Raw genomic sequence first — 118,863 nt, forward strand, 5'->3', positions numbered from 1 at the left:
TTAGTAAATCTTGTTTGAGAAAGACGCATACAAACAATAAACAAATTGTGTAGCATACTTTAAATATATATGAATTCCTAAATAAATTAATGCCAGCAAGGGGAGCACTAATTTAAGACAGCGGTTACCAAAAACAAATTCAAATCCGCTTCGAATCGGAACGACTTAATATGTGAGTGGAACAACGTACCTATTTGCTATAAGATGGTAAAAAATAAGTTATTGATTTCTAAGAAATATGATAGACTAAGTACCTAAATTATCTTGTTACTTGTTAAATCACTTAAATCACATGAAACTTTGATATAAATATACGCAATATTTGATTGCTTAATTTTTCCCAACAAATTTAACAAATTGCCCTAAATTTTTGTCGACTGAATGACATATTTTTTATTTACTTTTAAAAGGCTCCTTAATAAACCGATTTAAAAGGTAATTTGTTCTAATAATTGCACGAAATGCATCTCATGAATATCCTAAGATACAGTTATTTAAGCAAGCCGGTAATTCGAACTTATTTATGCTCGTTATCGTAATAAAACAAAAACCACTGCGTTCCCGCATTATTTTGAATTTAGCGGTAAAACTATCGATGATTTTTTATTTCTGAAAACACCGATAGCATCTGATAGCAATCGATAGTAGTAAGCGATGGTTGGCATCGCCAATTACTGAGCAAAACATTTTAAACGATAGGCCGCCTCTAGTTGACGTGTTGTTAAATTTTAATTGTATTTTGTAAATGCATGAATTGTGCTTAAATTAAAGTAATTATGTCTCAGTTTGGCGGACCCAACGACTTTTACGGCTCTGCGCCTTCGGCGGATGCCAGTTACAACTTCGATATGCCGGAATTTGGTCAGGAACTGTGAGTAGGGCCCGGGAATTCCAGTTTCCACCCGCAATTGTTGCTCCACTTGCTTGCAGGAACTTCCAAACCTTCGACAACACACAGGCCTCAGTGCCACCCAACTATGATGCAGCCTATGCCCAGCCTGCGAGCCAAGGATTGGGCGGATTCTACGATCCCACGGCGTACACTGACACAAGTTACAACCAGAACAAGAGCGGAAATCCAGGCCCCGCCGGAGGAGCCGGCAACGAGTTCGACGATGAACCCCCACTTTTGGAGGGTGAGATGGGGTTTCAACTGGGACTAATTAGGGTCTAAGAACTAGGGTGTCTATGACACTTTTGAAAACATTCTAAGCCATAGTCAATAAGAATTCCTTAACTTTTTGCGATGATCTTGAAGAACAGCCATGATAGTCGAGTTCCTAATAGTAAAATATTTATACATAGTTAAATACTTGTAAAAGGGTATATAAGATTCGTCGGCGAGTCTGTAACAGATAGAAGGAAGCGTTTCCCACGCTAAAAGTATATATTCTTGATCAGCACCACTAGCAGAGTCGAACTAGACATGTCCGTCTGTCCGTCCGTATGAACGCTGAGATCTCGAAATATATAAAAGCTTGAAAGTTGGTATTAGGCATCTAGATTCTAGAGATTCTTGCGCAGCGCAAGTTTATTTCATCAGGGTGCCACGCCCACAAACGCGCATAACACTAAAACCTGTTTAGCCCACATTTTTAAAGATTTTCTATTATTGTTTTGATTATTAATGCCCATCAACTTGCCAAACAATTTTAATTTAGAGATTGTGTCTACTGTTCAATATCTTTTTTTGAGTTTATTAGACTGGATTCTCATTCATGTGAACAATACTTTAAAAGTTAAACGTGTTTGTTCCTCATGCTAAGGTTTTCATTTTTAACTTTTGAATTTGAATATTTGATTGAATACCATAACTTTAAAAAAGAGTAGAGAAAAAGAGCAGTAAAAGTGTAAAAGTAAAAATTCAGGAAATTTGAGCTGTTGCATAGTTGTATTCTTATTGACAACACGCGTCGAATAACACCTCACGTTTAAATCCAAAACTTCGTTGAAAAGTTATACTCACGCTAAAATAGAAAGCGTTCGTATTAGTAGAAGCTTTTTTAATTTTGTTGAAGCGATCCTAATGAGTTTATTTTTGAAAGTAAATATACTTTGTCGTATGTTAGATCCATAGTTCGTCACAAAAGTTGATCAGAACTATTTTTTACCTCGTTAAGAGCTGATTTTGTTTCTTAAGTGTAAATACGGGGACACACAAATCGGCTATCTTTGAAATCGTCTAGAATTAACTTTGATGCACTTTATAAATTCAATCGAATTTAGCACTAATTGATTTCTGTGTCACCCCGAATCAGTATTTTTGATTAGCATCGCTCTGCTTCTACGCTTTCTAGGTAAGATTGAGAACTTTTGCATACGGACGAAATGTGGGTCAATATAGGACTACTTATCCCATGAAAGGGATTTAGTGGAATATAAAGTAGGGACCGAAAAAATCATTGCTTGCGAGATTTATTTTTAAAATGCTGCTGTGATTCTTTCTTTTTCGCAAGGGGTGTTAAAATAAGACAAGTCTCTTTCACATTTGTTAAAAATGTGTGTAAGCAAAAATCAAGTTGGAATAGGAAATTAAAAAAAATGAAGAACCATAGGCCTTAAAAACAAAAATTGTAATTAATGAATAATTTCTTTTCCTGATTTAGGCCCGTTGACTAAAAACAGATTTGATTTTTAGTAGCCTAAACGGTCAAAAATAATTTCAATATTAAAAGTTTATTATGAAATATTTTAGTTAGCCTACCGTAATTTGTTAAATATCTTGTTAAATCTTTTATCTATGCAATAATTTTAAAATCTTACAGTAATTTAGTATTCAGTATCTACATTTTGCTATCTTTTTCGTTTCAGAACTGGGCATCAATCCGAATCACATCTTCCAAAAGGTAAGTGAAAAAAGCAGAACAAAGAAAGCTTTGCCTTAGCTTTTCATAATTTGCGTACTCCACCTTTGGAGCTGCCCGGAGGTGGAAGAGGGCGGCCCACCTCTTACCCCGCTGCACCTGAACGCATTTTTAACTAGAGATCTTGAGAGGAGCCAGGCAAATTGCATATTTTATGCGCCCGATTCCCGCCGGATGCCACCGACACACACCACAAAGGAGCCCGGAGTTTTGAGTTGCCCACTTTGTTTGCCCGGACAATTACTCCACCCGCCACATAATTCCAGCTTTGCCCTTACGCATTTTCCCCGGCCCCGTGCCTTTTTCTAATTTGTGCAACGCAGCGGGCGGCTTTTCTTTTGGGCGGCCACTTTAGGCCGCGCTTTTCCACTGCAGCCGACTCCGTTTTAATTGAAATTTAAATGTTTTTGCATTTTGCTTTCGTATTTATTGCTAGCTTCTCCTGCCGCAATAATTCTATTGTTTTTCGTTTTTTTCCTGTAATTTTTGCAGTTTTTATTGTGTGCTTTGTTGTCGCTGCACTTGCCGGTTTGTGTCGTTAATGAAGACATATTTTTTCATTGCACTCGCCGCGGGCCTGGTCGTAGTTGTTTTTAAATAAATAAAGCAACTTTTGTGTTTTTAATTAAAGTTTTTCTCGCTCATTTTTTTCCTTTCCCATTCGGTCCATTTCGCTGTGTAACTTTCTGCATTTTTGTCCATTTTGTAAAAATTTGCGTGCGCCTGATTCTCATTTCTTTCGCTCCGGCACGGAATTTATTACGCTTGTGTTAATTGAAAAATGAAAATGTTAATGTTAATGAGTCCGTGTGCCATCATAAAACTGAAATGAAATGAAATGCTAATTAAATTGTTCATCAGCTAGCTGGGGGAATTATGGTTAGATTTGTGTTTGACTCTGGGGCTGTTTGTTAATGTAATGGATCGGTGGCAAATGGCAAGTCGCAAAGGTATTTTTAAAGCTTATGAACGGCGGCAGGAAGTGTATACATTTGTACAAAGGTAGTTGTATCCGGATATATGACTGCACAGGTCCTATTGGTTCTTAAAAACAGATCAGCATTTTTGGAAACCTTGTTTCCAGCATTTACTATGGATAGGATGTTAAAAACAACCTGAAGGTGATTAAGTATTTAACGAATTGATAAATATTTCCGAAAGTCTCATTTCGCTTGCCTTACATCTAATTGATATAAACGAATTCATTAATATAAATATATGGCTGTTAAAGGGTATTTCAATTTCATCCAATTTCGGATACTGCAAAAGTTATACAAAAACTATTCTTTTGCATTTTGGACTGTGTATGGTGGCATGCTTCCACTTCAAATTCTTTTCAATCTCAATTAATGTTGGGAAACCCACAGAGAGACACTCGGAATTTCATCGACAATTTTTGGTGGGTCCTTGCTGGCTATAATATCAAATTTCATGGTCCTTGTCCTGTCCCACATTCGCATGCGTCAAATGCGTTGACAGCTTTTGGCCCAGTTCCCAAGCCCCGGCTCACTTGCTAGCTGGCTGGCTGGTCAGCAATATCATTTATCATCAATTTCCATTTTTCAAATTTCTCTGCCACTGCACAAGAGCACACAATACAGAAACAAAGGGAAAAACCAAAACGCATAGAGAACAAATGTTCGGAAAACGGGAGTTGGGCTCCGTTTTATGACCGCTGTGCGAACAAATGAATTGTGTTGTGCAGTGTCCCGGGTCCAAAGTCCCGTGTTCCGAATCCCGAGCCCTGCCGCAGGCTCCATGAGTGATGATGGCCTGTTGCCGGACGGACTTCTGCCTGGCAACCCCCTCGCTGTGTAATCCTTCACTGGTTCTAATTTTAATCGAATTACTCTCCTCCGTTCCAGACGCTCGCCGTGCTGAATCCTTTGCGGGGCACCGACCAGCAAATCCTGCAGGACACGGACATGGCGGGTCCACTGGTCTTCTGCCTCACACTTGGCGGCTTCCTGCTACTGGTATGTTAGACCGATTAGCGCCAAATCATCATTTTTTTTGGTCGAATTAAGTTTTAATTAATATTAAAATAATTAGTTTAGAACTGTTTTGTTTTAAAAGCTACATATATTTGATATATGTATTTATATATTTTAAGTGCAACACTAAGCTGATTACCAAAACATAAATACTTTTTAAAAAATCTAGTACTAGAAAAAAGATTTTAAAGGTTAAGATATTGATACAAATTTGGAACGCACTATTGGCTATTCAATTAAATTTATTTATCTCTTCAGTCTTTTCCAAAAACCCATTTTGGGGGTGCCACAAAAATGACTAGGTTTTCTAAATCATATTTAAATTTTATTTTAGGTGTCTAAAAGTTTGCAAGAATATTTTTTAAACTCAGAAGAACGTTGTCTACTTTAAGACGCCTAAAATAACATTTAAAATAGATTTCAATACCGCAGCGGTTTGTGACACCCCATACATTTCTCTCAAATTAAATTGAGTAATAATTCCTGCAATGTTGGTTTTAAGCTCTTTTTGAATACAAATTCTCAGATACAATTCTTGTTTTCTCTCTTCACAGAGCGGCAAGGTGACTTTCTCGTACATCTACGGAATCGGCGTGATGGGCTGCATCTTCTTCTACTGCCTGCTGTCTCTGATGGTCAGCCGGTCGCAGGTGACCTTCGGGGCGGTGGCCTCCGTGCTCGGCTATTGTCTGCTGCCCATGGTGGTGCTGTCGGGCATCAACATTTTAATCACCATTCAGTAAGTAATTGTTGACACAAGTCGCTGGCTTTTCATCTGCCCTCCATTCATCCCACTCTTCAGTGGCCTGACTCCCATTCACTCCATCCGTGGCTGTGCTTTATATTTATGTTTTTAATTGAAAAGTTGCCAATGCATCGGCGTCTACTCCTCATTGTTTGTGGCCTGTAATTACAAACTTTTGCCTAAGCTCGTCCAGCTGCGACTGCAGCACGTTTTCGATCCATTCTGTGCCGTTCAAATTTGTCCAATTCATGCCTCGACTCCGGCTGCGCTCGTCTATTCAAGTTGATCACTTCTGGATGTTATTATTATTGTTATTGCGGGTGTTGTTTTTCGATTGTTTGATTTGAGCCTGCAGTTTCGGTTGGGCATGGTCATGTATCTGTAACAATAACGCCTCTGTGGGTGTTGGAATCCTGATTGAATGTGCCTTATAGAAATTGGATATTACAGGTATTGCTTATTTACTTATGCGAGTAAAATTTAACACCTGTTTTTGCCTTATTTTACTTTCCTTTGGGAGAAAGCGCCGATTTTTAAGTCCAATTAGACGGCTCTGCTTAATTAAGTGAAAATAGCAATACTATTTCATACAACCAGATTTCCCGAGTTTTTAGTTTAGTTAATTAGGTAAATTATTAACTATATCATTCATATTACTCCAAAAATATAAGACTTAAAGTTTATTACAACTTATTTGATGACTTGTGCATTTTTTAAAATCATGATTAAAGTCCTCCTGCAATAGTTTGGGTTAATAGTAGCCGGCAATGTGCCAGTAAGGCGTGACCTCTTAATTTCTAGAAACTAACTACGATTCCTCCCAACTCCTCCTGGGCCAGCGTTTAATTTTTCTTTATCAGACCATCCTTTGGGCCTGACTTCCCTTGCCTCTTTTCGCACAATTTAGGTTTTTAATTTTGTTGCAGTTTTGGGCCAGCGATGCATACACACGGAGGCGAATAAAAAAGAGTAGCCAACTTAATTTGCGCTTTTAGTGCACTCCAGGGCCACAACTGCCAAACTACAGACTACGGACCGAGGACTCCAACCTACGGACAACGGACTGAGGAGTGGGGAGTGAGGACTGAGGACCTCGGACTCCATTGAAGCCAAGGCAAGACAGCAAAAAACGGAGAAAATAACGCCAACTATGCGCCGTTTAATTTTCGCGCTGAGAACGGTTGGAGTGGGTGGTTTTGCTGAGTGGGTGGTGGAAGTGCTCCTGCCAGTAGCCAGGCGGTCCTGTGTCCATCTGTCTAACGTTCCATGTCCTGTTTTGCCACCCGTTGAGTTTCGTTCACGTAGTTTCCTTTTCAAATATGTGTCCAGCACTTGCTAGCCGGGCTTCGCGTCCCCACTCCTCGCCCCAGGACCTCCCCGGCCATTTCCTCCGCCTCTTTTTTGTTTTTGCTGGCTGCACTCACTTGCCACGCTTTTTATGATGGCCATGCGAGGAGCAACACGCAAATGCTGCGTGAGTTTTTAGCGCTTCCTCTGGCGGATCCACCTCCGCCCCCTCGGCACGTCATAATTTCAGAGCGGACCGGGGAACTAAGTGGTGCGGTGGCTGGTGGTGGGTGGAAATGAGCGTGTGTGTAAAAAAACTATGCTCCGGCTTACTCGACACCAGCGCGTTTTGTTTGCCCCACCCACCAACCCATCGCCCCCAAAAACCCTGGCCAAACCCCCTTTCACCAAACTGTCCAACTGCCCAGTGCAATTGCCATTTTGGTTGCCTGTTTGTCTGCATTTTTTATTTGTTGGCTTTAAGCGCTTGCACTTTGTGGGTGGGCTTGTGTGTGCCAGCTTTGATGTTCATATAGTCCCTGCGAATGCCAGCCAAGTTTACAGTAAATATTTTTGCGATTCCCCGCCGTCCTTTTTTTTTAGACAGACTTTTTAATTGAGTTTGTTTGGTGATGCAAAAGTGCGCAAAAATTACACAGACAGTCGAGTTATCCGGCCCTACATAGTATTGTTTTGATTGGTTTTTAGGCTAGTGCCGGACCATTTAAGCTGCCCAGCCGGGGCCAAAAAATCACTTGGCACCAGCAGCGGACACAGTGACCAACAACAGCCAAAGTTCTGGAGAAGATTGCAGGAAAGTGGGACAAAAAACTGGTTGAGTGGTAAATGGGAGGTGGAGGTGACAGCCGAGCCGCCGAGACCACAGATAGGCAATCCATTAAACGCGTGCGTGTAGCTGAAAATTGGAACTTTGGGGATTTATGTTTTGGTTTCGTAAATAGATTTCAGTGCCGGATTTAAGGGGCTAACAGAAAAAGATTCCGGGATTACAACTTTAAACTGCACAGTCAAAAGTTGGGCAAAATATGTTATTCCTTCTTTTAGAGTATGTTTGCTCTTCAGAATTCCAAACTTCTTTATCTTCTTACCCAAGTAATATTTTTGTTTATCTTCCTAAGGGTTGATTTTTTTCAACGGCTACATAAAGTCAATAAATTACAATTTGTTTTCAAATCTTTGATTCAAAGGTTATAGAATGTTGGGATTGAAAGGTCAAATCAGAATCATCGAAATGTTTGCTCAAGTTATGAAATGTTGGGTCATTCAGAGTTTTTTGGTCAAGTGGAGAGTAAATAAGATAAACTCAATTTTAACATCTAAGCTCTAGTTCGAGAACATTTAAACTCAAAAGTACATTGAGTGTACATTTCATAAAGGTTTTATGTGTCCTTAAAATTGTATAAAAGGTTAGTATTCCAGATTTTTTGCAAATTTAATTACTTTGATAAAATCTTAGATAGCTTTCCTTTTATCTTGGCTCGAGGTAACATTTCGTATATCCCTTTGAAATCAATTTTTAATTTTCCGCTGGGCTTTCCCTGGGAGAGCGTGGGTGGGTTATGTGTGCGCTTTGTAGTTGGACCGTGTTTGCACATCCTTTCGCCGCACATCGCCTGCTGTCTTTGTTTGCTCAGCCCATTCATTCGCACACACGCTCAGTCATACCCGCACACTCATCCTTTTTTATGAACACTCAGTCAGCCAAATACTCTATCCCAAGTCGATGCACCGAGAAAGATATTATGAGCCTATCCTGAATTCTGAAATCATGGTGTCACAGAAATCTCCGACTTTTAAGGAACAGTCGGTTTATAATCTCAAAATAATTTAGCTTTGCTTTGGAACCATGTTATATTTCCATTTTATTTAGTTTTAAATCTACTTGATTTTGGTGGGAGGAGATTTCTGTTAATCCCCTCATTATATTCTTGGATTTCTAAGCATTGTCTTGGTCTTTACCAAGCACATTTCTTTTAAAAGGCCTGTATTATCATCAGACTTTGTCTCAAAAATATTTAGATTGAGTACAATAGTGACAGTAAGAAATCACAGATTATAATTTCAAATATTATGTGTATTAAAGACTAACTGTTTAAGTGGAATCGAGAACATTGCACATGGCATTATGCAGCTCAGATTGCTGTGGGGTTTTTCTCAGTCTGTACGACTGCTGCTTCATGCATATGCATTGTTTATTGATTTCACCGCCGCCTATATATATCTGGACTGAGTTGGTATCTCGTTTCACTCTTGCAGGGGCACACTCGGCCTAATTGTGAGCGGCATCTCCATATTCTGGTGCGCCATATCGGCCTCGAAACTGTTCGCCACCGCCTTCTCCATGGACCATCAACAGCTGCTGATTGCCTATCCGTGTGCGGTGCTCTATGGAGGATTTGCGTTGATTACCATTTACTAGGGCCACGGGCGCCCGCCTGCTATTCCACCACCCCCGACCGCCCGCCACCCTGTTGTTGTGTTTGCCTGGTTTTAATTGTCCTGCAAACACACACTCTTGCAGCACAATAAATACACACATTGAGGCCGGGATGCGAGGCGACACGAGGAGGCCGACCCGACCCATGGATATGTATATTTTTAAGAAAATAAGCGCCGATGGTGAATTTGTTTTCCATATTCTCCTTTTTCGCTGGCCAAGCTCCCTTTACTCAATACTTTTGTTGTCAGCCGATGTAATAAATTTGATTGGGAATAAAAAATGGTTAACAAATTGAAATTGGTTTTTTGCCATTCACAATTGTAGTGGTGTAAGCAGCATATTGAAATTTCGCGCTCTCGTTTCCGTTTCCGTCGCAGTGCACACTTTTTGGGGCATGCAAAATTAACGCCACTCGGCCCATATGCCCTTTTTTTCGGCTTACTTTTCGCGCTCACCCTGCTTACCTGCCATTATTATTTTGGTTTTAAAAACGTTGGAACTTCGATGTGGGTATTTATACGGGTGTTGTCATGAATCGTCAGGCGAGAATTTACCTGGAAATTAAATCGATTGCAAGAGCTTTAGAAAACATACTGAAATCGAATGGGGTAAGTAAAGTAAACAAATGCGGTAAAACTGCATTTAAAACAAACATATGTATGGTTAAGTGTAATGGTAACAAAAAGTACATTTGTCTGGGAAAAACTGACCGAAATAAATTGTTAAATAGCAGTAAGCTTCTTATTTTGTGCAATTTTTTACAGAAGTGGATTAAAATTTTTTACTTTGCATTTATTAAATGCTTTAATAATAAAATAAATTTGTAACCTCAGTATTATCGTCAACAAATATAACATGGATATTTCTTAACTGTTTGTAAAAAGAAAGTATGGACAGAGAAATGATAACATATGCTTTTTTATACGCCAATCTGCTTCTGTTCATATTGATGATTGCTTCAGCTCAATAAACCAACAATCTACATACTAAAGCAAAAGGATTTTGTATCTCTTTTCAGTTGCAAATAAAGATTCGAATGCCATTTCCAGCACATTTGATTTACTGGCCTGACCCTCGAGAGACAATCGAATTTTCCACCTTCGATTGCCAGAATTTATGACTTACACAACAGTTCTTTGTGTGCCGCTCGGTTGTTGCACTTTGTTGCACTAATCGACAATAAGAGTTGCACGGTTTCCAGGTTTTTGAATTTATTCAATTGTAAACTTGTTGGCCTAATTGAAATTTCAACTGCAGCCGGAGCAGGCCAGAAATGCGGATTTGATTTGCGTGTGGTTTTTGATTGGCCACGGCAATGGTGATAAAAATTAAAAATTCCTAGCCGCATGCGGAGTGTTAATTGAATTTGATAATGGCCAAAAAGCACATCATAAAAAACGATCTAATAAAGAGTGGAAAAAAGGGCTCTATGTTGTCCTGTGCTGCTGCTTGCCATATGCAAATAATTCGACGTTGTCCTCGCATTTTCATATTACATAATTAGCGTTTTCTCTCAGCGCTCCTTTGTGTTTTTTCGGAATTTCTGGGTTGTCCTTTCCCCGTTTGTCTGCCTGAATAAATTGCAAAATGCGTAGCATACTTCTGTGAGCTTGGCTCGGCGCTTTGCGCTTTTTGATTTCCGCCTTTTCTCTCTGTCCTGCTCTTATGCAAATTGTTGTAATTACTACAATTCGGTTGAGCATTTTTATGGCCAAAACGGAAAGGCAGCAGAATCACAAAAAAAATGTATATAACGAAATGTATGCGGAAATATTTGTGCGCTAATTGCGTGGCCCGAAAGGAGGAGGAGGAGCAAAAAGCCCGGCCAGGATCTGTGTGCTTAAGCATTTTACGCTCATCAAAGGCGTCGCTTGCCATTAGCGCCATTAATAAACACTCGTTAGCTGCCAGACAGGAGCGGAGCGGAGGAGCCGGGTCCAGGACCAAAACGAGAGCCAGAACCTCTCGAATGTGTTGCTGATAATTAGAATTAGCTCACAATTAGCAGAGCCCGGCGAGGATGATGGCTGGATGGCTGGGCGATGCCAGGTTGCACGGCCATAAGCTTATTAGTTGCCGCTCATTTTTATTATTTCTTTTTTCGCGATAATAAGCAGCTTGGTCTTGAAAAATCCTTGGCAACAAACGAACGCTCGCCAAGTACACTGGCCGAAATTGCAATGACGAGAAATTTCGAAAAGCAAAAAAATATATATGCATAACCAAAAAAATATGTTTACTTTTGATTAGATTACAATAAAATAATATAATATTTAAAGTATTATTATTATCTTAAAAGTGCACACGAAATCATAATAGTTGAACTATAAAGTATTTAAACATTTTTCTACATCTTTAATGTTGTAATTAAGTTCTTTCAAAGAATGGTGGATATCTAATAAAAAATGTCTATATAATTATACATACTTTTATTTATTTTAATAAATGTATTTTTGCTCGAAACTGTATATAAATTTTTCTTTTATAATTAGGAACTCTACAATATTTTCAGCTGAAATCTGGTTTCAGTATCCGCAAAAATCTTTTTGCTGAGTGCCTCCCCATCGCATCGCTTTCATCGAGCGGTAAGCGTTGAGCCAACACAATGGCAAAACACCTGCGGACAAAAGCTGCTTACGGAAATGCATAGCCGGGAAAACCAAGAGGCAAGGGGGTGGCGGAAAAGCGGGGGGCCCGACAAGAGTTATTACATTTTAGCTTTTCCTCAGCTCGTTCGTCTTGCGTTTGTGCTTTCATGTGCTGCAACTTTAGCTGCATTTTAATAAATATGCAATCTAAAAACGCTTTCCACACAAACAAAGCCGCAGCAACCACAGGGGCTGAGGAGGGCGCAAGAAAAGCGTGGTTTTCCTTAGTTTTTCCAGGCTGCCAATGCCAAGAGTAGAGGCGTTAATTGCGCCCTCCCAGAGACGCAAAACGCTCAAGAGCGGCCAATGGAAAGCGAGACGACAGCCACATTATGTGGGATCCGTTCGGGCCAGGCCTTAATGGCATGAAAGGCGGGTCGGAAATAGGGGGAGGCGTCTGCATTGGTTACACTTGCCACATTTTTAATTAGCGCTCTTAAAAGCTCATTGAATGGTCGAAAAAGGAGGAAGAAAAACGAAACAAGCTGTCAGTCAGTTGTAAATGTGTGTGAGTGCGGTGGCACTATCACCGCATCAACGTATGCGTGTGTAAAATGGCCGCATAATGGCAAACAGTTTAAAGGTCAAAAGGTAAAAGCCGAGATGCTCTCACTGCATAAAATAGTCCCTTTACTTAAACCACTTAAAATGTAGTTAGGTCTTAAATCATGTTACATTTGTAATTATGCTAGGTGGTTATAGTTGAAACCAGTTTTAATCAATCACGCTTCATAAATGAAATCAAGAATAAATCGGTCTTGATAACAAGAACAGTTTCGTCTCTGTAAAAGAGAGATATTTTATTAAAATCAAGAAAGATTTACTCTAAAAAAGAGGATGATGGCTTACTTTTGGAAAGGGGAGTGCATATGATTGAATTCGATAATTATTCTTCTTAAAACCGAGAAGACTTTCACGGAAATTGAGACAACTTATTTTCAAAAAAGTGTTCTCAAACCAACTTCTTCTTGATTTTCGTAACACCGCTATCGGCCTACTATTAGGCACAGAAATACAGAAAAGCAGTTCTTAAATAACGTAAAAATCAAAATATTATTTAAACAGCAAACTTTGGGTTGGTAAAAAAACCGATTTTTTTACCTAAGAACTTAAAATATCTAACGATTTTAATCAAGGTTGAATACAAAGTAAATATGTTACTGATTAATCCCACAATACATTGTCCGAAAATGCAACTAATCCTGCAGAATGCTTCTAGGCGAAGAAAATGTTTACCCCCACACAGGGGCTCTCAAAGAATGCCAATACCCAACTGGGCGCCAACAAGTGGAAGATTCAAATAGACCACATCTCCGGCCAGAGGGATACGCGTATGGCGGACGGGGTCATGGGGTGTGGGCCATAATGGCAGGTGGATTCCTCCTGAATTGCGGCACTGAAATGCATAGAGAATTAGCCGGAGATGAGCGGTTGGCTGAAGGACGCGGCGCAGTCGAGGCACGTGTAAAAAGGTGGCCAGATGCTGCCTGGTTACCAGCTCGCATCCCCATCCCCGCTGGCTGGGGAAAAGCCAACCCAAATTGCTGGTAAGCCTCATCCTCGAACTCTGCGAGCCCCTCGCCTCCGCCTCCATCGGCTGCCACACACACATCGTTAGGTTGCAGCTTAAAAGCGAAATGCAACATTTATGGTTAAGCTCCCAAAATGGCCGCCAGTGCAGCCAGGAGCGGATGAGTGGGCTTCCAACTTGGCGCGTTGATTGCTGCGGCCACACTTCCGGTGCGCCGGTTCCAGACAGAGATTGAGCATGTTGGGGAGATGATGGATGGATGGCCGAAGGACCAGGTAAATATTCTAGGACTCTCGACCGTTGCAGAACCAATTATCTGGAGAGCGCTGGGGGTTCGATGGGGGAAGAGAGGTTGGAGCACACGACATGCGTTTTACAGGGTTATTTTAAACATTAAGCTAGTGGCAGATAGCCACGATGGTCTGGTTAGGTGAGACTTTTGTGAATTGCATCTTTGTTCAATCGGGCAATACCTTCATTAAACTTGAGATTTTAAATGCTTATATTCCTAGACATTTTCCAAACGATTATCCTACCCTAAGAGTTATTATCCGAGATATTTTCTTAGTTTGGTGACATGGTACATATTTGTGGCCCTTCATTTTTTTTTACAAGATCCCAATTTCCTTCTTCGTTTTTTCATCTCAATCAGGTATTCCGCGATCAATGCACGAGATACCACCACAATGCTAAAACGATGTATGTATATTTAGGATTTAAGATATCAAGCATAGTGGCATGCGTCACATCCTGGTAATGTAATCCCCTACAAACTGGTACTCTTTTGTGCTTTGATTAAATATGTATTAATGTACCAGCAGGAAAGAAATATAAATAGGTTTTCATAAATAAATATATTCAGTTAATCAAGCATATACGAAAAAGAATTTCAATAAATATATCTTAAAAATATTTATATAAAACAAGAAAGGAAGTTAGCTTCGGCAAGCCAATGCTTATATACCCTTGCAGCTATAATTATAAAATTTAAAAACACAAAAAATGATATTCCCAATAGTATAAGATAATATGTCAAAAAACACCGAAGCTATAATTTGTTTCATATTATTTTCCTACCAATTTTCCGATCGTTCCTATGGCAGCTATATGATATAGTCGTCCGATTTTGATAAAATTAAATTCGAAATTCAGAACTAATTAAAAAATGTTATTTCCAAGCGTTGGAGGTTATATGTTAAAAAACACCGAAGCTATAATTTGTTTCATATTATTTTCCTACCAATTTTCCGATCGTTCCTATGGCAGCTATATGATATAGTCGTCCAATTTTGATAAAATTAAATTCAAAATTCATAACTAATTAAAAAATGTTATTAAATGTGTAAGCTCTAGGAGTCGGAGGCACTGAAGCACTGATCTATTAGCCGTATTTCGGTTTTTATTTCTCTCTGAATAATTTGGTTAAAATTCCAGACACATGGCTGCATGATTCCTACCTGCCCTATATAGGAACCGTTTTTTTTCTACAGCGCCTTTCCTGGTCTGTGCCAATGGCGAAAACTGGTTTTGGTGTGGGTGGAGATACTTATTTACCAGGGGTGCGGAGGTGATGATAACTAAGAACGGTTCCCCTCTCTTATCATGCACTAGGAGCATTATTCGGGTTCCACATTTCCCTTCTCGTATGGACAATGTCCTTTGGACATGCCAAACTCAATAAAATTGGTCACACCATCGCACTTTAAGGAATATGACCATTTTTTTTTCGCCAAACCCCATTTTTAAAAGTCGTTTAAATTTGGTTTTGTTCATCAGAATGCATCAGGATAACATCAATATCTAATGTTACTAACAGAAAAGTTTAACGTTGATATTGTATTTATTGATTGTGGTGTTCGTTTGTTCGTGTTCTAGTTCTAACTTTAAAAAAAAAAATCTTTAATTTTGTATTTTTAAATGGAGCTACAAAGTGATTCCAGGTTAGTATAAAAGTGCACTTTTGCGCACTTTCAGTAAGATCCACCTGGTAAATGCCAGTTTTGATGTTATCTTGAAAAAAACAGTGTGCAAGTATATATCTTATTAAATACTTATTATTTTAAAATTATTTTACAACATTATTTCACTTACTTAACGTTGATATAATGGATTTTAGTATTTTTGTTAAGAATTATAGTAGTAACAATAAAAAAAATTTCAATTTCCCTTAAAAAGTAGGAATCAAAAAACAAAAAATTTTTTTTAATTCAGTTTGGTCTTTTAAAAAAACATAGTTAAGAAAAAAAAATTTTATTTGATTGACAAGAAAAAAAAGTTTTTCTTCAAAAAAGGCAGGACCACGCCCATCTTTTTAATTTACTTTCTTTAAATTTGATATACTTCATTCAAAAAATAAAACTTAAATGCGGCTGCGTTTTCAAGTTATTAATTAATGCCAAAAAAAGTGGGCAAATTCCCCATAGTGCATCGTTGTTTCAGAATAAATTTAATCATGGTTGTTGTTGTTGTCCACTTGACTTTAAATTTGAATTTTATACAATGATATTATCTTTAAGGTTAACAAAATAAGTAAAGTAATGCAGTATATTTTCTGAGTAAATTACCATTAAAGTGACCATATATCGGTTCATGGCCGAACGCAACAATCAATGAATTATAAGGTATCATATTCAATACTTTACACATCTAAACACTTACGTAAAAAACATTTCAGTGTATAGCAATGTTAAGGCCTATTTACACTAGGGTGGAGTTATTGTGTTATGCAGTATTATGTCGAAAGAAAAAGGTAAGAAAGAACATAATAAATTAGTTTAAATTCCATTTTATTGGTAGATTCTCGATTCGTGGGGTTTTACGCGGCCACCCACACGCTGTTCGACCTATGGCAGGACAACATTGAAAAATCGATTGCATGCCCTCCGTATTAAAAACCAAACGAAACAACAGCTGACATAACCCAATAAACGGGTTAGACAATGGGACTTGAGACAGTGTCTATCTTTAGAGTTGAGTTTTGGAGTTATTATTATATCTGTGTCAGGCTAAGTCATGCCGAAAAAACTTACTTGAGTGCTACTGCAAATTCTCTAGTAAAGACAAAATAGGCTAAAAATACCGAAAATACCAAAAAATACTAGAAATCTACAAAAGTCTCAACCAATAAATACTCTTCTTTTTCCCAACTTAAGTTACCAAGGCAAAACCTATGTAAAAAAACAAAGTAAGCCCCATAACTCCATAATTTTAAGACACCACCTTTGTGTAAAACGGATTGTAGTTAAAACAGTTGATCGTTTCTGGTTATTAAAAAATGAGACTCATTCAGTCAGTCAGGGGTTATACATTTGTCAGAAATGCCAACTGTTGCATTGCACACGGATGATCGTATGGCTGATGGTGGATGTAACTCTGTGGGAAAGGGCTATAATTAACAAACACTAATTTGACGGATTTTGTTGATCTTTTGAAAATGCCATATTAAGGTGTCGGTCACACTTTGGGCGTGTTTATAAACCATTTTCATTAAAATAAACAATATTTGTCGAAAGTAGTAATGGGGGCGTCCAACTACAGCACGAGAGTTGCGCTCGGCGTGTCCGTGTTTTCTGTTCTCCTATTTGTAATCGCGTTTTCAACTCCTTATTGGCTAGTCACAGACGGTCGCTTAAACAATCCGCGATTTACCAACCTGGGCCTATGGGAAGTTTGTTTTAAAAACTTCCAGGACATACACAGATTCTATGACAACCGCTTCAACGGATGCATGTGGGTTTTCGAAGAGGAGTACTACATCATACACGACTTTCTTCTGCCTGGTTTCTACATAACCGTCCAAATATTCGCCACGCTTTGCTTTGTTATGTGCCTCATCACCGTGCCACTCACCATAGCATTCCTACGCACATCTCGTGATGATGACCGATACATGGGGCTGCTGCTGGCCATTGGATCGTGCCAGGTGGTGGGCTCGGTTTTCGGATTTATAGCCGTGGTCGTTTTCGGGGCCAAAGGAGATTCCCGCGACTGGATGCCAGGTTGGCAGAACAACGACATGGGTTGGTCATTTGCCTTGGGCGTGGTCGGAGCTGTGCTGCTACTGCCGGCTGGCGTGCTCTACATGGTGGAGGCCCGGCGGGAGCGGTACAAGCGACTGAACGAAATCTGCAATCGGGAGGTCAGTGAGTACGGAGACGACTTCTACCAGCAGCAGGCACAGGTTGCGGCTATTCCCTCGCAATCTTATTTCGCACCGGAACCAAGTCGTCCACGACGACCTCAGCCAGGTGCTTCAACGTCTGTGCCCATTCAAGGAGGAATTCAAACAGACATATAGCACTAGAAAGCTTGATATGCCTTCATAAAACTTCTAAATCTCCGTCCATTTACAAAATAATTTACCGAGTATTTTACTATTTGTATGTATTTACATGTGTAAGTAATGGCTATTAAAAGTGTGTATTTTTAATTAATATTCTATAATATTTAGTTCCCGGACTACGATACACCTTTTACACAGACCGAGTCCAGCGAAAAAAAGAGCTCTTTACACAAACACCATATATTCTCAAAAACAAGAGAGGAAGCTTATTCAGCAAGTCGAATATTTACTCTTGCATCTAAAACCATATGTAATTTAAATGCAACTTTTTGCTGAAATAAGACCGAACGATTAAAAATTTTTAAGAATTTTACCCACACACGGTCTAGTGTCTAATCATTTTCGTTGTAGGGGTGGGATCTTCACTAGTTGTTTACCTGGTCAAGAAGTATATTTTCTAATTAGTGTGCTTCCAAAATACTGGGATATGAGTAGGGCTTAATATTCCAAAAACCTTTGGAGTTCTAAGCCTGAATGCATTCCATTGCCTTAAGATAAGATATTCAAAAACATGGAAATAAAATAAATTATTTTAATGAAGGGAACCATTTTAAAATGGAATGATTTTCCAGTGTAGGAAATGTAAATTGTTGGCCTCTACCAATTAAAATGTTATCTCACAAAAGATGGAGAGCGCCAATTAAAATCAATTTTTATTTAAATCATCAGCTTACCTAGCTCCGTGGTGGCCGCAATCAAGGAGTAGTAGCCCAATGATGTTTATTGTTTTTCACTTTTTATGCACTTCACTGAACTTTGACTTGGAGCCGCCTATGTGTGTGTTTGTGTGGGGCCGAGGATGCCGGTGAGGAACAGTCGATTTCAACTGAACTGTAGATAATCCCCTGACAACAGCAGTTAACAGGCAACGATTACTTGGCAACAAGTCAATTACGACTCAACTGGAGTCGAATCCGAGCCGATCCGAGAATGGTTCCCAAGACCCCCTCCCCCGCCATCCAGCAGCCCGGTTACAGCGATAACCGACTTGGACTTGGGAGCCCAATAAATTCCTTGACCGGCCAGTCCTGCTCCTGTCTCAGTTCCTCGAAAGCTCTGGAATCCCCTTTAATGCGCTAACTAATTGACCGGGGCCATAAGGGCAGGAAAGGGGGCGGGATCAGGGATGGGGTCCTGAGTCGAGCTGTTGGCAGCGTTATCGCCAAGTGGCAATCGCTTGTAATCTGCCGGTAGCTTCCCACCAAAAACTAAGGCTGCTAAAAAGGGTACAGAACTATTGTAAGGGTATTAGACTGGGTATCTTATATTTTATTTAAATTCTGTTACATTTTCTTAAGATCATGTATTAAGAAATGAATACATAAACCATTCGATTTGTGTTTTTAAAGACATTTGGTGGTTGAGGCACATTCTTCAACTTTCTTGTCCAAGACTTAAACTCCACTTTTTTAATTTAAGAAATAAATCAAAAAGTATCAAACAGCTACAAAGTGAGTTATAATTTGCTTAAAATATAAAACTCAATCACAATGTTTTAATTGCTATTAAGCGACTATGGTGTTGTGGTGGCTTACACATAGAAAGCATTAATATTTTAGCAGAGGGTAGTAAAACATTCGATAAGTCCTCGATTGGAAAACCAACTTGCTTAGCACAAATTACTTTTGGCGAAATTTTTACAACACTTTTATTGCCTGTCGAATGAAAGGGGGAAAAGGAGCGGAGGTCAAGATTTGGCTGGCTTTGCGATTTCAGTTATGCGGCTTCAAAATTCAATTAAAAGCCAACATAACATTTCTCTTGTCGTCCTGAGCTCTATTCTCCTTTCAGGACCACTTTTCCCAGACTCTGGGGAGCTGAACTCGGCAAGATAAGACAGGAATAATTGAAACAAAAGGGGAAATGGTGAGTCGAGTGAGTAAGCTGCCATAGCAAGTGGTTGCGATGGAGTTTTATCAGTACGAAAACCCTTGCCAACAAATTAGGAAACTTCTTCGGATGCTATTGGTTTTAATTCGACTGAACTTATACTTTGAAAACTAAGTAAAAATATAATTTCCATGTGTTCAAGAAAGTGAGAGTTCAATATTAAGTTTTTGATTTGTTATGATAGCTGCAGCAGTCAGATAAGCTAGTCCAATTATATGGTGTCTTTATGATGACTTGTAAAAAGTTTAAAATTATGATACTTTATTTGGTAATAAAGGTCTGATATACCGAATAGATTCCATTTTATGGGTGCACGGAAAACTGTTGTGATAGATAACAAATACTGTTTAGAATTCATTTCAATATTACATGCTCTGGGCGAGATACCGGAAACTATGAAAGCTAGAATTTGGTATTAGACATGCAGATTAAGCATGTAGATTCCAAAGATTCTAGCGAAGCGCAAGTTTTGGCTCCAGAATAAAAATTGTAACAGAAATGTATTGGTGTTGTCAATTCCTATCGATTAACCTAAAAAAGTTTGCTACTCTAATGCCCTCAAACGCTATAATGTGTCTGACTCCCACAGGACCAAATATTGAGATCTCGGAAAAATTCGCTTTGCTGCTTGCATATTTCCATATCCCATGTGCTCAGTAAAGGGTATTTGATAGTCGGGGCACTCGCCGATAGCGTTTTTCCTTCTTTTTACTTACGGTTTTAAATGGTTTAATTAAAAAATAAATGTCATGTATTATTAGACTTTTTATATCGCCCTTTTTCCATTGTTCCCTGCTGTCTAGAATATTTTTATTTGAGTATACAGTAATTCTTCAATAAGAAAACATATTTGTCCTATTTATAAGGTAAGGGCCGAATTTATTTGAAAGCCGGAACGAAACATGTGTCGTAAGAACAAATACTAACGTAAGATATTGTTACAAAGGTGATTAAAAGTATTGGGATGTTCCACCCCAATTTTAATTTCGTTGAACACTTACCCTCTCCCTTTGTCGGAGTTATTTAATATTGTTATTTTTTTGCATCACGTGCTGGAAATTTGTCTGGCAAATGCTCGGCTGGAAATCATTCAGGCGGTATCAAACAAACAGACAGAAAAACAATGCGGCAAATGCCGAGCAAAGGCGGATTTTATGGGAGAGAAAAGGGGGCGTGAAAGGGATCGACATGGCAAAGGAGTTGGGCTTACTCGCTTGGCTGAATTTGCATATTTTGTTGCGAATTGCTCGACTGCCTGCTAATAGGAAAATGCGACACACAGGCCAGCGAACTGAGCAGGGACGAACTTAATGGGTTTTCGGAGGATAGAGCCTCTCAAAAGTATTTTAAGGGATTTCCTTAAGTTCGTAAACCTCTCGAAAAACACATTTTCTAACTATGCCTAATAGTATTATAGGTATTATTATATAAATATGACCTGTTTTGAAACGATGAAAATGTTTTTGTGTTATTAACTAAAAATTTTCTATTACCAATGTCACTAACAACAAAAAAAAATTTGGTTGGTAAAATTGACCAATGCAGATAGTTTAGTAACTATACAACATTTTGCATATGTATTTGTTTTTGCTTTGTTTACTATTTAGTTAAGTTAAGCCACTGTGTGTATTTTATTTTTTAAATTTTATTTGGCAATAGTAAATAGTTTATTTACTATTAGAAATAGTTATCCTAACGTATTATCTTCCACACAAAAGTAAATAACAATAGCTTTACAACTTTTCCCCAATGTGTTGTTTATAGTTCCCAACTGGGTCCAGCGTCTCGTAAACATAGAGTCCCAGGCCAAACTCTGAACAGTTAGGACTTTATTTAAAACATTTGTTTTCTAAAGTCTTCAACATACTTCCACACTAGCTGAAAGTCATGCTACAGTGACGGTACATATATGTTTACTACAAAAATTCACGAACTATATTTTATGGGTTGGATAACTATAAAAATAGTTCTTTAACTACAATGCCTGGGTTGGGTCCATTGTAGCCTTTATATAGTTACATAACTACTTCTTACAGTTACCCTTCCGTTTACGTATCACATAAGAGTAACTATTTGATGGGTAAAGTGGTTAATTCTATGGTTGGGGACCGTTTTATTATTAGATTGGTAAATTTTACAATCGATCTTTTGTGTGTAAGGTTTTGAAATATCTTATAAAGGTGTTTAGATGTATGCACTCAAATACATAAGGTCCGAGTTCAATTGTGTTTCACACTTGTATATAAAAATTAATTTGTGATAATTATTACCAACATAATTATTATCATCAATCGAGAAGGCACAATTTAAAAATATTAAAATTTTCTAATGGAACCCCCTTAAAAGTCCATGGGAAGGCCACTGGATTGGTGCTGGTCGGAAGGAGGGCGCTCCTCACTATGGTGTGTCGGCACGTGTTTGTTTTGCATGTCTAATGCGCTTTGAATTCGTCCCTGCAGCAGGGAAATATGTATGTCAAATGTTTAATCAGCCGCACTCACACTTGCACTTGCACTTCCGCAAACACACAAACACAGGCCCAGAAAGAATGCAAAGTAGACGGAAGCAAACAAAGAAAACGAGCAAGGCGAGCGTGCATAAATATTTCAATAGCATACTTTTCGGCTACGTGCTTCGAGTCGAACTCCGGATGCAGATCCCAGTTTACCACCGGGCTCCTAGAAATCTCTGCTTGAGTGTGTGTGCGTGCAGGAACAGCAGCGGTGAGAATAGTGGGATCCTTCTTGGATAGCAAATATACCACAACTGGGTTATACAAACACAATTAAACGTTTTTAACATTTCATTAAAGGCAAGAATGGAACTAACAATTTAGATACTTTACTCACAAGAGAACTGGTCCAAACTCAAGTAACTCCTTTGGCATTATTCGCACTATAAAAGTTGCACCGGAACTGTATGAATGAGTGCGTGTGTGTCCGCTCTGCTGCGTTTTATTCAACGTGAATAATTGAAACTCTTTTGCCCTTTAACCCAGAGCCTGACAATGAAGGGCAGCAAAACTTTCCGGATTTCGCAGTTCATCGAGCCCATGAAGTGCAAGCAGCAGGAAATACATATTCGATTTGTTCCGAAATTGGGAATATAAGCGATAAAGTGGGTGTGAGTGTACGGTTCCAGTATCCGTAAAACAGTAATGAGAGTATTAAATGAATATCTTAACTATCCGCTTGATTTTTCATCAATAAGTATTCAATAATCACCAATTCTTAGGTTGTCTAGAATAAAATGCATATATATTAGTTCCGATAGTCTCCTTCTTTAAGTAAAGCTACTACTCTGCGCACTTCATTCTCCTCCCAATTTAATTATCCCCACTTCATCCTCAGTTCTATCAGTTTAGCAGCCGTCGGCGAAAGTTTCGCAATAAGTTTCAGCACCGAGTAAATCTTAAAGAAGATTTCAGCCTTGATTCGATTACTTAAACATTCTGCGAAATCTATGGCCACGACAAACAATTAAAACGCTTTGCCAGCATGACAGGCCAGCCGAGGGTCTGGGAAAAGCGGGCGGAAAAGGCGGCCACCCACGCAGTCTATTAAAAATAGCAGCCAGGGAAAATGCCGGGAAATTGTTGTATTTCGGGGGTTCTATGCGTGGCGGAGACAAAGTTTCGCTCTCAAAGTATTTGGAAACTCATTTTGCTTAGCGGCGACTGTTGTTGCCGTGTTGGTGCTTTTTCCTGGCTTGGCTTTTGGTGTAATTTCGTTGTCATTAAGTTGGCATTATAACAAAATGCCTTTTCAATCACTTTTGACTAAATGCACTGACTACGAGCTGGAGAGCTCCCTTTCATTCGTTCACTCAGTCGGTCCCCACACGCCCGCCCCTTTCCACCTACCCACACCCCAACCCCCTCAAGGACGCGCTCCACCAAGTTTCGGAAATTTTTCGACAGGGATAAGTAAGCACAACAATGCCGGCGAGCAGAAACAGAAACAGGACCAAAGCGAGGACCAGGAAGCGGGCAAACCACAAAGTTTAAAAAAAATACATAAAAAGTGGCTCCTTGGCACTCAACAAAATACTTTTCACTCCAAAGAGGTGGAACATATTATTAGTAAAATTGTATAAAGATACATTCACATTGACTTGACACCTTGTTGCTAATAAAAACGTGAATGTTTTAGACGAATGTATCGTCCTGATTTTTCAGATTCAATCTTTTTGTTTGTAAATCCTTTAGATTATATTTACAAAAAAATATTTAGCAGTATGTATCCACAAATCTTAACTTAATATTAGCAAAGTTAATAAATGAGAATAATAATACATTAAATAAATTTCATTTAAAAATGGTTTTTAAAAACATGTTGGAATATTATTATAATATAACCCCTACTGGAAAACACAATTTATAAAGGCAAGATTGCTTGTTGATTTAGCATTCAGCATTTAATTTAGACCTAGCTATATTAACAAAATGAACCTTACCTTAAAATTACCCACTTATTTCTCAGAGTGCGTTTTACTTTATTTTAAAGAGAAGGCGTGGCGGGGGATGTGAGGAGGTCGCAAGCGCAGTAAATTTCAAGCGTTTCATCAATGTCACTGTAAAAGGACTCCTCGTCCTGGCCCACGCATATCCTTTTGTATTTAAAATGTTTGCCTGCCTTCGCCTGATGAACACAGAACACAGCCAAAAGTTTCTTTTCTCTCTGCTCGCAACAATTTCATTATCTGCGGAGAGGCGGTGGGGGAAAGTGGGGAAAGTGAGTGATAGGGCAGTTGTTGTGTGACAGGCGACACGCCGCAGCAAGTGGCAAAGGACCTTCTCTTCCTCTCCATTTCCACTTCCCTCCCCCTCCGCTCACTCCCCTCCTTGCTGCGCTCCAAGAAGCGGGCAAATTTTTATGGCAAAAACTTTTTCATAGCATTTTTCAGAGCATACATTAAGGCGCTGATTCATGTGTGCACAGTACAAACTGGATGAACGGCCATGCTAAAACAGAATTGACAAACTTCAAAATCAAAATATAATATACAATATAAAATATTTACTATATATAAATATAATTTCTAAAGTTATACCTAATTCAAACATGATCTGGCATATTTTATAATTTTATAATTGACTGACTACCGATAAAAATCGTATTTCAATGATAATAAATAAAAATTCCTAACAAAAAGATAGGATTTTATTTTTGATTTTACATTATTTTAATTGTTTTATTTGTAGTCCTAATATATTTAAATTGATATTTATATTAACTTAAGTTTTAAAACAAGAACAAAATTTACTAGTTAGCCCTCCTATTTATCTGGCTTACTGTATAAAATGAAGGGATCCGAGAAGAGGGCGTGACTGCAGCCATAATGCGGCGTTAATACGGCCAGCAGTTGGTGGTTCATCCTCTGACAAAAATAAAGAAAAACAGGCGCCGAAGAAAGAAAAGCATCCTGCGGCGAATTTGCATAGGCTTAATTTAAATTCCCTTAAACAGCAGCCCGATATGTCCCCGCCTATGTGTGTTTGCTGCGTGTGTATGGATAGGCCCGAAAAGGACAATGATCAGCGGACCTTTTTTCCACCGAAAACGAAAAGTTGGCCAAGCCGAAACCGAAGAACAGCCGAAAGGAACGTGGAAAATCAGGGAAAACAAGGCAAAAAGGTTGCACCCTTAAGTTTGGCAAATAACTGCAGGCGAGCTGGGGAACTCACATACACACCAGAAAGGATATTCCAGGGGACACTGGAGACCTTTAAGCGGCGACATAACAAAATCAAAAGGATTTTGCGTATAAGTTGCAAATTAAGTTGCCCTCATCCTTGTTTCCACGCCCCTTTGCCATTTGTTCATGTCCTTGTTGTGCCACGCTTTTCCTCTCATCCCGGGTTTTCCGTTCCGCTTCCAACTTCATCATCTTATGTGCTTATGATATCCTTTTGGCCCTGCGGCTAAGGAACAACAACCAGAAACAACAAAATCAAGCACTGAATCATGTCCTTGGCCTCGGCACACGCTTCCTATTTGGGTTAAACTTGTCAGCGATTGCGGTGAGTTGGGGGCATGGGTTAAGGATTGGGTGCTGAGACCTTAAATTAACAGATGGGTATCAGACAAAAGTCTCAAGAACGCTACGTACCAGTCTGCAGAAGAAAAATAAATCCTATCATCAACAGAACGTTTCTCCACCTGCTAATCTTTCTGGTTTTCAAATATTTAGGTAAGTAATTGTATTCAAAATAACTGGAACTATCTCTATGCTTCCCATTTTTGCCTAATCAACAGCAAGACCTTTTGATTAATGGGCTTAGATTAGCTAAATATCTAAACAATCCACTTTAATCTGAACTGGAGCGTCATAGATCAATAAAGCGATAAGATTAGGCGTAAATATGCAAATAAATTATTCGATGATAAAATGAAACATGAATATTGTATATATGTACATTCTCAAGAATTTTTTTGAATGTACATTGTAATCTAAAAAATATTTATACAACCAGTAAGAAAAATACTAAATTAATAGATACAGTTGTTGCCTAAAAAGTCGAGATGTAGTTACGCACATTACATAACCCAAAAGAAAATATTTAAGCATTTATGTTTATGGCATTTACCCGAGTTTTCAAGCATGCTTCTGTTTTGCATTTGGCCTGTCTGATACTCGCAAAAGCGGCTTAAAAATGTGGAGAGGGCCCAATATCTGGCAGAGGATAACGAGTGGCGCAGAGCTTATCTAACCATTCCAATATTGTGTGGCCGTTAGCCTCTGTCCCAAAAAGAAATCCTTTAATTGAGTGCACACTTAGGCCAAGCAGCAGAAGGAAAAGGAAAAAGACACTCACCCACTCACCCACCCACCCACACACCCACACACCCGCACAACCACATACTCACACCAACCAGTGGGGTTGGCTCAGAAGTCCTTGCCGCCTGACTGCTGCCTTTTTATGCGCTTTTAGCGCCATTATCCTTTTACGATTATCGCCGCTAAAGCGAATTGACTGTTTGACGTTCAATTGAAATTTTGCATTAAAGCTCAATGGCTTAACCCCTTCAAATTATGCAATAAGTCCCCAGGACCCCAACCCCGTCATCCTCCCCTGCACTTTGGTCCTGTGAAACTCCGCCATCAGCAACGCAATCCCAAGCTGAGCCCAAGCAGCTTTCAGCTGGAAACTCGCAAATGGCAAATGGTTCAGGGACACGAGGGGCGCAGGGGGCGGAGCGGGGCGGGGTGGCAGGATGCGGAGCAAGGATACTCGGCTGCTGCTCTGAGATCCAGAGCGCTGCCAACGGAACGGAACGGAGCGAGCATCGAATGGCAGCCAATTAGCGCGCATTGCTCATACGCCACGTTTGTCATGGCAGCCAGACGCCCACACACACCCCCCCCCCCCCCCCCCCACACACACACACACATACAAAACGCTCGTGAGCACACGCACACATTCGCAAGGGCTTGCCACACACTCCAAAAAGAGTATTCCCATTCAATTTACACAGATCTTACTGCTTATTAGAAAATATATTTCGTGTTCCAAAATATCAGTGTGTAGCTCGGAACAGCTTAATTGGTTTACTTACCGTTTTCTCATCCGCATGTTAAACTAAAAGTAAGTTTTACTTAGAGTTAAATACCTACGTTCAGATTAAAACGCTGACGAGAAAATTGATCTCTGTATAGTATTTAAGTTTAAGTTAAAAATCATAAATAACGTTTTATAAGCAAAATACCCATACATGTATGTATATCTCAAAAAGCTTTTTCTAAGCCACGTTACATTTACATATTTTGATTCTAAATATAATATTTTTGGTGTACAAAACCTTGTGATTAATTCAAATCAGATGAGATTATTTTAAGAACAATCCGTGCTTGATGCAGCTTCAAGAACATTTTAATATGTTTTTTATTGATAAGAACATTGGCTCCTATTAATGTATTTTATATAATTATATAACTATTAAAATATATTTAGGTATCTTAACACTATTTACACTGTGTTGATTCTTTCTGGATACCTTTTTTTTCCAGTGCTCTCGCTTTTGCTCTCAGTGATAGTCCCTCGCATAGCGGAAACGGAAGTTGTAAGGGGATTTTCAATTTGCAATTGAACTGATTCTGATTTTTTGGCTTGCTTCTTTTGCTCGGCGCTCATTTTATGGCTGACTTGGTTTGGCCGTAGTGGGTGGGGAATGGATAGCGGGAGGGGGAGGGGATGGGGATGGGGGAGCGGGCTGCGGAAATGTAATCATCGCAATCCACCGGGTGGGAGGCCGGCGGGAGGGGCGCTGCAGTGGGCGAGGTGGCGACTTGTACATATATACTTACATTTAATTTCCACTAATTGAATCGAAATCGATCTCTCGCTCCCCTGCTGCGGAAAAGAGCCCTTCAGAGGGCCTTGACGTTTGCTTTTTGGATTGCGGCTGGCAGAGGTGTGAGCCGGGAAATTCGGTCGGTTTTCGGGGCGTGGCCGCTTTTGGCGCATTAACAAACTTTTCCTATAAATCAACGAAATTTTTTATAATCTCCTTTTGGGTTCACCAGCCCTCTGATGTTGGGAAAAGGATTAACTGCGGAGTGAATGTGAATCCGCAGGGGAGGTGGGCGGAAAATTTGAGGGGAGGCGGCAGGCGCTGCACCATTATGGCTTCTAATGAGCAAAGCGCGTCAGTGGGTAAATGACTTTTCACCGACTAGAAAATTATCGCGATGAGTTGAGGGAAATAATTACTCGATAATCGCAGTTGGCGGTTATGGTCTAAAAGGGATTCCTCCTACGTGTAAATTTGGTGGGAAATGTAAGTATAATTCGGATAAACTGGTATGGCTTTGGTAAGGCTTGCCAATGAACATTTAGTAGAGAATAAATTAAATCGACTTGCTACCTAAACCTACTTTACAATTCTAGTAAACTTAAAAAAAAGAACGAATAACATTTTTCATGATAGCATATTTCGTTCATAAAAATTCATATTTTGGGTTATCAAATTGTCCATATACTGGGTTAGGCAATTTTCGACCTTGTTTAGGCTGTGTTTAATTTGCAACTAAATTTCCAGAAAGGAAAGTTCAGATTTTAACTTAACCGAGTTTACTTTAATTAATTTTAATTTAATTTAAGAAAACATCAACCATTATTAGCGCTTTGATTAGAACTTAAGAACAGTTTGTGGATTTATTAAAAGTTTGTAAAAACACTTATAATTTTTAAGACCCATGATAGGACAAATGTGATTTTGCTTTAATCGCGGCTTTCTGATAGTTAATAATCCTCGACGTTCTCCTCTATGTCCCGAAACGTTAGCAGGATATTTTCGTAGAGCTTGTCCATTGTCTCCATGACAGCCGCTTGGCCCAGCTTGGGATCGATGAACTTCATCGTGGAGAGCTCGTACAGGACGTTGGCGGCCCGGATGCGGATCAGTCCCCAGGTGACCCGCGCCTCTTGGTCGGCCGTGTTCTGGACAGCCGTGATGGCCGCCTCGTGGAAGGCCATCATGTTCTTCAGCATGCCGATGGTCTTGAAGAAGGGACAGAAGGCGTCGTACTCACTGTACGAGTTCTGCTGCAGGAAGTCGTCCTTGAGCATTTTGGCCATCTCCAGCGTAATCTTGTCCTCCTCGTTCAACGACGACTTGCCCACCAGCTGGACGATTTCGGCCAGGTCGTCCTCCTCCTGCAGCACCTTCTTGGCCTTGGCCCGCAGCTGGGTGAACTCCGGATTGGACTCCTCGTAGTAGTTGTCCAGGGTGCGCATGTACTTGGAGTACGACTGCAGCCAGTTTACCGAGGGAAAGTGCTTTCTCTGGGCCAGCTTCTTGTCCAGTCCCCAGAACACCTGGACGATGCTCAGCGTGGCGGAGGTCACGGGATCGGAGAAGTCGCCTCCGGGCGGCGAGACAGCTCCCACAATGGACACGGATCCCTCGCGATCGGGAGAACCCAGGCACTTGACCAGTCCGGCCCTCTCGTAGAAGGAGGCCAGTCGCGCTCCCAGGTAGGCCGGATAGCCAGCATCCGCAGGCATCTCGGCCAGACGCCCGGAGATCTCACGCAGCGCCTCCGCCCATCGAGAGGTGGAGTCCGCCATCATGGACACGTGGAAGCCCATGTCGCGGAAATACTCCGAGAGGGTGATGCCCGTGTAGATGGAGGCCTCTCGAGCCGCCACGGGCATGTTGGAGGTGTTGGCCACGAGGGCAGTGCGCTTCATTATCGACTCCATGGTCCCGTTGACGTCCACCTCCAGCTGCGGGAAGTCCCGCAGAACCTCGGACATCTCGTTCCCTCGCTCGCCGCAGCCCACGTAGATAATGACATCGGAGTTCGAGTACTTGGACAGGGCCTGGTGAAATAGGTTGAAGAGAAATTAAACTATTTTACCAACTAGAAATTTGTATTCGAATTTATTTTCATGATTTTATATATTGTTTCTAAAGGGTTACGCGATAAATTAATAAAATGCAACACCACGCAAGGTGAAAGAAATTATGTGAATAGTTTGTGACGAGCAATACATAACTCAGTTATCATTAAATCTAAACAATATATCGTACTCACTTTATTAAATGGAGGTCAGTAGAATAATAAATATACCAAAAAAGTAAAACGATTCTGGCATTCAAAATTTAATTTATTTCTATCAGAATTTTCTAGATTACATTATTGAATCTAAATCCATATATCAAATAAATTTAAAGTTGTCTCGTAATGGGACTGGTGCAAGGCCATAAATTAATTAAATTGCTCACCATATATGTTTATTTCATAATATATATGTATTTAAGCATTAATACATCATTTCGCTATCACTGCATCAAAATAAGTAGTTAAACAAAACAGTTTCCTAAATTCTCTCTGCCATAAACACAATGCTATCAATTAATTTCGTTTTAAATTTGGGTGCTTTTTAATTATTGCTTTGATAGGCAATATAATTGTTAATCAAAAAGTGAGTGTGTCAATGACACTTACAGCAAACATTACAATTTCAATTGAGAACAAAAAATTTCTTTACAAAGGATATTAACTAAAAGCGTTTTTTTTTATCATGTTCTTTAAAGTTATTAGAATTTTTTTTATAGTATATGAAAAAAATATTAGAGAAATAATTTAGCATAACTTTCTTTGTTAAGCTATACCTTAGCTGGTTAAATTAGTCAAATAAAAATTATCTTTTTAACGAATAAGAAAATTGAAAATAAAGAGAGTGCGAGAGGGATGGAGATACGCTTGATAGCGCCACCTAGCCCATAGCACAACTAGCCCATAGCGCCCCTAGCGGCTTGGTGGTGTATTAGTGATATTATCTGTTTTGCTGCTGTGGTGATCTCTATTGAATTTGCAAAGTATTAGCTATTACTTTGCTATAACGTTTTAATGAGTGGTGCGATTTTAATCATTTTTGGCATGTAGGTGGTTATTAGTAATAAAAACCAAAAATCATTTAAATTATTCATAAATATTAAGAAATGTAGACAAGCTCTACCGTTTTGGGCGTTCAAGTGGGCGTGGCACCCTGCTGAATCTAACTTGCGCAAAAATCTCAAGAATCTTCATGCGAAATCCGAATTAGCTCTTCTAGCTTTAATAGTTTCCGAGATCTCAGCGTTCATCCGGACGGACGGACATGGCTAGATCGACTCGGCTAATGATCCTGATCAAGAATATATATACTTTATGGGGTCGGAAACGCTTTTTCTGCCTGTTACATACTTTCCGACGAATCTAGTATACCCTTTTACGAGTAACGGGTATAATAATTGGTAAATTTAAAGTCACTCTTATATCAACTAACATAAGTAAGTAAAAGATGAAATTGTGCCTTACCTGCGAGATCACAGTCTTCCCACAGCCGAAGGCCCCGGGAATGGCGGTGGTTCCGCCCTGGACACATGGAAAGAAGGCGTCCAGGACGCGCTGGCCGGTCAGGAGGGGACTGTTGCTGGGCAGTTTGTCCTCCACCGGGCGACACTTGCGCACCGGCCAAACCTGGAGCATGGTGTGCCGCGTGACCTCGTCTTCGAACTCCGTTTCCACGATCACGTCGTCCACGCAGTAGTTTCCCGCCGGGGCCAGCCACTTGACCCGCCCGTTGCATCGGGGAGGGAACATCAGTCGGTGATCGTGCATCATACTATTCTCGAAAACCGATCCGTATATGTCCCCGCCGGTTATCAAATCATCGACCTTGAGCTTAGCGGGGGTAAACGAGTACGAGATGTCCCGCGGCAGGGCCGGGACATCGATGCCCTTGGGTACGTAGATGGAGTTGGTCAGCTCGCTGATCGTCCGCAGGGGTCGCTGGATGCCATCGAAGATGCTGCCCATGATCCCGGGGCCCAGTTCCACGGACAGCGGCTTGCCCGTCTGGTAGACGGGGTCCCCAACACTCACGCCCGAAGTGTCCTCGTACACCTGGATAGTGGCCATGTCGCCCTCCAGACGGATGATCTCGCCCACCAGCTGGTAGTGTCCCACGCGGACCAGCTCGTACATGGCGGCTCCGGCCATCTCCTCGGCATTCACCACGGGACCGGAAACGCCGAAGATCCGTCCCATGTTCGGTTCATCTTCCTCTTCGTCCTCGTCAATTGAATAATTGTGGGTGTCCATCACCTGTTCGTTCGCAAAATGGGAGTCCTCGTTCTTCGACGGCTCCATAGTAATGTGCATGCTCCTGTTGGACTGCAAAGACATCCGAGGCGAAGAAAAGCTTTCCGAATCGGCCTTGTCTTTAGATGGTCTACGGACATCGATCGGCGGGTGAATACTGGAGGGACGGAATATAGAGGCCAGTTTCGGCTCGGGCCGCTTGCAGGTGCAGGTGCGACAGGTGCACTTCTTGGCCGTGGTCATGGGCTGGGGCTGGACCTGAGTCCTCGGCTGGCCATCTGGCGACTGGGAGCCCGAGCTCCGCGGAGAGGAGTCGAAGGAACTCACATTGCTGTTGGTGTTCGAGGTGAGCGGCGCAATCCAGGTCTTCTTTTCGTTATCCATTTACTAACTTAATACCCAAATACAAGTTTCCAAATTATATACTTTTAACTAATTTTGTCAAATAATCAAAAAAAAAAGGATAGAACGACTAAGGTGATGATGGAAAAAGAAAAAGCAATTTCTTAAAATTACAACTCAGTCCATTTATTATATCTAGTCATAGTTGGGAAACCCTTTTGAATAGGCGATACATCGATAATTTTGAACTAACTACCATACTGATCGACATTCTAACGTTGAAAATGTGTCCTTAACTGTCTTGCAAAATGTTTAAATTTAAATTTAATATTCAGCCTAAAACTGTTTTATAGGACACATTACATATAGATGTATATATGAGAAAACCACTTTCAATTACATTAAATGTATTTGTTGTTGCACTTTATTCGTACATTTAATATTTCATACTTTAAATATTTACATAAATTTAACAAACAAACAGGGAGAAAACATGACTTTTTCACAAATAAACAAGAATTTCCATTCATTAAACAATAATACTATTTATGCATGCATTTGTATTTGTGTCTTTTATGTATGTGTTGTGTGCGTGCGCCGTTTCCGTGTACTTTAATTCAAGTGTGTGTGCGTCTTTCGTTGTTGTTGCTTTAAATGGAAGTACATAGAAGGACGTTGTAGTTGTTGCTGTTGCCTTGAGCTGCCCTTTTTCGAGGGCGGAGGGGGCGTGGTTAGGTGAAGTATTAACCGCAGGCCGGAATGTTTACATCTCTCGTAGGCACCAAGAAGTTGTGGAATTTGTTGGACTTTTGTTTTTCTTCGAATGCAGCACGGAATTGTTGGTGTTTGATTAGGCTTTTTCGGATGGTTTTTGACTGCTTTCTTTTTTAAAAGTTAACTATATAACAAATATAAGATTAGAGTGTAAAAGTAGGGCCAACGCGGTCTTTAGTCCTCCAGATTCCTGAAGGCCTGCTGCAGGTCCTCGTGCAGCTGCTCGAAGTCAGCCTTGATCTTGGCCTCACCATCCTTAACAGGGTCCTGAAAACAATCAAACAGTGTGGTTAATAAATCGATACATGCAGACAATTTCAGTATGCCAACCCACCTTGAACTTCATGGACGACAGCTGGTACATAATGTTGCCCATAGCCTCACGGATCACGTTCCAGGTGATCTTGTTCTCGGACTGAGCCGTCGACTCCACGGAGTGACGGGCCATGTCGTAGAAGTCAATGATGTTCTTCAGCATGCCGACGGTCTTGTAGAAGGGGCAGAAACGATCGTACGAGGAGTAGGAGTTCTGCTGCAGGAAATCGTCCTTCAGCAGCTTGGCCACCTCCAGCGTGATCTTGTCGGTCTCGGCCAGGGAGGCCTTGCCGACCAGCTGCACGATCTCAGACAGATCCTCCTCCTCCTGCAGGATCTCCTTGACCTTGGTACGCAGTGGCACGAACTCGGGGAAGTTCTTGTCATAGAAGTCGTCCAGGGCACGCATGTACTTGGAGTATGAAATCAGCCAGTTGATCGAGGGGAAGTGCTTGCGCTGGGCCAGTTTCTTGTCGAGACCCCAGAACACCTGCACGATACCCAGAGTGGCGGAGGTCACGGGATCGGAGAAATCACCACCAGGGGGCGACACAGCTCCGACAATGGACACGGATCCCTCGCGCTCGGGGTTACCCAGACACTTCACGCGACCGGCACGCTCGTAGAAGGAGGCCAGACGGGCGCCCAGGTAGGCTGGGTAGCCGGAATCGGCAGGCATCTCAGCCAGACGACCCGAAATCTCACGCAGAGCTTCGGCCCAACGGGAGGTGGAGTCAGCCATCATGGATACGTTGTAACCCATATCACGGAAGTACTCAGACAGAGTAATACCGGTGTAAATGGAAGCCTCACGGGCAGCCACAGGCATGTTGGAGGTGTTGGCCACCAGGGCGGTACGCTTCATGATGGACTCGGTCACACCGTCGATCTCCACGGACAGCTCGGGGAAATCACGCAGTACCTCAGACATCTCGTTACCACGCTCACCGCAACCGACGTAGATGATGACATCGGAGTTGGAGTACTTGGACAGAGCCTGCCGACAAATAAGGATATTATAGGGGATTCAACCTACTGAAACTACCAGTTTATGTGATCCTTACCTGCGAGATCACAGTCTTGCCGCAACCGAAGGCTCCGGGAATGGCGGTGGTTCCGCCCTGGACACAGGGGAAGAGCGAGTCGAGGACACGCTGTCCGGTGAGCAGGGGGTGGTTGGCGGGCAGCTTCTCAGTCACGGGACGAGGCTGACGCACTGGCCACACTTGCAACATAGTGTGCTTGGTGATCTCTCCGTCGAACTCCGTCTCCAGGACGACATCGTCGACCTTGTAGTTGCCCGAGGGGGCGATGTAGCGCACGGTACCCTTGGCACGGGGGTTGACAATCATCTTGTGCTTGACCAGGGTGTTCTCGTGCACCAGACCGTACAGGTCACCTCCGGTGATGTGAGAGCCGACCTTGACGTTCAGGGGGTTGAACTCCCAGCTGGCAACGCGCGACAAACTGGGCACGTTCACACCCTTGGGGATGTAGATGGACTCGGTCAGCTCGTTAATGTCCTTCAGGGGACGCTGGATACCGTCAAAGATGCTGCCCATGATGCCGGGGCCCAGCTCCACGGAGAGGGGCTTGCCGGTACGCAGCACGGGATCGCCGACAGTCACGCCGGAGGTCTCCTCGTACACCTGGATGGTGGCCATGTCACCCTCCAGACGGATGATCTCGCCCACCAGCTCGTAGTAGCCGACGCGGACCAACTCGTACATAGCAGATCCCGACATGGCCTCGGCGGTCACGACTGGAAAGAAGCGGTTTAGCGGGTTAGATGAGTTAGATTTTTACACGTCGCTTTTATTTAATAGCCAATGAAGAAAGATGATGATGATATATAAAAATGTTTTAGTCTACAATAGAAAAGAACTTTTTAAGGACATACACTTGGACTTTTATTATTCAATTTTGATAAAACAGAACAAAATGGTATTTAATATTTAAACATTAGTAATTATGTGATGCTGATGTTTTAAATACATCGACACTTGTTATAGAAACAACCCACTTTCTTTTTCATTAAAAAAAATTACGTATTGAATTGATTAAATGAATTATAATTATTATTAGATTATTTATAAGTATTTATTTGAGAATTTTTCATTCATTTGTTATACTCTTCCTAATTAAATGATACTCTTTGAAATTAATTATTATCACTACCTTTTTTATATCATTAGAAATGAATTACTACTAAAGCAAAATAATAATAATATAATACTTTTTATTTTGGGAATTAAACTCTAAAAGGGGTTAAAAACTTGTAGATTCTACATGCATAGTTATTGATAAGAACCTGTAGAATCCAGGGGTCACTATTTTCAAAGAGGAGGCACTTACCAGGACCAGAGACAGCGAAGACACGTCCATACTTGGACTCACGCTCCTCATCATCGAAACGCTTAAGGTTGGACATTTTGCTTTATTCTGTTTTACAACTGCAAGAGAAGGAAAATAAAAGGAAAAATTATAAAGTGCTGGCTGGGAAAGGGCAAAGATAAAGGTGAAAACTTCTTATCGCTAATTGCTGGTTAGCCCTTTGTCAGCTGACGAGGGGGCAGGTGAATCGCTCCGATTTACAGGTTAAGTTATGGCCAAAACTGACGACTGCTTCGATCCCGATTAAAGGTTATAAAATGGTTTCCGAACATGCACAAAAGTCGATTGACTTAATTATTTTTTAACTCCCCCTCTTCGATTTCGATTATGCTGCGTAAAACTTTAAAAGCAGAGCTTTCGTTTCACGTGACAGAGCTTTAAAAGTTCGAAAAGAGTAATTTGCTTAACTAATCGCTTAACAAATAAAGTAAATATATTTGAAATCACACTGGCTGACAAATTGAACTGAAGAATGTAACTGAAACGCTTGTTTTCAAAATATGCGGGTTTTAATATTTATCTCAGAAAAAAAACACAAGAGAGAAGAGTCGGAGAGCAACTCTCCGCTCACGCTCTCTCTCTCCGTTCGAGTTCGAAAATTTGACAATTGCTTGACGTTGATCACAAGACTACTGTCATTGCCGTCAGCTGACAAATGAAAAAAGTGGGTAGGGGAAAAGACAATAATCTGGGGCCGCCTTTTAAATCGCGGTCTCCATATTGGTTTTTCATTACTAGAAGCCGAAAACTCCAACTTCTGTTTCGAATTTCGAAACGAGAGAGAGATAGAGAGGCGGCGATCACAAGACCCACGGTGCGACAGAGACGGAGCGAGCACGGGGAAGGGGGTCAGCTGACAAGGCAAAATTATTTTCCACGCGCAAATTTTCACGTTCTCAGACCGCACTTTTCCGAGCTTCTTTCAAAACCAATAAAGAATTGGAAGTTTAGGAGTTTTTCCTTCTGTTTGACTGTGTATGTGCTGCACTTATTATCTAACACACTTGCAGTCTATGTGCGATTTTTCGCTCTCCGCTTTGATCGCTGCTTCGTCACTTTTTCGGGGCAAATTCAAGGCGGGTTTCAATGCCGCTTTCTTCGGCTTCTTAAATCGCCCAGAACCGTTTCGAAACAATATTTATCTTTACTTATTTGCTTTGTGGGCGTGTGTGGGTGGGGGGGCTTACTTTGCTGTGTCTTCGCGTTCACCTTGCGAACGTGTGATTGCTGCTTTTCTCCAACAGAACGAACGAAAACCGACTGAGCCGCAGAAATAAAACGTCGACGCTCACACTTCGAAAAGCTCCCAGCCGCGATTCGATTTCGATTTCGCCCCGTTCGATCGCGAGCTTTCAAACGAAGTTGTGAGCTGATATCGGAAGCGAGCGGAGCTTTCGCCAATCGAAGTGCGGAAGCGAGATGAAGCGAGTGGCGGGACGTGTGCCAGAGGGAGACGGAGCGAAAGAGAGCGCAAGAGCCGGTGGGGACACACTGGCGGGAGAAATTTCTCGGGTTGATCGTGAAGTTTTTAAGCCCCATTTTAGAACGACATATAACCCATACCTTGAAAAACGTCGATGTTTTATTTTAAACAGATTATAACGTTGTCATCAAACTTGCATTAATTTTATTTTTCAAAAGATCGAAAATGAGATGAAGAGTCGGGAACAATTACCACTTTTCGCAGGATGCTGATTTTTAAATGATCGACGAATGTTTCAAAAAGTAGTAGTAAAATATAAATAAAATAGCAACGCTTGATTTAAATGTATGTTTTATATAAAAATAGAACATTCGATTTTATAGAAAAAAGCGCAATCGTATTGTAAGTTCCTAGCATATTTAACAATGACGCCAGTACCCAAATATACAACTTTACTTTTATTTATACCATTCACAAAAACCAAAGAACTGGAAAAGGAATGCCTTTTAAAAAAGGTACAGGGGATCCCTTTTAATATTCGGGGAATAAAAATGTTCGCGAATAAAATATTCAAATCAATTAATAAAAAAAATTCCTAAAATGAAAAATGAAAGCTTTTTTATTACCAATTTATCGAGGTACATATCTTATGGTTATATTAAGAAATAAAAATAAAAAATAAAAAACCGAATATTAATGGGATGCACCGTAGGTCATCAGCGTATGGTCCAAAAAATGAACCTAAATTTTAGAAATAGATTATACCCCAACGGAGCCCAACTTAATATGTATACTTTATATGATCGGAAACTATTCCTTCTGCCTGTTATATATGTAGTTTTCAATGAATACTTTACCCCATTGTACTCTACGAGTAACGGTATCAAAGGGTACAAAAATTATACAAATGTTTTCTTTAGGGAATCCTAAACTTTAACTTCAAAGGTACATATATATAACGCGCTTAAAGTTTTTTTTTCAAAACTGCTCGTTCGGATACTGGTCTACACTTACTCCCATACCTCGAGAACTTTTTCAGATACCGAAATTAATCTTTTATAATCATTACACTTTAAACTTTTAAAAGGCAAAAAAAAGGTTTTTACGTCAATAAAAAATTAAATATTTTTCAACACTTTTTATTCAAAATGTAAGTTTAAAGTTTCCATCGAAAACTTTGTTGATTATTTTGCTTGGACTGAAAGTTACAACAGCCTAAATAATTATTTTTACATATTTAATTTCTTACATGTATATTGCATGGTGTTAAATCACCTCAATTAAAATGGCAATCAATTAATTATACAAGCTATTAGTTACTATTTAAATGCACTGAAATGCCATTTTAAATTAATCAATTTGTGATAATTGCGCGAGGGTCGCCCAATAAGCTCTCCATTCGCCAACAATACGGCTTTTGTATGTAATTCAAAAAGCCTTTTTACTGCTATGCCCCTCCGTTTTTTCGATGTTGGGCAAAGAATAAAACTCACTGTGGTGGCAAAAACTTTGATTAAAATTCGCATTGTAAAAAGATATTTACCAATGATTTACAGTTTTTTGCTCCCCTACTTTTTACCCGTTTTATCCATTCTTCCGTCTGCTGTTGTTCTAGTTAGGATTCGATTTTTGCCTCTTTGTTTTTTGTGCGGAAGCAATCAGTGAGAATGGAAGGGGAAATGGTTAACACAAGAATGCTAACCCATGTACAATGCACATAGTTTATTTTGATATACTTCCAAACAGGTACCGAAAAATAAAGGAAAATCCGCCTTTACCTCGCTGCTGGATACAGATTTGCCAGTATCAAAAGATTATGAAATATATTATCGTTTTTTCTTTTCAGGTCATACCAAATGACTAATCCTCTGAATCAAATTATTAACACAAATTAGTTTTTGATTTATCTTTATCAACCTGTAAAATTTCCGTTTTGTAATACTAAAAATATTTATAGTAAACTAATTGTTCGATCCACTCCTATAATCATAGCCGTAATAATAAGCTAATATAAGCTTAATTTGTATTTATCAAGTACCCCAATCCCAAAAACATGTTAACACAATCATTTTATAACGTCGGACATGTTGTTAACCAGCCAGAAATAAATGATATAAATAATGCTTACGTTAGAGCAGATTGAAAACAAAGCCGAGGCTGACATGTTTAAAATGCAGTCATTATATTGCACTGGAATATTTTTCCTGTGCTCTAGTTTTTTGGTGGAGGCAATTTCGGTCGATGGGAGCAATTTGGTAAGCTGAATTATTTGAAATACTTAACATTTTTTGACTGGACGTTGTTGAATATTTAATAAAAAGAGGTCCTGGGACTATACTTTAATATCGGTGTCCATGACGACAGACAATGCGGAGCTGGCCGGCGGCGATACTCGGGTCGACCGAATTGGTCGCGGAGAATACGGACTGAGTGGTACCCTGTATGCCAACGTGGATGTTCCCCAGGACTTGGAGGTGGACGTTACCATCTACCGCAGCACCGACGGCGGTGAGACATACAAGCTCCAGCCGTACTCGATTCCGCGCCAGACTGTCTACAGCGCCGTTAACAATTTCTACAAGAAAATAATCATGCCCAGTGTGGCCAATTGCTCGAACTTACCCCAATTCGCGGACACCTTGGAGTTCATGCCCGCCCAGGTGTTCAAGTACGAAAAGTGCCAGGTGGGCACCGAGGGGTTTCCGAAATATTTAGCTGACGGCTGGTACAAAGGCGTCATCGAAACCCACGGCCTTGTCGGGCTCGTCTGGACGTGCATCGTCGGGGTCAAGCAGAAATCCTTCTAGAAAAGTGGACGACTAAGGCCTATACTATAGGCCCTATAGCTCTCATAGGAACGATCGGTTATGATATGCCGATTTTCCCGATTTTTGATAAAACTTTGCAAGTGGTATTATTCTTATGATCAACGTATGAACAATACGGTAAAAGAGAGAGAGTCTTTCAATGTATTATATTTAATATTTATATTTATATTTATACTGCTTAAGTCACACTTTAATTCATGAAATCTTCTAGAATATTAAAGATTCGGATTGCCGAAGTTAGTAAAACTTTTTAAAAGGGAGGGAAGTAAAATTTAATTTGTTTAACACGTGTAATCAATTGGTTCGTAACTGAATGCAGCATCACTGAGAAACAATTCTGGTGAGTGGGACTGTCAACTCTTAGGTGAATGGGGTTATTATAATTTTAAAAACTTTTTTAAAACAATAATACTTTTTATATGGTCCTTTTCGTAGAAGACTATCTTTTTTGATCGCCAAGACTATGTATGCATAAGTCTGCTGCACTTAGATTGATTTTGTTCAGTTTTTGGATTGCAGTCAGCAAAAGTGGCAACTACAACATAAACCCATGCTTACAAAGTAGTCAAACAGTCAAAGCCCGATGTTTCAGATGCGAGAGATGCGGATAAGTCAGGGGCGTTGTGTGGCAGGGGTAGGTAAATTCTGGCTCCCGCTTTTTGCATAACTTATAAATCGATGACGTTGGCAGGCGAGAGCGCATCTCGAGTTGGGACATTTGCATAATAAGGCAGCCAGTGCATGCAGCATACAGCATGAGAATCTGCCTGCGATTCATTCGGAAGTTCAGGGGGAGGGGGGGGGGGGGGGGGGGTGGTTCTCGGGAACGGGGATCCCCCGCACTGCAGATGTGTGTGAGTGACTGAGTGTTTTGGATTCTGTGTCAAAATGGCGCAGAAAAATGCTCGAGTGGAGCTGACTGCAGAGCGCCAAAGTGGAATGAATTTGCCACATCGAAGCTAAGATATGCACCCCTAGCCACTCGATTCCGAGCCACTTCGCAGTGTTTCTCGGTGTGTGTAAGTGTCCTGGCTAAAATCCTTTCCATGTATATTCGAATTATGGACTAAAATGTGGGCCAAATAAATTATGCATATTTCTCAGACATTTCGTAATTCTCCGGCAACTTTCTGGAAACTTGAAAAATGCATTTCTGCTTGTTAGCTAAAAAACTTTTCTAAGCGTCGGAAATATATAACCCAACATACTTACAAAAAAATGTTACATTGGAAATGTATGTTTATATTGTGCGGGTACAAATGTTTACATATTAAGTAATAAGACATGGTACACTTATAATTATAAATTTAATTTATAAAACTTTTCTACAAATGCCACTTATAAATATTCCCATTTTTTCAGTTAAACATAGAATAGTATTATAACAATGTTGAATTTCACTTGTGTCTGCTGTCTGATTTCGATTCTTTTTCCAGCTCTAGGCACCACTAACTTTTGCTCCGAAATCTGCATATCATATATTCCATATAAGTTTATTTTCGGTAGGAGGTATTTCGGCTTTTATCTTTCTGTTTCTCCCGTTCTCATTTTATATATGTATGGATAACCGTATACATTAAGTCATAACTTCATTTGGCGGCCATGGGCACTCATTTAGTTTATGTTTGTGCAGCCCGCGTACCGCTGCCCCTCCCATATCTCTTCCCATCTCGATAAATTCATTTGGGGCTTGTTAGGATGGCTCCGAACCGCCAGCTCCCCTGGCACCACCCGGCCATTGGCTAATCTTGTTGCGCATTGCCATAATTTTCAATTTACATGCACCCACTGAGTCCTGGCCCCTCTCATTTACCACCCATTTCCCCCTCCCCCACCGAACAGGAGCTATCCGGCGAGTCAGTCCGGGCGTTATATTGGTCACAATAAATTGACTGCAATGGAACGACCATGGGTGTGTGTCTGTCCTTAGTAGAGTGCGGGTGTATGTGCACTGGAAAAAATGTAACTTCTTTTTATAAATAATATAGTAATATTATTTCGTTAATAGCCTTTAAACCAAACATATAATGTTATGAAATATTAAACCGAAAAATGCATATATTTTCGTAGAATAAGTACTTAAAACTTTAATAAACCGATAAATTTACATATATTTACTGATATATAATTTATCAATTTATTTATATATTTATATATATATTTATCAATTTTACTACTTTCTTATCTAATTGATAACGTGAGATTCTTATCAGCTTAACAAACACTTGCATATGACTTTTCCGTTCCTCAAGTTAATTATTTGGGGTATCTATGATAAGAATATCGATTACACTTGGTTACAGGCTAAATTTCCAAGAAGGATGATGGTAGAAAATAAGTAAATAAATTTGTTTATGAAAAATGTTTTCCTAAAGACTTTTGTAAGAACATTTTTTGGTATATCCGGGCTTATATTTATATCTTGAGTTGAAAGTTAGTAATTTTTTAACAATTTGGTGACTGTAAGATCCTAAAATCTCGAAAAAATTCCGACAAAAAGTCGAGGCATGTACCTCCTTAAAGTACCCGTTCAACCGAACCAAACAAGACATATTTGGACATAGTCATGGGTGAAAGAGATTTTAATTTGTTTTTAAACTACAATATTAGGCCAGGCTTTGCGCCTGAAAATGGAATTTAGTATAGATCAACGTAGGAGGGTTCATGTTATTCCCTTAGGCAATAATGTCAAACTTTTCTTTTACGTTTTTGGATATATTGATAAAAACTATAAGCATTACGAACGCTCATATTTTACACAAGTTATTATTTATTTAATTATTAGTCTGATTTGAGATCTAGAGGTACAACTCTACCAGGAACTACCATAATCCTTCTTGGGTCATTAAGAAAAAATAATTTTGTAAGCTAGTGTTATCAGTATGAAGACATTTAGAATTTAGGTTTCGGTTTAAAGGCAAGTTATAAAATTAATGAGGAGATGGATTATAAATATTATTGAGTTAAAATGAATTTTCTTAGTGCACTGTGTATCGTGCCAGTCGTTGTCCTTTACTTCCATTCGCTTGATTATGACCTGCAGTTACCACACCACGACACCACCCTTCCCCCGGCGATCAGACACCACCCGCCACCCTCCCCCTCTAGACTGCAGTTGCATTAGGCGCTGACGTCACCACCGGCCCCCCACCCCTCTCCTCACCTCACCAGCCCACCGATGCGGAGTGCAACATTTCGATTTGCGCCATCATCGTGGGCATCGTGTCCTTTGTCCCGGCGAGCCTAATCATTGACACATTCATTGATGCATCCGAGCGCATTCTGGCATATTTACGAGCTGTCCTAATTGCCCCCAAGCAGATGCATCGGCCCAGCCATTTTAAGCCCAAATGACGCCAACCCATTGAGTCCTTGGCTCTAATGGACAATGTTCTTGCTCTTTTGGCGGTCTCCCTAATTTGGACCTTATTTATGTTTATTTTCAAAAACAGAATGAAGTTCCTCAATGGACTTGTACTTGCATTGTTAAAAGGTAAGTCTATTCTTACTTAATCTTACAAATTGTATGGTGTTTAAAAAATTATAAAAGACTAAATTGTACTTTGTTATTCTTAGTTAGAGAATATCGAAAATATTTTGTGTATTCTAATTGTAATCATAAACTTAAAAAATTGTTTGTTCTACAAAACTATAAATGTAGAATCCTGGGACTTTCCTTAAATGGTTAATTCCTTTGGCACTTTACCACAGCAAACAAACCTAAGACTAAGCGATAGCAAAGGAATCAAGAAAACAACATGAAAAAACTGAGACTACCAAGGACCAACAGTCAAGGGAGGAGAAGTTGTTGATCCTCATAAACAATAAACTTTTCCACATACCCACTCACATGGGGGGTTGAAACTAATTTGGGAGAGCGCTGAAAATCCCTTAAAACTGCTGCACCATCTGTAAGCTTGCTCACATTGCAAATAGTGAAACGCATGACTTGACTATTTACGTATAGATCAAAATAGGTAATCTAAGTTACGAGCTCTACATCTACATAATCTTAATCTTAATCTTAAATTATCAATTTTAATATAATAAATTATTAACTTTTATCCTCAAGATTGGTGTGTGCGTTTGTCGTCTGACGGATCTAAAAAGATGTTTAACTTTTACTATTTTTCTTCAAAGGTATACTATTCCTTGTATGCGATATCTAGCCCCACAGTTCTGTCTAGCTTATAATTATTATTATTTGTATATATTAATTTATGGTATCTTAAATTTTCGAACCACAACTGGAAGCCACTCCCTAACTAGTTCTTAAACTGAGACCATAAACCGAAATTGGAGAGCTTCTCGCCATCTTCCCACTCCTCCAAATGGCTCCCAAGCGTGCGTGTGTGTGTGTTCGGGGTGGCACTTACCCTCTGACCCCTAGAAACCCCTGGAACCCGCCTCTGGCCAACTTCATCAGCGCTCACATTTCCAGCCCCTCGTGCTGTGGAAACTGTGCAACTTGTGTGTTGCGCATTTCAACTTAACTGAATTATTAGCCGACTTGTGTGAATTATGATCTCTTAGTGCTGATACACCAGGCCACACGGCAGCGCCTGGTTTGCTCCCCTCCCCAGCACCCCCGCGCCCCCATGTGAAATGCACCCCCTCAAGCCGCCGCCACTGTTGCACTCTCAGCCACTTTCGTTAATGCATTTGCCCAGTGGCCATGTGGGATTCTTGTTGCTCCTGCTCCTGCTACATTTGTTGTTGCTGCTCAGGCAATTTTCCAAAAACAATAACAGGAACTGCAAATACGCACACATGCACTGAGAAAAAAGCCTAAAGAATAATATTTGGAATAAATAATATTTGGAATTTTATCTGTCAATAAAGGTTTTAATAAATTGGCTTACCGAATTTTTGCAATTTATTTTTGCATTTGTTTTGGTTCTACTTATTACACCACTTGTCGATTAAAATAAATTACTATACAATTATAATTAGGTAACATACTAATAAGAATATTTTCTTATGTTGTAGGATAACAATAAATATTGAGCAGACAATGTTTTTTCTCCGTGTAACTACGGTTTTGCGTATTTCAACTGTTGACTGTTCACCTTGCAGTTGCAACTCACACAAAACCCAAAAAGACGAAGGCTGAGCCAGACAAAAACTTGTTTTTGAGCCCCACGCTAAGCTTGCCTCGGTCTGGGCCCAAGCTTTTGTTATATTCATACTGTTGTTATTGGTCTTGGCAATTGTTGTGGGGCATTGCAGGATCCAGATCCCTACGGATCTGGCATACATTTTTTTGTATGCTGCTTCCCACAGATTGCAGTATAACTCATCCCTGGAAAACAGGGGAAGCCCGGAAAAGAATGATCCAGAAAGTATGCTTATGAGGGACGAAGATGGAAGTACCCTAGAGAGCATGTAGGTCAAAAAATGTCTTAAATTTAATATTTAAAAGTTTTTTACTTAAGAATAAGCTGTGCTTATTTGATTTCAGTGAAGTGTGGTCTTTGAAATAAGTTTAGTATAATTTTTCTAGATAATAATTATGATGTGGAAACAAATATTTCATTGCTTTGCCGATCATTCAATGTGTATTTTTTAACACAGCTTTGTCTGCTAAAAGGTTTTAATTTATCTTGAATAATATATTTATAATATATATTTATTATTTAAATTGCAATGAGTTAGCAGGGTTACAAAGGAATATTTCGTAAATTATTGTTAATATTCAACAGCATATTTCTTTCATGAACTAAATATTAGGAGTATTATCCAACAAACAGTAGAACACATACCTGCTCAATAACCCAGCCATTCAAAATTCAAATCAAAGATACGCATTGAATATTTGGTTGAACTCGCTCTGAGAGGGCATCGTCAAATGCTTTTAGGCCCAGACGAACTTTACTTAACCCCGACCTCCATGGTCCTGCAGACCTTAGTCCCTCGGCCACCATCCATTCTCCAGTCGGTTGAAAATGATTTATGACGCTGGTCGTAGGGATTAGCATATGAAACCAAACAGAGCCGGTTGTCCTGGCCAGCTCCTTGCCGCCTTACCACTCCCCTACGGCTGCTCCGACTAAGCCAGTTTCCGTTTGTTTGCTTAGGCTAGAAAATGGACAAGATTTGGGCTAAAATCGAACCGGAAATGGCTTAAGCAAACACAGACACACGCTGGCATGCATATATGTGGGCCAAAGTGTGCAAATCTCAGTTGTGCTGTGTGTGTGAGTGTTGCGACAGGAAGGCAAGTTAGGGAGTGACCTGCAGTATGCGTAATTAACCTTTGACACGGACGGGTTGGTCTGCCCTTCGTGCTGCTGCCCTTCGCCTACCTCTTTCTGGCATATTCATATTTCACTTACCGTTTGGCAATTAGTTCATTGCAGGTGTGTACGAAAGGGTCGGGTCAAGCATCGCCAATTGATCTCTGAACCCTGGGCCAAAGATGGCTACGATTTTCCTCCTAATTATGTTTTCTTTAATCTGCCTGATGAGCTTGTGTGCGAGTGGGCGGGAGATATGTCCTGCATAATCTCTTTCCAGGCAGATACATGAATATTAGGAGCTTTCCGGCCGTAATTTAAAGATAACTATGACAAGTCCTCAAAAGACATTTTGTGTTCATTATACATGTTAAGCTATATGGGACATGTGCGTCATTTTTGGTGACCTGAATAGGCTTTGAATGCGATTACATTACAGAGTACTTGTCAAACATTATAACCAAGGGGACATGAGCTATTATTGCAAGTACATCGAAGGAAATAGCTTGGATTGGATAAAGTTTTGATCTGGTTCGGGCAGAATATTTAAGGGCACTTTCTGATTATATTTTTTTAAAGTTATGTTAAACTGTGACCTCACTGTTTGTGATACTAAAATGTCCCAAGCAAGTTCGAGTGTCAATTCAGAAAACAAGTACTATGTTTTTACTGGGTCTGAATGATCTGTTTTTAGTGCCTATAAAATACAATACAAATTAGGGAAATCGCAGGGATGTCGACTCTATGTTTAGTGATGTCCATGATCGTGCTCGCTGCTTTTTTTGTGGGACTTGTGCCACTTCTTCTTGTGTTCCTCGCCACCCTTCTTGCCGTGTTCCTTTTTGTGGCCCCACTTCTTGGCCTCTTCGTGCTTCTTCTTGTGACCCTTGTGACCCTTCTTTTTGTGGCCCTTCTTGCTGTGGCCCTTCTTGCCGTAGTGCTCCTCGTGCCCGCCCTTTTTGTGGTGACCTTTCTTGAAGCTGCCGCCCTTCTTGTGTTTCTTGGACTCCTCGAAACCTCCGTGCTTCTCCTCCCCGCCCTCGTTGTGATCCTCGTCGTAGAACTTCTTTTCCTTCTTGTTCTCGTCCAGCTTGTGGACGTTGTGCTTGCCCTTGATGGAGTGCCCCTTCTTGTAGGAGCCGTGGTCCTCGAACTCGCTGCCCTTCTCGCCCTTGGAGCCCTTCTTCTTCTTCTTGTGGTGGGACTCGGAGTGCTTGTGCTTCTTCTCGTGACCCTCCTCCTCGCCGTGCTCCCCCTTCTTGCCCTCCTTGTCGTGGTGACCCTTCTCGCCCTTCTCGGAGTGCTCGTCGTGCTTGTGACCCTTCTTGCTCTTCCCGCCTTTCTTGTGGAAGTGCTCGCTGTGGTGCTCCTCGCCGGACTCCTCCTCGCCGCCCTCGGAGTGCTCCTCGTGCTTCGTGGCGGCCACCAGCTGATCGGGGTCCTAAATAGGTTGGATGGATAAGATTCGTACCAAAAGAGTTGTAAATATTTAAGCAAAACTTGATTCCAACATGGCGTATGCCTAATATTATTATTCTGGCTTGCCATTGGTATATTAAAAGCCACTTGCAAGAAAGTTATTCAGCAAATATAACTTTAACTCTTTTTAAAAACACTTGCACTTTGTATTTTTATAACACAATACAAAATACATTGTAAAACTAAATCATATAATCATTGACAGTGGGATATCAAAAGAATCCTGTTACTAAGAGTTTTCTTTCAAACAAAAGTCCTAAGACCTTATAGCAAAAAATAGTTGTCCTAATACTCAGAAAAAATTGATTAGATGTGATGATAATTTTTTTTAAATTCAATACTTTGATTTATTCAATTTTTGCTGTCTATTTTCTTTTTAAATATCGATATCACGCTTTTACCCAGAGTAATTTTGGGCTGTGTTCTCTCTATTTCGCTTTGAGAATATTTTCAGAAAGGGAAAATAATATCTATATAATATATTTACCATGCGAATATTAAATTTATCGTCTTTTTTTGTGAAAAAGCAAAGATATCCGTGGCTAGAAGTGACAAATCTGTTACCTGCTCCTGCTTCTGCTCGAAGTACGGCTGAAAATCCTCAAAGTCCTGGCCGAGCAGCGCCGAGCTTATGGCCATGGCCCTGTCCGGCGTTGAGTGCAGGGCCAAAGCCCTGGCCAGAAGCCCCAGCAGCGTTATCACTTGCCAAGCCGGCCACATCGCTGATGCCTCTGCTGCTCCTTGTTATCCTTGTTAGCCTGCGTCCTGGGTGGCTGCTGCCTCCGAATTCCTCTGTGTCTCTGGTGCGGCTGCCACGCCCGCTTATCGCCGTCTGCTGGACTCGCCTCGAGCCGCCGGATCTTTTTATCCACACTCTCCTCGCCTGCCCCAGATTGCGGCTGATTTGCCAACTTTGCTGCCCACTTTTTGCACCCCTTTTTTGGGTTTCGTTTCGGTATATTGCGTTAGATGGGAGGTACTGCAAGGGTATATTAAATGTTTCCCTCTTAAGCTATCTCGACATCCAAAATTATTGCGATAAATGAAATTTACATTATTAAAGATTATTTTTATAGGGTCTCTGAGCCTAATATTATTTTAATATATTAATCGTCCTTATCAGTAATACCTAATACCTTTACCTTATATATTATGCTGTATTACAAAGTCATTGTGTAATTACAGCCACTCAATATATATATATAAAACAGGTCACTAAAAAGCATCATAACTATTTACAAGAGCTTCAAATGTTTTGTGAATAATTTTTGGTAAAGTATAAGCTCGATCACACCAATTAGCTATTAATGAGTTTTGTTACAATTACATAGGGTGTCAAATGGTCCAGATATTTTTAGACCTGTCTTACCCTTTTTTCCCCATAGTTATTTGGTTTTTGTTTGGTTGTTTTCAATGTTTCTTTTGTCTTTAAGTGCATAACGTTGTTCCCGACAGAAAAACCCTTCGAACTGGCCAACTTCTTGCGGTTTGGGAGCTCTTTCTTGCCACAGTTGGCGCTGTTGGCCAAAACAAGCGACTTTTGTTACGCTGCACATTGCAAAACCGAAGCAGTGGTTGTTGTCATTGGAAATTACCAGGCCAGAAGACCAAACCGAATGCCCAAGTGGCCCAGTGGATCTTATTGTCTTCCGATTGGTTGAGTTCGACGGCAGTCGCATGATGGATTTGCTACGAGGCTACGCCCCCTCCCCAATTACCCATCAATCATGGGCTTTGCTGTTTGCCGGCTTGATTTTCAACTTAATTAATAATTTATTGGCCACTTGTGAGTGTCTTGTATGCAGTTGATTGATAACAACAAATGGGGATTGACCACAAAGTCGGACGGAGAAGGGTCTGCGATAAGAAGCTGTTTTAGTGGGCGATGTTAGGACCAGACGTGTCAATAAATGAGGATTTGCCGGTCTCCGAGAAGGTAATTACTTAATTTAACAAATATGACATGCAAATGACAGTGATGTAGGAAATGGATTTTTCGTTTGGTATTTCATACTTGATTTGAGTTAATTAATTAATTCAATTAATTTATTTATTCTTTCTGATGTGTTTTACCAAACGTAAGCTAACCCCTTTACAACATTATAACCTTAAGATGTTTTAGCCTTTTGGACCCTCATCATAATTCATAAAGTTTCCGCTACATTTTTTCGTACCTATAGGAGACTGTTAATTTATTTACAGGATAAGTAATTTCACTTGTATTATATTTGAGTGGAATGTTAATTTTTCCTTTAAACTATCTACAAAAAAAACGTTTTATTGTAATACTTTTTGTTTAAGCATCGCCCATTTTTCCAATATTTTTAAGGCGCTTCAAGGCTCTTCCCCATTTATTAGTTGACCTATTTTTTGGTGCTCTTAACTACTCCTCCCAGCGGCATATTTCGGGGACTACGCCCCTGACCACTTCCGGAGTCACGTCGACGCCTCTTGGTATTTATGCGCCCGGTGCGTCGCCATAAAGCTGCCGGGTGGCGTTATAAATACACGTCTTTAAGTTATATCTGCCGCCCCTCGCTTTTCCGTTCGGCACCTCTTAATCCTCTTTTTGCTACTCTGTTTATCCATCGCTTTTTGGCCATTTCTCTTGGCCTCATCTTGGGGCCCGACCTGGTCGCAGGAAATGCATTTTAAATGTCGGCGGCGGCATAAATAAACCGTTAATGTTAACACGGAGTGCAGGGAAATAGGAGGAGGAGTGGTCACGGGTGGGCTGTGGCGGGAAGAGGGGTGCGTTGCCTTAATTTATGAGCCGCGGCAACAAGGACAAACGAGGAATTTCGTTCGATTTCGCATTTCCATTCCATTCGATTCGATTTGGGGAAAATTCCTTCGCGCCCGCTTGCTGGCAAAAGTTTGACAGCCACTTGGCACCTTCGGAACTTTTTCCTACCGCCCGTCGAATCTGCCCAGCCCACCATCCGTATCCGGTTTTTGTGCTCCTGCTACTCCAAACTGTCCCCAGTTCCCTGGCTGCTTTCGCATTCACACAAAGTTCAGTAGTTGGCCAAAAGTCACTTGGCATGCATATAAATTGTCAGCCATTAAATTTGCATTGACATTTTGGCCGTGTTTTTTAACCCACCGCCGCCCAGCAGAGGCATCCGGACCCCTACCCGCCCAGAACCCCCTCCCCCCGGATTTAGCCGGGTGATTTATCTATGCACTCTTTGATTGCATGGAGCTGCGAGCATTGAGGGCAAATTCTCGACGACTCGACGAGTTTTGTTTGCCATGTTTTGGTGCTTGTTTTTATTGAATTTCCTGAATTAATTTGCCAACATCAGGCTGCATATATACAAAAAACTAAACAAAAAGTGGCTGGTGGGTACGATGCGACAAATGCCCTTACAGTAACAGGGGATATTCGGAAGGGATAAACATTTTACCATCAGGTCTTTAAAAGCAGTACTCCATGTCATGTTGTGACCATAAATATAAATTAAACAATATTGGCATTTTTACCAATTAAAATTATTTTAACTTTTTAAATTGTGTAAGAATTTTATCATTGTTATTAATCCTTCAAATCATAAAAACATGTTCAATCTATTGTATATTTCAAGTCATGTTGCAAGCAACCTGAGAAAGTGTATCAAAAACTATTGGGGGACGTCAGAAAAAAATACCAAGAGGGCGAAAAAAAGTCTGTGGAACGTTGATTAAACATGGCTTGGCATTGACATGAGTCGAGGAGTTGCATCCACTCCACAGATTCAATCCGGACCAGGATATCTTTTCAGGTTGGTCCGGCAATTAGCCTAATACCCAAGGACCTGGTGGCCTTCTCGCTTGGCTTTTAGCCATATTGAGTCGACCAGCAGTGGTCTCCCCATGTGTCCCAATCATAATCAAAAAAGGTTTACCCACAACCACCACTCGAATTTTTTCTTCGGGATTTATGTAATCACATTGGATAGGAGCTTGGTCAAGAGGCATTGACTAAAGGCTTAATTGTGACTATATGTGTGTGAGACTCCCATGAAAAGAAATCTCGAAATCTTTACCAGGTAATCATTTGCCAGGACATTTCTTAGTAATTCATTCGATTTGGGGCAAAAACTTCTGGCCTAATTTGGGGGACGGTTTTTGTAGTGGGTTCATGAATAAGAAAGACATAATCGACGGATGCTGCTGGAGTGAAGATATGAAATGTGGAAATAGTTAAAGGCACTTTCAGGGAAGGAACCAAGTTATTAGTTATTAAATTGCATAAACGCTTATTTCTTTTCTTAAATTGTACTGAAAATTAGATTTAGGAACTCGATAGCAATTTTCTTTGTGATAGTGCTTTTATATTCACCTTAGGTTTTGTGCAAAAGACGTTGCTCTGTCATTTGCATCTGCATTTAATTTTTCGTGTGAATTAAATTTCCAGCGCTCCACTTCCTTCCTTCCACCTTGCTGCCTCAAAAACTGACAGGTGCCTGGGGTCAACTAGCCGAAGGTGAAAGCATTTCCGGTAAACGTTATTTACCTGCAGGCGCTTTCAGATGCTTTGCACCAAAGCCGCAGCCCTTGTCGCCTTTTCCAGCTTCCTCGAGACGTTTAGGGGTGGGGTCTTTAGTTCGCCACGTTTATTTATTGCAACGTTTTGACAAGCTTTAAAATATCCCAGCTAAACTTTGATCGCACTGGTGGTGGGGAAAATCTGAAAAACGCCAATGAAACAGCTCCTTATGCAGTGAGCGCAAAATATTTTAAAAAGATATCGCAGTTAGGAGTTATGTCGATTTGAGGTTGGGGGTGTGCCAGAAAGGTTTGAGAATCATCTACAATTTATGGCATTGCCTACTTTTTGGCAACTCATTTAATCTTCGAATACTTGTCAAACTGTTTTACAACAAATAAAATAAAATATTTATTGGGGTGACACAGAAATCTCTTTGGGCGGGATTCGGTTGAAACTTGTATTGATGTTACTTAAGTTTCACCCCAATTTGCCGGAAAGATTTCAGTGTCAATCCCGATAAAAACTTTTTTTATAAACGGCACTTAGAATTGCGTTGTTTATTGTTAGGTTTATCTGTAAATGTTTTTTTTAGTGTTATTCCTGAAAACACCTTTAAAACTATGAATCCTATTTTAAAACTAACTTTAAAACATTTAAAAATAAAACAAAATATATAGAAAAACTCTTGAATTATATTGGACAATGAAATCATTAATCTAATTGTTGAATTAAGAAGTTTGAGTCCATTTCTTCATTGTTAAAGCAAATTTGCTTAATGTTACTAAGACTGATGCATTTTCATCTCTAGTAAAAATGAAAAGGGCATTTAAAAAAATTTAATTTAATTAATTTAAAATTCTGATGTAGCATAAATCATAAATCTAGTAATAAACAGTTTTATTTGTAAGTTACAATTAATTCAAAAATATTACCTTAAAAATGTTAAGATATCTGCCGATCACAAACAACATTTGGGATACATACATTACAAATTTAAAAATTCTTAGTTTCTCATTTAAATAGTTGTTAGATCCTTGTTCCCCAAGATATTACACCACAAAAAATGCAAAAGGATTCGAAAATATGTTTTTGAAGTGTAAACATCCCGCTGGCACGTGCTGGCTTTGGCTGAGCCCGAGTTGCACCTGGCTGAGGTATTCTTCTGGCGGATGCTGCTGCTCCTTGCAGCAAATGCAGCGTGACAGTCGCGGCTTTTTCACTCAGCTCGCACATACACCTGTAAAACCTGTATTGAAATGTGGGTCGCGGGGTGGAGGGAAGGGGATGCTAGGGGACGAAGGGGAGGGACTTCACCTCAGCGCAGCATTTCAAAATTCAATAAAAACCCTTTGTTTTCGCTACGCGCGCATTGAAAACTTTGAGCCAAGGTTTGTTGGCTTTCCATCGGGCTACATGACTTAACCCCCCCGGCCACCCCCCTCAACCACGCCCCTGCTTGCGGTACATTTTGCACGTACGCTGCATTTTTACGCATCGCATTTTTAGCAACAATTTCACCTTCAGTCTCTGCGGCTGATGCTTCTTCTTCCAGTCCCATGTGTGCGGGGGCGTGGGGGGCGTGGCATGTGTCTGTACAATTTTAAATGATTTGCTGAGGGCGTGGGTCTGTTGTGTGGTTGTTGCTACGGCGTGAGTTTTCATTAAGACCGAAAACCGAATCTTTGCCCAGGGAAAAACGAGATTCTGCGGCTTGGCTTTAAGTCAAGGTGGAAATGGCATCCTCGCAGATCGATAAGCGAAGTTGAAAGCAGCAAAACTTGCGGAATAAAGCTAATTAATTCACATTGGCGAGGCGGGGGAGGCGACCACTGTGGCGTATGAGCAATCTGTCTGTCTGCCGGCGGTTTCCATGGCCAGGTGTCAGGGCGGGCAACTTTTGTACCTTTTACCCTCATTGCCGTGTTGCTGCTGCCACATATCTGGAATTACTTTGTTGTTTCACAGCTGAAAAGCGGGCTGAACCAGCACATTAAAGGGGTTTTGGTGCTTTGCTCTTAAGTTTTTAAAGTAATTTGGCCAAATCAGAGGTTTTCAGTGTGTTGTTTGGCTGTCAGATTTAGCTAAATGATATTGAAATATGAGGGATAATGAATTTTTTCTGTAACATTTTGGTAACTCTTGTTTATTTTAATCAATGTTTCAAGTACTTGATTGCGGAGTTTGATGAATTGGAATAGCTAAATTTTTATACCCGTTACTCGTAGAGTAAAAGGGTATACTAGATTCGTCGGAAAGTATGTTACAGGCAGAAGGAAGCGTTTCCGACCCCATAAAGTACATATATTCTTGATCAGGATCACTAGCCGAGTCGATCTAGCCATGTCCGTCTGCCCGTCTGTCCGTCTGTCCGTATGAACGCTGAGATCTCGAAACTATAAGAGCTACAATACTGAGATTAAGCATACAGATTCCTGAGATTCCTGCGCAGCGCAAGTTTGTTTCAGAAGAGTGCCACGCCCACTCTAACGCCCACAAACCGCCCAAAACTGTGGCTCCTACAGTTTTGATGCTAGAACAAAAATTTTAACTGAAATGTATTGTTCTCATCAATACCTATCGATTGACTTAAAAAAAAGTTTGCCACGCCCACTTTAACGCCCACAAACTGCCCACAAACTTCAAAAAATCGTAAGTATGAACGCGGATATCTCGAAAAATATCAATGATAGAAAAACGGGATTTCAGATTTAGATTCCGTAGGCTTGAGCGCAGCGCAAGTTTGTTACGCGAATATGCCACGCCCACTCTAACGTCCACAAACCGCCCAAGCCTGTGGCGCCCACAATTTTCGTTAGATCGTTAGATTCGCTAGATAAAAAATTTTAAGTGAAATGTATTGGTCTCGTCAATACCTATCGATTGATTTTAAAAAAACTTTGCCACGCCCACTCTAACGCCCACAACGCTTAAATCTGTCTACCGCCGGTAGGTGGCGCATTTGCTGCTTGCATATCTCCACTTTCCTTTGGTCCCTTTAGCTGAGTAACGGGTATCTGATAGTCGAGGTTCTCGACTATAGCGTTCTTCCTTGTTTTTTTTATTAAGTACTAACTACTTTGCAAATATTATCATCAGCTGTACTTCAATTTCTTAAAAATTATATCCATAAAGACCTTTGAACTATAATAATATTTATGCTGAAATGGGCCCTTTAAAATATAGTAAAATTTATACCAAATATGGGTAGGTTGAAGTCTTTTCCAGTCCATTTACTGACTGAGTGTAAATCATGCGATTACCTACACTCTCAGGTGATCAGCGCCATATTTTTGATTCCCTTGGCATAAGCCAAGTTTATGACAGCTCCCAGGCACATGGCAAATATCTCACATTGTTTCGACACCTGAGGTATATTCTCAAATTGAATGGGGAATATCGAAGAATGACGGCGGACTCAAGCTGGTCGACTACATTGACAGGCGTCGTCTAAATTATGCGATGCCCTGCGAAGGCATTCACACAGACATCGCATATCAGCTTATTTCGATTCAACTTTTCCATTTCCATTCCCCCCTCACCAGTTTTCCGCCCCACCCAATTTTCCGCACAGTGTGTGGGTTCAGCGGTTTGCCCAGCTTCTATTCTTTATGTGTATTGATTTGAAATGAATCTCCATGTAAGCGAGGCCAAGCGCAGAATACGCTTCTGAATCGGAATCAGCAGCAGCAAAAACTGCACTAGCAGCTTTCCCACTGAAAACCCAACCCCACAACGCCACAAATGTTAAAACTCCCAACTACAAATTGCAGTGTTACAATGCCCTGGGTATTATTGGGTATTTCAAGTTCAATCAGGAGCAAACTATACAATCAAAATGTATTTGTTTTTACCCAAAGAAATTTTATTTTTAAAGTAATTGTAAGCCAATATACTAACGATTTTAAAATGAAATAAACATACATTCTTAGATAAGCGTAAGGCTTTATAATCGTTAATATTATTTAAAAGAGTATGGATTTTAATTGATACCTTTAGGTCACACTGATTTCTGAGATTTCCCTGTTTATTCAGAATTTAGAAAAGCATGTGAGTTTTAATAACTATTAAACAGTTTTACTCTCGGTAATTTTCTCATTTACTCTACAAATTTGGTAAAGAACATTTCCGATGCGGTGTTTAATATTTTACCTTGCAAATTTCTCGCTATTTCCTTTTCGATACTCCTGTTTCTGTTACTGCTGCCATTTCCGCTCCTGTTCCTGCTTGGCTTTGGCATATAACTTACTGTCATATTTTCATCTAGCCATGGTTCCGATCCACCCGCCCCGAAATCCATCCCCCGCTGCTCTCTTTGTTATTATTGTGCTTGCCTTCCTATTGAATGCTTCTTTCGTATTAAAAGTTTCATTCTTTTCTGCATGCTGCTTTTTGTTCTTCGGGATCTCTGTTTCATGGGGCTTTCGAGGGGAGAAATGCCCTTCTGGATTTTGTTAACTTTGTTATTTCTGTTGTTGTCGAGGACGAGGAGCTGGTGGCTGCTGCTGCTTGGCGCTATTCAATTTTCAATAAAATATGTAAATTTATACCGCATTCTGTTGTCCTCCTTCTGCCGACCCAATATTTTCCCACATCCCCGCATCTTTTGGCCGTCGTCCTGGCCCAGGACCTGACTCACTCTGCACCCAAAAAAATTTGATTTGGAAAATATCCATATAAATAGTCTATTTAATAATATTTTATTTGAAAAGTTGTACATTATACTATTTCGATTATTTATTTTTAGTATTTCTATTAATACAAATCTTTATCAGACATTTTCATTTATAGTTTAAAAATATTTAAAAAAAAAAAAAAAAAGTTTGTCTTGAGATTTAATTTTAAAAAATATAATAAATCAATAAATAATAAGTGACAATGCACATTCCCTGAAAATGAGTAAATATATTTTTTATAGCACTCCAAATTTTGTTACATTTTTTCAGAGTGCTGTTCTTATCTCGGCCGTTTCTCATCGGCAACATTTGATAGCTCCAAGTTATGGCCAAAGCCCCCTTCTTCCGCACACATACACAGAGACAGTCCCCTGTCTGCCACTAAGCAGTGAAGTATGTTATTAATTTGTAATTTGTTTATGGTTATTTGTGCAAAAATCAAAGGCCAGAGATTGTACTTTGAAGTAGTCGATGCAAAGAGCTTACCCAAAGGAGAAGTTTATGCTGATGTTTTGGCAGAGGGGCAGAGCGATTGCCAGAGGGGGGAGCGGGTGGAGCGAAATAATTTTGAATATTTAAGGAGAATTATCCCATGATAAACTCGCTGAAATTGAGTCGAAAATTGACTTGGTATGTCGTTTAAAAAACGTTTTGACGTGTTTTGCTTATTTCAGCTTTTTTGGGTGATTTTTTCTGGGCTTAAACGTTTAACATAGGGCTTCTACAAGCTTTTGTTAGGCTGCAATTTGGCAAATAAGTTTTGAATACTAACTAAAGCATTTCGTATAAGAATTTAAAATCAACGAGTCACTACAAATACTTTGTGACTTTGTAAATTGTTTTTAAAGCCAATAGGCCAGTTTGATTTGCAAAGCAGTCAATCAAAATGAGTTGGTCTGATTTCAATTTCTATCAAATAACAAAAAATTCTTTATCTAGTCTATCAAAATATTATATTGACTTATTTCTGTGTGATTGGTTAGTGCATTAGTGCTTTTGTATACTCTTTAGATATGTCGGCATATTAGTCTTGAACTATCTTTTATGCAAATATTACAAATTTTGAATTGTAGGTTCATTTTTATTGACATTTTGAACTTATTACTTATTGTTGTATTGTTGTAAAAAATGATAAGACAATTACTTTTTCTATACAATAGTTATTACGTTTAAAGACTATGAGCGATTCAGATTATATACATTTTTTAAACGGAATTTTTTCGATTAACAATATGGGATTAGGTATTGAAAAATATGTTGACAGTGCAACAAACATATAAACAGATAAGATAGATGGATAGAAAGGGTATCTTCAGATCAGGTACGCTTTGGTTTTTCGCCCATCTGCTTGTTAACTGGGCTGCAATATAATCAATCATTAAACTCCAATAGTCACGTTTCTGCTTCCCCTCCGGCTAAGCAAATCAAATCAAATCAAATCAAAGGAAATAAAACGTCAGGCAGTGTTGTGTAAGGACGCTTTTTGTTTGACTTCTGCATTTTTCATACAGAAACCAACAATGAACGCAGCCATATGAACAGCAACAATTCACTCATTCGCATTCATTGTCATTTGTTCCATCTTGTGTGTATTTATTCATGCATTTGTTTGCTTTCTGACGCTTGTTTCCGAAAAATTATGTGCAAAAAAAGTTGAATTAAAACCGAAAAAAGCACAAAAAGTGAATAAAATTGTCAAATAAGCGCAAAGACAAACAAAAGCTGAACGCGACGGAGAGCACGAGAAACACCAAAAAAAAACCTCGAAATACAAAAAATATACCGAAAAACAATAAACCCAAGCACACAAAGCGAGTTTAATTGCCTGTCCCAGTAAAAAAGAAAAAGAATGAAGATCCTGCCGTTGTTCTTGTTGCTTTGTCAATGTTAATTTCACTGCAAGGGGCACAGTTCATAAATAAGTACGGGTGTATGCCCCGGTCTTTGTGTATCCACTAGACACAAGACCATTCCCATGACTGGCAAAAGGCAGCATCTCGCCACTCCACTCAAGTTTGTGCTAAAACAAAAGTTAATTAGAATGTTCCTCCATCATAATGCGAGGCCCCCCGAAGACCCATCTTCCACCCCCTGAACGAAAACAAAAACCCAAAATAAAACCAAAAACAGAAGCTCAGCAGACAAAGTTGCAGGCAGTAAATTAGATTAACAACAACAACAAACGTTGACAAAACAAACGCAACAAGCAATTAAAAATGTAAAATTTGGAGCTCTTAGCTTTCGACTTCCTTTAAAATTATTTGCGCAATTTTATGAGCAAGCAAGTTAAATGAAGCATTGCAATTTGGGTTTTGTGCGCAATATTTGGGCCAGTAGTTTGGAAACTGTTCTACTTCGATATGTATTTATTCATAGTTTTAAAAGTCATAAATGACGACCATTTTTAGGCAAACAGATACAAAATAAGGTATTTAAAAGTATTTATATAGTATATAGTAGTAGTATAGTCCTACGCATGCATTTCGAATAACGACGTGCTTTTTCATTGCATACTTTTGGACACCATTATAAGTGGTTTCAAACCCTTTGTTACTTTTGTGGCTCCCACAATCTTTGTCTAGTTTATTACCGCAGAATTGAAACCCTTGGAAACTCCAAGAACCCCGCTATTGAAAGCATATTATATCCTCGGCATTAACTGCCGGTACTTGGCCCTAATTTGCAACTCAAGAAAAGTTGTCCCCGAATCTATTCCCATTTTCTGCAGAGAAAATCCCAAAGTCAACTGTTAATTAGACTCCGCGACTGTACCGTCAATGGCCGAGCATGTTTTTCTTTCGGCTATATCAACTTTTAACTAACCATAATTTATGGTGCTCACTGCTAAAAGTTTGTCGAGGGAGCGTCCTCCATGTCCATGTCTTAAGCTATTTTTAAATGGGCTTCGGACAGAAACTTTTGAGAAGCAAACAAACAAAATTTTTGGCGAGTTTTTCCGCAGACCCTCCGCCTCTCCTGGAAAACTGTTGAAAACTGTAAAACCGTAACAGTTGACAGATCCTTCTAATGATAAACGAAACTTGCAAGTGGCAATGAGTTTTTAATGAAGCCCGGCATGTCCAGCAAAAAGCCTAAGAGCCACCACTGAAAAAATAATTAAATTGTCTTTATAAAAAGATTTCTGGTATAAGGAAAATATTTTATTTTCATATTAAATCCATTAGATATGTTTGCGTTCCTATAAACTTTGCTATTTTAATTAAAAATGGGATTGTCAATATTTTTTTTTTACTAAATGAGGATAAGCATTTAAAGCCTTTGGCAAAAAAAAAGTTCTTAGTTTAAAATAATAAAATGTTTGTGAACTTTCATATACTTTTTTACCTGGATGTGTAATGTTCTGTTTTATTATTTTTTTTAAGTGTGAGGGAAGATTCTAAAAGCTTCTGGTTCAGTTTGTGTTTTCAGTTTTCGGTTCCATCTGCAAGTCAAACAAAGTGAAATGGGGCAAAAGTGGCTTTAAGCTAGTTGAGCGGCCCGAGCGTGTTTGGTCATATTTTCAACATGGCTAGCAAATAAATAACAGGACAAACTTTTCAATAAATAAAATTAAAAACTTTTCCTCGACGTTCGCCCCGGTCAAAAGTTCGTCGCCAGGCGGCTCGCACACACAAATCTCTTTGGCTCTTTCTTGTTTTATTTTTTCGTTTCGTCGAATCAAATTCGAGTTGGGCAAACAAACAAACAGAGTAACAGGAGAGCGGACCGGCGAATTGGGGCATCAGGGGTCAAAGGGTATGCAGCTGGGGCTGGGGTCCCCAGGACAGACAAGCGGCAATTGACCGTAAAAATGTATATGTATATGCCAGTTAAGCCGAACGCCCACGAATGGCTTCCAAGACCTCTGGAACAGAGGATGGCAGGGATTCCTGGCCAGGTCTACAACTGTTGTAAACTTGGCCCTCTAAGTAAACCAACTGAGGCGCTTGAGGTTTGAAAACAATCACCTTGGCGGCCGAATTTCATTTCGAACATCCTTGGCCTGAACGGCTCCAAACAGTGGGCTTATAAAGTGTGTGGCCAAGGTAGAGATTAAAGCTGGGAAGGCCAACGACTTAGACAAATTTTGATTAAAAATAAAATATTTTACACAAGAAATTAGTAAGTAAATTCTTTATTTACCCAACAAAAACCAATTTTAACCTTTTTACCCATTAAATTTTCAATACATTTTCTAGACCAGCGACCCAAACCTTCTTTCCGATTCCCAATTTGTAATTGCATGTTTCCTTTCAGCTCTTGACCGCCTTACAAAAAATAAAGCAAAAATGGTCGAAAATCTCGATACATTTCTGCGATCCCCAGCCACTGATTGCCCTGAACCAATCAGAATACTGTTTGCACTCAGTGTAAGCAATCAGTTGAGCAGAGCGGCGAGTTCAGTTCGCGTCGCGGGGCAGCTAAATCAACTAAAAGTTGGTGCGAAGAAAAAACAAAATCAAATTTGGGTGGTTGGTGGGCGAGGGAGAGGGGAGTGGGTGGCCAAAAATGAATTGGTCAAGTGGAAAAATTGGCAGTGCTCTTGGTGGAGCGTTCAAGGGGTGGCCGAAAAAGTATTGAAATACATTTAATGAAAAAGTTAGACAAAGTCGCGAGGGAAGGAAAAAAATCGGAAACGTGGAATCCACTTGCCTTCGTGGCTGTGCCGGAAAATGGCAAAATATCCCGCCCACACACAGAGTATATCCACAACGGATCTGATGTGATTTCAGCGTAAGCAAGAGGAACAAGTACGAAAATAGGAATTGAGCATGCTAAACACTGATTGCGTTTTAATGCCGGTTATGGATGAGTGGAACGGGATTCAAGAGTGCGGAAAAGTTTTTGCAGAAAGAAATCGCGGCACTGACTAGGCCTTCTATAAGATGGAACCATGCGCGGATCCAGGGGATATGGTAATGGAATCCCACTCGGGTAAAAAAGTATATGTAATATGTATTTTATTGCAAATGTTTGATATGGGTGATATATCCCCCCACTCGCTTAAAAATGCATATTTAATATGTATTTTATTCAAAATTTTTGTTTTTCTTTTTATGAGCGCCTCCCCCCACAACCAAATTATGGATCCGCCACTGGACGAAACAAATAATGAAATAGGTATTCATTAAAAATCGATGCACCCAAAATTAACAGATAATTGAGATTTAATACCAGCTGCATTAAAAGTATAGATTCAGGACGAAAATAATTTAAAGTCTATACCTTACATCTTTATTTCTATATTAAAGAGTCTATAAATTGGATTTGTGGTATTATTTTTAAGCGAATACATTTATATTTAATACTTGGGAAAGAATTAATTTAATACTTTTATTATAGATGCCAAATCGATACTCAATATTTTTGGCAAAAGCCTATTACCAGGCCCTATTTTAGAAGAAAACGCATGCGCAAATTGTTAAATAATATGATTTCAAACTCGTTAGTACAGCTTAAATGGGGTTTGGATAATTTGTAGCCTAATTTTAATTCTGTCACACCATTTAAACCGTATACAAAGGATTTTCATTCGAATCTCGAATAATTCGCTCATTTATCTGGCTGTCTCTCTGCCGCATCGTCCATCATCTTAACGCTTTTCCCCTCTCCCATTTCCAAGATCAGGCCACTGCGACGGGCGGCTAACTGATGATTCCCTGACCATGGTCCATGACTTTCCTGCGGATAACAAATTGGGCTGCCTCCAGTGCTCCATCTTCAGCAGCTCCCTCTTTATCACCTCCTAAATGGCATTCCTTTCGGCCCTTTCGTGCAGCTCCTGCTCTTGTTGCTCCTTCTCGGGGTCCGCATCCTTTGGGTGCGTCTGCTGCCCCGCATCCTGTCCAATCACTTGCCCCTGCCCCTGCCCCGCCCCCGCCACTGGCCCAGCAAATCCTCCGCCTCCTTATACAGATATCCTCATTTTTAACGGCTTGGCATTTGCAAACTGCAGCGTCATTTAAACTTTTCTCATTTGATGGCAGCGGCGGCAGCAGCGACGCCAGCGCAAAACTTCGTCCTGCTGCCGCTGCCGCTTTTGCAATCGAGTGCTCAATGAGGAGAAAGGGGGATGCACCGACTTCTCGATAAGCAGTGCACTCGAAGAAAATATGTGCTCTGATTTTCCCAAAATTGCCATTCAAAGTAATAAGTAATTAAATGAAATATCATACTTTAAAAGACAAATAAGGTATAAATATGTTATCACGAATTATTATGAATATATTAAATTCTTCATATAACCCGGATTAATAATTAATTTCCTAATTCCTATTTGATTCACAGGAGTAATCATTCGGCTGAATCTTACCCACGTAATATATGGACAGCCCCCCATTATAATAATATGTCTATTGGTTTAAGCATTCATGAATAGGGGTAAGTTGCTCAACCTAGTATATATTCTGACAGATTCAACAATCGTTTGAAAATCGTTTAAAATGTTCATTAAACAATTGTGTTAAAGTTAAAAAGATTTCGATTAAACTCCATATTTCATTCTTTAATATCAAGTTAAGAATTCACAGATAAATAGTTATCAGTTTTTGATTTTAAAAAACAATATGTGCAATAAAAAAACGGTTTTGCAATATCCGCCATTATGCAATTATTTTCAGAGTGTAATGACAAGGTTCTTGGCTCAATGGGACTTCTAAGAAATTTCGGCTTCGGTTTCCCTCAAGGATCGTCATTGTTTGGCCAACGCATTTTTAATATGCAACTAATTTGCAGGACACGACAGCGACGCAATGCGGCAGAGTCCGATGGGAAGGGGCAGGGACTTCCGGGGGCTGGGACTGCAACCTTGCAGGAGCAGGTGCAACTTAGGTGCAAGAGATGGCGATGGTGCAACTCGGTTGTGTCCCATGACGGCTATTGTTTGAATTCAATTCCCGCCTTTGTCGCCTCTACTACTTTGGCCAAAGTTTCGCACGCCCGGATTGCACATCCCTCGCCCGATCCCCCCTCGATTTCTCATGGGCTCCCTTGGCTGCTGTTTGACTTTCAGTCTCGAATGATTTACCTTACAAGATAAACAGACCGACGCAGGCTTTGTCTGAGCAGCCAAGTTTGACTTTTGTCTTTTGTGCCTCTAGAGCAGGCGAATGCGGCTTCTGCTTCTCTGCTACTACCTAAGCTGTTATGGCACTGGTTAAATTGCTTGATTATTTTGGTATGTTATAAAATATATATTCGAATTTTATCAAAAGTAAATGAATTTTAAAGCCTTTATCAAAATTAAGCAATTTTATTTGCGCTAACAAAGTAATTTTAAGAGACTTTATCTTAAATACGAACAGATTTATTTTTTTCCAGTTTTTCCTCTTTTATATTTACCAAAAATGTATAGTTTATGAATTATTTGTTGATTTTACCCACCTTAAATTTTCAATTATTGTTTAGTTGCCGTTTATATGGTATTTTAGGTAAACTTAGCAATTAAATTAATAAAATACATTTAAAAAATATTTTCTCTTACCATGACCTTAAATTTAGATGGTAAAAAGTTAAGTGTCATAGGGGCATATTCCTGCTTACAGCTCGGCAGCTGCTTTCTCTGCTCACTTCCCCTCCAGAGCTTTTTGGATAATGCGCTTGAAATTGTTGCTAGGAGTGGCGCGCTGCTCTTCCCCTCGACTGGCGCCGCATTGGGCCTGGGCAATGCAATTTCAACTCTTTGATAACTCGGCTAAAGTGCATTTGGCTGACAACGATATGCCGCGTCCGCCCGCCCGCCCCGCGCACCCCCTTTCTTATCAGTGAAAAGAAAGTAAGACACATGAAAATGCAATAGCCAAAGTTTGATATGAAAACGCAGCGAGTCGCGCTCCCCTTTTCCCCGCCGAGCGGAAAAGCCCGCCTTCCTTCTTTCGCTCAGCCGCGTATTGCAAAAGTTTTCAATTGTATTTTTTCCTGCACAGCCTCATCCGCTTTTCCCATAGTTTTTTCCTCATTCCCGATTCTTGTTCGCACTTTTGGGTTTTTGTATGTGATTGCGTTTAATTTTGAATGCTGCCGCCAAGCTGATAAATTGCCTCGGCATTTGCATTTCCCCTTAACCACAGACGAAAAAGAAACCATCTGCACCCCCTGAGAAACGGGGGAATATTTTCGCGCAACTTTCTTAAGAGATGAATTGTCAGCTGAGCAAATGCAGCTGTAAATGTGGCGAATTTCCAGGAAAAAGGATTTGGGACCAGGAACTTTTAGGGGGATTCGAGGTGCGAAATTCTCCGAAGAAACTTGAAGTTTTATTGATTTCGGTTTACCTTTCTGCCACTTCTTTTGGCTTTTTAACTTGACGGTTAAAAATGGATCGAATGGGAAATGATTAAACTGAGGTCATACTTTAACAGACTTCTATGTACAAGGTAATAGCAGGAGCCAATCCAAAAGTGTCGTAAGTGCTTGTTCTTATTTATACGAAAAATCAGAGAAAACTTTGGCAATTTTCTGTAAATCAGTCTGTCCCCAATTCGATTTCCCCTCCACAGTTGGTGGCCAAGCTGAGGCCACACGTTGTCAACACATCATATCGACCCATTAACTGCCCCCTCTCCTGGCTTACGCAACCTTGTCTTAAGTTAAAGTCAAAATCCGCAAATAGAACAAAAAGAAAACCGTGTGGCGGAGGAAAACACACTTATGTTGCAAAATATGTCACGTGCCGAAATGTCCGAGTGCCAATAAGTGGAGGAACTAAAAGAGGAACCGGATGGAGTCCTGGAAGGGGATAAAGGACACTGCGGACAGCGGACACATGTTCCTGTTAGTTGGGAACTGTCCTCGTCCGCTCAAAACTTGTCACTTTTTACGCGCAGCTGCAGTTTATTTTAAGATTGGCCGGGTGGCACCTTCTCCCCCACTTTCACCTCCTCGGCTGCCTTGTTTCGATGGCATCGCTGACGCTTTTCGCTTACTTTCCACTGGCCGAAACTTTTCCACTCTCGTCACACTTTCCTTGCCTCCCATCCCCTCCCCCGCCCACTCTCCTTAACACTTGTCGCTACTTTTTAGCTATTTTGATTTTTAAGAAACAAAAAGTGAGTAGAAGGGGCAAGAAAGACGGGGATGGAAACTGGAAAGGGGACTAAGACCGAAAGCTGAAATACTCTAAATTTAAATAGGCATTGAATACAAAATTACATGCTAGTCTCTTAAGCAGCGACTAAGACAAATATAATCCATTTTAATTCAAAAGTGAAGGGTGTTTTTTCATGCAAGGATTGCCCTGATATCATATCTTAACCCATATTAGGTTAAATTAATAGGTATTAGGTATAGTTTTACTAAAATGTTTCCTTGAGATCATAAAAATCCATCATAATATTTAAAGGTGTACCAAAAATGCTTCAAAATAGTTATTGATAATCTTTATATCCAAACGATCTGAAAAAGGTTCTATTGAACTGGATTTCAGTGCTGCCATTAAAAAAAGGACAGATGTGAAATAAAAAGGAAACAAAGAACCATTCATTTTATTTTAAAACGCAGAAATCAGTATACAGGAACAGATATCTTGAAAATGTAATTTAGGCAGAGTTTCATTGGCTATACCTTACAAAATAATAAATGGTCTGTCCTGAAGACTAGATTTGACAGCCCTGCTGGATTTATTAACAAAATCTGGGCTTAAAGTTTTTCGTTTCCTTTCGCATATGGGGGTACTTCTGTTTACTTTAAAAAATAAGCGGATCAAATATTTTCATTTTCTGGATTGTGTTGAAATCGAGACACCGTCTCTTACAGAGTATAAATAAAAGATGGGTGGCAGGGGGAGGAGGCATCAACGGAATGGAAACTTTTGTTGCTGATTTCTTTTGCAATTTTCGGCAGCTGCCCCCGCAGCATCCCCAGTCACGCCCCCCTGCTCCTTCCCCATCTCCATCCCGATCTCCATCCATCCCCATCCCACTTCCGCTGAACCGGCGTCATGTGCGAAATAAGTTTCACACTTAACGACATAACAAGTTTTCGCCGAGCAGTGTCCGCGCCCCATTCTCCGTTTTGCTCCTCAGCAGCGACGCGACATTGTCCAGGGTTTTCAGGATTTTCCGGGTTCTCAGGGTTGTCAGCGACAACGCGATGATTTTTGAGTGCAGGTCATTTCATAAAGGGGCGGTGGAGAGTGTCTCGTTCTCGGGCGAAGCGCATTGTTAGCTGCAAATGAAACAATCTTCAAGAACGTTTGAAGAGCTTAATTCGAGAGAGTTATGGCTGAAACGGAAACTGTCAAGTGCTTCAAATGTGATGAGAGATGTCCTTGTGCAGATGCAAGCTAAGCATGTATACTGTACGCTGCTTAAGATCTTCAACGTATCAAATGCTAAGGATGGAAATTGGGCTCCAAAATATAATGCAATTGTACGAAAATATCGCTTTATTTTATTTAATTAGTATGGTAAATCATACAATGAAAATTGAAATATGTTTCTTACACAAAGATTATTTATCTTTAATATTTCTAAAAAGACTAAGTTGTTAATTTATGGTTGTTATATGGCTTGTATTATCTTTAATTATCGCGGTCCTTCCCCGATTCCCCCTTATAAACGATGGTCCTCCTGCACTTTTTACCACGCAGTCATGTTTCGCCGAAGATTCCGTGATATGTAATTTAATTTCATGCATTGCCTGGCTAATGCGCTTTGGCGCTTAAAAGTATGCTATAAGTAAGGCAAATGCGCAAATGTGCTTACCAAAAACAAAAAATAAAGTTCAAAAAAGTTTGGCCAGTGGCGTCGATGGTGGGGGCGTACAATTTTCGGAAGTGCGGGGCGGGGGCTGCTCTTCAGTTTTGGTAGTGTCAGAGGCAGCGGCCTGGAAACAATGCGCGACATTCAGGCGACATTGTTGCCAAAGCTTTTTACAACTCGCATGAGTTTTTCCGCCGCCCCCCGTCAGACCCCCTCCCCCCACCGCCCCTCGCCTTGTCATTTGCGCCACAGCAGTTGTAGCATATTATCTAAATGTGTTGCTCTACATATGCGAGTGTGTGCGGCAGTGTTTGTTTGTGTGCGTTTGCTTTGTTTGCTCTATGATTTGTTGTTGCAATGTGCTTTAATGTGAAAAGTTTTTAATGCTTAAGCTGTGCCCCCTTCATTACGGCCCTGTCCCCGCCCCTGTCCCTGTGCCGCTCTCCCACTCGAAAAGTCACTCACTGCCACAGTGACTCTCACTCAGTCGCAACCAAAGAGCTACACAGGGAGAAAAAGCGGTGAATATATGGTAAGAATTTGTTTTATAAATTCATTGCCTTGAAAGATAAGTGCCTTAACCTCAAGATTTATTAATTAGAGCAATATCAGTTGACATTTAAAATAATTATAATTTTTTAAAATAACATTTAAGTCCCGTTAGATTAAAACATATGCTATCAGGGAAAAATTAATGTTATACGATTTTGCATTATGATTGCCAAGTTCAATGTACATTCGTATACCCGTTACTGATAGTGTAAAAGGTAGAAGAAAGATTTTTTATAAGATAAGATTCAGATGTGTAGTATGTATGTTTTTTTAGATCAGTATCTCTAGCCGAGTCGATCTGTCTGGCCGTCTGTCTGTCTGTTCGTCCGTATGAAAGCTAAAGTTTCGGAAACTACAGAAGCTAGAAAGTGGGATTTTGGCATACAGATTAATGAGGTTCTGTGACAGCGCAAGCTTATTTCATCAATTTTATTTTGATTGTCAATATCTATCTTCATGCCAAAAATTGTCGAAATCGGACCATCCATTAAAAAGTTATACGTAAATAGAGGAATCGACGCTAGGTGGCGCCGTGGGGGAGTCTCCATCTCCCTCGCACTTTCCTTAGCTGAGTAACGGGCATTTCATAGTCGATGGCATCGACATCCCTTGTTTAAACCTATTTTGAATTGGAGAACATCAAAAATCTTATTTCCCAGTGCACAGCCAAGCGCAATTGTGATTGTGCTCCTATTTTCTTTGGCTCTTCTTCTGATTCCGATTCAGATGGTGCTGCTTCTTCTTCTGCTCCTTGGTGCTGCGTTAGTTGGCAACTTTTATTTGTGGTTTTTTTATGTAAATGCGCCCAAGTGATAAGGCAACTTTTCGGCTACTGCAGCGCCGGCAGTGCGACAGAGAGGGGAGAACGCTGTCGCTACATGACAAGAGCAGCAACATGAACATGCTGCCAAGTGCTCTTCATCTCCCTCTCTCGCTCTCGCTCCTTTGGCTTTTTGTTGTTCCTTCTGATGCTTGGAAATTAAATTTCAGTGACTTTGTTGTTTATTTGACTTGGAAGGGGTGAGAGGGGGGGGGGAAGGGGTGCAGGAGGGGGTCAGGGGGAGATAGCTTGTGGCAGAAGGAGCATAATGACTCGAGGAATACGTTTGCGAGTGGTAGGAAAAACCGGTTAAATCATACTGGATTTCATAAGCATACTCTTTACGAAAATTTCTAAATGGTAATTACTATTAGTTTCAAGTGGCCGTCAACGTATGAACTAGTATATATATTAGTGTATATGTGAAATATTCGCAGCAAAAAGGGTATAAAAGTATCTTAACATAAAAGAAACAAATTGAATTGTCCTTCATTGCTCAACCTTGTATCATCACTTATCACTGCAATAGCAATGATTTCATTTAGTTCGTATGATTAAATTAATGTAGGTGTTATGGAAGTCATTGACAAATTGGGAATATCTTAAAGATTCATTGCCATGAAATACCAAACACTTGCACATCAGATGATATCTGTATGATTTACTTAATATTATATGATTGTATTTTATGTTACCAGCGGCAATGGCAATTTGTAATTGATGTATGTATAATAAGGTGATTATAAAGGACGATTATAAATAAAGAAAATATTTTTTAATAAATAGTTAAAAATTTAAAGTTTTTATATACTATTGTTTTGTTATATATGTATATCCCATCTTAATAAAACCCTGCAGTGCATTCCAAGTTCGTTTTTGGTGCTTTCCTCCCTCAAACCATGTCTATAGGGCATTGTGTCAGTGTGCCTGTCACGAGCTCCTTCCTCCTCTTGTGTGTGTGTGTTTGCGACTGGCTCTCCTTTGTCCTTTGCCTGCGAGTGTGTGTGTGTGTGTAAATTAGAGAAATTTACGTTTATTATTATTTTTAGTGGCAGTCGCTCATCAGAGTCCGGGCAGGCAGCGCACTTACGATTCCACTCGCAACCGGAGTCCATTGTGCGGGGAGGAGGCTCGTCAGGCGGGTCCTGGACTCCCCGCCCCCAAAAGAGGTCCTTATTCCGCCTCCTGGGGATATCTCTGTTATATTTATGTTTTCAGCATGTGCTCGTAGTAGTTTCACTCGGTTTGCCCATGCCACTCATGTGTGGAAGCAGATAACATGCAACCAGCTACCCAAGAGACCGCCCAGCGAGAGACAGGGACGGAAGTAGGGATAGGATGGAGGACGCCTTTTGAATATGAAATGAAAATGCAACTTGGTCCGGGTGATGATAATAATTATGGGCCCTGCAGGCGATAATTGCCCACTAAGCGAGCCATAATCTCAGGCGACTGGGTGGGTGGGAGAAAGGGGGAGAAAGCAAGCTCTGTCCAAAAGGGAAGAGCCCAAAAGCCAACCGAAAACCGCACCGCAGTCGGAGGAACTTTTTTCGAGTCCTCTCACATCCTTTCAGCACATATTGCCCTCTTCCCACTCTGCGGTTGCTTTGTCTTTCGTGTAAGCTATGCTTTATCTCACTCCCCCTGCTGCTGCTTCTTCTTCTGCTCCTTGGTCAGCAGCAGGAAATTATTCATGGCATCTTCAGCTCGAACTTCCTGTGGCTTCAAGGGGTGGCCCTAAAACTCAATGTTTAATTGCCGTTGCGAAAACATCAAGAGCACAAGCGACAACAACAAACAGACCGCAGAGCGACGTTAAAGTATAGATACAAATAATTTGTGAGCCGCAAGGAGATAATTTAAAGATATAAGGTTCTTTTAAATTAAAGTTTAGGGTAATCGTTGAACTATCTAACCTTAAGTATCTGTTATGTCCAGTTTATTGATGGCTACTTTCTCACTTAACTAATTTAATCTGAATTTAATTGAAGTATTTACCTAAACTCCCCAGGGATTATTTTCTTAAATATACGTAACTTACATTTAGCTTGACGATTTAAGCGCGAATTCACGTGCCGTTTTCTTGAGTACCTACAACTTTTCTCATTTATATTTGAAGCCCTAGCCGACGCGTTTTATGTCCTTAAATTCCCTTTTTCAACCCCCCTGCCTTTCCGTGCTTGAGTGCTTTTGTCATTTCGAAAAAGGCAAACATTATTGGCTCAGTGAGATAAGCTCCGTCTGTAAACTATTTTTCTTGCATTTACGTGACGCTACCTCCCACAACTTTCCCCGGAGTCGCCTATCCTTTTGCAACCGTAAAATGCGAAAAATATTATGCCTTATCCATTTTAATAGTCAATCGTTTTGTCATTTTGCTTCTCCTGCCTGCTTCAGTGAAAGAAAAATTAATTTTATTTTAATGCCCGTTGCGGGTATTTGAGAACGGGGTTTTCTCGTGGTTGTTGTTCCTGTACGGTTGAGTGGGATTTCCAAGGATTTTCCTTATCAGTGATGCGGGATCGCTTTGCCTCAGCCCCACTTTTTCAATGTTGTCAGGTGTGTGTGCTACCTTTTTTTAGATTTTCCTTCCCTTTATTTATTGCGATTTAAGTGAGTTGTCAAGCGGGGATAAAGAAAGTGCGATACACGGAGTGGGGCTAAAAAGAGAAGAGTTTTCACAGCAACAAGCTGGGGTGTGTGGTCTTCATGTGGTTATCTAATGCGATTTTAATTGAAAATGGGGAGACTGTTGATGGTGCGGTTAGGTAATTGGTTACATCAATAGATTGGTTTGCTGCGGAAACTTAAAGGCCTGTCACAGTGCTTTTAAGAAATTGTGCGCCTAAAAGGTTCATTTTAAGAAATCGAATTTCAATTCGATCAGTCTAACATTGAAAGCGCCAGAATTTTGTTAAAGCCCATTAAATTCCCATTGTAAAACAAATTCATCTATTATTATTTTTACATATCATTAAATTATTTGCAAATACCTAGCTTGATTCCTTAAAAGAAAATGTAATCAGCAACTATTCAATACAGCAATATAAGCAATATAGTTATACAACTTTTTATGAAATACATCTATTAAAATTAATTGTGGAGGAAAAAATGGTTTTGCCATCTCGAAGAATCCAAAAAAAGTACGTAAAAACAGTTTTTAAATACTTTAAACGTTCAGCTCCCTGGAAAATGACGGTGCAAAAAATAAAAAACAAAATAATGTTGCCCACTTAATGAACTACTTTAAATAATTTTCCAACTGAAAATTATTTTCATTTAGTAAACTTTGTCCTCGTCGCCGAAGTCGTAGCTCCTAGACGTAGCAGTGCGTTGGAGACCCTCGACAATTCGTCCCATCCCCGCCCCTTTTCTTTTGGCCAACGCCGGGACTTTCAAGAACGCCTTTGCTCTCATTCAATGGCAACTTTAGCATCGTTAACAATTTGGCAAGATTTAAAAATGGCAGCAATTGAGGGGACGAGGTGAAGAAAGAGAAAGAATCGAGCGAGCAGGGGCGGGGGAGCAAGCGAGACTCCAAATAAAAATATCACTTTACTGTGTCGCCCGACAACGTTGAAATCGCTGCCAAGGACGGGGTAATTTATCAAGACAAAAACCAAGCAACAGTGGAAGACGGGGTACGAGTGGAGCAGATATAAAAGCGAAGGGTTCACTGCGAAAAATGTTCTCTTTAGATGATAAAGAAGGAATTTCATTCAATATCAGGAGGTATTTATACTAATTGGGACCCGACTTCCAAATTGGATAGATTGTTTCTTGATTGAAACGATATCTTTTATATGGATTTACCCATTGAAAACGTTGAACAACTTTCTTATCGAAAATATGTACCTTCCTTACGCACAAGAAATATATTAAAGAAACGGGGTATTAGAGAAATTACTAATGGTTCCAAATGCTATGTAGTTTTTACTACTTCCTTTTGCCACGGGAGTAATTTGTTTAAGGACTGGAGCAAAGCATTATTGAAATACTACTATCTTCTAAAAAATGACTCCCGTAACAAAACCAAAATATTTTTGAACCGCGAAAAAAAACTGTGAAATGGGAGCTCAATCCCAATTGAAAAGTATTGGACCCCTTATGGGTGATTTTAAAATCGAAGTGATTTATGTCTGCATCGTTGATGTTGCTTAAAATCAAGTTAATAAACAATTATTGTTGTTCTATAAAAACCTTTGCTGTGTCTTTTGGAAAATTGAAATGTTAAATGCTGGTTCTTTCTCGCAGTGCAGAGATGGAAGCAGCAGATAAGGTGAAGGGGCCGCCAGGGGGCGTGCGCGGGCAGCAGCTTTGAGTCTTTGGTTACTTTCTTAATTTCATTTACGCAATAGCAGCGACGCTGGCAGCGCGGCAGCGGCAACTTTCCAGCTTCCTTTGGACTGTTTTGTTTTTCAATTTGGCCCTGGCGATGGAAACTTTACCAAATACATCTCAAAAGCAGCAACAGCAGCCAGAGACGAGGGCAGCAGCAACAACAGCAATGCGAGGAGACGTGCAAAGTTTCTATTAAAACGGATTTAATTATGTAATGGAATCATGATAAATTTCGCGCAACGTGAAAAGTGTTTGGCCAAGTCTACCCACCTCGCCCCGTTCATGTTGTAGCATACAAAGGCCAAGAAAAAGGAGGCTAAGACAAAACTTGTACAAGTGGAGCAGGCTAAAAACCGGAGAAGAGATGGACGGCCTGGCCAGATAGCCAGATAGATGGATAGACAGATAATGGGGGTGTGGCCGAAAACCTGGCAGCCCCAAGAAATCCCCCTCCACTTTGGGGGCTATGATTTATACGGAGTAGTTTAATTAACGATGCTCATAACTAGTGGTTCAAAGTTTCCGCTTCCGGCTCTGCCGCGCAGTTTTCTATTGTTGTTTCCGGCTTTTGCGTCAAGAGTTTTTCACCCCGGCTGCTTTGACTTCAAGTGCTTTCTGTAGATTCTACCCAATTAGACTAAAAAGTGGAACAAAGCTTGATTTTCATATCCCAAGAGGTGACTACAACCGGTGATTTTACAATATTAAAGCTCAAAAGTCTTTGTGGCGAAAACTCGAGCTCAACAATAACCCTGCTTGCAGCCTTTACATTGTTGAAGCATGGTGTTTGTATTGACCAATCCACTTTAAATTGTTTTATCAAATCATATTGCGTCTTGGGACAGTAAATATATTTTAGTTGAATTATGTTTTAGTATTAAAAAAGGTGCGACTGTTTATTAACGATTATAAGCCATCAAATTTATAACAGTTATGAAAGACTTTTACAAGTAGAAATCAACAGAACTGTTATATCTGAGTTCTATAGTAAAAATCCATAATAAAAGTTATTTTCAAAAGTCGTAAATTAAAAGTTGATTGATATACTGATTACATTAGGAGTAGCCCAATGTATCTGTTTACTTGAAAATTTCTTGTTACGTTTCAATCATACTTATAAAAGAATAAATTAATTATAAATAAATAACTGGTGTTTCGGTCCCTGCCATAAATTTAAATTTTAATTAGTTATTATTTTTACTTTTTTCTAGCTTACCAACCGCTAAGCCAATGGGTATGTATTAAAGACTTGCAACTCTTACTTGCAGTCTTACCAGCAAAATAATGAGTTCGTTTCCCTTGATTAATTAAAATGCAGTCATAACGTTGTTTTTCTCATTTCCTCCCTAATATGAACTTTCCTTGCGATAGTAAATATATTTGTACATATATCTGTTGGGAAATGTGTGCTAGAGTGCATTATTCTGTATGTTCTACTGCCACCCTTCCCCTTTTTGCATATGTGTGTGCTATTTGTTTGTTGCTTTTTGTTTCTGCCTGCAAAGATTCTTTGTTCTCTTGCCATACTAAATAATTAACATTTGTGAAGTTTTTGTTTCTCTCGCAGCGCCCCAAAATGGAATTCTTTTCATGTATTTCTTTGGCCGTAATTAACATTTCAAGACCAGAAAACAAATGCACCATCAGCAGCAGCAACAATAATTTAGAAACATTGTACGACGCAACAAAAGTGTGTTTTAATTTGTTTGCTGTTCGGTCTACCCACTCTAATTGATTGTCGCGTACGCATAAAAATTCCTCACATATGCGTTTAATAAATGTCCTTTCCTTTAAACTATTATATACCATTTATTATTATTATTTTTAGACCTAAGTATAAATAAATTATAAAAATTCCGAATAGTACAAAAAATAATATCCTCTATTCGGATAGCTTAAAAAGATTTTCCTTTTAAAAACAATTTGTAGTTAGTATTTTAATCATCTATTTTGTACAGTATTTTTAAAGTAAAATCACAATTATTTATTGTACATCTTAAAGTTTATTTTCTTTTAAAAAAAATATTTAAGAAGTGCCTAAAATATAACAATATATTGTAATATTGTAATAACAATAATTGTAAAATAAATGTAACACCACTAACATTTGAATTATATTGTTATAACAGGGTTTCAAAGCATGTATAGTCACAAAATTAGCTTAGTAACAGTAATTACAGTTTGCTTTTTAATCATGTGGCAGATCGTCCTATTGATTTTTCACTGTACCTTCTCTAAACAAGACAAACACACGTGGAAAAGCGTACATTTCCATTTGGACCACTCACTCATTAGCCGAGCGGTCTTTTGTCCACATCCGTGGCCACAAATTCACTAGCATTTTTTACCGCATTGTCATTTATTTGCTGCTCGTTTTTAGCTTTCTACCTTTTATTGTATCTGTTTTGCGGTCCGCCGTTTCCTCCGCCGTCGACTCCTTTCGCCCATCCTTGCAGAATTCCTGTTTTTCTCTGTCGGCCGCTTAATAACGTTTTAATTGTTGTTGTGGGCTTTGACCATGGGGTGGACCGTGGACTCGAGTTTCCCACGCAGATCTGCCCGCCCAGCCACGCCCCCTCGGCCATATCGCCGTGCCGCTCAGCATTTTTATTATCATAATGAGCTGAGGTAGGGGATGGGATTGTGTGTCTGCTGAAAGGAGTGTTGCATAATGTGGCCGCTGCGATGCCGAAAAACCATTTGAAATTATGCATGCCGCGGTATTATTTCTAGCCTTTGTTTTCCGCGCTCCGTGCTTTTTTCCACTCTTAACTTTTCCGGGGGCGGGTGGCGAAATAAATTCAAGTTGCTTTGGCAAGTCTATTTAGATTTTCAAAACAGCTTCACGGCTGGCCGGGTTTATTACCATGAGTTTAAAGCGACTCCGGCTGTCTGCTTATCAAGTTGCCATTAAATCTCTCGCTTAAACATCCAACAATCCCCGGCCACGCCTCGCCGATAAGCAAAATTTCAGCGCAAATTTATTTGATGTGTTTTATTGTGTTGTTAAATTTCGCGTAGCGAGCAGAGCCAACAAAAAAACAACTGCAAACAGGAAAAGAAATCCCCCTCCCACTTCCGGCTTGCTTAGCTCTATCAGCCGAGCCGTTTATCATTCCCAGAAGCTCTGGCTCCTCCAAAAGGCTCTCAGCTGTTTTGGAGCCGTGTTCACCTGCTCCCACCTGGATGCCTGTCGCCAAAGTTCATTAAATGCGCCATGAATTTCAAAAGCCGGGCGGGCTGAACTTTAAGTTGAAATGGGACTCTGCGTGCTGGGAATTTACAAGCAAATTGAAGCTGAACGGAGTTCAATGTCACTGACAATTGGCTTATTTCAATGCAAATGAGCTGGAACTGCTTTAAGTTCAAATTTAATTATAAATTCATTCGTTTTATTTCGTTTGATTTCGAAAAGTAATATACTTTTTTATACTTATACTCCATCTACGTACATTAGGGCGGTCCAAATATGAAATAATGTTCAACAGTGCGTATGAGTTATAAACTTTGAAACCAGTTCGCAGACCATATAAAGCGTTTTTATCACAAACTTTCGTTTGGTATACCTTAAATTCCTTAATGCTCACCTTATAGGCGGATGGGACAAAACCTAAAAAATTTGTACACAAATGCTGAACGCCCTACACAGTGAAAGTTCTGACGTTCTCATCTGAGTTAAAAATGTTCTTAAAAATAGAACGACATTTTTAAGTTGAAAATGTTTTTAATTTGCTCGAATCAAGTTGAATTGGCGGTACTTAAGTACATTGTATGTACAAATAAACTATTAGTTCAGTCCTTAGTTTATACTTATCAAAAAGTTGTTAAATAAACTAAATTTAACTTTTCACTTCTCACCATTTCGTTCTTATATTGATACCAAAATGTACTTGCACGGTTTTTAAGAACGAATGTTCTCAATTCAAGAACAATGTTCTTGGATACTTCTCTCTGTGTAGAAACATATTTTGTCTTTTTACATGTATAAAATATTTCATATATTTTCGTAAGAAGTATGCACTGAAGAAGTTTAAAATCGTTCTAGTACAAAAAAATGTTAAAAATGTGTATATTTGTGCTTAGTTATAAACTGGTTAAAGTTAATTCTTAAACATTTTTTGCATACATTTCTTGTGAATATGGACTAAAAAGCAATATCTCAGATGCAGATTGACTAAACGAACTTCCCCTGCTATGTTTTTCTCGTCCCTTAACCATTGGCAAAGTATTCCGATATTAGCCAGCATTCCTGAACAGATACCCGGCTCCCTTTTGGCCCTAGACCATAAACAAGACACTATCGAACCACCGAACAAAAGTCGAGCCAGAATTGCAGCTGGCTCCGTTGGATTATCGTTTATTGCATTATTTTTATGCGATGAACGCGCGTCGATTAGAAAACTAAAAATGTATTTCGCATTTCGCTCGCCACTGCCTTTGCTGCTGCTGAGTGGCGAAAAGCGAATGAAATGCAATAAAAGTGAAACAGAAATGGGAACTCCTCACGGAGCACCGGGAACTGGGGAGGAAAGTGCAAAAAAATGGGAAACGAGCCACGGAGCAAATGGCAATCGCATTTGGCGCATTGCACTTTGCCAGGCAACAGCAACACAGGCAGCAGCGGCAACTATCAGCAGTTTACAACAATATTGGCACCTCCACTTGGCTAACTTGGCTAACTGTGAAATTGTGGCCCATAAAACGTGAGCATTGCCACGGGAAAAGCGGGACTCTTCGACTATAAAATATCCGGTAGTCAAACTGAAATCACTATAAAAATATATATATCAAAAATATAGATATAGATATCAATAAAGACAGAGTCAACGGAAATAAATATACCGTTTTAGTATCACAGTAATCTAATTACAAAAAATAAAATGTAGCGTACCCCTGTCCTCGACTAAAATAAAACGAATATCTTAGAAAATATAAAGCGTTTCATGATACATTTTCCTAAGAGGAATAATAACAACAAATTATAAAAGTAAGTAATTACACTGTTATTTAAGTACTGATTATCCACTTAAAGTAGTCCTGTAAGTCTATGAAGTCTTTAAAATTTGTTGTTGTTGTTAATATTCTTAAGAAATGGCAGTAATAATAGGTTTTGCTATACAATATAACAATACATTTCGATGTTATTACTAAGTAAATAGGAACTAAAAACTAAATTGTTTTGATTTAAAAGATAGGATGATATGACTTAAGAGGTACCTTCACATGTAAGTAACTCGAGTTACTTCACAATAAAATTCCAGAAAAAATCAACATTCTACTGCTTGCAAGTATGCAACGAAAAATGTAAGCTACTGACCTGGAGCTCAGCCACTGCCAAGCAGACAAAAATCTTGGCCAGCCACATGGCGTATACGTGTTAATTTAGCGCAACGATTAGACACGGCGCACTCCCCGCCCCTGATACAGGCACCAGTCCCTTCGGCTTCGGCTTCCTCCGACAATTGCAGCTTGGTAAATTGCCCGTTTGCTCAGCACAATAAATTTCAACACTGGCTCCTGTCAGTCAATGGCCAGGGACGGCGGGATCCGGGGGTTCCTGGCCAGTTAGGCTGGCTCGTTAAGTGCATTTTAGCCGAAACGTTTTCAATTTGGCCGGGCCAGTCTATTTTTAGGCTAGGCCCGACACAAAACACTATATTTTGCCGGACTATAAGTAATGATGTGACGATTTGGCAGCAACCGAATGAGGTAAGCAAACTGGGATGGGTTCCGATCCTTTCCATATGCACATATATATATATATATCCCTGCCGTGGGCGTTTCTAATATAGTTCATTGGCCGGAGGCCATGTTTTCCTCTGCTGTTTGGCATTTTACACACGCAGTTCAAGGCCCCGTTTTGTTGGTTGTCGATTGAAGTCGGGGTAGCCCAACTTACCAATACAATTCCTAATGAGCCTAAGAGTTTTCAAAAGAAGGGGTTAAAAGTGATTCAAGTAATCCAGAAATTTAATTGAAAATAAATATAACTCTTTAGAAGTAAACTAAAGATATTTTCCAAAATTTCTTTGATCGATTCCAACACTGTTGATCATTAAACACACGATAACCTCCAATTTCCTTCACTGTTGAGCTAATAGATATTTTCATACCACTTCAACCCACTGCATTCTCAAAGAGTATCTCCAATTCGCAAACATAACTCTTGGTGAAAATGTTTCCACTTTGTTTGTTTGTTGCTGCCGTTAAATAAAATTTACTTTGCCATGCACTTTGGGCATACATTCTGGTCGGGAAAGTGGCCGGGGCCCTGCCTTCGTGTTTCTTCGCTTGATTTTTTGTTTCCCTCGAGAAAAGCGAGGAACCAGCTTGGGTCGTTTGCCCAGTCTGATAAATTGTTTCCGTAGAGAGAACGCTGCACGTAATTGCTGAGCGGATCGATGAAAAGTAGCTTAAGGATGCCAGACAAGAGTAAGTTGTTGCTGCGGCGCTCAATGCTGCCGCTGCTGCCTGTGACAAGGCCAACTAATTTGTACACTTCACTCGGCAAACCGAACGACAGTTGGCATAAAAATAAGACAATGTTCCAAAGTGCAGGGCCAACTCATTGCAACACCCAACTTGTTTCCGTGTGAAATGTAATGCAATTTCATGTCAAAAACCAACACAGACGACAGGACTCAGTGGCAAACTTTAAAGTGATATTTTTGTGTCGGTTAGTGCAGCACACCTGTCCTGTTCTGTTGCCATCCACCTGCAGGCTTCCAGCCCTCGTCCTGCAGCCCTTGTCCCTCCGCCTGCTGCCATCTTCGAGTTCGTGGGCTGCCGTGCCGGAGTCTCCTCTCGGTTTTTGCTGTCACTGCAGCAGGAACAGAGGCAGCAGCACCAGAAGCAGACAGAAGTGCCAGTCACGAGGCCGCAAGAAAACAAACTTCAGCCTGCTTCCTGCCCCAACCCTCCCAGCCCACTCCTCTCCCCGGCTTTCACTCCTTTCACTCCGCTCATCCTCGACCGCAGCACACGCCGCTTACTTCCGCTTTTGAGTGTTAAGCAACGCACACAAACGGAAATACACTCGCACACACACTGCGAGGAAAGTCGAGCGGGCTGTTCCAGAGCTTAAGAAAATGTACTTTATTCCACTCTTAAGCTTTGAAATTCCGAAGATTAGTTTTCAAAACTCTTTTATTTAAAAAAACCATTCAATGAAGCAAGCTTTTCGTTTTTACTAAAACCCTCCTCTTTTAAAATGGCATATAAAGCCTAAATTGATTTTTCCTCAATCTAATGGAAACACATTGATATAATCTTCATTTTTTTGTTATGCCGAAGAGATATTGATGATATCTTGTCCCTTTCCGATCACTCGTTCAGAAGTTGTTCAAAAAATGTAAGTTGCCCTTACAAGTTGGTCATCATGTAACCAAAACATGTCCTTGTCATAGAAATCATCATTTATCGGCAGTGGTAATCATTGTTTAACGTTACTCAAATATTGACCAGAAAGTTTAACTTTGAAAGGCTAATAAATGTATATTCGGAGTAAAATTTAACAAATCACTTTGATTTACCGAATGTCTTATTTAGCTCGGAATAATTTCATTTTGTTAAATAAAAACACTGTGCAACATTTTTTGGGTTTTCGGAATGTAACCGCAGGATTTCAAGATCTGAAAGTACTCATTGAAAGGAGTCGGGCCTCATTTGTCGATTCTATGAATTAGCTTTCGTTTGTATATTAGCCAATGTAAAGATACCAACTAAAAATTGCCTATATTTTTAGGATCGATTGCAATTTTCTGTTCATGTCTACTATAGGTATAGACATAAAGATTTAAGACGTAAAACAGAGTTCTTTAAAAAACTGAACCTATAATAAAATAGGCTGTATAAATTTCTGAAATATAACATTTTGTATTTTATTTATTAAAATATCAACTCCATTGCTTCCATTGCATTTTTGAGTCTACATTTCCATATTACCAGTTCACAATAAAATTATTTATATTTTAGAATTCTCGATTGGCCTTAAGAGATATTGCCCTTATTAATCGAGACTTACCCCAAATATTTAATTCTCTGTAATAACCAAACGGGAGCTAATATAGATGGTCGACAAAGGGGTCTGAGTCGTATCGATGAGCACTTTCAGATTTTGAAATCCGAACTGCGGTTACATTTTTCGTGTTGCACTGTGTAATCCATTGACGTGCCTGGTGAATAGTTTTCCCACATTTTTCTCCGTGTAGGGACTGCCACACTCACACCCGAAGATTCGTTGTCCTTTGACATGCATGTCTCGGTCTTTAGCTGCTCTGTTCAACCTGTCTGCTGCTGCCTCTCTGTGTGCAGTTTTTGTCATTCCGGGTACTTTCCTTGTGCCCTGCCTGAAGGCAGTGGAAGTTATGACAAAAACTGCCACGCCTCCCGCCCATTGAACACCGTGCCCAACCCCGCCTGCCAACTGGCCAAGATCCTTTGGCCGGAAAAGGATAGAAAAAGAAGAGTGGCGGGCGAAAGACCAAAATGTGCATGGGAAGCGTTAAAGGTGATTCAGTTGTTTGCTGCTTGTTTGTTTGCAATTTGTTGCCATAATTCTGAAGTTGTTGCCGCTCGGTTTTCGCGCATCTGGATTTGGATTTCTGCCGAAGTAGGTTGACTCGAGTGGAAGTTGTTATGGCAACTTGATACTCAAGACTACATCTTGTGGAAGGTTGATTTATTATACTAAAACTCTCAGATACCGCGTGATAAAGTCTTTTACATCGCTGAATACCCTTCCTTGTTTATTAAATTGGCTTGCAAAAGCCGTAGCTTCAAACACTACACCTGTTTTTAGCTGGGCCCTGTTGCGAAATGCAAATTTCGAACATGTTTCAAGGGCATGCAGGGCAACCCTTAGAGCTTCGCTGTTTACGGTGCGTATACGTGATATTTTCGTCTGCATCTGTACCTCAGCTGAATGTGAATGCTCGCCATTTCGGTGGCCATATCAATTTCGCCATCGCTTGCTTCTGGCCACATTACCGTTAAAATTGTATTGGATTGGACCTGGCTGCTCTGCTGACCAACTGGATAACCGAATGGCCATTGTGGCCCCAAGTCAGTGCCAGATTGAGCATCTCCGTATCCTTTTCCCATCGTCTGCATTCGGTCGCACTTGCCATATATATTTATGTGTACATAAGTATATCCCCTACATGCTGTATGTGTGTTTATAGATTTTTCGTTATAGCCACACGAAGTTCTTCTTAAAATGCAATTTCCAAGATTTTTCTTTTCCTTTTCAGCTCGTTTGGCCGGCGCCATTTTAGCCCCTGTCCGCTGATTTTAAGCCTTTTCTACCGACTCCCCCACCTTCCCCAACTGGCCAACACTTTTGGCTGCGGCCACGCCCCCATTTGGTTCTGCTTGCATGTGTCAAAAGGTATTTTTTATGTTCAGTTTCGTGTTTTCCAGCATTTTTCCAACGTTTTATTTTTCCTTCTCGGTTTGGTTCGCAGGACATTCGAGGCAGGGGCGGGGTAGGGGCGAGGCGAGTCGAGTCGAGTCGAGTCCCATCTTGTGTGCAGGTAATGTGGCACTTGGCTAAAATGGTGTGTGAAATTTTATGCGAAACGGCTTAAGATGTTGTTGCTGTGGCCGGAGTTGTTGCCGTGCTTGTTGTGCTGATATTTCTGGAACGGAACACAATCATTCTGCTATGTTGCACATAAAAAGTTACGTTGAGTGGCAGTATAGTATATATGTATATATGTGTATATGCGGGCCGGGGAGTGGATAGTTCCCAGTTCGGTTGGGTTTTCCTCCTTTCTCTGACCGAAGCTCTGCTGATGATGACATTTTCGTTTTGGTCGCTCGGATTGGCAGCAAAACACACACACAAAACTGGTAAAAGGGAAAAAGAAATCCCTAAAAAAAGATTAGTTAGCTTGGCAGGGTTTAGTTTCAGTTCCATCTTTTTTCGCATTTTAGTGTGGACTTGAGTCAATGTTGTTAGTTTGGATTCGGGGAATGGCAAATGGCCTGAGAATGAAACTCGATTTCGATTGCGTTCTCCTTTTTTTGGCTCTCGCTTTTTGTCATGGAAACATTTTCCGCATTGTTATTGAGTGTGCAAGAATTGGTCTTCATTTCCAGTTTCGATTTTTAAAGTAATCAGCTGAATACGTAGCAAAGAGTGCGTAAATCGGTTGCCTCACCTAAGAAATTGTGAGTAAATACAAATTTGAAGTTCTGAAAAACATACATGTTCTTAGGTATCAGAGGCTTAAAAGAGTATTTAAAACAGATAGAGATATAAAAGATTTAAAGAGCTAAAATGTACACAATTTTGCCCTAGGTAAAATGGATATATTTTAATTGAATTCAGCAGTATAAAGCATTTACAAATGTATAGCTGCACTTAGTCAAATAAACAACATTGTTTTGTGAATCAGCGTCAGGTCTAAATGCATATTCGTTTTTGACCTTTTGCCACATTTTTGTATTCCAATGCCAATACTTAGTTCGGTTGCAAACATTGAGCAAAAAAATAATGAAGGCTATAGTTTGAAATTTAGTTTGGATATATTTAGGTTCACATGGAGGTAAATGGGCCCTACATTTAAATTTAAGCTGAGGTATTGCTTTATTGTAAAAACAGCGCAGAAGCAAACTAATTAGCTACTTTAAAGCAATCTGAGGTGTCATAGATAACCCTTAGCGCTGAATTCTACACGAGTTCAGCGTAAAGGTTAATAATTTCTAAGCAAAATTATAATAGTCTCCCCATATGTTTTAGAATAAAGTCTTAACTTTATGGCGAGGTTACAAGTAATGAATATGAAACATCCTTGCAATGCAACAAAATTATATTTTTTTAAATGTTTTCACCTGTATTCTGTGAAAATAAGTTTGGCATTTTAATTTGCATCTGAATTTCAATTTGTTGCCATTCAGTTTTTCTCCTTAAAACAAGCCAACTAGTTTTTTGTACTGCATGCATTTGGACGAGAGCGTTTTACATGTCAAAGGAACGTTGGACCGTGTCCGTGCAGATAAAACAACTCTATACCGAGCGGAAAGGGACACCGAATCCTGGGGGCTTTCACCGGAAATGGATGTTTCTCTAACGCGTATTTTCGCAATTTCGTGTTGTCGTGCTTTTTTGATGTTCTACCCCGAGAACTCGTCAATTACAGCAAACAATGACAAGCATCATCAGCATCAAAGGGAGCCGTCCTCACCTTCCACATCTGTCAGCGCCATCATATTTTCCAAATTGCTTGTAAAAATACCTTTTAATTGCTCGTGAGAAAGGGGATTCCATCGCATCCTCTCACTTGGAACTCAAAATTTTAACACGGTCTGGGATTAATTGAATTAAGCTGGAATGGAATGAGGAATGAGGATGGCCAAATCTAGTTAGCAGCCAGGGTTCTGATTTTGGTTTTTGCTACTGCCGCTCTTGCTTTTGACACTTTAAATGGATAGGCATAGCAAAATCATTAATTATATTTCGTAATTCGAATGGAAAATGCATGTCACTCCTTGGGACAGGAAATGGGGACACAATTTAGCAAGTCTTTAAAGGGCAGTAGTACTGCTGATGCACACTAAGGGAAAGAGAACCAAAATCATGAGTTAAAACGCGTTTTATCTTGAATTGTGATATTTTTTGATATTTTTCAATTGGTTTTAGGAAACAAGTCGATATTAACTGACTTTTAGTACCATTTTATTTTGAATCGAGACTGTGTTCTTGATTGCAGACGGGCCTTTTTCTCAAGTTGTCGAAAGTAAATGGTAGTACAGGAAAACAATAATAATACGAATTTTTCTTTCACATTGTATTAAGAAGCAACTAAAATCAAAGTAACAAATAATTAAAAATGCTAAAGCTCTATTAATTATCTTGTAAAGCATGTCTGGAAACTGAAGCACTACCAAGTTCACTAATATCATCCAAACCCTCTGGGTGAGAATAGGTGGTATGCAACGAAATAACCGTACTGCGCTCCACATGACTGGGAGATCGTGTTGGCGTCGTAGTGATAAAGTTTAGATTGTCGTCGATTCCCACCAAAAAAGTTGGGATTTCGCCACGCCCTTTTACAAAGGTAAGGCCACGATATTGGCAGGCGATGCCGAATTCCTGAAGGATTTTGGCAGACTCCTCTGTAACCTGGATGTTGCCCGGTAATCCCGTCGTCTCCATCCTCGAGGCCATGTTGACCGGATTGCCCCAGATGTCGTAGTGCGGCTGCGAAGCGCCCACTATGCCGGCCATAACTTCGCCGCTGGAAATGCCGATTGCCATCGATCCGTCCGTAGCACTCCGATCCCCTGGAATACTTTGGTAGACCTTGTTGCATTTTGCCAGCGTGCGCATCATGTCCAGGGCATAGGAGACCATCACAAAGACCACTTCTTCTCGCTCCTTTTCGTCCTGCGTGAACTGCAGCCTTTGACTACCTCTTTCTACGTTGCGTTAAACGCAGTGGATAAGTAAGATGGTTCTAGTAGCAAACTAAGCACATACCAGTTGAGTTATTTTTCGCCGTTGTACTAGTGGAACCCGCAAAGTTCACGTTCAGTCCACACGCTGCCATATATGTGCATCCGACGATTTTGATTTTCTCAACCGAATAATATTCCTTGTAGAACAGCAACTGCATTTAGGTATTGAGAAAATTATTGTAAGATTTAATGAAATAATTAATAAATTAAGCCGTCATTCATAATGCATTTAACTATAAGTATTAGCAGAGAAAAGATTTTGCCTTGATGACTTGGACTCGAAAAAAAAGCTAATGCGTGACAGTTACACACTGGAGCGAAGCGGCTAAGAGAAACTTTTATCTTACCAACATATCGAATTCGGCAATAATTTCATTCAGAACACGCAGGGTTCTTAAATCCATTTCAAAATTTATTAACATGGCAAACATAACCGAAACCATTTGATAATTTTCATAGTAGAGTTCGTGCTTGGCTAACGAATTTATGTAAACGTCGACTGCAGGGTAGAGAAGATAATTTATTTTAGTTTGGGATTTTATACCGTTTTGGACTCACCGATATGAGCGGGAAGAATGTTGTTAAGGATAATTGTAATCGAGTGATTGGTTAAGTTGGCGTCAGCCTCCTTCTTCCTTAACTCAACGCGCCAGCTAAAGAAATCGGGATAATAATACACATCAAAGCAAATATTTTTAATTTAGGTCCCCCGAACTCACTGGAAGTTTACTTTGTTGGTGAACTCAAGTTGGCGCTCCTTCACAACCATAGTTAGCAGGGTAATGCATATTAGCAGAGCATGTGCGTACTCGGCGCGAAAACTTGGATTAGTCGTAACGCTATGGTGGAAGACGAACTCATACTGGAAGAAAATCATCAACAGATAGCCGACCGTCTCTAAAACGGCCATTGTAGTCTTCAGTGCCAGGGAAATATGGGCGAATGTGAATGTCAAGCAAATCATCAGGGAGACCATGTTGGTCGCAACCCAGGGATGGAAGCATATCATTGATTCCTGCTCATAGTGAAAGAGCCTCTCCTCGATATAAGCCATCTCGAACTCTTCGCGATTGCACGTCATCTGATTCAATTATCCAACGCTTGAATAAATCATGTTTACCTTCTCGATCGCTTTGAATACTCACCACAATAAGACACATGACCGAAAATCCCGATACCACTAGGAAGAGGTATATGATTATACGAATGATCATACTGCCTATGATTTTCTCGTGCACACGAAATATAATGCAGCTAATTCGGCTGTAGATATGGGGCTCGTTCCCAAATCTTTTCCAACATAATTTCTTGTACCAAGCAATGAAGGTCAAAACGGTCTGCACTATAATCACGATGGCGGGCAATATCATGCAAGTGGGGCATATAATCTTAGTGTCCATTATTTCAATGTACACCAGGCAGTATCCAACGCTCAATGCCAGGAGCATGCTGTATTTGAACATGTAGTCGGTTTGCTTCAGGTATGCTCTCTCCAATTCGGAATCGTGGTATTTCAGGCAAATGTTTAACTGATGATACAATGGTATGTTCACTCCTTCTGTTCGACGATATATGCCGTATAGGGTTTTGGGACTGTGTCAAGGGGGCGAAATTAGACCAATAAAAAGCTGTTACTTTATTTTACCCCTCGAATGCAAACAATTTCTTGAATGAATTCGTTTTAAATTGTGTGTCTTGAAATAAAAAATTATCCAATTTGTACATGGCTCGTTAACTTATTACATAAATTTAAGTAATTGTAAGCATATTACAGAAAAACACTATAGTCGATTGCATTGACTATTGATACCCGTTACTCAGCTAAACAACTTCAGAATAAATATATTTGTATACCCTTGCAGAAGGGACCGTGTCAAAGTATATGTATTCGTGATCAGCATCACTAGACAAGTCGATCTAGCCATGTCCGTCTGTCTGTCCGTCTGTCCATCCGTCTGTCCGTCCGTCTGTCCGTCCGTCTGTCCATCCGTCCGTCTGTCCGTCCGTCTGTCCGTCCGTCTGTCCCTCCGCCTGTCCGCTTCTACGCAAACTAGACTCTCATTTTTAAAGCTATCGGTATAAAACGTACCCAGTCTTCTATTGCAGGAAGTATATAAGTCGGAAAAACCCAGATCGAACAACTATATCCTATAGCCCCATAGGAACTATAAGCATTTTTAAGCCCGTTACTCGTAGAGTAAAAGGGTATGCTAGATTCGTCGGAAAGTATGTAACAGGCAGAAGGAAGCGTTTCTACCGCCCACATAACCATATATTGAAATCAGGGGTAGGTGGCGCATTTCAGTCTCGCTTTGCTGCTTGCATATCTATCTCCATTTTCCTTTTGTCCCTTTAGCTGAAAAAAGGGTATCTGATAGCTTAGCTTTCTTTATTGTTTAAATGTTACCTACTTTACACTTTTAAATCTTACGTTTTTACTTTATCTGGCTGTGTCGTTATTGACGTTTTTCTTGCTAGATATGGGCGTAAAATTATTACTTATCAACTAATAGTCCGAATTTAACAATTTTCGGAGGATTAACAGTTGACAAGAGGAATATAATAAAATTTATTTAAAATTTAAATCTTTGAAAATGTGGGCGACGGGTATAACGGGTAATTTAACTATGATTAATCTCGGTTTCCTTTTGGAATCCATGGTTGTGTTTTTTCTTAGTACTTACTTAAACGCACTAACCGGCATTTTCCGGAACTCTTCTCGCAACTCTTGCAAAAACAGCTCTTTCAAGCTTTCATTAGTATTGTCACTCAGTCTTGGTCTTGCTCCTAAATCAGAGAGGGAAAGAGCATGGAGTTCACCAAAGTTCTCGTCACTTTCTTCTGCGTCCTTTTGCAAGTCTTCTCGAATTATGTATGTAATTATTCGATGTTTACTCAGAAGAGGATGATTTCTTGCCTTTTCAGGACCATCTTCAATTACATAGCGCTGTTCGCTCAGATTATTCAAAGTTGATCCGCTGATGTGCACGAATCCCGCCACTCCGGTGGATTCTAGAACATTGGCAATGGTGACGTCCAGGCCTAGAAGAATTTTAGAAATAGCGGTTACCAGCGGTAGTTCGTGGAGCGGATTTGCCTTCTTACCCCATATATCAAACTGAAGCTTGGCTTCGCCAATGACTCCAGCAAACAGATTCCCCGAATGAACTCCAATGCGCATATTAATGTCCAAGCCTTGTGTGTCGCTGGAAACGCATAACAAAGGTATAATTACAGTTGGAGTAAGTATACTCATACAAATAAATTTATTTATTTTAGAAATCACCCCTCGGTCATTCTTTCATTTAAGACAAATAATGTCTTGGTATTTAAGAAGTCCCATTTAAATATAGAAGAAATATGCATTTTTTCTTGAAAAAAAAGAAAAAATATCTCTCTTCTTGTGATCTTGTAACCGTAACATTTATACGTTCTTAAATGCAAAAGTTTTCCTTAAATGCAAGAAAGAAAACGATCTAAAAATTATAAAATAATCATCGTTAAAAAAACCGAAATTTTCCGATAGAAAAAACTTTAAAAACAAAAAAAATTATCTTCGCGTGTTAGTTGTGAAAAAGAAGTCTGATGTATATTTGAAAATATTTGATTAGTAACAGTAAGTATAAAAAATATTTTTTTTTGTACACCAAGAATGCTACCGAAATGGTTGGAAGTCATTTTATAATTGCATCCAAATAATTTTGGGAGAACATAAAATAGTACTAATGCTTACTCAAACATTTTCAGTGAAAGTACTAGCAAACATACGTAAGTTCCTGAAAACATTTTCCCCTTATTTTGGTTTTAGTCGGTAAAGAGTTGTTTAAGGGGTGACTTACCGTACTTCCATGATTTCGTCGATCATAGAAAGGCCTAGGGCCACACAATTATTCGCATGATCGGGATCGGGGTCTGACAAACCCGCCACGCAGTAGTAACAGTCGCCCAGGAACTTGATGCGCTGCACCTTGAAGCGAAAAGCAGCCAAATCGAATCTTCCGTAGAGGTCGTGAAGGACCTTCACCAACTTCTCCACCGTCAATGTAGTGGTCAAGTGGGTGTAGTTCACCACATCTGCGTACAAGATGGAGACATCTGGATGGATCTGGATGGCCATGGCGCGCTCGAAGGCACTGTAGAGTCGAATGCCGCCGCCGCGCTTGGTCAGGATAATCCGGTTCTGAATGTCCTTTTGCAAGGGCTCCGAGATCTGCGGCGGCAGAATGGAGTCCAGCAACTGCTTCTCCTGGATTCGGGCGTTGCGCAGCCAGAGCTCCTCCTTGATGTACTGGTGCCGGTCCAGGAAGGAGGAGCGCACTACCGTGTCGTTTATCACGCGGTAGAATATGCCCACCAGATTGAGGCACAGATAGTGCACCAAGTCCACGGACATTCCGCCGGTGGAAAACAGTTCGGACACGAATTGGGAGAACCCGTTGGAAAGGTATTGCACGTAGTAGACAATGTACACGGCTGATACTAGGAGTGCCAGAAGGACTGCACCGCTCATGAAGTGGATTGGCAGGAACATGTATATCATGTATACTATATAAGTGTCGTAGAACGTCCCCAGCTGCCAATTGTGGACGTAGTAGTGGTAAATAGATTCAGTTAGGTCTAAAAGCAGATTTTGGAATGTGGCATTACTAAAAATGTTTGGATTTTTAAGGCTTACCAGAAAATACCAACGTTAGGGAGGCAAATACCGAACTGCTATACATATACCACGTGTGTTTCGCAATAAAGCTATCGCAGAAGTTAATGCTCAACGCGAGTAAAAGGACAATGGAGCATCCTATGGTTAAGGCCACATCAAAATAGATAATCGACTGGCGCTTTAAAAGTATAATATATAATTTATTACTTAAAAAAGCAACTTACAAATTGGTATACCCGTTACTCGTAGAGTAAAAAGGTAACCTAGATTCGTAGGAAAGTATGTAGCAGGTATAAAGTATATAAATATGTGTTTGTAAAGGATCTATAAAGGATTGTAAGCAACATTGCCTAACAGCAGTAGACAAGAATATCTCTTTCACCGCAAGTTATTTTCAACCAATCGATTTCTTAAAGGTCTATTTACCGAAAATTCGAAGAACTACTGGTTTTGATCATTACTCATGGAATAAGAGGGTATACTATAGGTATAGGTAGAAGGAAGCTTATCAGGGTCCCAAGCCCACTCGTCGACGACCTCGACTATCAGATACCCCTTAGTCAGCTAAGAGGAGTGCGAGTGCGATGGTAATATGCACTCAGCAAAGCGTTATGCAATCAGTAAACAATGAAGAAGACATTGAATCTCAACTGTTTGTATGCTAAACCCCACCTTCTATAGTTTTTGAGATCTAAGCGTTAATACCGACAGACAGAAGGACGGATGGACATGGCTAGATCGAGTTGGGTAGTGATCCTGAGTAAAACTATATATACTTTAAAGGGTCGGAAAGGCATTCCGAAAATCACGAAAATCGATTCATCGAAAATTCAGCTTACTTTTTGCCCACGTTAGTATGTGCAGAATTTGTACATACATAGCTGGTGCCATAATATTAGCGTTTTTATTTAGTCAATCGTTTCTTTGCGATCGTCACGACTTGTTATATGCATCAACTTTTTATTACTATTTGGCTTGCCAAAGCGAAATAAGAGTTATAAAAGATACAACTTATAACAGTTTCGAAAGCGGGATCCAAATGTTAAGTATTGAGTGTTCATTAAAATTTAAATTTCAGTCTACAGAAATAGGTGATTTCCCGTTACAGGTTACTTACCTCAATGGTTGCTAACAGCAGGGTACAGTGCAAAAGGGTCACGAAAGAGTGCAGCAAAAAGAAAGAGAATAGGTAACTCTTCCAAAGGCGAATGCGATACAATCGGAACTCGTTCTCCAAACCCAACTCTGCACACTTAGCCTGAAAATTGCGTTCTTGTCGTATTCAATTTAAAATAAACTAATAACAATTTACCTTTAGGTAGCCCGGTTCCCACATGCGCTCCCGCGCATAGTTAAGCTGGCAATTTCCTCTGGGCAATGGCATTTTGATTTATTATTCACAAATCTGTTTTATTATTTCAGGTGTCAACACGTTACGACTCAACAGAAAAAACTTAACATTACTCACAATGCCTACTATTTCAGGGATTAACATTTAACAGCCAGGCAAAATAAAAATCATTTGCAATGTGTACCCCTATTTATTTTAAGACAAATATCCTTCCGCAATTTAAATTTACAAACCGTTGTGTCTGCAATTAAAAAACATTTTAACTAAAATGATAATATATATGTATTTTGTAAAAATAATATGGTCAAGAAATACAAAGATTGGGTTCATTTTGTAAAGCGACGTACCTCGAATTTTCCAGTCAACAATTACAAATAGAAAATTTGAGATACGTAGCCTACAATATGCATATTGAAACCGATTTTCATTTTACGTAAAATTTTTCCTGAACGATTTCTATCAACTTTCCTTGCCGAACAGATCCGTATCTTGAGTATATGGTAAACGCCTTGGAGAATTACTGGAACCTTTCCTGGAAATGAACTTTAAGTCATCATCGATCCCAACGAAGTAGGTGGGAATTTCCCCACGGCCCTTAACAAAGGTCAAGCCGCGGTAATTACACTGAACGCCGAAGTCCTCAAGAATTTCGGCCGACTCCTCCGTCACCTGGATGTGGCCAGGCAGCCCCGTTGATTCCATTCGCGAGGCCATATTGACCGGGTTTCCCCAGATGTCGTAGTGCGGTTGAGAAGCGCCCACCACTCCGGCCATTATCTCCCCGGTGGATATTCCGATGCAGATCTCCCAGGTCGATAAGGCCCGATCGAAGGGTCTACCCGCGTACGCTTTGTTGCACACAAACAGGACTCTCATCAGGTCCAGAGCGAACGTGGTCATTATAAAGGCCACCTCATCGTGATTGGAACCTTCTTTAAATGACTCTAGTGGACTGCGCTCTTCCTCCACTGAAACAAATATTCATGGCTTATGTACACAACAACAACAAGGTGTAAACAAAACTGTAGTTACGTAATATATGGATTGCCACTTAAATAAAATGTACACTGCAAAAAGAACTTATAAAATGTGGGCGCCCCAAACTTTTCTGGGCACTGGAGTGGGCTGGGCAAAGTTTTTTAGGTCAATCAAACGATATTGACAAATTAAGTAAAATGTACACTGAACGTTTTTAAAACATGGGTACAACCAACTTGTACTTTTTGTTACTTTTACAAAATCTTAAAAACATGTGGATGTAGATTATAGCATTAGGGTCGTCTGTTAGCATTCGAATTGGCGTGGCACATTTGGGTAACTAACTTGCGCAGAATGAAAAGCTTATGAATCTGGATGTTAAATCTCAAACCTCTTGGGGATATTGTTTCCAAGATCACAGCGTTTTTTCCAGTTTTCAGTTTTCCCTATCTGTATGGAGGACCATCCAGGTATTAGGTATTTGTCTATCTATAAATAGGTTGATTCACCTTGTTGTGGTATTTACCTAACCAATTTAAAATAAAATACATACATTGTCAATTACACAAAATATAACTTTGTTAAATTTTTAGAAGCCAGTTGGACTTTTCCATAATAACAGGTTCCTTCTGAGTAGAAGTCTTATACAAACATTTGTGCCATCACCTACAGGTAAGAATACAAAAAAAATTTCTCTTCCCACATATTGAATTAAGTGGCCTACATACATATTTCGACTTATCTTAAATATTTTCGCTGAATGACACTCTCAATACATAACGGCATAGCTTAAAAATCTTAAACCATTGCCCATGTCATTGAAATTTGACGACAATGGTAAACTTCCTTAATTATACCCGTTACTCGTAGAGTAAAATGCTATACTAGATCGAAAAGTATGCAACATGCAGAGGGAAGCGTTTCCGACCCCATAAAGTATATATATTCTTGATCAGGATCACTAGCCGAGTTGATCTAGCCATGTCCGTCTGCCCGTCTGTCCGTATGAACGCTGAGATCTCGGAAACTATAAGAGCTACAATACTGGGATTAGGCAAGCAGATTCCTGAGATTCCTCCGCAGCGCAAGTTTGTTTCAGCAGAGTGCCACGCCCACTCTAACGCCCACAAACCGTCCAAAACTGTGGCTCCTACAGTTTTGATGCTAGAATAAAAATTTTAACTGAAATGTATTGTTCTCATCAATACCTACCGATTGATTTAATAAAAAGTTTGTCACGCCCACTCTAACGCCCACAAACCGCCCAAGCCTGTGGCGCCCACAATTATCGTACTAGATAAAAAATTTTAACTGAAATGTATTGGTCTCGTCAATACCTATCGATTGATTTAAAAAAAACTTTGCCACGCCCACTCTAACCCACAACGCTTAAATCTGTCTACCGCCGGTAGGTGGCGCATTTGCTGCTTGCAAATCTCCATTTTCCTTTGGTCCCTTTAGCTGAGTAACGGGTATGTGATAGTCGAGGTACTCGACTATAGCGTTCATCCTTGTTTTATTATCTGATCCTATATGTTGTCAAATTTAAAATAAGTCATGGCAACCTTTGAAACGCGAGTAAAAATGTATATTTAAATACATTTTTATATATATTGAAATCGTCTTCGGGATAAAATATTAGAAATCCACAAACATAACGAAATTGACTTGGAGATGTTTTATACTCCTTGTTTGGAGCCTTATTAAAATGTTTAAAAATGTTATATTCCGAAGACTATATACTTGTTTACTCCGATTCTTTAGGTTATCATGACTTATTTACAATTTGACTCCATATAAGAGTAGATAATAAAACAAAAAAGAAAGTTTTATTGGTGTAAAAAATTGAAATGTCTTATTTAACAACATAGAAAAGTAGATAACAAAACAAAAAAATGGTTTTATTGCTATAAAAATTCCAATAAAATACCTTTGTGAAATTTCTTAAAATCCGAAATTAAATGCACACACACAACAGATTCCAAAAATAAAAAAAATGCTTCCATTTTAAAGTTATTTTTTAGGAGCGGTTTCAGATCAAAGAAATTATGAAAAACTTAGAAATTTCATTTTTGTTGTCGAATTCCGAAGACATGGGGCATGGTTCAATATGGGGACTATTTTTTAGTAATATCGTCTTGTATTATGAGTGTTTTTCAGCAAAAATACTTAAGATAAGACCATTTATATAGGCCACATAATTCAAAAAGACGGCAAATAGGTTTTTTTGTACTCTTAGCTATAAAACGGAACACAAGTTTGTATAGGACTTTTACTCATGAGGATCAAATTTTCATGAAAAACTAAAAATGGTTCATGGAAATTTTCGGCTGTGTACCTGTGTTATCAATACGTACTTCTGGAATGAAATGATTCACTCCCAATGCTCACACTGCGTTTGATTTTTGAAGCGAGGTTTACATCCAATCCACAAGCTGCCATATAGGTGCAGCCAACGACTTTGATCTTCTCAACAACGTAATATTTCCTGTAGGTAATCAACTGAAATCGGAAGTAAGTAATGTAAGTACCAAAAAGGCTTCCACACATCAACTTACCAGCTTATCAAATTCAGTTATGATGTCGTTTAGCACTCGTAAGCTTGGCAAATCCATTTGAAAATTGATCAGCATGGCAAACATGACTGATACCATTTGATAATTCTCATAGTAGAGCTCGTGTTTGGCTACTGAGTTCAGATAGAGCTCGACTGCGTAAGAGGAAAAAGTTAGTTTCTGCTAAGCTCCTTGGGAAGGTATTCCATCAAAAACTGACCAACATGAGAGGGAAGAATGTTATTGAGCAAAATTATGATCGATTGGTTGGTAACGTCGGCCGCTTTTTGCTTATTTCGCAAATCCAAGTTGAGCCTGTTAAAAGCAAAAACATGCGGTTGACTCTGAGGTCTATGTGTTTATTTATTCCACTCACTTGTAGTTCATTTTTGTGTTGAACTCGGCCTGACGCTCTTTTGCATACATAATGACTAGCATCATGCACACCCGAACACAGTGCGCTACTTCTGCTCTCAAATACGGAGTCGTGGTGGCACTGTGCTGGAAAAGAAAGGAGTACTGGAAAAGCACAATCAGCAGGTAGGCCACTGCCTCGCAGCAGCCGATGATTGTCTTGAGGGCGAACGGGATGCGTGCGAAGGTGTAACTCATGCCGAGGATCAGGGCTACCATGTTTGTGAACGCCCACGGGTGGAAGCAGGAATTCTGATTCTCTTCGTAGTGAAAGAGCTTGCTCTCAATGAGGTCCAACTCGTACTGATTTTGATCACAGTTCGCCTGGAAATATCGAAAAACATAAAATGTGTGAAAGATATCCTCCTTTACCAGGAATTAACCAACGCACAGCGGAACACCATTTGATTTTTTGATGATAAATCATATTTTTATGCCGTTTGTGCCAAAAAAAAAATGTTTTTTTTTTTGAAAATTTAAGTAAGGCGCTTGCAATCATATAATATTTATTAAGTAACATAAATGTGTCCCAGTCGGAAGTTATAAAAAAAATTCCATAAAGGAAAACTTCTCTTGTAAAACGAGAAGTTTTGCTGGAGAAAATTGAAAACTACTTTGAAGATATGTTGATGCATTCCAAAAAAGTGTTATTTTGAGGATAAAAACAAAAAAAAAACAATATTTTTAGAAGTTGAAACCTTATTCCGATGGACTGCAAAAAAAACAAGGAAGAATGCTATAGTCGAGTGCCTCGACTATCAGATACCCGTTACTCAGCCAAAGGGACCAAAGGGAAATGGAGATAAGCAAGCAGCAAAGCAAGACTGATATGCGCCACCTAATGGCGGTAGACAGATTTAAGCGTTATGGGCGTTAGAGCGGGCGTGGCAAAGTTTTTCTTGGATCAATCGATAGGTATTGACAAGACCAATACATTTCACTTAAAATTTTTTATCTAGCATGAAAATTGTGGGCGCCACAGGTTTGGGCGGTTTGTGGGCGTTAGAGTGGGCGTGGCATATTCGCGTATCAAAATTGCGCTGCGTACAAAGCTACGGAATCTAAATCTGAGATCCCGATTCTCTATCTTTGATAGTTTCCGAGATATCCACGTTCATATTTACGATTTTTTGAAGTTTGGGGGAGGTTTGTGGGCGATAAAGTGGGCGTGGCAAACTTTTTTTGGGTCAATCGATAGGTATTGATGAGAACAATACATTTCAGTTAAAATTTTTATTCTAGCATCAAAACTGTAGGAGCCACAGTTTTGGGCGGTTTGTGGGCGAGGCACTCTACTGAAACGAACTTGCGCTGCGTAAGAAGCTCAGGAATCTGCACGCCAAATCTCAATAGCCTAGCTCTCATAGTTTCCAAGGTCTCAGCGTTCATCCGGACAGACGGACAGACGGACATGGCTAGATCGACTCGGCTAGTGATCCTGATCAAGAATATATATACTTTATGGGGTCGGAAACGCTTCCTTCTGCCTGTTACATACTTTCCGACGAATCTAGTACGGGTATAAACACTACATTTAAAGGAATACATGTAAAGGAAAAGGAAACTTTCGCTAGGGAAAACATTCTGATATTCCAAAGAAACAGTAAAAAATTCATTGTAGGTATTTACTTCCGACTGAGGTGTCCTGGAATAGGGTACGAGCATCGCCATAATTTAGAATTGAGCACCCAAGTACCAATGCCTAAACTCACCAATATCAAAGCAATCACTGTGTAATAGCACACTATAATCATTATATAAATAGTAATGCGCAGGAGAAAGCTGTGCTGGATCTTTTCATGCAGTTGAAATACGATGCAGCTGAGTTTGCTGTACTTTTTGAGGTTATTGTGTCCATATTGCCACCAACACAGTTTCTTGTACCATGCGATGAAGAGTAGGGAAGTCAGAAAAGAAAAGGCGGTCGCATTAAGCACAATACATTCAACGCAGACAAGTCTGTTGCACGCGATCTGGATGAATATCAGGCAGCCCCCAATGCCCCAGGCCAGCAGCATAGATGACTTGAATATAAAATCTGGCTGGTGTAAGTAACTCCATTCCAAAGTCGAGTCCTTGAACGCTGCACAAAACATGCCCACATCGTGTTGGGATTTCTCACCACTCGAATTTAGATTTCGCCGGCAGCAAGGTGACCGATACCTATGGTAAAAAGTAATTCCAATTTTAAAACATGTTTTTTGCGTGCTCTATTTAAATCTATGTTTAATGTAGCTTTATGCCTAAATGTGGGTCCTAAACGGATTCATTATCTAGATATGGAAATAGAGAAATGGAGGATGGTTGCACAGAGAAAATTATGACGTTCTCAAATTGAGAATTTGTATTCTCATTTTGAGGATGTACTCAATTTAAGTACAAAATTTGTGGAAAAAACTCATGTTGAGAAAAGTTGCACTCATTTTAAGAAAAATAACTTGAATTGATCACAAAATTCTCAATTTGAGGAAATGTGTTCTTCAATTTCCAACTTGAGAATTAGTATTTTTATTATGAGTAACCGATAAACTCAAAAATGAGTTACGAATTCTCATAAGGAGTTCTAGAGTATTCCGTTCTGCGAACGTGACGAGACATGAGCGGCCTTAAGTTCGTTGCGTATGTGGTTGTCTCTCTCTCACTAATGGGTGTGTAAAGTGGTGCACGCCGCATTTGTGTGACTGTCATTTGTAGAGCTGTAAAAACATCGATAGTAATATCGATAGTATCGATAGTGGCTGGGCTGCGCGATACCTCGATTTTTTTGGTTTTTGGTTTTGGTTTTTCATTAATAGTTTTAATGTTCTCGATTTTAGCATCAGAAGGCAAATGATAATGGCTTATAAAAACTTTTTAAAGCATACGAGAATTTTTAAGTTTTCTAACTTATGAATAAAAAAAGGAATATAAGTAATTATTATAATCAAAATCTTTTAAATTTTTAACGTATTTGTTTTTATGTGTGTTTAATAGTTTAATACATTGTATGGTTTTTGTCGCAGCTGTATTCATACCTCGCAATTAAAAAAATTGAAAGCAAATAGGCTTAAAATACAAAATAAAAAATTAAATAATAATTCGATTGATACTATCGAAAATATCGATGGTTTGGACTATCACTATCGAAAACATCGAGTAGGGGCACTATCGATGTTTTTACAGCTCTAGTCATTTGCCGTGTGATTTGGCAAAGTGAAGACGTGCGCAAGACACAAAGCTGAAAAACTATTTTAGTGAACATTCGTGCGACCCTTCAGTACCTCGAGGGTAAGTTTTTTAATTTAAACTGTATTTAAAATGTGCTAAGTAATGATATAATAAACATACACTTCAAAAATATTTCCAAAGCGTGTACACTAATATGTATGTATGTGTGATTGTAAGTAGCGTGAAGCAGTCTAGTTTTGTTAGTTTCTACGTTCATTGTACATACATACATACACATATAATTTTATAAATGCTTTTTATACCCGTTACTCGTAGAGTAAAAGGGTATACTAGATTCGTCGGAAAGTATGTAACAGGCAGAAGGAAGCGTTTCCGACCCCATAAAGTATATATATTCTTGATCAGGATCACTAGCCGAGTCGATCTAGCCATGTCCGTCTGTCCGTCTGTCCGTCTGTCCGTCTGTCCGTCTGTCCGTCTGTCCGGATGAACGCTGAGATCTTGGAAACTATGAGAGCTAGGCTATTGAGATTTGGCGAGCAGATTCCTGAGCTTCTTACGCAGCGCAAGTTTGTTTCAGTAGAGTGCCACGCCCACTCTAACGCCCACAAACCGCCCAAAACTGTGGCTTCTACAGTTTTGATGCTAGAGTAAAAATTTAAACTGAAATGAATTGTTCTTAGCAATACCTATCAATTGACCCAAAAAAAAGTTTGCCACGCCCACTTGGACGCCCACAAACCGCCCACAAACTTCAAAAAATCGTAAATATGAACGCGGATATCTCGGAAACTATCAAAGATAGAGTATTGGGATTTCAGATTTAGATTCCGTAGCTTTGTACGCAGCGCAGGTTTGTTATGCGAATATGCCACGCCCACTCTACCGCCCACAAACCGCCCAAGCCTGTGGCGCTCAAAATTTTTATGCTAGATAAAAAATTTTAACTGAAATGTATTGGTCTCGTCAATACCTATCGATTGATCCAAAAAAAAATTTGCCACGCCTACCCTAACGCCCACAATGCTTAAATCTGTCTTCCGCCGGTAGGTGGCGCATTTAAATCTCGCTTTGCTGCTTGCATATCTCCATTTACCTTTGGTCCCTTTAGCTGAGTAACGGGTATCTGATAGTCGAGGTACTCGACTATAGCGTTCTTCCTTGTTAAATGTACATTTATATATATATTTACAATATTTGTTAACAATAACGTTGTCTTTTTCAGCTTCTTTGCTCTTCGCTAGACCAGACAGCTAAGGGAAAAAATATCATAACCTAGAACATGGAACATGTACATATATATATAACTGTATTATAAAATAAAATTTAAAAAAAAATATTTGACCCTTTTTTCTGGGAATGGATGGAGCGGGTTTAAGTGCAAAAGTTCTTCATTAAAAAACTTGTTTCTCATTTTGCGCTGAAAATTTCTCAGTATGAGAAAAGGGGATACTCGTTTCTAAAATTCAAGCTTAATATTTCTTAAAATGAGTGCAGTTTGTACTCATATTGAGGAAAAACGTTCAAGAAAGAGCACAAATGTACTCAGTTTAAGTATACATTTTTTTAGAAATTTGTACTGAAAGTGAGTATTTTGCACTCAATGTGAGAATTTGTGAGTACAAAAATATTCAATTTGAGTACAAATTACTTGAATAATTCTCTCTGTGTAGCCACTTTCAAAAACCGCACTAACTGTTCGTTGAGTCGATCTAGCCCTGTCCCACTGTCTGTCCGTCCGTATGAACGCTAAAGGTTTGTCACAGAAAAAACCAAGAAACGCTGTATCGAGTACCTTGACCATCATATACCCGTTACTCAGCTAAATTTGCTAGGCTCAGCAAGAAATCAAGTATTTCGTGCTTGAATTAAGGATTTCGAGAACAAAGTACAGCTTCCAAGGTCGAATTTTCGAGACATAATATACTCGATTTCAAAACGATTTTAGAAGAAGGCTCATTGATGAAAGCAATATTTTTAAACAGGAAGGAAGAGACATACATAGACAAGCCCCCAACGGGCATTTTGTTAAACTCCTCACGCAATTCATCGGTCATAGAGGCAAGACTGGCAGTATCCCGGGTTGCTCCCAAGTTTTTAATGTCAAGGTCCACATATGAGGTCCCTACATCTACTGGTCGGACAGAAGGGCGATTTACTACAGCGGAAAGAAGGAAGGTGCTCATCGGATGCTTTTGCAGTACGGGATCCGTTTGTGCCTTTTCCGTTCCCGGATGGATCGTATATTCGTCTACATTCAAGTTACTTAGAGTCCGCCCACTGACGTGCACAAAACCTGGTTTTCCAGTTGCTTCCAAGCGATTGGCGATCTCCACGTCAGAACCTAAGGAAGTCGTTATTAGGATTTCATTAAAGCAATTATTTACATCCCCTTAGGGAATGGTCTACCCCATATGTCAAACTGTAGCTTGGTCTGTCCAATGACACCTGCCAGCAAACTTCCTGAATGGACTCCTATACGCATGTCGATATTCAAGGCACGTTCCGCCCTGTGGACCATAAGGCTATCATAAGTGCACATAGATCAAATATTCCGGTAATTTAGGGTTTTTTTAAGGAAATAGTAATATTTGTAACTGACCCTAGTAGCAGCATTCAATAACAATAACAGTATCCCTTTATTTGACCATCTAAAAAGAATATCGATTCATATACATATATATATATTTATAGTTGTCACCTATTCCACCCTATTAGCTCAATTTATCACTTTTAACATGTTTATGCTGACATTATTGAATTCTTGCAAGCTTGAAATCGAAATTGCCCCTGTTTATGCTGACAGAGATGCCTGAACGGTAAGAAATAATGTGACCGATTTATAAACTTATAAGAATGAAACAAAAAGCGTGAGCTAGAGCAGGAAAACTATCTATATTATCGCTGAGTAAATAAAACTGTTACAGGCAAGACAAATTTATGTATTTCTAACGGTCTGCAAACTTTGATTAATTAATGGCAAAATGACAGGAAACGCAAAAAGTGGATAGGCGGACATTTCCTGTAATTACATCAATCTAATATCTATTATTTTCGATATGTTCCTATCGTATTTTAAACGGTTTTTTAATACACGAGCTTACGACAACAAAAATGCTAGATTAAAGTGACTTAACTTTATTTGCTTTTGAATGTTTTTTGTGTAGACCCAATTCTTTCCCAATCACTAACATACCGCACCTCCTGGATGTTGGCTATCATAGAAATTCCCAGAGAAACGGCCTTCTTAGCATGATCTGGATCGCCCGTCGTCAAACCAGCCACACAATAGTAGCAGTCACCCAGGAATTTTATGCGCTGCACCTCAAAAGATGAGGCAGCCATATCGAATCTGCCGTAGAGGTCGTGGAGGACCTTCACTAGCTTCTCCACCGTCAGAGTCGTTGTCAAGTGGGTATAGTTCACCAAATCTGCGTAGAGGATGGAGACATCAGGGTGGATCTGGATGGCCATAAAGTTCTCTGCCCTCCGAGGACCTCCCATTTGGAAGCGGTCGAACTCGGCTTCTGACTGCATTATCTTTTCCTTAATGCTGTTCTGAATAGGTTTTGCAATCTGAGGAGGCAGAATGCTGTCCAGAAGCAATGATTCCTGTCGCAGAGCGTGACTCAACCACGTCTCCTCCTTAATGAACTGGTGACGGTCCAGAAAGGAGGCACGGACCACCGTCTCGTTCACGATACGGAAAAATATACCCATCATGTTGAATCCCAGGAAGTGGAATACGTCGACGGATATCACATCAAAGCCATGAATATACTTAGCAAGGTTACTTGGGTCCGACACCAGAAAGTGAACGAAGTAGACCACGTATAAAAGACTGACTGAAGTGGCCAAAAGTGCAGCTCCAGTGATCGAGGGTATCGGCAGGAACATGTAAATCATGCACAGCACAAAGACGTCATATGAGGTATTGAGAGGCCACTGGGTCTGGTAATAATGAAAGATGTTGCACGCTATATCTAAAAATGAAAAGTCAAAAAGAGGACATAGTCGATGGATAAACTTAATCCTACCGGAGAATACCACAATATATGCGGACAAAACCGAGGTGATGATCATGATCCACCGGTGGCGAGTCACGAAGTTTTCGAAGAAATTAATGCTCATTAAGCCAGTAACCAGAGCTAAAGAAGTTCCTTCAAAAACCGTATCCAGATAGGTGAAATTTGTGTACTGCATAAAAGTTAATTTAGATATGCTAAATCATTCAACTGAGTACTCTCACCTCGGCACAAGACCATTTCACTACTTGATGACCTACGACCAAGAGTATATACAAGGGATAGAAAATGGTGAGGTAACTGATCATCAGACGGACCTGATACTTCTTATATTCATCTTCCAAGTTCAATTCCTTACATCTAGCCTATGGATATTACCTTTATGAAACAAACTCTCTTTGTATCATAATGGGTTAACGATTTGTTACCTTCAAATAGCTATATTCCCACAGGCGCTCATCAGCATAGTCAAGATAACAGGTCTTACACCTCTCTTTGAACGGCGTTCTACAAGTTTTTTCTTTGTTCATATCTCCGGATCGTTTCCTAGTGTTCAGTAGTTTTGTATGAATTTTGGATACAAGAGCTAAGCCTGCTTTTTGTAATAAAGTGTCAAACGCCTATTTTACCTAATGGCTATATACAAAAGAATTCGAATGAGATTGGGCAACTCTCCGTCTTCGTAAACTAAGAACGACAGTGACCCTACCCTTGAAAGTTTAAATTTTTTTAAAATTTAGGATTCAAGCACTTCTTAATTTTTTGGGTTGTATATATGCATGTTAGAAAATTTGATATTATCTGTACTTTATTAATATTAATAGTAATATTAATATTATTAATATTTAGGAGTTTTAGTTTTGAAAAAAGGTGATCGCGACCTTATACCTTTTTTTGCGACGGAAGTTTTTTTTTTACAACGACCGACTTTTCTCACGTCTTCTCTGGATAAATCCTCGTCAGATAGTGCTGGACTATCGTGTCATAGTTAGCGATGCAGCGTGATAAGGACTGCCAGCTTATGTCCCTTCCACCACCTTCCATGTATAAGTATAAATAAATGTTAAGCCGTGTGGACACAAGTATTAAGTTAGTATATGTTGTGTAAATTGAACACATCTTGAATTGTAATCCGGCCAAGTGAGTCGATCTTATATACTTCTCTTAGAATTAAAAGCTGTAGATAGATATCGACAAAGTGCAGTCAAACACAGCGAAGGTTTAACAATTATTAAAATCTTAAAATATGTAAAGAAAAGACTAAAATTATTACATTTAAAAAATATATTTGGATAACTTTTGCAAAAACGTAAGAAAGCTATTCGCTGGAACCCTCATTACTAGAAGAATCCTTACCTACAGAGTCTGGGTCTAGTGACGACATGACTGAAAAACGTCTTGACGAACCCTGATTGGCCAATTTCGAAGACATGAACTTTAGGTTCTCATCGATGCCAACGAAGTATGTGGGTATTTCACCACGGCCCTTAACAAAGGTCATGCCGCGGTAGATGCACAGAATGTCGAACTCCTGGAGAGTTTTGGCGGACTCCTCCGTCACCTGGATATGTCCAGGCAGGCCCGTTGATTCCATTCGGGAGGCCATATTGACCGGGTTTCCCCAGATGTCGTAGTGCGGTTGAGAAGCGCCCACCACGCCGGCCATTATCTCGCCACTGGAGATTCCAATGCAGATCTGACCGTTGGATAAGGAGCGCTCGAAATAAGATTCCGAGTAGGCCTTGTTGCACGCCGAGAGTGTTCGCATCAGGTCCAGAGCGAACGTGGTCATTATGAAGACCACTTCGTCGTTGACATCGCTCTCATAGTTATCATCCGTCATCCTGTGGCTTCGCGCCTGCTCCACTGGAAATAGATTGAATGCAAAAAAATAGTTCAAGCGTTCAAAAATAAGGACCAAATAGATTTTATTTTAATTTTTCTTATGAATTTGCAATTCACTGCATTGCGCCTGAAATTTATACTTCTGAATTAATTAACGTATGGGGTTCATGTTAGAGATCTGCACAATGCACTAAAAACAGCAAATAAAAAACATGTACAAGTTTTTCTGATCTCATTACTGTAAATGCGAAAGAACTCTGTATTTATGACTGTAATACTGTGAGTACTATCCTCACTCACTCAGACACTGTACAATACATTCTGAATGCAGAGTTTTTGGTGTAAAGCAACTCATTTTACAGTGAGTGAAATTTTACAAAAAGCCAATTCCCATCCAAATCCATTTTCAGACACCAGTTCAGACCATTTTCACACTACTACATCTGTTCAGAGTACACAACAGTACTGGAGTAAATAAGGTGACACATTGTATTTTTCAGAGTTAAAAGCACTTGCAAAGGATTGAAGTCTAAAAAGTTTTACTGATTCTCTATCTGAAGTGTGTGCAGACTTTACAATATTTTATATTATTATTAGGCAGTGTTGTGGAACTTTTTTTTAACGTTTACTGAAAAATCGATAAAAACTATTCAATCAATTAAAAATATAGGAATTGCAAATACTCATATGGTACACTGTTTTCGGTAAACCATTTTTACCATGGCCATGGCGTCCAAATATGGCTTGTTTGGTTCGTTTGGACGGTAACTTTAAAATGGTACACCTATCGACTAGTGGTCGGATTTTTTTTAAAAAGTTTTTACCGTATATAAACAGACGCCTTACAGTCAGTAAATGTTTCACGTTTACAAAGTTTGTCGAGTTCCAGCTAAAAATATACTGAGTGTAGCCTATTCATTTGTTTTAATTTTTTTATATATTTTAAAAATATATGAAGAACATTGTTTTTAAAAGAAATTCTACTAACAAATACAAATTGGTTAAAAGAGCAGTTTGGTTCGTCAGATACTTACCCTCGAAATGAAGTGAGCTATGGCGAACGTGACTGCTTTTACGGACGTTTGAGGCCAAATTGTAATCCAATCCACATGCTGCCATGTAAGTGCAACCAACGACTTTAATTTTCTCAACAACATAATATTCCCTATAGGCTGTCAACTGCGATCGAAGGAAAGAGATAGATCACTAAAATAAGTAGATTCAAAACTTTAGCTACCAGTCTATCGAATTGGGTTATAATATCGTTGAGCACTCGTAAGCTGGGCAAATTCATTGGAAAATTTATTAACATTGCGAACATGACCGACACCATTTGATAATTTTCATAGTAGAGCTCGTGTTTGGCTAACGAATTAAGATAGAGGTCGACTGCGGAAAAAAGATGAATAATTCATGTTAAACGACTAATGAAAAATGTAAGAAACACTGACCAACATGAGAAGGAAGGATGTTATTGAGCAGAATTATTATTGATTGGTTTGTGACGTCTGCAGCCTTTTGCTTGTTTTGCAAATCCACGTTGAGCCTATTAACAGGTAGAAGATTAAGTTGATAGTTAGTTAGAGAGCATTTGTTCTTGGCGTTGGTCTCGTACACAAACTTGTAGGTATTATACTCACTTGTAGTTCATTTTTGTGTTAAATTCGGACTGCCGCTCCTTCGCATACATAGTGGCTAACATCATGCACACCCGAAGACAGTGCGCTATTTCAGCTCTCATATACGGGGTCGTGGTAGCACTGTGCTGGAAAATGAACGCGAACTGAAAAAACACGATCAACACGAAGGCGACGGTTTCGCAGCAGCTAACGAATATCTTGAGGGCGAACGGGATGCGCGCGAAGGTGTAGCTTATGCCAAGGATCAGGGAAATCATGTTGGTAAAGGACCACGGATGGAAGCAGATATCCGGATCCATTTCGTAGTGAAAGAGCTTGCTCTCGATGTAACTCAGCTCATACATATCGCGGTCACAGTTTATCTGCATTTAATTATAAAATACAGTTAACGTTAGAGAACATTTCTTGAAATTTTCAACAAATTAGTTAACCTTTAAACAAAAAATAATTAAATGATATCAAATTAGCAAGCCCAGAAACATAAGGTACTGTTTCTTAGATGTTAAGGTTATAGATTTCTAAAGTATAGGTAATAATTTTCTATTTTGGTAATTATGATGGGATGTGATCATCAAATCACTTGAGTTAGGTGCGCTTGCATACTTTTTAAGATTTAATATAAATCAAACAAAAACTCTTGCCTCTTAACGAGGCAAGGAGTCGCGACGATCACACCTTCAACTTACAAAAGTTCTGATATACAATTTTGTGACGAAAAATGATTGTACGTCCGACTGCCCGCTTTATCAAAATGTTTAACCTTCTTGTATATTCTATTATAGCGTACCGAATAAAAACGTCAAGCCCTAAAACCATAGTCCCCCAAAATCTTGTTTTTGGAATAACATTTTAACGGTTTTTCCAAAAGTTTTAGAGTACAAGTTTTCTACCTCAAGCTACTTAATACACCCTAAAAGGTATTTATACAAACCCACAAACAAAGGTACAAGCATTTTCATTTTAAAAAGTCCCCCAAAATCTTGTTTTTGGAATAACTTTTGAACGGAGCATCGGTTTTCAACGAATGAGGTGTCATTCGACCCGTGTTCTCAGTAAAAATATAACAAGGCTAATAACTACGGGTATTTATCCACACCGGCCCCAACAGCTCCAACTTTCTAAATTTTCCCTTTTACACTTTTACCGCTATTTCTCCGATACCAATTATTAATCATGAAGGTCTTAAAATCGTTTTAGTTTTTGTAATAACTTTCGATTTGTGTATCACTCATTATGATCGGACCTTTCCTGCAGATTTTATGTGTAATAGTCGCCATCGCACACTTTTCTGAGAAGCTGATGAAGATGTACACTTTAAAGTAAGAAAGCACCTGGCCTTTTCAAAACAAGATAGATCGCTATAGTCAATTGCCTCGACTATCAGATTCCCGTTAATTGGCTAAGGGGAGTGCGTGGGACATGGAGATATACAAGCAGCAAAACGAGATATACAAGATTGCGCCACCTAGCGTCGATTCCTTATACACTTATACAATATCTTTAAAAATGCCATGGGCTTTTGCGGGCTTTAGATTGGGCGTGGCACCCTGCTGAAACAAACTGCGCTGCGCAGTAATCTCTAGAATTCCCAATTCCAATTTGCTAGCTTTTATGGTTTTCGAGATCTTATCGTTCATATGGACAGACGAACAAATGGACAGATGGACATGGACAGTTCGACTCGCCTAGTGATTAAGACTTACCATTATCAGGGAGATCACCGCATAGTAGGAAATTATGATCAGCAAATAGGTGCCAATGCGCAGGGTCACACTATGTTGGATCTTCTCGAACAGGTGAAAAACCATGCAGCTGTATGCACCGTGCATTTTAAACTCATAGCGTCCACTTTTCCACCAACATAATTTCTTGTACCACGCGATGCAGAGCAGAGAAGTCAGAAATAAAAACGCGATCAAGTCGACCACAATGCAAAGAGGGCAAGCAAAATTGTTAGTCACTATTTGGATGTATATCAGGCAGCACCCGATTCCCCAGGCCAGCAGCACCGAGGACTTAAAGATGAAGTCCGGCTGGTGCATATAATTCCATTCCAGAGATTTGTCCTTGAACGCCGCACAAAAATGCCCGATTTCGCGCTCTGTTTTCTTATGGGTGTCAATACCAGCTTGACGGCAGCAAGGTGAATGAAAACTACAGTGTAAAAATCGGTTAGTAGTCGTAAATATATAGTTATAGTAGTTAGTAAATATGAATGTAGATATTCGATGCCTAAATTTGTTATAATTTATTATTATTATAAGTAAGTGGTTATAGTATAAACTTCATTAAATGTGGTCAACGAAAAAACATGCTTAGTTAACATTACATTTAGTTAGGTAAGACCACTTACGATACAATCGAGTAACAATTTTGGCCATGCAGGGCCAATCGGCCAATAAAATGATACTATATTGAGGCAGTGGGGGATCCAGAAAAAAAAAAATTGTTGAGTAAAAATGTAATATTGGGAATAAAATACATATTACATATTCGTTTTAACTTAAATGGGGGATCTATCCCCCAAATCCCCCCGTGGATCCGTGCATGAATTCAGGTATTGCTTGCTTTTAAATCTTGTATCGAACAATTTCCCGTTTCAATAAAAAAGTACACCCAGGAGGAAACTGTGAAACTTACGAAAAACGTTCACTTACTCGAAGCCCCCTACTGGCATATTCCGGAACTCTTCGCGCAACTCTTCAGTCAATGAAATGCGACTTACTCTGTTTGATCGTACAGTTTCTACAGGTCTAATATCAAGACTCGATCCGGATAAAACTTCTTCCATAGTGGATGCGACTGAACTACGGCTTAAGTGACCAGTTATTAGATAGGTACTCATTGAACTGAGCAACGGATCATTTCGTGCTTTTTCGGAACCCGACATTATTGTATAATTAGCAATGTTCAAGTTGCTTAAGGTCCGCCCACTAACGTGTACGAATCCCGGTCTTCCAGTAGCCTCCAGATGACTAGCGATCTCAACGTCAGCACCTGAAAAAATATTTAGTAGTAATTGAAGTAAATACTTTTTACTTCGCAGGAAATATCCTATGATGATTAAAGTACCCCATATGTCATACTGCAGCTTCGCCTCGCCGATAACGCCTGCAATAAGTGATCCTGAATGTACTCCTATGCGCATGTCGATGTCCAATTTACGTTCAGCCCTGTGGGTGAGTTGGGCAGTTTAGTACTTAATAAAGTCCTAGTCCCAACGGCAATCATACCGCACTTCCTGGATGTTGGCAATCATGGATATGCCCAAGGACACGGCACATTTCGCGTGATCTGGATCGGGCGTCGTTAATCCCGCCACACAATAGTAGCAATCACCGAGGAACTTAATGCGCTGCACATTGAAAGTAGAGGCAGCCATGTCGAACCTGCCGTAGAGGTCGTGCAGGACCTTCACCAGGTTCTCCACCGTCAATGTCGTTGTCAAGTGGGTGTAGTTCACCACATCTGCGTAGAGGATCGAGACATCGGGATGGATCTGGATGGCCATAAAGGATTCCCTTCTCCAGACACCTCTCGCGCTGAAGCGGTCGAACTCGTTTTCGTTTTGCTTGATCTTGTTCTTGATGCTGTCCTGGATGGGTTTCGCTATCTGGGGTGGCAGGATGCTGTCCAGAAGCATAGACTCCTGTTGTAGGGCGTGGCGCAACCACTTCTCCTCCACTATGAACTGGTGGCGGTCCAGGAAGGAGGCACGAACCATAGTCTCGTTCATGATTCGAAAAAATACACCCATCATGTTGAAGCCCACGTTGTGTAAAATATCAACGGATAGTATATCGTAGGCGTGAGCTCTGCGCTCGACGAACACTTTGGTAAATGAGAGTGAGTACATGTAATAGGATACGTAAACGATGCTGACTGAGGTGGCGAGTAGGGCTGCTCCCCTAATTGAGGGTATTGGCATAAACATGTAGATCATGCAGAGCACAAACACGTCAAATGTGGCATTGAGGGGCCAGCCGCCCGTGAAATAATGATACAAATTCTGCGCTAAATCTGAAAAGTAATATCTTATAAGTTCATCGGTGTCGATCTTTAATTATATCTCTTACCCGTAGCTACCACAACATATGCAGACAAAGCAGAGGTGAAAATCATGACCCACCGGTGGCGATTTACAAAGTTTTCGCAAAAATTGACGCTTAGTATAATAAGTACTACAATAAATGACGATAGCCTGGTATATAAATCAAAGTAGATACCTTTTAAGTTCTGCATAAAAGTTAATTTAGCGAAATTTGGCTTAGTCTGTAAAACGTAAAATCTCACCTCTATGAAAATCAGTTCAACTGCTAAAAAACTAACACACAGAAGAATAAACAAAACATAGAAAACAGACAGATTACTGATCATCAGGCGGATCTGATACTTTCTGTACTCCTCCTCCAATCTCAGCTCCTTGCATTTGGCCTATGGATAATACATACATAATACATAATACAAACCAAACAAGGGTGGAAAATAAGTTTACCCTCAAATAACTCAGTTCCCAAAGACGTTCATCAGCGTAGTCAAGATGACATGGTCTTAGCCTTCTATTTCTAAACGGGGCCTTGGTCGATTGTCTTTGGTTAAAGTTCATTGCTGTTCTTCGTTTTCTAAGTAAGATATTTCGAATTGAAGGTGATGAAAAAGCTTGCTATGTATATGTTTTTGTTAAAAACAAGAGAGATCTCTATAGTCGAGTGTCTCGATTATTAGATACCCGTTACTCAGCTTTTAAATTGAAAATTAATAAAGCCTAATTTACTTTAAGATGACCGATTTAAAATTGGAAGACACTTAAAAAATTCGCAAAATATTGCATTAGGCACACGCGCAAAAGTTTCGCCATACGATAGTTAGTTGTAGACTAATGAGAAAATAGGAAGATTTACAGCGCTGTAAAGTTTTCACCTGTCAAATTTACATGCACGGATTTTCGGTCCATTTACTATCTTCTAGACTGGGTAAATGATTTTCCGTTTCCATTCAGCGGACGTTGTTGCAGAGTAGTCAGATACTCCTGATGCCATTTCTTTCAAAATCCTTGAAGCATAGCCTGGATGCTTTGCCAATACCGTAATCGGCCCACAGGGACGTGGCTTAAGTCAGGATATGGCACAGTGGTTAACGGTCACCCAATTAAGAAGTGGGCGGGTGATAAGTAGTTGTTTTCGGTGTCCGATGCGTAGCATTAGAGGCGTGAATTTATCACTGCGCTGATTTGAGCAAGCAAGGTGCGCATCTGTTTAAAGGTGAGCGTTGAATTGCCGGTGATTCGGCGGAGATTTCCCTCCCCAATGAGGAGCTCTCGGAGGAATGATTACCCACTGAATTCCATCATCCGCCAGAAACGACGTTACGATGTCCTTATGTTGTTGTGATGAAAGCAACTCTTGCACTTCGTCCTGGGATCCGTTGTCACTGTAGATCTTAATACGTAGGGATATGGCCGAAGTGACCATCCGAACTTTGGCTTTCTTTAGAAAGAATGGACCTGCATAATCGCAACCATTACTAACAAATGGAAGGGCTTGAGTGACACGCTCGCCGGGTAAATCAGCCATTTGTTGCTGGGAGGTGTGGTTGCGTTGACGAAAGCAGGATAAACAGTCGCGTATTATTCTACTAAAGAGATTACGTGCTCCAATTATCCAGAGTCTCTGCCGATCGCTTGCAAACAGGGAGGAAAGCCCGGGTGAAGGTTTACTCGGTGCTCGTGTTCCAGGATCAGCTTCGAGATTCAATGCGTTTTTGGTAGCAAAACTGGGTGTTTTGCCTCTCGTGACAATTGTGATTGGTGCAGTCGTCTGCCTATCCTCAGCAAATCGATTTCGTCGATCATTGGTGCTAGTCTAACCAGCTGCAATCGGTTCCTTAGGTGTTTCTTAGCAAGGAGCAATCGATAGTCCTCTTGGACACAGCGATGCACGTGTCTTATACAAATAATCCTTGCTGCCTTAACCTCTCCAAATGTAAGAGCTCTTGAGGCCTTGTCGCAGGATGGTCTACATTGAATGAATCGCATCATCGCTGAAACACTGTAGCCAAATAGTTGGACTTGATTTCCCCTTGAATGGGTTTGTCTGAAAGAGATAAGGCGAATCGTGAGTCGTTCAACTTTGCCAGGTATTGATCCTTGTCCCGAAACCATAAAGCTCCGATCCACCACAAACTGAAGCCGATGAGGCCAGCAGCCATCAGACCCATGGGAGCGCAGTTAGCTGGATTTATTTGAAGTCTACGTGACGCCAGCCTTCTTATGAATAGTGTCAATGATTCCCGAGGTTCTGTTTCCAACAAAAGTCTTTAGATGGGCATAGGATAACCAGGAGAGCACCAGGCAAAAACAGGTATGTTCTTGTGGCGTAGTCCAGCAGAGATCGAGCGAATAAGTTAGCTTAGAATATGTGCTGAGGAAAGTTCCAGGCGTGGCAAGGATTGCTGTTTCAGTGGTGGCACCCTTGTTTTCGCAGCCACGAGGGACACTGAGATGGAACCATCGTCATTTGAAACTTTACTGTACACCACATCCCAATCCAAGTTTAAAGCCAAAGTTTTTGGAAATTAATTCTAATCTGGATTACAATCCTCCAATAGGATTTTTGAAGCATTCGAGTATTCCTCTTGATGATCAACAGCGAGTTGTTCCACCACTCTTGCCGCCAGGAATGGTGCACATGACGTTCCGTAGGTTAAAAGGGAAGTTCAACGACATACTTCCCGTTTTTATCGCGACTGTGGGTGGCTTACAATGTTCCGAGGACGATTGTATCTATTTCTTAGACGTTCCCATGTAGTGTTTTACGCCGTGTTCGTAATGGTCAAGTGTCGTACCAAGTTGGCAGCCTCATCAACGAAAAGTGTGTTCAAGGGATGGAACTTCAGGTAGTTGGACAAATGCTGTTCGTTATGAATTGTGCTTTCTGTCTTGTGTCTTATGTCTTGCCACTCTGCGTAGTTGCTAGAGATCCGTTTGATTTGAATTTTTGGCAGTTCGTGACGCACAAACATTCGGTGTGCTCTGAACTACAGCAGATCGCTCAAATAGTTTTTGGTTTTGAAGCGGCAAGTTTAGGATTGCTTCGTTATTTGAAGAAAGCCCGTTGCTGCCATTCGCACTGCTCGTAGATGTCTCCGGATGTAGATCATTACTTCTTCCCTTGAGTGTAGCGTTTGCCCTTAGGTATTTTGCTTCGAAGACCGCATTGTCGATTTCCGGATCGACAAAACCTTCAACTTCTCTTTGTGTGTTGCACTCTCCGTTTGTTCAGCCCATGCCAAGACACTAGTAATGATGGACTTGAGTCTGGGACGGCTTTTCACAAATGATTTTAATTGTTCCATTGCAAACAATTATTCTGAGAATCAAAGCACTTAAAAACTCTCAAAGAACTCGGAACGATGGACCAGCAATATGGTCAGAAATATAAACGATTGAGTTGTGAGGACTGTACTTAATTTTATTCTTTCCAGTTGCGAAGCCTATTTGAAACTGAGTTAAATTTCACAAAGACGCCGTCGTTGCCAGAAGCGGAAAAATCTACATACATATATATGACACTTTACAATAAGAAACCATAAGTGGAATTTATTACAAAGTTGTTGATTTAAAAATCATGTAGTGTTTGTCTGGAAATGTTAGCAAGTGCATCTGCATTAGCTGGGTTAGAAAAGGTGGTTTGCAATGATACAACTGAACTGCGCTCAACATGACTGGGAGCTCGTTTGGGCTCCGTAGTGATAAAGTTTAAGTTGTCATCAATTCCCACAAAAAATGTCGGGATTTCGCCACGCCCTTTCACGAAAGTCAAGCCGCGATATTGGCAGACAATGCCGAATTCGTGGAGAATTCTCGCGGACTCCTCCGTCACGTGGATGTTGCCCGGTAATCCCGTCGACTCCATCCTTGAGGCCATGTTAACAGGGTTACCCCAGATGTCGTAGTGCGGCTGCGATGCGCCTACTATACCAGCCATAACCTCCCCGCTGGAAATGCCGATGGCTATCGACCCGTCCAGAATATTCCGATCACCCGGAATACTTTGGTAAGCCTTGTTACATTTGGCCAGCGTTCGCATCATATCCAGGGCATATGAAGCCATCACAAAGACCACTTCCTCACGGTCTTTTAAGTCTTGTTCGAACAAAAACCGAACATTACTCCCTTCGGGGGTCTCTGAAACTCAAAGGATTTGTAACTAAGTCATCATTTGGTTTGACACACGCATAACACTGACCAGTCGTGCTCGGGTTATTCTTCACTGTTTTGCTGGTGGTACCAGCAAAGTTAAGGTCTAGTCCACAGGCAGCCATATATGTGCATCCGACGACTTTGATCTTCTCAACCGAATAATATTCCTTGTAGAACAGTAGCTGTATTAAAGCATTAAAATTAAGTATCATATAAATATAATATGATCTTTTACCTTACCAACATATCAAATTCGGCAATAATTTCATTTAGTATACGCAAGCTTCTTAGATCCATTTCAAAGTTTATTAACATGGCAAACATAACAGAAACCATTTGATAATTTTCATAGTAGAGCTCGTGCTTGGCCATCGAATTAATGTAAACGTCGACTGCAAGACAGAGGAGATAATTTATTTTACTTTGGGATTTTATACCGTTTTGGGACTCACCGATATGAGCGGGAAGAATGTTATTAAGGATAATAATAATCGAGTGATTGGTTAAATTGGCGTCAGCCTCCTTCTTTCTTAACTCAACGCGCCAGCTAAAGAAATCAGAGTGAGTGCAAATATGTTGGCCTAAAGTCTCCCGAACTCACTGGAAGTTTACTTTGTTTGCGAACTCTTGTTGGCGCTCCTTCATAACCATAGTTAGCAGGGTAATGCATATTAACAGAGCGTGTGCGTACTCTGCGGGAAAACTGGGGTTTGTCGTCACGCTGTGATGAAAGACGATCTCAAACTGGAAGAAAATTATCACCAAGTAGCCGATCGTCTCCAAAATGGCCATTATAGTCCTCACCACGATCGGAATACTGGCGAATGTGAAAGTCTGACAAATCATCAGGGAGACCATGTTAGTTGCAACCCAGGGATGAAAGCATATCTTTGTATCTTGCTCATAGTGAAAGAGCCTTTCCTCTATAAAAGCCATCTCAAACTCTTCGCGATTGCAGGACATCTGATGGGTCAATTAAATTTTGTTGAGCTTTTTGATCTCTAAGAATACTCACTACAATGAGACACATCACGGAAAACCACGATATCACTAGGAAGAGGTAAATGGTTATGCGAATCATCATACTGCCTATGATTTTCTCGTGAACCCGAAATATAATGCAGCTAATTCGACTGTAGTTATGGGGCTGGTTGCCAAACCTGGTCCAGCAAATCTTTTTGTACCACGCGATGAAGGTCAAAATGGTCTGTACTATAGCCACGATGGCGGGCAAAATCATGCAAGTGGGGCATATAATTTTAGTGTCCATTAGTTCAATGTACACCAGACAGTATCCAACGCACAAGGACAGAAGCATGCTGTACTTGAATAGGTAGTCGGTTTGCTTCAGGTATGCTCTCTCCACATCGGCGTCGAGGTATTTCAGGCATAAGTTTAACTGGTGATACAATGGGACCTTTACTCCTCTTTGTCTATACATGCCGTACAAGGTTTTAGGGCTGTGTTACAGGAGTGGGAAAATTTATAAATATATATGCTTTTATTATTTTATATTACCCCTCATGAAATAAAACAACAATGAGAGGGGGATACGAGTACAATCTGAATTTAATTAAAAATAATTGAATTACGACTTATTGTAATAAATTGTGTGCCCTCATTAAGATAATTTTTCTTAGTTTAACAATAATTCCTGTTATAGTATATAGTAATATACAAGGGTGGTCAAAAGTATTTTCACAAAAAAAAAGTTAAATATATTCATAATTTGAACTTACATCTTGTTAACTATGGCATCAATGGAAAGGTAATTTAAATGCCGTTTGAATGATACAATACATTTCCTAACACATTCAGTACTTATTGAAAAGGACGAATTTGTGTGAAAATGTCCTTTTTGAACTTTTTTCCTCGACTTGAAAACTTAAATTTTTTGATGCAAAAAGTTTCTTCAAACAAAAATAATAGTAACTGCAAAAAGAATTTTTCAAAAATCATTTTGCTTATATTTTTTATGATTTTTTAAAGGTGACACTGTCGGAAAAAATTTATATGAAAAAGAGAAAAATATGCCTAAAATGCATGTTTCTAAGCATTTTCAAAAAATCATAAAAAATATAAGCAAAATGATTTTTGAAAAATTCTTTTTGCAGTTGCTATTATTTTTGTTTGAAGAAACTTTTTGCATCAAAAAATTTAAATTTTCAAGTCGAGGAAAAAAGTTCAAAAAGGACATTTTCACACAAATTCGTCCTTTTCAATAAGTACTGAATGTGTTAAGAAATGTATTGTATCATTCAAACGGCATTTAAATTACCTTTCCATTGATGCCAAAGTTAACAAGATGTAAGTTCAAATTATGAATATATTTAACTTTTTTTTTGTGAAAATACTTTTGACCACCCTTGTATATCATTGATTAATATATTCGTAGAAAAATATTTAAAAGGAAGTCTTAATGACCCATTATAGTTTACATTTAAATTATTTGTTATGTTCACTAGCCGAGTACGAATTGTCTCATGCACTGCGTTGCTATCTTTAGAATTATGTTGATGTTGGAAAATAGCCAAGTAACCATCAATATTATCGTTGCTAACGAAAATTGTTTAACATCAGTGAAAATAATTGAGGAAAGCAAGAAAAACAAATATTGTTTGATAACGGAAGCCTAATGTTGGAATATTAAAATATTATTATTTCCGCCCAACAGTTTAAAGGAAGCGTATCTGACCCTATAACATTTATAACACTGTGAGCAAAAATAAAGGTGATTTTGTTTTTAAAATGATAAATCTGTATTTATTCTTCTAAATCAATTTCATCCCCTATAAAGTAATCTTATGCCAACTTTTTTTCCAATTCTCGAAACATGCCAAATAGTCCCTTTCCGGTATAACCACCAGTGCCCCTTCGATTTTTTGTATCTCCTCAATCGACTTATGCGTCAAATTTGGGGCGAAATGGTCACGAAGAGCGAGTGAAATGTGAGCCGGTGCATTATCGTGATGCCAAAAGCAATAGTTGTTGTTGCCCATAATTCCTTTTAGACGAATTGATTCACGCAAACGACGTGTATCGCTCAAATAATATTCCTTATTAACAGTTTAGCCGGGAGGGAGGAATTCATAGAGCACCACACCACAAAAAATAAAAAAACAAATTAACCTTACTTTTTGCCCACAGTAGTATATTCTTGATAACTAGGATAACTAGCCGGGTCAATCTAGCCATGTCCGTCTGTCTATATGTACGTATGCTGAGATGAACTCGTTATACCCGTTACTCGTAGAGTAAAAGGGTATACTAGATTCGTCGGAAAGTATGTAACAGGCAGAAGGAAGCGTTTCCGACCCCATAAAGTATATATATTCTTGATCAGGATCACTAGCAGAGTCGATCTAGCCATGTCCGTCTGTCCGTCTGTCCGTCTGTCCGTCTGTCCGTCTGTCCGTCTGTCCGGATGAACGCTGAGATCTCGGAAACTATGAGAGCTAGGCTATTGAGATTTGGCGAGCAGATTCCTGAGCTTCTTACGCAGCGCAAGTTTGTTTCAGTAGAGTGCCACGCCCACTCTAACGCCCACAAACCGCCCAAAACTGTGGCTCCTACAGCTTTGATGTTAGATAGAAAATTTTAACTGAAATGTATTAGTCTTGTCCATACCTATCGATTAACCCAAAAAAAAATTTTCTACGCCCACTCTAACGCCCACAAACCTCCCAAGAAAAAAAGCTATGACGTCAGAGCCAGACAGTGCGAAATGTTTTTACGCGTGTATGTGTGTGTATGTAAATAGTTGCCGGCCGAACTTAGCGGCAAAGAGAAAAGCACTGCCGGCGCTCAGAGAGAGCAAAGTGCGCGGCTAACTTATTCTATTGAACAATGAATTTGTCA

General features: G+C 39.9%; 10 protein-coding genes across 16 annotated transcripts in view; 3 read left to right on the plus strand and 7 right to left on the minus strand.

Moving 5' to 3' along the window:
- The first annotated feature begins 693 nt into the window (after positions 1-693).
- On the plus strand, positions 694-9,642 carry LOC119548341 (protein YIPF5). Its single transcript, XM_037855548.1, has 6 exons — positions 694-871; positions 931-1,136; positions 2,812-2,846; positions 4,730-4,840; positions 5,413-5,597; positions 9,168-9,642. Exons 1-6 carry the CDS (start codon positions 777-779, stop codon positions 9,328-9,330), a joined length of 795 nt encoding a protein of 264 aa, XP_037711476.1. The 5' UTR covers positions 694-776; the 3' UTR covers positions 9,331-9,642.
- A 7,334-nt stretch (positions 9,643-16,976) lies between these two features.
- LOC119546715 lies at positions 16,977-18,191 on the plus strand. The gene is made up of 2 exons (XM_037853202.1): positions 16,977-17,925; positions 17,981-18,191. Exon 1 carries the CDS (start codon positions 17,048-17,050, stop codon positions 17,825-17,827), a length of 780 nt encoding a protein of 259 aa, XP_037709130.1. The 5' UTR covers positions 16,977-17,047; the 3' UTR covers positions 17,828-17,925; positions 17,981-18,191.
- A 10,708-nt stretch (positions 18,192-28,899) lies between these two features.
- On the minus strand, positions 28,900-32,848 carry LOC119546400 (V-type proton ATPase catalytic subunit A). Its single transcript, XM_037852655.1, has 2 exons — positions 31,574-32,848; positions 28,900-30,089 (listed from the first exon to the last, which is right to left on the minus strand). The coding sequence occupies exons 1-2, from the start codon at positions 32,741-32,743 to the stop codon at positions 29,007-29,009; spliced, it is 2,253 nt and encodes a 750-aa protein (XP_037708583.1). The 5' UTR covers positions 32,744-32,848; the 3' UTR covers positions 28,900-29,006.
- Positions 32,849-33,107: 259 nt separating this feature from the next.
- On the minus strand, positions 33,108-37,504 carry LOC119546401 (V-type proton ATPase catalytic subunit A). Its single transcript, XM_037852656.1, has 5 exons — positions 37,372-37,504; positions 36,146-36,243; positions 34,855-35,552; positions 33,810-34,787; positions 33,108-33,742 (listed from the first exon to the last, which is right to left on the minus strand). The coding sequence occupies exons 2-5, from the start codon at positions 36,219-36,221 to the stop codon at positions 33,650-33,652; spliced, it is 1,845 nt and encodes a 614-aa protein (XP_037708584.1). The 5' UTR covers positions 36,222-36,243; positions 37,372-37,504; the 3' UTR covers positions 33,108-33,649.
- A 2,264-nt stretch (positions 37,505-39,768) lies between these two features.
- Positions 39,769-40,414, plus strand: LOC119548723. The gene is made up of 2 exons (XM_037856211.1): positions 39,769-39,862; positions 39,929-40,414. The coding sequence occupies exons 1-2, from the start codon at positions 39,770-39,772 to the stop codon at positions 40,412-40,414; spliced, it is 579 nt and encodes a 192-aa protein (XP_037712139.1). The 5' UTR covers position 39,769.
- Positions 40,415-47,419: 7,005 nt separating this feature from the next.
- LOC119548707 (high mobility group nucleosome-binding domain-containing protein 5) lies at positions 47,420-48,870 on the minus strand. The gene is made up of 2 exons (XM_037856170.1): positions 48,715-48,870; positions 47,420-48,112 (listed from the first exon to the last, which is right to left on the minus strand). Exons 1-2 carry the CDS (start codon positions 48,868-48,870, stop codon positions 47,420-47,422), a joined length of 849 nt encoding a protein of 282 aa, XP_037712098.1.
- A 36,681-nt stretch (positions 48,871-85,551) lies between these two features.
- LOC119547044 (adenylyl cyclase X E-like) lies at positions 85,552-92,269 on the minus strand. The gene is made up of 12 exons (XM_037853723.1): positions 92,142-92,269; positions 91,947-92,087; positions 90,848-91,007; positions 90,012-90,789; positions 89,278-89,378; positions 88,857-89,214; positions 87,318-87,765; positions 86,892-87,253; positions 86,731-86,825; positions 86,520-86,671; positions 86,195-86,324; positions 85,552-86,133 (listed from the first exon to the last, which is right to left on the minus strand). The coding sequence occupies exons 1-12, from the start codon at positions 92,211-92,213 to the stop codon at positions 85,559-85,561; spliced, it is 3,372 nt and encodes a 1,123-aa protein (XP_037709651.1). The 5' UTR covers positions 92,214-92,269; the 3' UTR covers positions 85,552-85,558.
- A 194-nt stretch (positions 92,270-92,463) lies between these two features.
- LOC119546685 (adenylyl cyclase X E-like) lies at positions 92,464-103,881 on the minus strand. Of its 6 annotated transcripts, XM_037853155.1 has the most exons (12): positions 103,749-103,881; positions 103,545-103,685; positions 103,333-103,492; positions 102,492-103,278; positions 101,705-101,805; positions 101,297-101,639; positions 97,840-98,290; positions 96,090-96,451; positions 95,934-96,028; positions 95,717-95,868; positions 95,516-95,660; positions 92,464-93,148 (listed from the first exon to the last, which is right to left on the minus strand). In XM_037853155.1, exons 1-12 carry the CDS (start codon positions 103,848-103,850, stop codon positions 92,640-92,642), a joined length of 3,348 nt encoding a protein of 1,115 aa, XP_037709083.1. In that variant the 5' UTR covers positions 103,851-103,881; the 3' UTR covers positions 92,464-92,639. The 6 variants fall into 6 exon arrangements, with proteins under 6 accessions (XP_037709083.1, XP_037709084.1, XP_037709085.1 ...); XM_037853156.1 differs by lacking the exons at positions 103,333-103,492; positions 103,545-103,685; positions 103,749-103,881 and having other exon boundaries at positions 102,497-102,631; XM_037853157.1 differs by lacking the exons at positions 92,464-93,148; positions 95,516-95,660; positions 95,717-95,868; positions 95,934-96,028; positions 97,840-98,290 and having other exon boundaries at positions 96,206-96,451; positions 103,749-103,850.
- Positions 103,882-104,638: 757 nt separating this feature from the next.
- Positions 104,639-111,470, minus strand: LOC119546780 (adenylyl cyclase X E-like). 2 transcript variants are annotated; one of them, XM_037853334.1, is made up of 12 exons: positions 111,301-111,470; positions 111,099-111,239; positions 110,882-111,041; positions 110,039-110,825; positions 109,878-109,978; positions 109,463-109,802; positions 108,509-108,959; positions 106,806-107,167; positions 106,617-106,711; positions 106,403-106,554; positions 106,200-106,344; positions 104,639-105,186 (listed from the first exon to the last, which is right to left on the minus strand). In XM_037853334.1, exons 1-12 carry the CDS (start codon positions 111,409-111,411, stop codon positions 104,639-104,641), a joined length of 3,393 nt encoding a protein of 1,130 aa, XP_037709262.1. In that variant the 5' UTR covers positions 111,412-111,470. The 2 variants fall into 2 exon arrangements, with proteins under 2 accessions (XP_037709262.1, XP_037709263.1); XM_037853335.1 differs by lacking the exon at positions 111,301-111,470 and having other exon boundaries at positions 110,882-110,970; positions 111,032-111,041; positions 111,099-111,224.
- A 2,951-nt stretch (positions 111,471-114,421) lies between these two features.
- Positions 114,422-118,863, minus strand: part of LOC119546094 (adenylyl cyclase X E-like) — a 10,347-nt gene continuing 5,905 nt past the window's right edge. Inside the window, exons 7-13 of the mRNA XM_037852174.1 lie at positions 116,021-116,465; positions 115,810-115,968; positions 115,607-115,749; positions 115,458-115,552; positions 115,246-115,397; positions 115,052-115,187; positions 114,422-114,990 (exon numbers count right to left, since the gene is read on the minus strand). Of these exons, the coding sequence (XP_037708102.1) occupies positions 114,422-114,990; positions 115,052-115,187; positions 115,246-115,397; positions 115,458-115,552; positions 115,607-115,749; positions 115,810-115,968; positions 116,021-116,465 (1,699 nt within the window). The remainder of the gene's footprint in view (positions 114,991-115,051; positions 115,188-115,245; positions 115,398-115,457; positions 115,553-115,606; positions 115,750-115,809; positions 115,969-116,020; positions 116,466-118,863) is intronic.

This window comes from Drosophila subpulchrella, chromosome 2L (assembly GCF_014743375.2).
Source record: "Drosophila subpulchrella strain 33 F10 #4 breed RU33 chromosome 2L, RU_Dsub_v1.1 Primary Assembly, whole genome shotgun sequence".
NCBI classification, from domain to species: domain Eukaryota; kingdom Metazoa; phylum Arthropoda; class Insecta; order Diptera; family Drosophilidae; genus Drosophila; species Drosophila subpulchrella.

Excerpts from the sequence above, each read along its gene's own strand:
- LOC119548341 (XM_037855548.1), top strand. The coding sequence starts at position 777 with ATGTCTCAGTTTGGCGGACCCAACGACTTTTACGGCTCTGCGCCTTCG. Across the intron at positions 872-930 it reads CCGGAATTTGGTCAGGAACT|GAACTTCCAAACCTTCGACA; the intron begins GTGAGTAGGGCC and ends ACTTGCTTGCAG. Across the intron at positions 5,598-9,167 it reads AACATTTTAATCACCATTCA|GGGCACACTCGGCCTAATTG; the intron begins GTAAGTAATTGT and ends TCACTCTTGCAG.
- LOC119546715 (XM_037853202.1), top strand. The coding sequence starts at position 17,048 with ATGGGGGCGTCCAACTACAGCACGAGAGTTGCGCTCGGCGTGTCCGTG.
- LOC119546400 (XM_037852655.1), bottom strand. The coding sequence starts at position 32,743 with ATGGATAACGAAAAGAAGACCTGGATTGCGCCGCTCACCTCGAACACC. Across the intron at positions 30,090-31,573 it reads GGAAGACTGTGATCTCGCAG|GCCCTGTCCAAGTACTCGAA; the intron begins GTAAGGCACAAT and ends CTATTTCACCAG.
- LOC119546401 (XM_037852656.1), bottom strand. The coding sequence starts at position 36,221 with ATGTCCAACCTTAAGCGTTTCGATGATGAGGAGCGTGAGTCCAAGTAT. Across the intron at positions 35,553-36,145 it reads CTTCGCTGTCTCTGGTCCTG|TCGTGACCGCCGAGGCCATG; the intron begins GTAAGTGCCTCC and ends GCTTCTTTCCAG. Across the intron at positions 33,743-33,809 it reads TGTCGTCCATGAAGTTCAAG|GACCCTGTTAAGGATGGTGA; the intron begins GTGGGTTGGCAT and ends GATTGTTTTCAG.
- LOC119548723 (XM_037856211.1), top strand. The coding sequence starts at position 39,770 with ATGTTTAAAATGCAGTCATTATATTGCACTGGAATATTTTTCCTGTGC. Across the intron at positions 39,863-39,928 it reads CGGTCGATGGGAGCAATTTG|AGGTCCTGGGACTATACTTT; the intron begins GTAAGCTGAATT and ends TTTAATAAAAAG.
- LOC119548707 (XM_037856170.1), bottom strand. The coding sequence starts at position 48,870 with ATGTGGCCGGCTTGGCAAGTGATAACGCTGCTGGGGCTTCTGGCCAGG. Across the intron at positions 48,113-48,714 it reads TCGAGCAGAAGCAGGAGCAG|GACCCCGATCAGCTGGTGGC; the intron begins GTAACAGATTTG and ends CAACCTATTTAG.
- LOC119547044 (XM_037853723.1), bottom strand. The coding sequence starts at position 92,213 with ATGCCATTGCCCAGAGGAAATTGCCAGCTTAACTATGCGCGGGAGCGC. Across the intron at positions 89,215-89,277 it reads GCTTCAGTTTGATATATGGG|GCCTGGACGTCACCATTGCC; the intron begins GTAAGAAGGCAA and ends AAATTCTTCTAG. Across the intron at positions 86,672-86,730 it reads CATTCTTCCCGCTCATATCG|TCGACGTTTACATAAATTCG; the intron begins GTGAGTCCAAAA and ends TCTACCCTGCAG.
- LOC119546685 (XM_037853155.1), bottom strand. The coding sequence starts at position 103,850 with ATGAACAAAGAAAAAACTTGTAGAACGCCGTTCAAAGAGAGGTGTAAG. Across the intron at positions 96,029-96,089 it reads AACACAAAAATGAACTACAA|GCTCAACTTGGATTTGCGAA; the intron begins GTGAGTGGAATA and ends TGCTTTTAACAG. Across the intron at positions 93,149-95,515 it reads TGAATCATTTCATTCCAGAA|TGGAGGAAGAGCGCAGTCCA; the intron begins GTACGTATTGAT and ends TATTTGTTTCAG.
- LOC119546780 (XM_037853334.1), bottom strand. The coding sequence starts at position 111,411 with ATGAACTTTAACCAAAGACAATCGACCAAGGCCCCGTTTAGAAATAGA. Across the intron at positions 108,960-109,462 it reads ATGCCAGTAGGGGGCTTCGA|TTTTCATTCACCTTGCTGCC; the intron begins GTAAGTGAACGT and ends TTTACACTGTAG. Across the intron at positions 107,168-108,508 it reads CGGTGATCTCCCTGATAATG|ATAAACTGTGACCGCGATAT; the intron begins GTAAGTCTTAAT and ends AATTAAATGCAG.